The sequence below is a fragment of the Haematobia irritans genome, chromosome 2 (genome assembly GCF_050003625.1).
Source record: "Haematobia irritans isolate KBUSLIRL chromosome 2, ASM5000362v1, whole genome shotgun sequence".
Taxonomy (NCBI): domain Eukaryota; kingdom Metazoa; phylum Arthropoda; class Insecta; order Diptera; family Muscidae; genus Haematobia; species Haematobia irritans.
The window spans coordinates 72,796,703-72,940,881 of NC_134398.1; the positions used below are offsets into that span (position 1 = coordinate 72,796,703).

At 33.0% G+C, this 144,179-nt stretch overlaps 2 protein-coding genes across 6 annotated transcripts; one reads left to right on the top strand and one right to left on the bottom strand.

Annotated features, from left to right (window-relative positions):
* Positions 1-9,965: 9,965 nt before the first annotated feature.
* Duox (dual oxidase) lies at positions 9,966-109,563 on the top strand. Of its 5 annotated transcripts, none has more exons than XM_075295283.1 (11): positions 9,966-10,077; positions 27,950-28,320; positions 87,195-87,275; positions 92,190-92,744; positions 92,808-93,211; positions 93,276-95,202; positions 95,261-95,384; positions 103,438-103,688; positions 103,753-104,585; positions 108,097-108,225; positions 108,989-109,563. In XM_075295283.1, exons 2-11 carry the CDS (start codon positions 28,209-28,211, stop codon positions 109,115-109,117), a joined length of 4,545 nt encoding a protein of 1,514 aa, XP_075151398.1. In that variant the 5' UTR covers positions 9,966-10,077; positions 27,950-28,208; the 3' UTR covers positions 109,118-109,563. The 5 variants fall into 5 exon arrangements, with proteins under 5 accessions (XP_075151398.1, XP_075151397.1, XP_075151399.1 ...); XM_075295282.1 differs by having other exon boundaries at positions 9,992-10,112; XM_075295284.1 differs by lacking the exon at positions 9,966-10,077 and adding an exon at positions 10,204-10,556.
* A 9,229-nt stretch (positions 109,564-118,792) lies between these two features.
* Positions 118,793-119,401, bottom strand: LOC142224641 (uncharacterized). Its single transcript, XM_075294421.1, has one exon. It carries the CDS (start codon positions 119,399-119,401, stop codon positions 118,793-118,795), a length of 609 nt encoding a protein of 202 aa, XP_075150536.1.
* Positions 119,402-144,179: the final 24,778 nt, after the last annotated feature.

The window sequence follows — 144,179 nt, forward strand, 5'->3', positions numbered from 1 at the left end:
CACCGTGGAGCAGTGGTTGCTATTATATTATCTACTATATCTACTATATAAAATTTTTACTATGAATTGTAAAATGTGTCTTATTGAAAACCTTAAGTCAGAAAAGAACAGTGTTTGATATAAACGAAATGGACTGTGTTATTGGTTCAAAAATAACTTTTTTTATTAAAAAAATAAACATATTGTAACAAACGAATTTTGTTGGTGATAAAAGTGTATACTTTTCGAAGCAATTCAAAAAACTCTAACAAAAGAAAAACATTTTCGGTACACGTTTTCCAAACGTTTCTTTATCTTTGGGTGTAGGACCAATGCTAGGTATAGCCCCCATATAAACCGAACCCCAGATTTGTCTTGCGGGCGCTCTTGGTTCGTGATCCGGTTCGTGATGGTGATACCCTCTAGCATTCATGCAAAAATTGGTCCAAAAATAAACCCATTAAACCGAACGCCAAATGTGACCTCTTGGAAGAGCAAACTTCATCTGATTTGGCTTTGTAATAGCTACAGCCATTCATAATAATATCAAGAACTAAAAAGGCATAAATAGGTATTTATTCTGTCTTTTTCTGACATAGACTCTATATGGATTAATATACAATTTATTTATTTATCTATTTATTTAAATCTATAGAAGACAATGTTAGAAGACATTGTTAAAGACAATGGTAACCCTGAGACACTAAACCTCTTTTTTGCACTTAAATACTAAACGTGACCTGTGAGAGTACAAAATTTTCATTTTTAAAATATTTTTTTATTAAAAAAAAAAACATTTTCTTGAAGAATACAATTATTTAATAAGATAATATATTTTCAAACGTTTCATAAAAAAATACAATAACAATATTGTTTTCATATGAGTCACTTCACAGGCTGGGTTTAGCGTTCTATGGTTAAGGAGGTAATACCTTGTCATCGGTAACTGTTAGGATTAATAGAACTTTCAACGCAATCCATGCACCCAGAAAAAAGTGACCCCTTCTTTAAGTTAAAATGAACTCATTGCGAAGAAAGTTGAACTTCGTATAGCGCCAAAGACATTTTTATTTGTTTGAACGATGTGATTTTCGTATAAATTAGGAATAATGCATTCCATATATTAGTTAACATTTTCCTATATTTATATACCACTATACTACAGAATGAAAAAAATTAACTAATTTGAATTCATATATGGAATGATTTTATTGAAATTTTTTCATTCATTTCGACAAATCTTACACATTTGAGGTAAAACTTTTACTTCATAATTAGAACTGCTTACCTTCGTTTTTAAATACAATTTTATTTATTTCTATAAGCAATTTTATCTTCAATAAAAGACATGTTTTATTAATATATTGAATATATTTATTAAGAATCAACAGCATCGAATCTCTTTGAAATATTAGTTTATTATTCCACTATTTCCAATTTCCGTGTGACATTATCAACTGTAAAACGCACTTTTTCTTCTTCTTGTACTTTTCACTTTTAATAAGTTGCTGCCTAACGATTTTGTCCTCCTTTTACAATTTCAATACCTACAAATATAAAAAATCATAAAACATTTTTGTTGCAAAAGGTTAGCGTCACTGAATATTACCTGATAATTGAAGATTCTAACATGAAGACAAATGAAAGGGTTGTTATTCTGCTGGTGTTTTCTTTCTTTATACACTATCACGAACATTGATAGATTTATTTAAAAAAACGAAAATTTTTCTCACTAATTTAAAATAACAAATATTTTATATATTTTATTTGTTATTTATTATATTATTTTACCATATTATTTTTTAACAATCTCTCCGTATACCAAAACAACGCGATTCCAACTAAAAAAACAACCGACGCGGAAATATATCGATTACACCCACGCGCAAACACATCGATTACGATGACAGGTATCGATTACAGGTAGACAATAGAAATTTAGGAAAATTTCCTATATTCTAACAAGTGTGTTTCCTTAAGTTTTGAAAGGATTGCATACTTCTTAGTACGAATGAACTAAAATATTTTTCTATGCCAAGTGTTGTTCGTATGTATGAAAAACTTTCTATTATAAAGGAAGTCGCAATTATCATTTTATAAGAAATTTTACTAATTTTTAAGAAAATTGGTTTTAGTTCGGATTTTGTTTATTTTTACGAATGCTTTGTTATCGGTGAATAAAATTTTCTTTTTCAGTAGTAAATTCTTATACCCAGCGAAGAAAATAGTATGAGTAAAATTCCATGCCTTATTCTAGTTAATGAACTATTCCTAACTGCTTACAGTTTAGGATTTTTTTACTGAAACAAGTAAATTTTATTATTTTTCACAAAAATTTACCTTAATGGAAATAAAATGGATAAACTATATTGATGAAAATTTTTTCCTTTAGTTTCGAAGGCACTTTTTTCTGGGTGTGGTGGCCTGGTCAAACTTACGCCCTTTTGTACTTGTTTTAATGTATGATGGTAATTGATATTAACACTCCCGTGATTGCTACACTTCCAATAAAAAAATATTTAGATTGGTGATTAAAAAAAAATAAAAAAATGTGTTTGCCGTTGAGTATCTTTTATTTGGAAAATTAGATTAGATTTATGTACATTTTGTATTATTTTCATTTTATTTTTCTACTTTTCTACTATCTTATACTGCTGAGTCACAGAAACAAATATTATCAATATAATCGTGAGACTAAGTTTTTTTGATTAGTGTGTAACACTGCTGTCATGAATTTGCGTGCAAGGAGGCTAGAGTCCACGTAAGATACCACTCCAAATATCTTTATTTTAATTGAGTTGTTTATTAGAAGCTCACCCCCGTGGTATCGAAATAGACTGAATAGTCTAAAAAAATACATTCAAGCTATTGAATAATAGCAATTAGAGGTGTGCGCGTGACACGCGTGAATCACGTGAGTCGTGAATAAAATCAGAGGCAACTCTCGTGAATGTTCGTGAATGGGACTAAAAAAAAATGTCGTGCGTGAGTAATAAAAATCGGTTCGTGAAAGTGCGTGAATACAATTTCTGCAGAATCACGCTCACGATAAAAATTAAGATTTAATTTTTAAAAATAAAGATTTAATTCTTACTTATATTAAATGAAATTGATTTAGCTGTCGAACTATATTTTATTTACAAATTTTGTTACCTTTGCTCATTACCGGTTGGAAATTGTCGTGAGTCTCGTGAATTTGTCGTGAGTCACGTGAATTGTCGTGAATCGTGCGTGAGCGTGAGTCTGTAAAAGTAGTTCGTGCGTGAGTACTGCTTTTCATCTCGTGAATGTGCGTGAGTGTGAGTGGCTACGACACTTATCGTGCTTGTGCGTGCGTGAATAAAATTTCACTCACGCGCCCACCTCTAATAGCAATATTTAAGTTTGTACAAACTTAAATGTCGCTCATTTAAGGGCAGCCCCATAAATCCAAATCTATCTAAAAATAGGCAGAGATTATCTGCTGTTGTTATTCTTCTATGTATATGTGACGACAAAAAACCCATTTACAAATGTTATTAGCTGGGGTTTTCTCAACAAATAGCAGCAAAACCCATTACGGCTATACAGGATCTGGGGAATACCTTAATGACTGGTGCAGCAAAAAATATGTGAGCAAATTGTAGCACCTAAACATTCATGAGATTGTCGCCATGTTAAATACCTTTCAGTTCATTCAATTATCATTAGTATAATGTCTGTCGTTAAGTGATGCAATTTTTGATCGATTAACAATCAATAAACAATAGATTTACATTCTCCACCGGCCTCTTTACTTGGAAGAGCTTTCATTTATGGTTTGATTTATGTCCATTTACTTTGTATACATTTTACTCCCACTGTGTTTGGAATCTCAAGTAAATTTAATGTATTGTTTAATTAATGTGAGAGCACACGTACATAAATACTACCCTGGGCATAAAAAGAGTGTTCACATGTGCTTTGGATATTCATTAGCTCTCTCCATAACTCGTGTGTAGAAACAAAAGACTTAAGACACAAACTACTTAAGCAAAGCCAAATAAGCAACACAACCCCAACGAGAGAACCAATACTTTTCCTGTATGCCGAAATGTTTGAGCATAGTTATTTAACGGAGAGAAGAAAAGAGAGTATAATAGTGGTTCCCAATCATAGGGCTATACAGCTAAATAATTTACATTTGCATTAAATAATCAAATTTAAAAAATTATGCATATATATACTTTCGTTTTAGTAAATGAATTTGAAAATCAAAGTAATTGTTAATTTTCAAGAAGATTTTTTGGTATGGGTTATAAACAACAACAAGAAACATGTTTAGTTAAGAAGTAAAAAACTCAGGGGTATGCAAACTTATGTGAGACTGTGTATGTGAAATAATACGTCTGTTCCGGGGAATAGGGAATTCCTATTTCCTGGATTATTCCCTGTATTATGTATAACCTTTCAATTTATTGCAATTACGATATATTTTCTCATATGTGCAGAAAACAATATATACTAATACAAATAACAAAAATTTAATTTCAAAACTATTTGTTTAAAATTTCTCGAATATAACAATCCATAAATTTACTAAAAAAAATTGTAATTAGTTAATTTGAAAAAAAGAAAAGTAATTTTACAATTTTTGGCATATATCAATCATCTGGCAATGGGAAAAACAGGAATCTTAAAGTTATCCGAAATTGGGTAATTTTACTAACCTATTGATGTTTATTATTACAAATTATTAGATAAAATACACCCAAACTACTATTTTATTGTCAATCGAAATTCTCATTTTTGCAAGTATTTGACTGCCTGTAATATATGTTATTTGCCTTTCAAGAAAAAGGATAAAAGAAATAAATAAATGCCGTAGAGAAAGTTTTTTGACACTGAAAAAAATTGCCCGGTTTTTTTTTTGCCTTTACACTAATGATTTAAAATTTTTTAATTTGGACCAAGCGGAGAATTGAAGTAATGATACTTTTAAGACACAATTCTCTTTTAAACTTGAGTTTTGCGTACTTGATACTACACCGAAATAAAAAGCGTTCGTCACATTGACGATTCAGTTTCATCAATGCGTTTTCGTCTGTGCGATGTAATGTTTCGTCCATGTGAGTATTTCGGTAGTCCACATGACGAAATCAATCATCAAAGTCAATTTTTGTTCTTCTCCTTGTTCGTCACATTGACGATTTAGTTTCGTCTACGAGACGAAATTATTTTCCTCCCTACTACACTGTTAGAAAAATATGTTTTTTATATGTTCCGATATAAACAAAATGTGTTTCGGGCACAATTTTTAAACATAATATATTTAAGTGCAAACATGTAATGTTCATAAACTAACACTAAATGTTTGGGACACATATGTTAATATGTTAGAATATATTATGTTTGGGGCATGAATGTTTCATAAAAATTACATGCGTGAATGTAAACATATATAAATTTAAAAAACAGCATGTGTTTTTGCCTTGAGAGCTGCATTTTATGTATGTGTGGACATGTGTTTTGTTTATCATTTTGGCATTATGGGCACAATTTTTTTCTTGGTTCGTTAAAAGAAATCGGAACGTACGAGGACTAAGTTAAAATATTCAGGCAAGAGTAGTTGACGGACACCTTCAAATATGAAAACGGGCATTAAGTTCGAGTTTTGCACCTAAATCAATTGAAAAAGTTCATTTTCTTTAAACTGAATTATTAAAGAAAAGTAAAAGGCAAAACAGGGTCATTTTAGAGCGATAATACCAACTTAACACCGGCCTTAAAAGTAAAAATTAAACTAAGTTGTGTTAAATGTTAGTAAAAAACTGTTTAAAATTATTTATGTATGTTTATACTCGACTCCACGTTCTTCTTTTGTTAGAGTTTTTGAATTCCTTCCAAAATTTCAAACTTTTATACCAAAAATAATTTTTTGGTACAAAATTTTTATTTTTGCAATAAAAAAAATATTTTATCCAAAAGCTCAGTCCATTTCGTTTAAATCAAGCACTGTTTCTGACTGTAAATCGTTAATAACCCACATTTCGAAGTTTTATTATAAAAATTTAATATAATATAAATATAAATGTGTAAATTAAAAAAAAAAAGAAAAATTTGGTGTTCGGTCGGAACAGGGATTGAACCCACGACCCTTTGCATGCAAGGCAGACGTGTTAACCACTGCTCCACGTAGTCAACAAATGTATGTTTTTGTTAAATAATGCTATGCTTGCATGGGCCAGTGTTGCCAGGTAATTTTTGATTCTTCCCCCCAAATCTTAAGAAAAAAACCCTAAATTGGTCTAGACTTTTTCCAAAAACCCCCAATGATACACTTATTAAAAAATTAAATTTAACACAAATATATAAACTGAAAGAAGATTTTTTCTGAGGAACAACATTTTGGACAAAATAAGTTTTTTTAATGCTAAAAAATTTCTTTTGAAGTAAACCAAAATCATTACACCATTTGTCACAAATTCGGGTTCGATTCCTGCTTCCACTAAACACCAAAAAGTTTTTCAGCAGTGGATTATCCCACCTCAGTAATGCTGGTGATAATTCTGAGGGTCGGCTCGTGGGCGCTGCAAAATATGCTATGTAATATGTAACTTATAACGATAATTGTCTACCGTTGACTATAACAGCTACGTAGCCCAGTAGATAGATTATTGGCTTACAAACTGTATGGTCCTCGGTTCAATTCTCCGTCCAGACGAAAGGTAAAATTTAAAAAAATTATAAAATCGAATAATTTCTTCAACATTATTGGTGTTACAGAATAAGGTGCCAAGAACTAAAAAATTTCGTGGAAGTGAAAAGTATGTGAGGGAATGAGCACAATCTTCTTTGGGCAAAATTCTTCCAAGCATATAATATTTTTGAGCTCAAAATGCTTCCAAACATATAATATGTTGACATAAAACAAACATATTAATGTTTCGGGAGTATCCAATAATATATGTGCTTCATGCAAAATATGTTTGGAAATTATGTTAGAGAAGCGATTTTTTTAGGGTGTAAATATATGTATAGGTATATGCATATACCCATATAACTGAATATTTGAAGTCTTATATTTATGAAATAAAGCTGTGGTTGAACTTATGATTTAAGTTCCTAAATTTATGTTTAGTTTAATAACTAAAGCTCTTTTATTAATTTGTTTAGTCTGATTTTTAGTCTATTTAATTAAAAAAATAGTAATTGATATTAAAACTATTCTTTCATGAATGAATATCTTAATAATGCTGCAAACAAGCGTCGCCAAAAAGTAGTGAAAATGTCGGAGAAGCGATGAACGTAATGTGGACTTGTCAAAGGACGGATGCCCACCATTTCAACAGCCATTGCACAGAATTTGCATCACTTCTTAAGGTGTGATCCGAATTCAGTGTTTTGAATGTGAAAAAAATTTTGTTATAATTTCCCAAATAAATAATTTTTATACTTTTTTTTATGATTTTTAATGCATTCTAACGCTTATCTGAAACGTTTGCCGTCGAATATTTAAAAAATGACAGATTTTTCTAGAATAAATTTTCCATTTTTGCGGCAAAATTTGTTTAATTTGTACCATTTTATTAATTCTTTATCCTTAAAAAAATTACCCATTAAAATATGAAAAAAACGAGTTATAAAAAAATGTATTAAAAAAACTTCCAGTGTACTTAAAATAATTAAGTTCTTTGTGATGACATTTTTGGAAGTGCTTTTAAAGCTGTGCCCTTAGAACAATGTCCATTTTTTTTTTGCTGGGAAAAAGTGTGGAACTACTTATAGTTGCTTTATTATAAATTAATTGTATAGTTATTTTGATGTCTGATTTTTTTATTCATTTTTATAAAATAAAACATTAATTGGACCTATACGTTCAGTCTAATATCTTTTAGCTACACTGTTAGAAAAATATGTTTTTCATATGTTTCGATATAAACAAAATGTGTTTCGGGCACAATTTTTAAACACAATATATTTAAGTGCAAACATGTAATGTTCTCAAACTAACACTAAATGTTTGGAACACATATGTAAATATGTTAGAATATATTATGTTTGGGGCATGCATGTTTCATAAAAATTATATGTGTGAATGTAAACATATATAAATTTACAAATTTCGAGTAAACATATATATGTTGTGATATTTTATTCAGAGAGCGACAGAGAGAGAGAGAGAGAGAGAGTATAGAGAAAGAAATAGAGATAAAAACCGGGAGGGTTGACGAAAGATATCAAATTAACACAGCGAGAGAATCGAAAGAGAGCAATTTCTGTGAAACCGCTTATATGTTGTTTCGGAAACTGCTTTATGATAAGGCCAAAAATTTTATACGCTTAAGTCTAAATATTATTTAATTTAAGTCTAAATATTATTTAATTTGTGTATATTATAAAATTATTTATGTATGTTTATACTCGACCCCACGTTCTTCCTTTGTTAGAGTTTTTGAATTCCTTCCAAAATATCAAACTTTTATACCAAAACCAGTTTTTTATTACAAAATTGTTATTTTTGCAATAAAAAAATAATATTTTATCCAAAAGCTCAGTCCATTTCGTTTATATCAAGCACTGTTTCCGACTGTAAATCTTTAATAACCCACATTTCGAAGTTTCATTATAAAAATTTAATATAGTATAAATATAAATATGTAAATTAAAAAAAAAAAAAACAATTGGTGTTTGGTCGGAGCAGGGATTGAACCCACGACCCTTTGCATGTACGGCAGACATGCTAACCACTGCTCCACGTTGCCAACACATGTATGTTTCTGTTAAATAATGTTATGTTTGCATGGGCTCGTGGGCGCTGCAAACTATGCTATATAAATGTAACTTATAACGATAATTGTCTTCTGGTGACTATAACAGCTACGTAGCTCAGTGGTAGTGTGTTGGCTTACAAACTGTATGGTCCTCGGTTCGATTCTCCGTCCAGGCGAAAGGTAAAATTTAAAAAATATAAAATTGAATAATTTCTTCAACATTATTTGTATTACAGAAAAAGGTGCCAAGAACTAAAAAATTTCGTGAAAGTGAAAATTATGTTAGGGAATGAGCACAATCTTCTTTGGGGAAAATTCTTCCAAGCATATAATATTTTTGGGCTCAAAATGCTTCCTAACATATAATATTTTCTCATATAACAAACATATTAATGTTTCGGCAGTATCCAATAATATATGTGCTTCCTGCAAAATATGTTTGGAACATATGTTAGAGAGGCGATTTTTTTTGAGGGTGTAGGGGGGATATAGCCACCTAGGAAAATTGTCTAGCTACGCTAATGATAGGTAACCGATAGAAATACTGCAGAAAGGTTTTTGTGACCAATATTCTTTATTGAGTGGTCAAAAAAAAGTACACGATTATTCCTACCATGTCTCAAATGCAATCATTTAAATAATAGAACAGGTTTGTCGTAATTGATGACCGCAAAGACAAATGGATGCGATAAACATGTCCAAACTTGATTTTTCTGTCGTGATAAGAGAAATGCGTCCTGTGTTCTATGCAAAATGCGCATTCGTATTTTAAGGATAGGAAATCTTTGGCCTCAGGACAATATTTTGTCCGTTTATGTTATTAAATTAAATTAATTAAAATATTGTAGACTGCTACTTACTTATTATTATGTTTTAAACGCAAAACTAAATTAGACATTTAATTATATAATCATATATTATATGATAAAATGTAATGATAGGACTACGTTGAGAAAAATTGAAATATAACCGGGCTGTACTCACCGATATGTTCCTTGTACTAATATGCTTCATTCAAAAATGTTTATATTTGAAACCTCTGTGCCAAGTTCTTTAAATTGTTTACCCCCAGATTGGGAACCTATGTGGTAAGCATAATAAACATCTTGTTTTGAATAACAATTCAATATTGAGAAATAATTTTTTTCTTAATTCTCCTTTTCGTTTTTTGTGTCTCTGCATCGCTTTTTGTGTCTCTGCATCGTTTTTGTGCCCAGCTGTTTGGTGGATTAAAGACTGAGACTCAACACACATGTTTCCCCCAGCAAACATTTTCAGTTATTAACGGACTTTCAGCGGTTGCGGACGACCTAAGCGGGAGAATAATAAGCAGCACCCACTTGACTCGATAAGTAAATCCGGAGCGGTAAATATCTATCATTGAAAGAATTGTTTCAAAGAGTAAGCGAAACAAGAAGTATAAGAAACTTCAAAACAAAGCAGATGACCTACGAGAAGAGAAACCAAAGGCATCGCTACTAAGATCTCGCACAATCGTCTAAATGATTGAGAGAGTATGTGAGGGACCACAGTCATAAATAGCCCACGATAAAGACTTTAAGGTTGTTGTGTTCGTCGCCCCACAACGGGGCTAAAGTAATTTGATGAAACCAAAATATTTGCAGTTAATTATTGAAGAAACCAAGCCGTGGATAAGATGAAGCTTTCAAATACAAATCGTTTGCCAAAGTCTAAAACTCGCGGTAGATAAATCGGAATCTTAATTCTTGTAATTGCTAGCAATAACGCAAAGCCATTTATTGGCAGCAGCTATTCGTTCGACAGCTTCAAGGGCTTTGCGGTATGTTCGCTCGCTCGTTCGTTCATTATTCCATAACAAGCAAAGTAAAAAGCAAAAAAAATTAACCATAAGAAGTTCACAGCAAGAAAAAAGCATAAGAAAAATTCCACACAATTCAAATCCATTATAAAAAATCATTTATTTTTATTATTTCTATTGAGCAAAAGTTGTTATAATGACGTGGAATGGCATGTTGCGAGTGTATCCGTTAGTGTTTTTGTCCGTCTCCGTGGTCATGTGTAGCTTCATAACTCGCTAACCGAATGAATGGTGCGTCCCGTGTGTGTATGTGTGTCGCGCTTATGATCGCGGTTCAGTTGAAGGAAAAAGAAGCAATTTCACCCGAAAATAATTTCTTCTTTGCACCAACGACAATAAATAATACAATAACAACAATTACCAGAAGATAACCCGTATTCGCTCACCAACGAAAAGTGAATGTACAAATGTTTTGGAGTTTTTCATACGACGCGGTGCTGCCACATTAATTTAATGTTTTAATACTTGAGTATATTTCGTAGATGTAACACGTAAGAACATTTTTACCAAAAATTGCATAAAAAGTGTATATCAACGGTTTTGTTATGGATCATACGTAACATAATCTCCCTTTGTTAAAGTAGGACCAAAGAAACGAAAATTGTTCATACACGCAAAGAAAACAAAACGTTTGGAAAACGTGTACCGAAAACGTTTTTCTTTTGTTAGAGTTTTTTGAATTGTTTCGAAAAGTATACACTTTTATCACCAAAAAAATTCGTTTGTTACACAATTTTTATTTTTTCAATAAAAAGAGTTATTTTTGAACCAACAACACAGTCCATTTCGTTTATATCAAACACTGTTCTTTTCTGACTTTAGGTCTTTAATAAGACACATTTTACAGTTCATAGTAAAAATTTAATATAGTAGAATGTAATGTTGAAAATTTTTTCGGAATCTTCCGACCATATCTGGAATATATGTAAAAAAAAAAAAACTTTGGTCGAAGCAGGGATCGAACCCACGACCCTTGGCATGCAAGTCCGACGTAGCAACCACTGCTCCACGGTCCCAAACTAAATGCATTTTTCTGTTAAATAAACTTTGTTTAATCGGCTCGTGGGCGCCGCAAGCTATGCTATATTAATATAACTTATATGGATAATTAGCTATTGATGACAATAACAGCTACGTAGCTCAGTGGATAGTGTGCTGCCTTACAAATTGCATGGTCCGCGGTTCGATTCTCAGTGCAGGCGAAAGGTAAAAAAAACTTAAAAATTTATAAAATCGTATAATTTCTTCTACATTGTTTGTATTACAGAAAAAGGTGTTAAGAACTAAAACACTTTGTGGAAGTGAAAGATGCGAGGGAAAATGCAAGTAACCAGAAAAAAATTTTTTTGAGTTAGTCTTTATGAAATTGCTTTTACATCCTGGAAAAGAATAAACGTTTATCACAAAAAGTATATACTTTTCTTCCAAATACACTTCCTTTCAACGAAAAGCAAATGAGAAACGAACTTTGTTTGTCTAAAATTTCGTTTGGAGGAAAGAATTATTTTTTTGCGTGTAGTAAAGTTTTAAAAAGCAAATCAAATAAGAAATAGCTAAAATCGAAAGGAGGCGACAATAATAACACCCTAAACCAATCAAATAAATATATCTTAACTTTTGAGCTGTATTATCAAAAGAATAGAAAAAGTTTCGTTATATTAACGAAATGTGTCGTTAAAAGTCAGACAATGAAACAAATTCGTTAATACAATGAAATTCTTCGTTATTATAACGAATTTTCTATGTTTCGTTATATCAAAAAATTTTCGTTGGCTGGATTTTAATGAAAGTTTCTTTGTGTGTTGCTAATGGGAATTTTATTGACATGTAGTTGATTAACACATATATATGGGAGTTTCATTTAAACCAGCTTGCACGATGCCTTCACATATTTTAAACCGAATCTGAAGACGACCGGTTCAAAAGTTTGGATACTATCATGTGAAAATCGGGCGCCAGTTCTAAAATACGATAGATCATATTTCATACAATTTTATTTCAAAAACCTGAGCGGATAGAGGTGATATCAAAATGCATGATGAGCGATACCTTCTGATATGTACAGATATTGCATAAGATATGGTAAATCTGTTGCTACCCAGCAAACAATGCAACCAAAAAAGCAGTGAATATACTTTTTTATCTGGAATGGTGCATAATTGGGCGGAAGTCATCGTTTTGAGCATCCGCTGCATCGATATCACATTACTTCTTCAGGTGTGTTAACATAGTACCCTACCTTCTGTCATTTTTATATTCATAATTTATTATGGTTAGGTTAGGTTATGTTAGTATAGGTGGTAGTCCGATTTATCAGGCTCACTTAGACCATTGAATCCATTGTGATACCACAGTGATGAACTTTATTATGGTTATAAATAAATAAATAAATCTTCTGAATTGGGTATAATGAAACATAACCATAGATCTAGTTTTAAGCCAACATGGCTTTCCTTCAGTCACGTTCGCCTTTTTGTACCAACATCACAATTGAATTTCATGAATTTCTTATAATATTGAGTATAATTTGCTGGCAGCTCTTATTTGCACATTCTTATTATATCTCGATCATAGACTCAGCGGTACCAGTGATGACGAAAAATTTAGAAAGCCATATTTTTATTTCGATAATTTTTTTTTAATTTTATCTAACGTTTATTGTATTGTTTTTTTTTTTATTTTGTCTTTTTTTAATTGTCTATCTGTTTTTACATCATTCAGTATTGAATTGTTTTACATAAGTTGACAATCCGCTAAAGAATTTGTATTTTTTTAATAATAAAATATGCATATACATATATGCTTTAGGCTTATTAAATTAATTTGAAAAACAAAGTATTCGTTAATTTTCAAGAAGATTTTTTGGTGTGGTTTATAAACAACAACAAGAAACATGTTCAGTATACTATATGAAAACCATGTATGGCCGAAAATTCGGTCATCCTAATGACGACTGCTGCTAAAAAAAATAGGGTGGAAAATTGTTTGATGTAGGATCTGTAGTAAATTGAAGACATTTAAAGTCTTTATAATCGAACTATCAGGCGATAAATTTAATATGAAAATTTTCAGGAGAATTTGATGGGACATACACAGAAAAAAGTCCATAGTTAAACTAATTCTGCATTTAACTTATTTTTATTGCAAAAAAAATCTTTATCTTATAACATATTTCTTTTATTATTACTATTATTATTTTTTTTATTGTCCTTATCCCAAGTACGTCTCAAACATTTTATGGGCTAAACGTGTGAAATAAAGCAGAAGAAAATGTTCATAATAATTTTCGTTCATTTTTTCTTATGTGAGAGAGTGCAATTTCCAAAATTGTTGCGCAAAAGTCTTCATCAGGACATTACATTTTCCTTGTTTTTGTTTTGTTGATATTATGGAATATACTACATTGTGCCAACTTTGAACCATTCCAGATAAAAAACGGGTTTTGTTGTATTTTGTTGTTATAGGCTTTACGAAATCTGAACCGATTTCGATGAAATTTAGCGATTGGTTAGTATATATGAAATAAATTCAATAGCTTCGTACTTTTGTTTTGTTTTTAATAAAACATATGTTTTATTTTAATATTATATAAAATGCAAGTACCGATTTTTCGGAAAAATGTTACGATTTTTCTTGATTGTGGGTATTCCAAAAAGTATAGTACAATTTATTTCAATTTTCTTAAGAGATAGTTATTTTTTTTCCTACAAACTAGTTTGCTTTTTTCTGTGTACGGCTACCTCAAGACTATTAATTCAAAAGGGTTTCCGAAGATAAATTTGTAGTATTAAATTTTTTGATTCGGCACGTAAATTCTGTAGATTTATATAGTGGAAGCTTACACTGAAAAAACAGTGAACCCACCAGGAAAGATAACTTTCGATTAATTTTAGAAAATTTGGAACTTTTTTAGAAAATTTTAACTAAACGGTATTACAAGCGCTGGCATCACTCCGATATGGCAAAAATAAGTAAATATTTTTCGACAAATTCAAGAAAATTTATTAGACATAACTAAATTTTTTCAGTAGTTGAAGAAAATTTTGTAGTTTTAAGAGAAATCTTGGAGTTCAAAATTGCAAGAATGTCTTTAGTGACATACGAAGTTCATGATGGACACATTTTTGGTAAAATTTACAAATTTAAAGAAATAATGAACTATTTTGTAAGAAATACGAAATTAGGAAATCTTTATGCTTTATTTGGGTATAACTTTTTCCCGTTTTTTAGTTCATTTAACTAACATACGCAAAAAATTATTTGACTAAAATAAACTTTTTCCAAACATAATGATTCTATGAACTAATATAAAGTTAATATGGCTTTAGTGAAATAGAGAGTTCACTTTTTTTTGAGTGTATGGATCTAAATTGTATATATGGGGTTATATATAAATAAAGACCAATACTAATGATATTTAATGTCCTTTATAAGTCCAACATTAATTTCGGCAAGTCAGTCAAGAAGTCAAATCAAGAGATCTGGCTATGTCACTCAAAAAATAGTGAACCAACCTGGAAGAACAATTTAGATTAATTTTAGAAAATTTTAACTAAACTGTATTACAAACGCCGAGATAACAAAAATAAGCAAATCTTTTTCGACAAATTCAAAAATATTGTCTAATAAATGTTTTTATTATTATATTTATCACTTGTTAAAGAAAAGTTTGTAGTTGGAAGAAAAAAAAATTGGAGTTCAAACTTTCAAAAGTATAAAGACACGCCATACGAAGTTCAAGATAGGCGCATCTTCTTTGAAAATTTTTCAAACTTCATGAAACTGCCTTTAAATTTATTGACTTTTTGTATCTTGGCTACAAAGCAAAAACCATTCCATAATAGGATATGTTTTTCGATAGATTATTTTAATGTCGTTTTTTCTTGAAAAATAGCATAATTTCTAATTGAAGTCGAGTCTGAAATTTGGAAATTTAAGTTGTCGTTAATACGTTTTTAAAACACTTTGGCAACACATGAAGAAAAAAGCTGAAGAAACGAAAAGATTGAGATGTGTTTCCTATAGCCAAGTACCCAAAACTCAAACTTAAAAAAGAATTGTATCTTAAATGTGTCCTTACCATAATTCTCTGCTTCATTGACTTGGAATCAATAACAAAATCATTCGGTTAAAGACAAAATCTTTGGAGCCGGGCATGTTTTTTCTGTTTAGAGTTATATTGACAGAGCGCTCCAAACATTGATCCATATAAACTAAGTTTATTTTCTTTTGAAAATAACTCCCATTTCAGAATAATTGGATAAAAGTAGCATCAACATATATTAAACCTAGACAGATATAGCTCCTTTTCGAACTTGATTTGCCAAATTTTCGGGCGAAAACTTCATTATTGAAGGATGTAGTGGACAAATGGGCGAATATCGTTAGATCTTACAATTTCACCCAGGCCAAGAATATTATTCTGTATTAATATGATCATAAATCGATATTTCGATGTGTTAAAAAAATACAGAACATTAATAAACTGAACCTGAGCGAATCGGCAATAATATCTCATTGCTATCACGAAAACAATACGAATGCAGATTTTGCTTAGAATTGAAGACACATTTCTGTAATATAACATTGTTTTCCTTGTCCAAAAGTCGATAAACTTTTTAGTGAAGTCGTATTGTCCTTATAATTAAATGATTTGATGTAAAAATGGGTATCATAACATGAAAGAAAATTTTTTTGGGCTAAGGTCAACTTGGCTTTAATAATCCAGAAAAATTCTTTAAAATTAATGAAATTGTCGTTGAATTTGTTGTCTTTTAGCATCTTGACTACAAAGCAAAAAATCGTTTAAAAATAGGACATGTTTTTCAGCACTTTATTTCAAAGACGTTTTTTACTTGAAACATAGCATAATTTCTACTGGAAGTCGAGTCTGCATTTGGAAAATAAAGTTGTCGTTAAATTGTTTTTAAAGGACTTTGATAGCATATGAAGAAAAAAGTTGAAAAAACGAACAATTAAAATTTGCTTCCTACAATCAAGTACACAAAACCCAAATTTAAAAGAGAATTGTGTCCTAAAAATATCCTTACTTGAATTCTCCGCTTCTTTGACTCGGAATCAATACCAAAATTGTCGTTAAATTATTTTTAAAGGACTTTGATAGCATATGAAGAAAAAAGTTGAAAAAACGAACAATTAAAATTTGCTTCCTACAATCAAGTACACAAAACCCAAAGAGAAAGAGAATTGTGTCCTAAAAATATCCTTACTTGAATTCTCCGCTTCTTTGACTCGGAATCAATACCAAAATTGTTAATGTAAAGACAATATCTTTGGAACCGGGCATGATTTTTTCCGGTGTAGTTGCGTGTTTGATAGTAAAGCGTAAAAATGGGTGCACGACAAAACTTTGAGTCTCTCTGCACCTATATCATAAGTCATTTTAAATTTATTTCAGACGAACGAATGGTTCCGTGTTGACTCTGCTTCAAATTTCGTTTCCAAACAAGTAATTGTTTTCCGAATATTTTGTTCCTTTTGCCCTTGTCGAGACACTAGTCCCTTGTACTTGTAATAGACCAATCATCTGGCAACTCCGGATAATTTTATGTTATATACGGATTTTGATAGTTGCTGATCGAGCCCGTTTAGCAAAAACAATAGTATCGCCACCTTTGAATTCCCCAACTCTTCAAACAACGGTCAACATGTGAAATAGTTATCCCTCTTAATAGAGCAAAAAATAAATAATATTAACCGAAAATTGTATAATTTCTAAAAAAAACATAAAATGAAACCATGCAAAATTATATGTTGCTCCAAAAAAATACACAAAACGCTAATGTATAGAAAATAATTAAGAAAGAAAATATGAAGCAATGGAATAACATGGCTTGAAAGATTCCAACAACAAGAGTGAGACAGAGAGAGAGTGTGAGAGCCGCAAAAAAAGAGAAAATAGCATAAGTTAAACTTGTTGCGGAAAGAAGTGTTATAGAGTAACACAAAACGAATAGTAAGAGTGGGTGTCAACACAAGAAAGAATGGTTAATGAAGTTAAAATACAAATTTAGCCTTTGGCAAAAGTGTCCAGCAGTAACAACAAAAACTAGAGAACAAAGAAGGCCAAACACTTTCAACTTCAAGTTTACACAGGTAGCACAAAGCATCATACATTTCTATCTAATTCAGATGGGAAGAAACTATGACTGTGTTTTTGTTTTGTCTTTAAACGGTATTTGTTGGAGTTAGAGATGTCTCTATGGACTTTTCGAACAGCGGTGTGCAAATATACACAAACAGTATTTTTTCATTTCTCCCAAACGAAACAGGCAGACATGGATGGAGAAGTTGATGTTTTGAGGAGAAATAATAAATAGTTGCTTAAATTGTCATACACAAAATGCATGGTAGTAAATTAAAATTGCATCGCTAAAAAATATATACAAATTATCTTTAAAAAACTTCAGCAGTCGACATTAATTCCCATTTCACAAAAATAGATACGTATAACACCTGATATATATATTTTGATGATCAAGTTTATGGTACAATATAAATTATGTCAATTTAACTTTTTATATAGGTTTTCGTTCGTAGAGACCTGTATAGATTTAAATACATTTACTTCAATAATTACAAAATTTTTAAGCACATACACCCAGAAAAAAGTAGCCCTTCTGTTAGTTAAAATGAACTCATTGCGAAGAAAGTTGAACTTCGTATAGTTCCAAACACATTTTTATTTCTTCGAACGATGTGATTTTCGTTGAAATTAGGTAAAGGGTGATACGGTCAAAATTTGATCAATATAAACTTGACGTATTTCTTTCAATTTTGCATTTGAAAAACCTGAACACCCCTCATTTTGAAGGTGTGTGTGTAGAATGTTGCTCCTATTTTGATTTTGGAATCCACTCTTCAGTTGTCAGAATGCCGTCCAAGCAAGAAGAGCAGCGTATCAAAATTTTGCTCGCGCATCGCGAAAATCCGAGCTACTCACACGCAAAGCTGGCAAAATCGCTAAAAGTTGCCAAATCAACCGTTACAAATGTAATTAAAGTATTTGGGGAACGTTTGTCGACAGCCAGGAAGTCTGGATCGGGGGGAAATCGAAAACCGGAAGCCGTTGAGACGACAAAGAGAGTAGTTTCAAGCGAAACCCTAACATCTCTCTCCGAGATGCCGCAAATAAGCTGGGTGTATCGTCTACAACCGTGCATCGAGCCAAAAAAACGAGCCGAACTATCGACTTACAAGAAGGTAGTGACTCCAAATCGCGATGATAAACAAACTACGACGGCCAAAGCGCGATCCCGGAGGCTGTACACGACGATGCTAACGAAGTTTGACTGTGTGGTAATGGACGACGAAACCTACGTCAAAGCCGACTACAAGCAGCTTCCGGGACAGGAGTTTTATACGGCAAAAGGAAGGGGAAAGATAGCAGATATTTTCAAGCACATAAAGCTGTCAAAGTTCGCAAAGAAATATCTGCTTTGGCAAGCCATCTGTACCTGTGGCTTGAAAAGCAGCATTTTCATAGCTTCCGGGACTGTCAACCAAGAAATTTACGTGAAAGAGTGTTTGAATAAACGTCTGCTGCCTTTCCTGAAGAAACACGGTTCTTCCGTACTGTTTTGGCCGTATTTGGCATCTTGCCATTACGGTAAAAAGGCCATGGAGTGTTGCGCCGCCAACAACGTGCAGGTGGTTCCCAAGGACAAGAACCCTCCCAACACGCCAGAGCTCCGCCCAATTGAGAAATACTGGGCTATTGTCAAGCGGAACCTAAAGAAGACCAAAAAACTGCTAAGGACGAGCAGCAGTTCAAGGAAAACTGGCTTTCTGCGGCGAAGAAGGTGGACAAGGTGGCTGTACAAAATCTGGTGGCAGGTGTCAAGCGTGAGGCCCGGCAATTCGGATTTGGAAAAGCGAAAGACTAACTGAATATTATACTAATTGAACTTGAAAAAGAAATTTAATGTGATTTTTTAAATAAACGATTTCAGCGATTTACACGCATTTTCCCTTGACCAAATTTTGACCGTGTCACCCTTTAATATGCATTCCATATATTAGTTAACATTTTCCTATATTTAATATATATATATATATATATATATATATATATATATATATATATATATATATATATATATATATATATATATATATATATATATATATATATATATATATATATATATATATATATATATATATATATATATATATATATATATATATATATATATATATATATATATATATATATATATATATATATATATATATATATATATATATATATATATATATATATATATATATATATATATGGATTGATTTTATTGAACTTTTTTCATTCATTTGGACAAATCTTACATATTTGTGGTAAACTGTTTACTTCAAAATGAGAACTGCTTACCTTCGTTTTCAAATAATATTTATTTATTTATATAAGCAATTTTTTCTTCTATAAAATACATGTTTTATTAGTATACTTATTTAAAATCAACAGCATCGACTGGCCTTGAAATATTAGTTTATTATTCCACTATTTCCAATTTCCATGGAATGCAATTAATATGCATTCCATATATTAGTTAACATTTTCCTATATTTAATATATATATATATATATATATATATATATATATATATATATATATATATATATATATATATATATATATATATATATATATATATATATATATATATATATATATATATATATATATATGGATTGATTTTATTGAACTTTTTTCATTCATTTGGACAAATCTTACATATTTGTGGTAAACTGTTTACTTCAAAATGAGAACTGCTTACCTTCGTTTTCAAATAATATTTATTTATTTATATAAGCAATTTTTTCTTCTATAAAATACATGTTTTAGTAGTATACTTATTTAAAATCAACAGCATCGACTGGCCTTGAAATATTAGTTTATTATTCCACTATTTCCAATTTCCATGTAATGTTATCAACTGTAAAGCGCAATATTCTTCTTCTTGTACCTTTCACTTTTAATAAGTTGCTGCCTAACGATTTTGTCCTCCTTTTACAATTTCAATACCTACAAATACAAAAAATCATAAACCAATTTCTTTCACAAAAGGTTAGCGTCACTGAATATAACCTGATAATTGAAGACGAATTAATTATTATTAATTGTTACCCGTATTCTTCTGGTATTTTCTCTCTAATTAAAAAAAAAACAAAAACAAATATTTTATATATTTTATTTGGTGTTCATTATGTTATTTTACTAAATTATTGTTTAACTATCCGTAATTCATAACAACACGATTCCAACTAAAAAACAACCAACGCGCAAACATATCAATTTCATCGATTACAGGTATCGATAAAAGGCAGATAAAAGAAATATAGGGAAATTTCCTATAATCTAACAAGTGTGTTTCCTTAAGTTTTGAAAGGATTGAATACTTCTTAGTACGAATGAACTAAAATATTTTTCTATGCCAAGTGTTATTCGTATGTATGATAAGCTTTCTATAATAAAAGAAGTCAGAATTATCATTTTATAGGAATTTTTACTAAATTTGAGGAAACTTGGGTTTAGTTCGATTTTTGTTTATTTTTACGAATGCTTTGTTATCAGTGAATAAAATTTTCTTTTTCAGTAGTAAATTCTTATACCCAGCGAAGAAAATAGTATAAGCAAAATTCCATGCCTTATTCTAGTTAATGAACTATTCCTAAAGTTTAGGATTTTTTTACTGAAACAAGTAAATTTTATTATTTCACACAAGAATTTACATTAATGGAAATAAAATGGCTAAAATAAATTGATGAACATTTTTTCTTTTAGTTTAGAATGCACTTTTTTCTGGGTGTATTACTCTATCATATTATGGCGATCTTGTCTTAATGAATTCATTATTTTCGTTTTCATATTTAAATGACTTGGAAACTTCGAATGTTAGATTTTGCTTTCGTTGTTTGCCTTTGAGCAGGAGGGATAATGAATGTGCAATTAATGGCCCATTTTCTAGACGAGCATATAATTCAATCTAAATACTCACTTTCTACCAAATACGAAAGTTATACAACTTTCGCAAACATTTGGTATAATAGAAGTTGAATAAATATTCAGTGATTTGATAAAAATGCTCAAATAACAAAAAAAGCGTAATCCTATTATGCTTGCTTGGTATATTGTAAGCAAGACCACATAGGAATGTTCGCAATTACTAAGTATTACGTTTGCAATTTACCATGTTACCGTGTTCAATGTGAATGTTGACTGGTTTTTGTTTTTAAATTTCCTAAGGGGAGCAAAATTTGTAATTAAGAGGACAAATGAATTATGATCCAGAATCAGTGTTCGAAAATGGGATTAATTCGTCACATAAGGCTTACAATGAAAAATGACACAGAATTCAATGATGCAAAAAAAATTATATATAAAACTTAAGTCTACAGTAAATAAAAATAATTATTCCTAGATTCCTACTATAGAATGAACTTTATAATCGGAATACAAGGTGTGATTATAAAACTTTGGAAATTAAGTTTCAAAAAAAATTTACCCCCAGTGTCCATTACGAAGCGCAAAGAGGAATCTTTCTCATCACATCTTTACAGATCAATTTAGTATATATCTATTTCAAATAAAGATACACTGAAAGAAACGTTTTCGCTTTCGAGGAACGGCATTTTATATATACGGGTTTTGAGAAATTTTAAAAAACAAACTTTGAACTTGTTTCCTGTAAAATTCACTTTTTAGTCTTAGCGTACTTTGGAATGTAAGACATCGATATAATAAGGCGTATAACAATAATATATTTGTTAAACACAGTTTCCGGTTGATCAAAGTTTTTAAATAATGGTTTAGGGTATAAAAATAGAAAGTCACCGCCAATATACCTACCCAGCAAAAAAAGCGTCGCCAAAAATGTAATGAAAATATTCTTTTTGGATCCGTAAGTGATGCAAAATTGACGCAGAAGCGATGAATTTAACATAGGCTTGTCATAGGACGGAAGTCCTCCATTTCAACAGCCGTTGCACTGAATTTGCATCACTTCTTTAGGTGTGATCAGAATTCAATGTTTTGGATGTAAATTTCAATGATTTCAATGATGCAAAAAAAAATATATATAAAACTTAAGTCTACAGTAAATAAAAATAATTATTCCTAGATTCCTACTATAGAATGAACTTTATAATCGGAATACAAGGTGTGATTATAAAACTTTGGAAATTAAGTTTCAAAAAAAATTTACCCCCAGTGTCCATTACGAAGCGCAAAGAGGAATCTTTCTCATCACATCTTTACAGATCAATTTAGTATATATCTATTTCAAATAAAGATACACTGAAAGAAAAGTTTTCGCTTTCGAGGAACGGCATTTTAGACAAGCAAATATTTCTTTCGACGCTAAAAAACTTTATTTAAAAACAAATAAAAAGATTCGAAACAATTCTTGAATCGTTTGTCATAAATTCGGGCCACTTCCTCGAGATAAAAGTCCGGGACAATCCAGGCGAATCCCGGCCATCTGGCAAGTCTAGTGTTAAGTAATAATATTTTTTTTTTTTTTTGAAGACTATATATTCACATACTTTATTTATGCTTATGAATTTCTACTCATGTGGTAAAACTCTATGATGAGCTCCGATAGTTTACATATATGTTTTGGGTGATAATACTCTTTCTCTGGTAGTAGAAATGCCACCTCTATATTGCGAACATACGGGTGGCATATATCGATGCCCTCATTCCAGAGTACGCTAAGTCGACTTAGCATGTTTTGATGGAGTTCGCTGTTTTTTTTCGCTGTTTTCGGATTGATGTGAATTGCATCCTGTCAAAAGTTCGAATTTATTGGACATTTCTATCAAAAGTTATGGTTAATATTGTACTTAGCCTGTGACTAAAGTTTTAAAAAATGTCCAATCCAAAAAAGGGCGGTCTTAAGTGGTCTAAGTAATTTTAGTCATGTTCTACTATCACTATTTTGAGTTCGTACATACTAAAAAAAATTTTTTTTAATATGATTTTAAGACCGAAAAAAGGGAATTTCTATCTTAAATATACGGGTTTTGAGAAATTTTAAAAAACAAACTTTGAACTTGTTTCCTGTAAAATTCACTTTTTAGTCTTAGCGTACTTTGGAATGTAAGACATCGATATAATAAGGCGTATAACAATAATATATTTGTTAAACACAGTTTCCGGTTGATCAAAGTTTCTAAATAATGGTTTAGGGTATAAAAATAGAAAGTCACCGCCAATATACCTACCCAGCAAAAAAAGAGTCGCCAAAAATGTAATGAAAATATTCTTTTTGGATCCGTAAGTGATGCAAAATTGACGCAGAAGCGATGAATTTAACATAGGCTTGTCATAGGACGGAAGTCCTCCATTTCAACAGCCGTTGCACTGAATTTGCATCACTTCTTTAGGTGTGATCAGAATTCAATGTTTTGGATGTAAATTAAAAAATTCTGTCATATTTTATCAAATAAATAATTTTTATAATTTTTAATGGATTCTAACGATTGTCGGAAACGTTTAACCTCAAATATTTTCAAAAATTCAAAATTTTTTTCAGATTGGATTTAGCATTTTTGTCGACAAAATTTAAATGATTTGTACCATTTTATGAATTCTTATTCTGTTTTTAATCTATTGGAGACAAAAAAGTTAAAATTATCCATTAAAAGTATGAAAAAACCAAGTTATAAAAAATTGAATTAAAAGAACTTCTTGGATAGTTAAAATAAAGAACATCATTGGGAGCAGTGTTGGTCAAAATTTATTCTTAATAACGAATAAAAAAATAATGAATAAATTCGATTTAGTTTTTATTTGGAATAACAAATAATTTATTTTTTAACAAATAACTTCAATTTATTTGTTATCTTTTTAATTGTTATTTGAAAGTTTCAAATAATATACGTATGTGAAAAAAAAATTTTCTCAGATGCTTCCCTTGTTTGTTTCTTGCACACTTGTTTCTCATTACCTCCTTCGCTTGAGAACGTTTTAGGCGTTAATATATCTGGTACTCTTCAAACGCATCCTTACCATGTCGCCTCTTAAGGTGAGATATGAAGTTTGATGTTGAATTTTTTTCTCCTTTTATCTTAACAAAATCAGGCTCACATTTCACGCAAACAGCACTGATATTCTTTACTCCGTCTTCTAAAATTCTGTAGAATTTTCTATTAAAAATGGAAAAACCAGATTCACTTGGTTCCGGTTCCATTTCTAGTTATAAAGACAATTATCGCTCCTCAAAACAAGATTATTTTATCAGAAGAATTCAATAATCAATTAATTTTTTTCGATTCAAAAAAATTATTATTTGTATGACAAATAACAACTAACGAAATAATTATAATTATTTGTGACACAAATAAACAGATAACAGTTGAAATTTGATTTCAAAAAATTCCAAATGAAAAATAACGAATAAAAAATTATTTGTTATTTGTTATTTGAATAAAAATGTATTGAATAACGCCCAACACTGATTGGGAGTGCATCTTCTGGAAGTGCTTTTAAAGTTGTGCCTTTAGAAGACCTTCCAAATTTTTTTGCTGGGTATGTAAGTACAACCAATGTACGGTTATTTACTGTCCTTATATATATCCTTAAACTGCTTCATTAATTTTTGAAAAAATTGGCAGAAAATACATGTTATTTGTTTTAATTTATATGAGTTAGATAACATTTTTTAAGTGACTAAAGTAAAACAAGTATATACGGCCGTAAGTTCGGCCAGGCCGAATCTTATGTACCCTCCACCATGGATTGCATAGAAACTTGTACTATAGACTGTCATCCAAACGAATTACTTGGGTCGCGGTAACACTTGCCGATGGCAAGGTATCATAATACTTTTAACACCGTCTTCTCAATTGTAAGTTAGTCCATACACCGACGAAAAAGACTGTTTTTCATATGTTCGGGTGTAAAAATTATATGTTTGGAACTCAAATTTTTAAACACAATAATTTTAAGTGCAACCATATAATGTTCATAAACTAGCATAACGTGTTTGGGACATATATGTTAATATGTTAGAACATATTACGTTTGGGATCTTCATAAAAACTAACGAAAGGGCACTATACACTGAAACCAAGCATGCCCGGTTCCAAAGATTTTGTCCCTACTTTAACAATTTTGGTATTGATTCCGAGCCAATGAAGCGGAGAATTCAAGTAAGGATACTTTTAAGACACAATTCTCTTTTAAATGTCAGTTTTGTATATTTGACTCTATGAAGCAAATTTTAATTTCTCGCTTTTTCATCTTTTTCATATGCAATAAAAAGTCCGTTAGAAATAAGACTTCCAGTAGAAATTATGCTGTGTTTCAAGTAAAAAACGTCTTTAAAATAAAAAATAAAAACATGTTCTAGTTTTTAACGATTTGTGCTTTGTAGTCAAGATACAAAAATGCAACAAATCTTTCATGTTATGATACACTTTCTTTCATGTTATGATACACATTTTCAAGTCAAATCACTTAATTATAAGAACAACACGACTTCATTGAAAAGTTTATCGACTTTTGAACATGGAAAAAACTTTATATTCGAGAAATGCGTTTTCTGAGCTAAGCTAAATTTGCATTCTTATTCTAAGGACATGAAATCTTTGGCCTCACGACAATATTTTTTTCAGTGTACTCTTTTTAGAGTTGTGACGGTAAAATGAAAACATTGGAAAACAGTGAAAAATTAAACAGTAAGATCTATAAAACAATGTTTAGTTCCTCATTATTAATAAGTAGTGGACATTGAGTTCGAGTTTTGCCACTAAAATTATTTCTCATTTTAGCGGCAAAACTCGAATCGGTAATACCAGAATAACATTACAACTTTTTTCGACAAATTGTATTATAACTTGGTGGGGAATGATTCGGTTTATATGGAGCTATATATAATTATGCACCGATGTGGACCAATTTTTGCATGGTCATTAGAGACCATATACTTACACCATGTACCAAATTTCAGCCGGATAGGATGAACTTTGCTTCTCTTAGAGGCTCCGCAAGCCAAATCTGGGGATCGGTTTATATGGGGACTATTTATAATTATGGACCGATATGGACCAATTTTTGTATGGTTGTTAAAGACCATATACTAACACAATGTACCAAATTTCAGCCGGATCGGATGAAATTTGCTTCTCTTAGAGGCTCCGCAAGCCAAATTGGGGGATCGGTTTATATGGGGGCTATATATAATTATTGACCGATGTAGACCAATTTTTGCATAGTTGTTAGAGACAATATACTAACACCATGTACCAAATTTCAGCCGGATCGGATGAAATTTTCTTCTCTTAGAGGCTCCGCAAGCCAAATCTGGGGATCGGTTTATATGTGGGCTATATATAATTACGGACCGATGTGGACCAATTTTTGCATGGTTGTTAAGGACCATATACTAACACCATGTACCAAATTTCAGCCGGATCGGATAAAATTTGCTTCTCTTAGAGGGTCTGCAAGCCAAATTTTGGGGTCCGTTTATATGGGGGCTATACGTAAAAGTGGACCGATATGGCCCATTTGCAATACCATCCGACCAACATCAATAACAACTACTTGTGCCAAGTTTCAAGTCGATAGCTTGTTTCGTTCGGAAGTTAGCGTGATTTCAACAGACGGACGGACGGACGGACGGACATGCTCAGATCGACTCAGAATTTCACCACGACCCAGAATATATATACTTTATGGGGTCTTAGAGCAATATTTCGATGTGTTACAAACGGAATGACAAAGTTAATATACCCCCCATCCTATGGTAGATGGTATACAAATTAGAGATATCAGATAAAGCAAAGGGTGAATAGCATTCAGTAAATATCAATCAAATCATTAACAATTTGTGCAATTTGAAGCATATCGCAATATTCGGTGAATAACTCAACCTGTGAAGAACGAAAAGCCCCTTTCCGTGCAGATGTACATTCCATTTGACATTGTCATAGCACCAAAACATGTGAAGAAGAATCTCAAACATTAACACGGCTGACGACAAGATATACTCATGCACTACTACGATTCACTTTAGTTTTTCTATTGTATTCGAGTTTAATTTTATTTCTTTTAAATTCTCAAATCCGTCCGTCACGAATTCCGGCACGACGACCATCAACGAATATTAATTAACATTCGCGACAAAACGAGAAGAAAAAAACCAAAAATTTAGCGTTGACCAAAACAAAAACACTAAACTAAGTAATGGGCTAAATAAAAACACAAAGTCAATACCACGATTCGGCTAGTTCAAACCAGCAAAACCCCAACACATTATGAATCACTAGACTCTTTGGAACTGAATGGAATGGTGTAGAATATACGAAGAGCTGCTCCATAACAAAGCGATTTCAAGTATTCCTCTTTATCTTCTCCTCTCTTCGTTTCAGATTAATCAAAATGTTGTGATATTCCAAAGCGGCATGTTTATAAAAATAAAGCGACACGCGAAATTTATTAAAATAAATACAAATATAAGATAATCGTTCAATCTACCCTAATGTATGTGTGAAATAGAAGTGATATTAAATTGTAATCTTAAGTATTCTATGCAATCTTATTTTTGATTTACGAATGTGTTTCATTACAACGACAAATCACCGCCACCAACACTACCACCATAATCACTACCAATAATATTTCTACAAAATGTCCTTTCACGCCTGCTCGAGAATCGGCCATCATGTGAAGGCATTCCCCCTCAAAATATGGTTAAGTTTAGCAGTAATACTCTTAGTTTCATTGGATGTCAATTGTTATGGTAAGTGAAGATATTTTTTTTATTTGTAATAACTATTTCAAACTTGTATCTCATACAGTATTGCAATACGTACTTCAGATTTTAATACGTACACGCAAGGCAATTTTAGACCAACGGAATTATCTTTTATTGTTAAGATTGTTTTTTTGGGGAGAAGAGTGGCAAGGTGTACAATACACAAAGATTTTTTCGTAATTTTATTTGTGTGTACCATATACCAAGGTAGGAGTATATGAGAGGTTTAATACAGGAGGCACCGTAGTGCAATGGTTAGCATGCCATTCCAAAACGTTTTTTTTTTGTCACAAAGAAAATTTCGTTACCATACGTCAAGAACATCGTAAACCTTTGGAACAAAAACTTTTTTACAAAGGTTTTTATTTTGGCATTATAGGAATTATGTAGTATAACGGTACTGTCACACTGGGCAACTAAGTGATTCGACTTAAAATTAGGTATCCTAACATGAAAGAAAATTTCGTTCTACTATGGTCAACGTGGCTTTAATACTTCTGAGGAAGTCTTCAAAATTAACGAATTTTTTTAACTTTTTGCATCTTGGCTACAAAGCTGAAAAGCGTTTAAAAATTGGAGACTTTTTCAACACTTTATTTTTAAGAATTTTTGACTTGAAACAAATGATAACTTCTACTTATAGCCGAGTCCGAAGTTCGAAATTTATTTTGTAATTAAAGGTTGGTATTAAGTTCGAGTTTAGCCGCTAAAATCATCATTTTTTCACTAAAGTGAAAACTAAAAAAGCCATAAAATTATACATGTTTGTTGTAGATTTCATTATAACTTGATGGGGAATATCCCAAAGCAAATTTTCACAAAGTTTGTATTCCTTAAAATGGATTATTAAAAAAAAGTAATCCTGAAAAAATGAATATTTTAGCGGCTAAACTCGAACTTAATACACACCTTAACAAGTTTTTTTTTGGACTTTGATAGAAAATGAAGAAAAAGACTGAAGAAATTATTAAATGAAAATTTGTTTCCTAGAATCAAGTACGCAAAACTTAAATTTAAATGAGAATTGTGTCTTAAATGTTTTCCTATTTCAATGCTCCGCTTCTTTGGCTCGGAATCAATACCAAAAACACAAAATCTTTGGAACCGAACATGCTTTTTTCAGTGTAGTTTAACAAGTTGGCTGATAAGTCCCCGGTCTGACACATAGATGGCGCTAGATCGCTAGTATTAAATGCATATTATTTTATATAGTACCAACCTTCAAATGATTCGTGTCAAAATTTGACGTCTGTAAATCAATTAGTTTGTGAGATAGAAAATGTTTTTAATGTTTAATGTTTTTTTTTAATATTGTATAAATATAAATGTGTAAATTAAAAAAAAAAAAAAAACAAAAAAAGTGTTCGGTCGGAGCAGGGATTGAACCCACGACCCTTTGCATGCAAGGCAGACATGCTAACCACTGCTCCACGTGGCAAACAAATGTATGTTTCTGTTAAATAATGTTATGTTTGCATGGGCTCGTGGGCGCTGCAAACTATGCTATATAAATGTAACTTATAACGATAATTATCTGTTGGTGACCATGAGAGCTACGTAGCCCAGTGGATAGTGTGTTGGCTTACAAACTGTATGGTACTCGGTTCGATTCTCCGTGCAGGCGAAAGGTAAAATTTAAAAAATTTTTAAAAGTGAATAATTTCTTCAACATTATTTGTATTACAGAAAAAGGTGCCAAGAATTAAAATATTTCGTGGAAGTGAAAATAACGAGTATGTTAGGGAATGAGCACAATCGTCTTTGGGAAAAATTCTTCCAAGCACATAATATTTTTGGGCTCAAATATAATATAATATGTTCACATAAAACTAACATATTAATGTTTCGGCAGTATCCAATAATATATGTGCTTCCTGCAAAATATGTTTGGAACATATGTTAAAGAAGCGATTTTTTTTTAGGGTGCATCCATACGTTTATTACACGCCTGTTTCTCAAGGAAAAAATTGCAAATCACTTTTAATAATAAATTTCAAATTATATAGTATTTTTTAGAAAAATATAAATGGTGTTTTGACGTCTTAGCATATTAGAAAAATAGTTTGAAATCAAATTTACACTGAAAAAACTATTGTCGTGAGCAGGGCTGGCAAAATTGGCTCGACTCCAGCATTTTTCATCAGCTCGACTTCGACTCCGGACTCCGGAGTCGACTCTGGGTAATATAACTAAATCTCATTTTAATACCACTAATTTGTAGTTCTATTGTGAGGGTACCGTAAGTGAATCGATATAAAGTATCGTATTTATTTATGTGTGCAAAAAAGGTCTTAATTTCACATTAGATGCCAATTGAACTCTACATTTCAAATTTAGGGCAATGTTTAATAAATAAAGTAATGATATAAATACCCATCATAATATGAGAAGATACCAACAGTATATGTACTTGTGGACCAAAATTATTCATACTATCTCAAATCCTTTAAATTTGTTGCGAGCTATATAAAGGTTTATATTCCCATATGCCTGAATTTGAATCTGAATCGATTTAGACAAAATTGTATATACTTCTACAAAATCTATGTACTTAAAATTTAAATCTAACGTTATGGGACGTAACACAATTTAACCAAAAAATAAAAATGCAAGGAAAATCTAAAGTCAGGCGGGCCGATTATAATATACTCTGCACAACTTTGTATTTAGATCTACATTTTTATAAAATCTCAAATCAGACTTCTACAAAATCTCGGGCAACATTTGGGAAATATTTATAATTGTTTAGACAATTTCGCAAAAATGCATTTATGATTCATTCATTGAAAAATTTGAAAATTTGAGTCATTTCTACAAGTTTTTGACTTAGCAGTGAGTATCAGTGAGCATACAATTTTGGAAAAAAATTTTGTCTAGTAAATAAAATTTTGCAAAATTTTATATAGAAATAAAATTTTGACTAAATTTTCTATAGAAACAAAATTTTGACTAAATTTTCTATAGAAATAAAATTTTGGCAAAATTTTCTATAGAAATCAAATTTTGACCAAATATATAGAAATAAAATTTTGAATAAAATTTTTATAGAAATAAAATTTGGCAAAATTTTTTATAGAAATAAAAGTTTGAAAAAATTATTAATAGAAATACAATAAAAAAATGTGTAGCAAAAAAAATTTTGCAAAATTTTCTATAGAAATAAAATTTTGCAAAATATTCTATAGAAACAATATTTTGACTAAATTTTCCATAGAAATAAAATTTTGACTAAATTTTATATAGAAAAAAATATTTCTATAGTAATAAAATTTTGAATACATTTTTTATAGCAATGAGTATCAGTGAGCATCAGTAAGATAGAAAATTTGAGAAAATTTGCTATAGAAATAAAATTTGACAATTGTTTCTTTTAGAAATAAAATTTTAAAAAAATTATCAATAAAAACACAATTTTAGAAAAATTTTTGTATAGTAAATAAAATTCTGCAAAATATTCAACAGAAACAAAAATTTGACTAAATTTTCTATAGAAATAAAGTTTTGACCAAATTTTCTAATAAAAAAATCTATTACTATAAAATTTTGGCAAAATTTTCTATAGAAATAAAATTTTGACCAAATTTTATAATAAAAAAATCTACTACTATAAAATTTTGGCAAAATTTTCTATAGAAATAAAATTTTGACTTAAATTTTTATAGAAATAAAATAATCAATAGAAATAAAATTTTGAAAAAAATTTTGTGTAACAAACAAAATAGAAACAAAATTTTGACTCAATTTTCTATAGCAATATAATTTTGACTAAATTTTCTATAGAAAAAAATATTTCTGTAGTAATACAATTTTGAATAAAATTTTGACAAAATTTGCTATAGAAATAAAATTTTGACAAAACTTTTTATAGAAATAACATTTTGACAAAATTTTCTGTAAAAACAACTTTGAAAAAATTTTCTGTCAATATTCCACATATGTATATGGCCTTAAAATAAAATTTAAAAAAAATAATTTCGATTGTTCGAAATATTTCAAATAAATTGATATGGGCATTGAAATGGATCGATCCAGTCCATCTGCTAGTCTAACATTCTAGGAAACATAAAAAGATAGATGTAATTGGAAGTTGATTTTCATTTACAATCATGCTGTACATTGATCGAACGAATAACGCAATGGAAACTAATTTGCGTAAAAACTTGCTTAGTTACAAAAATGTGGAGTGTTTTAAAAAATTTGGTTTAGCCGGAGTCGGAGTCGAGCAAAATTTTTACGACTCCGACTCCAGCAAAATCTTCAGACTCCGACTCCAAGACTACGACTCCACAGCCCTGGTCGTGAGGTCAAAGATTTCATGTCTTTAAAATACGAATGCAAATTTTGCTTAGAATAGAAAACGCATTTCTCTAATATAAAGCTTGTTTCCTTATCCTAGTCGATAAACTTTACAATGAAGTCGTATTGTCCTTATAATTAAGTGATTTGACTTAAAAAAGGGTATCATAAGATGAAAGAAAAATTTTTTGGGCTAAGGACAACTTGAATTTAATAATTCAAAAAATTCTTTAAAATTAATTAAATTGTCTTTAAATTTGTTGTCTCTTGCATCTTGACTACAAAGCAAAAAATCGTTCAAATATAGGACATGTTTTTAAACACTTTATTTTAAAGACATTTTTTACTTAAAACATAGCATAATTTCTACACGAAGTCGAGTCTGAATTTGGAAAAGAAAGTTGTCGTTAAGTCGTTTTTAAAGGACTTTGATAGCATATGAAAAAAAAAAACTGAAAAAAACGAAAACCTACAATTTGCTTCCTAAAAGCATGTATACAAAACCCAAAATTAAAAGAAAATTGTGTCTTAAAAGTATTCTTACTTGTATTCTCCGCATCTTTGGCTCGGAATCAATACCAAAATTTTTAAAGTAAAGACAAAATCTTTGGAACCGGGCATGCTTTTTTTCAGTGCAGGATCCGTAATGTAAAACGCCGTTCGGAGTCGGTTATAAAAAGGAAGTACTTGTCATTGACCTAAACATAGAATCGAGTAACACTCATTTATAAGATAGAAGTTCACCACCATAATGGACTGAATGGTCTAAGTTAGCCTAAATAATTGGGTGCCACAATATCTGAATATATTTATCAGTTATATTGGAAAAGTGAGATCAGAAATTTAATATATGTGCAAAAGTGTTGAACTATGTGGATACCATATTAAATATGTACCAGTGATAACCGTATATGACAACTTAAAACTAGACTGAAAATTATGCAAATACTTTGAAAATAGTCAATTTGTTAAATTAATTGTATGGGAAATCTTGAAAGTTCATCCGTTTGGGGATCAAATTTCATGTCAATAGCTTCGTTATTGAAGACTGTAGGAGTACGAAATTGAAAAACGACTAATCAACTTCTTTCCAAAAACAGTTGACTTTTTTCATTCTTCCAATTCGATTCGTCGTATGATTTTTTTTTTTTTGCAAATTGGCTCAAATTGACTTTTTATGTTAGCCAATATCCAAAAAATGTTAACTAAAACGTAGACGGGATTAGAAGGGAACATGATGTAGATGTTATAAGGTAACTCTGAGTGTATGTGTGGATGCTATCATTTATTAAAAAATAGAAGTTTACACCAAACACAATAATATTCTCTCCACAAATAAAATTTAGACAAACATCGTTTGCCATTTTCGTTGTAAAAAAATTTGTTTGGAAGAAAAGGCTAGATTTTTTGTGATACTCTTAAATAATGGTTTTGTCGTGAGGCCAAAAATTTCTTACCCTAAAAATGCGAATGCAAGTTTTGCTTAGCATAGGAGATGCATTTCTCTGACATAAAGTTTTTTCTTTGTCCAAGAGTCGAGTAAGAATTCGGAAATTTAAGTTGCCAACAGCACGGTTTTAAATGACTGTGCTTGAACATGAAAACATAACATAATACTTTATTGAAAAGAAAATAAATATATTCCAACTTATGAACTACAAAAACTTCTACAGATTTGGCTCAGCTTTATATCTAGGTATACCGATATGAAATGAGCGTTTTTTCATGTGGTACCCATTTTCCACACTTTTGAATCTTTCCCATAGCTTTTAAACGTTGTTTGTTGTGCAACATTTAACATTGCTCCCATTTGCTTTTGACTCTCCATCCAATATCGTTTGCAATTCGGCGTCTTCAAACTTTTTTGGTGGTCTTCCGCGTTCTTCATTTCTCCTATCAATCATTATTTCTGAACCGTTGAAACCATATTTTGCATGTTGCTTCTGATAGAGCATGAACACCATAGCCTCGACAAGCATTCGATGTGACTCTGAAGCACTTTTCTTCAAATGAAAACAAACACATGCTAATGCTTTCCGCAAATCATCACTTTCTGGTCAAAAATTTGACATTTTTAACACGATGAAAAAATATGAAGTTGTCTCTTCAATGACTTGATGTATATTTAATATTTTTCACAGATGTCATAAAAGGTGATACGGTCAAAATTTGGTCAAGGGAAAACGCGTGTAAATCGGTGAAATCGTTTATTTAAAAAATCAAATTAAATTTATTTTTCAAGTTCAATTAGTATAAAATTCAGGAAAAATATTGCCGGGCCTCACGCTTGACACCTGCCACCAGATTTTGTACAGCCACCTTGTCCACCTTCTTCGCCGCAGAAAGCCAGTTTGCCTTGAACTGCTGTTCGTCCTTAGCAGTTTTTTTGGTCTTCTTTAGGTTCCGCTTGACAATAGCCCAGTATTTCTCAATTGGACGGAGCTCTGGCGTGTTGGGAGGGTTCTTGTCCTTGGGAACCACCTGCACGTTGTTGGCGGCGCACCACTCCACGGCCTTTTTACCGTAATGACAAGATGCCAAATCCGGCCAAAACAGTACGGAACAACCGTGTTTATTCAGGAAAGGCAGCAGACGTTTATTCAAACACTCTTTCACGTAAATTTCTTGGTTGACAGTCCCGGAAGCTATGAAAATGCTGCTTTTCAAGCCACAGGTACAGATGGCTTGCCAAAGCAGATATTTCTTTGCGAACTTTGACAGTTTTATGTGCTTGAAAATATCTGCTACCTTTCCCCTTCCTTTTGCCGTATAAAACTCCTGTCCCGGAAGCTGCTTGTAGTCGGCTTTGATGTAGGTGTCGTCGTCCATTACCACGCAGTCAAACTTCGTCAGCATCGCCGTGTATAGCCTCCGGGATCGCGCTTTGGCCGTCGTATTTTGCTTATCATAGCGATTTGGAGTCACTACCTTCTACCTTCTACAATAGCCCAGTATTTCTCAATTGGACGGAGCTCTGGCGTGTTGGGAGGGTTCTTGTCCTTGGGAACCACCTGCACGTTGTTGGCGGCGTACCACTCCACGGCCTTTTTACCGTAATGACAAGATGCCAAATCCGGCCAAAACAGTACGGAACAACCGTGTTTCTTCAGGAAAGGCAGCAGACGTTTATTCAAACACTCTTTCACGTAAATTTCTTGGTTGACAGTCCCGGAAGCTATGAAAATGCTGCTTTTCAAGCCACAGGTACAGATGGCTTGCCAAACCAGATATTTCTTTGCGAACTTTGACAGTTTTATGTGCTTGAAAATATCTGCTACCTTTCCCCTTCCTTTTCCGTATAAAACTCCTGTCCCGGAAGCTGCTTGTAGTCGGCTTTGATGTAGGTGTCGTCGTCCATTACCACGCAGTCAAACTTCGTCAGCATCGCCGTGTATAGCCTCCGGGATCGCGCTTTGGCCGTCGTATTTTGTTTATCATAGCGATTTGGAGTCACTACCTTCTTGTAAGTCGATAGTCCGGCTCGTTTTTGGCTCGATGCACGGTTGTAGACGATACACCCAGCTTATTTGCGGCATCTTGGAGAGAGAGGTTAGGGTTTCGCTTAAAACTACCGGCAACTCTCTTTGTCGTCTCAGCGGCTTCCGGTTTTCGATTTCCCCCCGATCCAGACTTTCTGGCTGTCGACAAACGTTCCCCAAACACTTTAATTACATTTGTAACGGTTGATTTGGCAACTTTTAGCGATTTTGCCAGCTTTGCACGCGAGTAGCTCGGAATTTCGCGATGCGCGAGCAAAATTTTGATACGCTGCTCTTCTTGCTTGGACGGCATTTTGACAACTGAAGAGTGAATTCCAAAATCAAAATAGGAGCACCATTCTACACACAAAACCTTCAAAATGAGGGGTGTTCAGGTTTTTTAAATGCAAAATTGAAAGAAATTCGTCAAGTTTATATTGACCAAATTTTGACCGTATCACCCTTTAGCAAACAAAAAAAAAACTGAGCGCTCGTTCACAACAAATGTTCCCTATCGAGACATTTGTATGTAGACGCTCACTTTATGCCGATATACCTGGTATTTTATAAGAGACCAAATTGATGTAAAATAGTTGATTTATTTGAAAGAAAGCTATTAAAAAACCTTCTATACCAATATTTGTAAGTAATCGATTAAATATTACTAGTATAAATTTGAAATTAATGGATTGTGATTGCACATGAAGAAAAACAGACACAAAAAATCACACTCACGAACAAATTCACGTTCACGATTAAATTCAACCTCACCAATTTTAATCACCTTCATGGATTTTATCACGCTTAAGATTTAAATAGTGTCCATTGTTTGATTGAGAAACATATTTTAATTTTGCTAATGAGTGAGTTATGAATGTTACTTACTGATCAGTAATTGCAGCGGGTCATGAGATTTGTGATGAATCAGAAGAATTTTCATGAATACTGATTGTTGTATTACGAACATTATCGTGGATCAAGAATATTGTCGTGAGTTACGAGAAATTTCGCCAATTACGAGAATTTTATTGAGCCACGAAAATTGTCGTGTTCCGAAAATATTCGTGAGTACAAATATTTCTTGGCGTGAGCGTGAGTCAAATTTCACTATATTAAATTTGGCATGCATAGCTAGAATGTTTTAAAATTTCACGTAAATCGGAGTAAAACATTGGCTTGTGTGGTCAAATCGCGCGAAAGATATATATGGGAGCAAAATCTAAAACGATTTCAATAACGTGTGTTTTTTTAAGTATATTTCAAACATTTTATGAACTAAACGTGGGTATAAAGTTCAATGACCGTACACATAAGTTCAATATAAATTAAAGTAAACGAAAATTTCGTACGATTCCTAAAAATAGGAAGAATGAACTACTGTATAGTTAAACAAGTGAGTACAGTAGAAAGTCGGGCGGGGCCGACTATATCATACCCTAAACCACCCCTACTGAATTAGTAAATATAAGCATTTGTGGGGTATCATTGGTATAGGTTTTGGTGAACATAAAGGGGGGTACATGTTTATGGGTGTCTTGTCACAATCTGAGCAGAAATGTCTAATATTAGGAGCTCTAGTTTATTTTGCACCAAAAGAGTTAGTATGCCACTAATATTGAGTCCATTATTAAAAAAGAGGAAATCGGTCAATTAGTTGTGGGTAATAAATCCAAATTTCTGCAAATAGGGCAATAGATTTATGTAAGAGCTACATGTAAGTCTAAATACGATCAGCTAGTACATCAGCTAGTACATCAAAAAAGTACAAAGTATTATGGTCAAATATGACAAAATAGAGCGATGCATATATATGGGACCTATATCTAAATCTGAACCAATTTGTATAATATTTTGCAGGTTTTATTGATACCACAGAAGTTCACTTTGTGTAAAATTTGAGTACGATCAGTTAATAAATGAGGCCCCTATGGTCAAAAATAGGGTTATTAGGGGCAAAATTTTCAAATTTTGCACATACAGTTGGTGCTATAGAAGATTACAGTTAGCCAACCTTGGTTACGATCGGTTGATACATAAGGGTTTTACGGCCAAATTTGGCATAATCGGGCGATACATATATATGGGAGCTATATCTAAATCTGAACCGATTTCGATGAAATTTCGCACATACAGTTAGAGCTATAGAAGATTACATTTAGCATTTTTTGGCCGATCAAACTTATTATACCCTGACCACTATGTGGTTTAGGGTATAATAAAATGGTCGTGATTTGGAGCCAAAGGTTTTTTTTTGAATCGTAGTTCATTTCTTCTTCTATGAGAGGGTGTAATTTCGTGAGTTGTAGTTAAAAAGTACACCAAGACGTTAAATTGTCCTTTTTTTAACAACGCTTTGTGGAAATCTCAAAATATGGAGTATAATTTACTTCAATTTTTGCACAACGTAGTTCATTCTTGCTATAAAACAGTTCACTTTTTTCTGTGTATGTAAATAGTGGCAGTTAATGTAGAAAAAATTGGTACCATAGCTAGGGTTAACTAAATTTTACTTTTTAACGCCAATTTATCTTTAGTTGGAACAAAGTTATTCGCCTTATATTGGAGTAATCTTTTAACTGATATTTATTAAAATTAAAAATGTTTGAAAAATAAGATAACTTTTTTTTATTTTATTTCAAATGGGTACTAAGTTCGAGTTTAAGGTCAGTACTATGTTCGCTTTTCGCGGTTACTTTATTAAAACTGTTCAATATAATGCAGATAAATTAATTCAGTTGGTGCGCAGTTTATTGTTCCTCTAGATTTCGGCAAGACTTTACAGGAATATGTTTGCTTCCATTTATAATTTTGATTATTTCAGTAATCGCGAAAAAAGTGATTTTCAACTCGAAAACCGAACATAGAACCCACCTTACATATCTTTGTTAACAAGTAAATGTTTCGTGTTTTTGCTATATCAAACAAAATGTGATGGCAAATACCGAAATATTTTTTTTCATGCAGAACGAACAAAAACTATCGGCTTTTACACAAAGACGAAACTGCAAAACAAAAATCTCAAAAACATTTAACTCTCGGAATAGCATTTGCCGAAATTGGTCCATAAATCCAATTAGTATCATTTGGTGTCGCAGTGCGAATCTCAATTTGGTACTGAGGTGCTTACGAACGAATAGCGAGATTTTATCGACCAGTTTTTTTGTCCAAGTTGAAGATTGACATTAATTTTTATTTTCGATTAGTCGTAGTCGAGTTTTTGCTGCCAATTAATAATCTACAAATAATAAATATAGCAGAAAAAACATAAAAATAAGAAAAGTGCGTTTTTCCTTTGTCTAATTAAAATAAATGGTTGAGTGTGCACCATTCTATCAGTTCCATATTTGAAGTTATCTTTTTACATCAAAACGCCGGTAAATTTGTTGTACGAACATTTCAATTAAATATTTTAAAAATTAAAAAGAAAATAAATAAATACAAAGTAAATACATCTCAAATGAATTATAAATTTATGGAAGTTTATACCAGCTAATCTTGTATGGTATAGCCTAATTCTGCAAAATATCAACTATAATACACGCAAAGAAAAATGCTTTCCTCTGGAACGAACGAAAATTTCCCAAAGTGATACCACAGTGGTGAACTTCTCTCTTTGTTTGTTTGGCGAGAAAATAATATTTTTGCGACAAAAATGATCCATCGATACAACTTGTTTGGGTATAATTGGCACCGTTCGATTTCGCCCCTTTTTAAATGAAAATATATTCCTTGAACTATTTACCAAATTTCTCTTGGGAAATGATCACACATATCTAAATTGGATTTAATCGAAGAAAGGTGTGAAAATCATATTGATTAATGGATTGTTGATTTTTTAAAATTATCTAAAATTTAAATCAAATGTTCAAATTATTTATTTTGCGTGTATTTAGTGTCGCATAATGCAATTGTCCATTATATTCTATTATCAATTAGGCGAGTGGTCATTAGCGTAGCTAGACGATTTTCCTACGGGGGGGTCTATAGCCCCCCTAGCTAAAAATTAATAGACTGATCTTATAGGTTCAATTAATGTCTTATTTTATAAAAATGAATAAAAATCAGACATTAACATAACTAAATTTCAAATAAAGCAACTAAAAGTAGTTCCACACTTTTTCCCAGTAAAAAAATTGGGAGTTGATCTAAAGGCACAACTTTAAAAGCACTTCCAAAAATGTCTTCACAATGAAGTTAATTATTTTGAATACACAGGAAGTTTTTTAGTCAATGTTTTAAACTCGTGTTTTTCATATTTTAATGGGTAATTTTTGTTTGTTTTTTTTTTCAAATAGGTTAAAAACAATTAATAAAATGGTACAAATGCTAAATCCATTCTAGAACAAGTATATACGGCCGTAAGTTCGGCCAGGCCGAAGTTTACGTACCCTCCACCATGGATTGCGTAGAAACTTCTACACGGTTGAAAAAGACTGTTTTTCATATGTTTGGCTATAAACATTATATGTTTGGAACACAAATTTTTAAACACAATATTTTTGAGTGCAAGCATATAATGTTCATAAACTAGCATAACATGTTTGGGACATATATGTTAATATGTTAGAACATATTATGTTTGGGACATAAAATGTTTGTAAATATAATATGCTTGAATGCAAACATATATTAATTTAGAAATAGCCTATAAACATATATGTGTTTAGTAGCTTGGAGCGCTATTTAACAGGGAGCGATATTGAATTAAGTTGGTGGTTGTTGCTTGTTATTACAAAATTAACATTTTATTTTTCCTTGGGCAATTGATCAGCTACTTCTTTGATCCTTACAAACTGTGTGGTCCGCTGTTCGAATCCCCGTCCGGCAAAAGGTAAAATTAAAATAAAAAAAATCATAAAATTGAATAATTTCTTCTACAATGTTTGTATTACAGAAAAAGGTGCTAAGAACTAAAAAATCTCGTGGAAGTGAGAAAGATGTCGGGGAATATACAATTGGGCAGAAACAAAATTTTGAGCATTCAGGTCGAAAACCTATGTTGTTAGCACCTATATTACCTGTTTATTTTCATAATTCATTGATTGTAAATATATAAATAAATAAATAAAATTTTGAACACAATATTGTTTGGGAGAATTTTTTTAAGCATATAATATTTTTGGGTGCAAAATGCTTCCAAACATATTATATGTTCACAAAATAACATATTGTGTTTTGAAAGACATATACCCAAAAATGTATATGCTTGAAGCAAAATATGTTTGGGAGTATATGTTACAGAAGCGATTTTTTATGAGGGTGTACTGAAGACTGTCATCCACAATCGAATTACTTGGGTTGCGGTAACTTTTGCCGATGACAAGGTATCTTAAAACTTCCTAATACCTTAATATATACCACGTAGTCCATACGTGGTATATATTAAACTTAAAATGGCCGATTAATTACGTATATAATTAAGTTTGACAAAATTTTCTATAGAAATAAAATTTTGATAAAATAAAATTTTGACAACATTTTCTATAGAAGTAAAATTTTAACGAAATCTTCTATAGAAATAACACTTTGACAAAATTTTCTATAGAAGTAAAATTTTAACAACATTTTCAAAAGATTTAAAATTTTGACAACATTCTCTATAGAATTAAAATTTTGACAACATTTTCTACAGAAATAAAATTTTGCCAAAATTTTCTATAGAAATAAAATTTTGACAAAATTTTCTATAGGAATAAAATTTCGACTAAATTTTCTATAGAAATAAAATTTTGCTAGATTATTTTTGCTCGAGTGGCAAGCATGATTATGAACCGATATGGGCCAATTTTTGTGTGATTGGGGATCGGCTATATATAACTATAGACCGATATGGACTAATTTTGGCATGGTTATTAGCGGCCATATATTAACACCACGTTGCAAATTTCAAGCCGGATCGGATGAAATTTGCTTCTCTTAGAGGATCCGCAAACCAAATCTGGGAATCGGTTTATATGGGGGCTATACGTAAAAGTGGACCGATATGGACCAATTTTTGCATGGTTGTTAGAGACCATATACTAACACCACGTACCAAATTTCAACCGGATCGGATGAATTTTGCTCCTCTAAGAGGCTCCGGAGTTCAAATCTGGGATCGGTTTATATGGGGGCTATATATAATTATGGACCGATATGGACCAATTTTTGCATGGTTGTTAGAGACCATATACTAATACCATGTACCAAATTTCAGCCGTATCGGATGAAATTTGCTTCTCTTTGAGGCTCCACAAGCCAAATCTGGGGATCGGTTTATATGGGGCCTTTATATAATTATGGATCGATATGGACCAATTTTTGCATGGTTGTTAGAGACAATATACTAACACCATGTACCAAATTTCAGCCGGATCGGATGAAATTTGCTTCGCTTAGAGCAATCGCAAGCCAAATTTGGGGGTCCGTTTATATGGGGGCTATACGTAAAAGTGGACCGATATGGACCAATTTTTGCGTGGTTGTTAGAGACCATATACTGACACCATGTACCAAATTTCAGCCGAATCGGATGAAATTTGCTTCTCTTAGAGCAATTGCAAGCCAAATTTGGGGGTCCGTTTATATGGGGGCTATACGTAAAAGTGGACCAATATGGCCCATTTGCAATACCGACCGACCTACATCAATAACAACTACTTGTGCCATAGCTTGTTTCGTTCGGAAGTTAGCGTGATTTCAATAGACGGACGGACGGACATGCTCAGATCGACTCAGAATTTCACCACGACCCAGAATATATATACTTTATGGGGTCTTAGAGCAATATTTCGATGTGTTACAAACGGAATGACAAAGTTAATATACCCCCATCCTATGGTGGAGGGTATAAAAAGAGCAAACGTTTCTTACAAGCATTGGAATGCATTAAAAATTATAAAAATTGTTTGTTAAAATAAAAAAAAAAGTTTCAATTCACATCCAAAACACTGGATTCGGATTACATATAAGAAGTGATGCAAATTCAGTGCAACGGCTGTTTAAATGGTGGACATCCGTCCTATGACAAGTTCATATTACAGTCATCGCTTCTCCTCCAATTTTGTACCACTCCCAGACCCAAAAAGAACTTTTTCACTACTTTTTGGCGACGATTTTGCAGCATTATCAATATATCCATTTATGAAAAAATAGTTTTAATATAAAAAACTATTTTTTAATTAAATTCACTAAAAATCAGACTAAACAAAATTATAAAGTAGTTTTAGTTATTTAAATTTAGTAAAATTTAGAAACTTAAATCATAAGTTCTCCCACAGCTTTATTTCATAAATATCAGACTTCAACCATTCACTTATAATAAAGAAACTAACTTACAATTTAGAAGACAATGTTAAGAAATAAAACTATATATTGTCATCGGCAACTGATACCACAATCCAAGTAATTCGATTGTGTATAACAGTCTTTAACGCACTTTGTGTATTTACTTTAATTTTATATAAAAACAATGGAAAATCGTAAATAGGTTTTCAAATTCTGGGGAGGGCTAAAATTTTTCTAGGGGGGTCTAAGCCCCCTCTCCAGAGGCCTTCCTACGCTTATGCGAGTGGTTGAATGGAATAATAAATCAATTGTTGACTATCTAAGTTCGCCATATAGTCTGGGATAAGAACAGCATAATATTTTACATTGTTCTGTAATCGAACAATGAACGTCGGTTGTTTCCTCAATTTACGGCAAATCAGTTGAAATGAAGCATTCACTATTCAGCGGGCTACATTTTTAATATCTCATTGCATAATAAATTCAACTCGAATGAATAACCATAACTGCTGTTTTCATTCATTTGTAAATGCAACCGGTTATTTTAGAATAGCTATTCGTATTTGCCGTCATATTGAGATGGTCTGTTCAAATTAAACATAGGGGCCGGTCTTTTTCATGGGTACTTTCATATATCAATTAGCCATCACTTCATCGACAAATGTAATCAATTTTCACAGAAAATTCATATATAGGGTTTTATTCTACTTATGTTAAAGCTAAAACAACTTTATATACCTTTGCGAAATTTTCACTTAAATTATTTTAAACAAAACATTGAATTTTAAGTTGTCGTAAAAGACTCCGATAACACGCGACGAAAAAAAGCAGAAAGAACTAATAAATTCACATTTGTCTCCTAGTACAGTAGGTAACGGATATAAGCACATATCATAAAGTAAAACACGCATATAAGAAAATGTAATAAAAACACCATTTCTTTTGGTTTGTTTTGGTTCGAAAAATGTTTCATATAAGAAAAACGTGTACAAAAAAACTGATAAAAGAACAAACTGGCAACCACACAAAGACAAAATCCCATTAACTCACAATTCCTATAAGAAACTCTCTTTTATGTGTCGGCAACATTGAATATTCTTTTTCAACGGCAACAGTAGATATGTATTTCTATTTATTGTAGCCAAATCAGAAAAGAAATTCATAACCAATGAAGATAAATTAAATAAGTCTTAAAGACTGGAGTTATTTAATTTTCCTTTTTACCACTTTTGTACCCTTCACCACTACTGTGGTACAGGGTATAATAAGTTTGTGCATTTGTATGTAACGCCAAGAAGGAAAAGTCTGAGACCCATCGTTTAGTATACCGATCGTCTTCGAATTAAATTCTGAGTCGATTTAGCGATGTCCGTCTGTCTGTCTGTCTGTCTGTCTGTCCGTCTGTCTGTCTGTTGATGTATTTTTGTGTGCAAAGTACAGCTCGCAGTTTTAGTCCGATTGTCCTAAAATTTGGTATGGGGTCCTGTTTCGGCTCAGAGACGATCCCTATTGATTTTGGAAAAAAATCGGTTCAGATTTAGATATAGCTGCCATATATATTTTTCACCGATCTGGTCATAATTGGCGTGTATATCAACCGATCTTCCTCAAATTCCGTACATTCGAATATTTTAACAGTCTCAAAAAACTTGCAAAATATCAGCCAAATCGGTTCAGATTTAGATATAGCTCCCATATATAGCTTTCGCCAGATTTACACTCATTTGTCCACAGAGGCCAATTTTTCGCTCCGATTTAGTTGAAATTTTGCACAGGGAGTAGAATTAGCATTATAACTATGCGTGTCAAATTTGGTTGAAATCGGTTCAGATTTAGATATAGCTCCCATATATATGTTTTTCTGATTTCGACAAAAATGGTTAAAATACCAACATTTTCCTTGTTTAATCGGCACTGCTTAGTCGAAAAGTTGTAAAAATGACTCTAATTTTCCTAAACTTCTAATACATATATATCGAGCGATAAATCATAAATAAACTTTTGCGAAGTTTCCTTAAAATTGCTTCAGATTTAAATGTTTCCCATATTTTTTTTACTAAAATTGTGTCCCACCTTAGTGCATTAGCCAACTTAAATTTTGAGTCTATAGATTTTGTAAAACTCTATCAAATTCTGTCCAAATCGAGTGATATTTAAATGTATGTATTTGGGACAAACCTTTATATATAGCCGCCAACACATTTGACGGATGTGATATTGTATCGAAAATTTAGATCTACAAAGTGGTGCAGGGTATAATAGAGTCGGCCCCGCCCGACTTTAGACTTTCCTTAGTTGTTAATACATATATTTTAAAACTATATACCTAAACTCTTTTTCATCTTTCTAGACCCAGAGAAGGAATATGATCACTCCAAACATTTTTCAAGAGCAAAATGTTGTTTGGACGGGGAACGTGTTTGTCGCATACATGTGATTTTTTGAATGTTAGTTATCCAATTTCGGTAACCGTATATATATAGAGAAAACAAAATGTTTGCTACAAAAATGTTCCATTCAATGACCAAATATAATATTTTGTTCTTCAAGCATGTTTGGGGTGATCATATTCCTTCTCTGCGTGTAAAAGAGATTTTTGTGAAATATATTCCAATAAGAAAGTAATTTTTGTATACACTCTTAGAAAAATATGTTTTTCATATGTTCCGATATAAACAAAGTGTGTTTCGGGCACAATTTTAAAACACAATATATTTAAGTGCAAACATGTAATGTTCCTAAACTAACACTAAATGTTTGGGACATCTATTTTAATATGTTAGAATATATTATGTTTGGGGCATAAATGTTTCATAAAAATTATATGTGTGAATGCAAACATATATAAATTTACAAATTTCGACTAAACATACATATGTTGTGATATTTTATCCAAAGCGACAGAGAGAGTATAGAGAAAGAAATAGAGATGGAAACCGGGAGAGTTGACGAAAGATATCATCATAACACAGCGAAAGAATCCAAAGAGAGAAATTTTTGTGAAACTGCTTGTATGTTGTTTCGGAAAACTGTTTTATGATAAGGCCAAAAATTTGATATGCTTAAGTCTAATATTATTTAATTTGAATAAAGAGAATGGATATTCGGAATTAAGAGAATAGACATTTGAAAAAAAGCATGTGTTTTCGCCTTGAGAGCAGCATTTTATGTATGTGTGGACATGTGTTTTGTTTATCATTTTGGCATTATGGGAACAATTTTTTTCTTGGTGCGTTAAAAGAAATCAGGGGTCTTCATAAAAATAACGAAAGGGCACTATACTCTTTTTAGAGTTGGGACAGTAAAATGAAATAAGGAGGAAATAGTGAAAAATTACACAGTAAAATGTATAAAAACAAAGTTTAGTTCCTCTTTATTAATAAGTAGTCCCAGAGGAGTTGACGGACACCTTCAAATATAAAAGCGGGCATTAAGTTCGAGTTTTGCAGCTAAAACAATTTAAAAAGTTTATTTTCTTTAAAATGAATTATTAAAGAAAAATAAAAGGCATTTTAGACCGATGGTGTTAAATGCTAGTACAAAACTGTTCACGCCTAAATAAGTTTATGTTTATATTATAAAATTATTTATGTATGTTACTACTCGACTCCATGTTCTTCTTTTGTTAGAGTTTTTGAATTCCTTCCAAATATTAAAGTTTTGTACCAAAAACAGTTTTTTTTACAAAATTGTTATTTTTGCAATAAAAAATAATATTTTATCCAAAAATCAGTCAATTTCGTTTATATCAAGCACTGTTAATGACTATACATCTTTAATAACCCACATTTCGAAGTTTCATTATAAAAATTTTATATAGTATAAATATAAATGTGTAAATTAAAAAAAAAAAAAAAAGTGTTCGGTCGGAGCAGGGATTGAACCCACGACCCTTTGCATTCAAGGCAGACATGCTAACCACTGCTCCACGTGGCAAACAAATGTATGTTTCTGTTAAATAATGTTATGTTTGCATGGGCTCGTGGGCGCTGCAAACTATGCTATATAAATGTAACTTATAACGATAATTCTCTGCTGGTGACCATAACAGCTACGTAGCCCAGTGGATAGTGTGTTGGCTTACAAACTGTATGGTCCTCGGTTCGATTCTCCGTGCAGGCGAAAGGTAAAATTTATAAAAGTGAATAATTTCTTACAGAAAAAGGTGCCAAGAATTAAAATATTTCGTGGAAGTGAAAATAACGAGTATGTTAGGGAATGAGCACAATCGTCTTTGGGAAAAATTTTTCCAAGCATATAATATTTTTGGGCTCAAAATGCTTCCAAACATATAATATGTTCACATAAAACAAACATATTAATGTTTCGGCAGTATCCAATAATATATGTGCTTCCTGCAAAATATGTTTGGAACATATGTTAAAGAAGCGAGTTTTTTTGAGGGTGTATAAATATTAATGTTTATAAGAAACTTTTTTCTTATATGCAACATTGTCTATAAGAAAAAACGGATATAAGAACAAAATTGCAGGATTTTCTGACGTTCTTATATCCGTTAGTCAGTATTTGTTGATTTTTGCACAAATAACATGGGCCGAATAGGCAGAAATTGTATCAGCTTTTCGTTCTCTACTTCATGGTTTCGTTATGTTTCTGAGTGATGTCGAAGGTGATTTTTTTTAAATGGATAAAAGCTATTTACATACAACGCAAAATGGATGAATCTTTTCATATGTCACTAAAATTTTCCACTTCAGAATCAAATTATTCCATATCTAAAATGTATGATTAACTTTCATTTCAGATTTTTGGGTTAATCATTGATCAAAATTGGAAATGTGTGCGACTTTAGTCACACATTTCGGAGACTTAAGAATGGCGCCTGCATCACTAATTTCGCACCCAACGACGTGCGAAAAAAACAAAAGTATATACTTTTCTACCAACTTCCTTACAGCGAAAAGCAAATGGGAATCGATATTTGTTTCTCTAGACTTTCGTTTGAGAGGAAAGAATTATTTTTGTGTGTATGTTAGAAAGATATACAAGTACACTCAGAGAAGGTATATTCTCTACCTACATCGTCCGATTATGACAAATATGATATCATCCGCAGTTCATAAACGATGTTCTTTTAATTTGCAAGGTTTCACTTATATCGGTTTCTATAGTTCGATATAGCCCCCTATATACACACACCCAGAGAAATGGTTGGTTGCAATTCGATCATTACAATGAGGAAATAATTTCAGTAACTTATTTTTTGTTGCAAGAACAATGTTTTGATTATTTTCCCCATTATACATCCAACACGACCATAAAAAAGTTCACAGAATCAAATAGAAATTCCCATAACCATTCCATTGGTTACAATAACCAATGCTGATAAATTTGGTTTGGCATAAAATTGTTGAGCTAACCACCAGCATAGTGAGACCTACAGCATTGGGAGCCACCGTGGTGCAATGGTTAGCATGCCCGCCTTGCATACACAAGGTCGTGGGTTCGATTCCTGCTACGACCGAACAAAAAGTTTTTCAGCGGTGGATTATCCCACCTCAGTAATGCTGGTGACATTTCTGACGGTTTCAAAGCTTCTCTAAGTGGTTTCACTGGAATGTGGAACGCCGTTCGGACTCGGCTATAAAAAGGAGGTCCCTGGTCATTGAGCTTAACATGGAATCGGCAGCACTCAGTGATAAGAGAGAAGTTCACCACTGCGGTATCACAATGGACTGAATAGTCTAAGTGAGCCTGATACATCTGGCTGCCACATAACCTAACCTAACCTAACCTACAGCATGGGAATCAACAAATGGTTGGTACAACCAAATATTGAGTATACTAATAGAATCTTAGTTCAATTATGGGACGCGCGTAAGGTAGTTGTTGCAACAAATAAATATTTATATCAACATCGACATGGTAGATGGTATGACGCTACAAAATTTGCAAAATGGGGAGCAGCATTTAATTTATACATTGAATAAAGTTTATCCCATAGAAAAGAATTTGGCTTAAGGTAAGTATCGCACCGATTTATAAAAGAGGAATATTACAAAAGTTTCCATAAAGTTTGCAGGCAACAAACACAAACACTATTGTTGTATTAAACACATAAACGTCTCCAGAGCGCTTCTAAGACGATCTGTACTTATATCTAGAGGATTAAGGAGGACATTTTCGCAAAGTATATATTCAAATGTGTTTTATAGTTTCACTACATAATGACGATCTAATAACCATCTTTCATTGATGTACAAAAATGCCTCTTTAAAAATAGACAAAAATTATTTCACCCCTCTGTAAATTGAACTCATTTAATAAGCATTATCTGCCTGTTTATTATCTACATATGTAATATAAACAATTTTTTCTTATGAATTTGAAACAAACTTTTAATGTATCCGAAAACTCAAACTCTAAATAAAACTAAATTTTATGTTGTGCTGCAAAAATTCTTGTTATGCCGGTACGGAATCATTCATTGTCTCCTAAGCAAGTTTAGCCGGTACAATTACAACGTAACTGGGCTCTGGGAACCGATAATTTTGCCTGTTAATCGATTAAAATTATTAAAATCTTTCCATTTTTATGTCCTCATTAAAACCTTTTTTGTACTTTCTTAAAAATTGTATTTTCCATCCCTGAGTAACTGGCAAAGTGACCAAAATTTTTAAAATATGCACGTTTGGAAATATCGCTTTATTGCTTCCATCGCTAGTTGAAAAGCCCGTCGTTTGACGGGCTTTTCAACTACACGCTCACAAAAAATCGCTTCTGTAACATATACTCCCAAACATATTTTGCTTCAAGCATATACATTTTTGGGTATTGCCCAAACATTTATATGTTTGATCTCTTCCAATATATAATATGTTTGAAAGCATATTGGTCTAAACAATATATGTTTGGGTAGTCTATGTTCCAAACATTTTGTATTTTTGCATCCAAATGCAATAATGTTGTCTTCCAAAAAACAATATGTTATTATGTGAACATATAATATGTTTGGAAGCATTTTGCACCCAAAAATATTATATGCTTAAAAAAAAATTCTCCCAAACAATATTGTGCTCAAAATTTTATTTATTTATTTATATATTTACAATCATAATGAATTATGAAAATAAACAGGTAATATAGGTGCTAACAACATAGGTTTTCGACCTGAATGCTCAAAATTTTGTTTCTGCCCAATTATATATTCCCCTACATCTTTCTCACTTCCACGAGATTTTTTAGTTCTTAGCACCTTTTTCTGTAATACAAACATTGTAGAAGAAATTATTCAATTTTATGATTTTTTTATTTTAATTTTACCTTTTGCCGGACGGGGATTCGAACAGCGGACCACACAGTTTGTAAGGATCAAAGAAGTAGCTGATCAATTGCCCAAGGAAAAATAAAATGTTAATTTTGTAATAACAAGCAACAACCACCAACTTAATTCAATATCGCTCCCTGTTAAATAGCGCTCCAATCTACTAAACACATATATGTTTGCATTCAAGCATATTATATTTACAAACATTTTATGTCCCAAACATAATATGTTCTAACATATTAACATATATGTCCCAAACATGTTATGCTAGTTTATGAACATTATATGCTTGCACTCAAAAATATTGTGTTTAAAAATTTGTGTTCGAAACATATAATGTTTATAGCCAAACATATGAAAAACAGTCTTTTTCAACCGTGTAGTATTCTATGATTTGTGCAAGTTTTATAGGTAAGCGTTTTTCAAAATAAAACCTCCAGCTTTTCTTCGACATCTTCGATAAGATTTTTCTATGCAGCTAAAAATATATATTTATTTATATAAAAATATTCATTCATTTCGGGGGGGGGTTTGATCCCCCTCATCCCCCCCCCTGAATACGGCCTTGTTTATTTGCAGAGCGCAGTCATTCCACTCAATTGCGCAGTCAAGTGACTCAATTTCTTTTTGAAAGACGAGAATTACCGTACAAATCAGTCAATTTGCATTACAAAAAAGGTGGGGATGGATAGGATTTTATAAGCTTTTACAATATTTGGTATTTCGTCAAGAGAACAAAGGAAAGAAAACAAAAATAAAGCCAAATTAAACAAGTATAAACGGCCGTAAGTTCGGCCAGGCCGAATCTTATGTACCCTTCACCATGGATTGCGTACACGCTCACAAAAAATCGCTTCTGTAACATATACTCCCAAACATATTTTGCTTCAAGCATATACATTTTTGGGTATTGCCCAAACATTTATATGTTTGATCTCTTCCAATATATAATATGTTTGAAAGCATATTAGTCTAAACAATATATGTTTGGGTACTCTAAGTTCCAAACATTTTGTATTTTTGCATCCAAATTCGATAATGTTGTCTTCCAAAAAACAATATGTTATTATGTGAACATATAATATGTTTGGAATCATTTTGCACCCAAAAATATTATATGCTTAAAAAAAATTCTCCCAAACAATATTGTGCTCAAAATTTTATTTATTTATTTATATATTTACAATCATAACGAATTATGAAAATAAACAGGTAATATAGGTGCTAACAACATAGGTTTTCGACCTGAATGCTCAAAATTTTGTTTCTGCCCAATTGTATATTCCCCCACATCTTTCTCACGTCCACGAGATTTTTTAGTTCTTAGCACCTTTTTCTGTAATACAAGCATTGTAGAAGAAATTATTCAATTGTATAATTTTTTTATTTTAATTTTACCTTTTGCCGGACGGGGATTCGAACAGCGGACCACACAGTTTGTAAGGATCAAAGAAGTAGCTGATCAATTGCCCAAGGAAAAATAAAATGTTAATTTTGTAATAACAAGTAACAACCACCAACTTAATTCAATATCGCTCCCTGTTAAATAGCGCTCCAAGCTACTAAACACATATATGTTTATAGGCTATTTCTAAATTAATATATGTTTGCATCCAAGCATATTATATTTACAAACATTTTATGTCCCAAACATAATATGTTCTAACATATTAACATATATGTCCCAAACATGTTATGCTAGTTTATGAACATTATATGCTTGCACTCAAAAATATTGTGTTTAAAAATTTGTGTTCCAAACATATAATGTTTATAGCCAAACATATGAAAAACAGCCTTTTTCATCCGTGTAGAAACTTCTACGAAAGACTGTCATCCACAATGGAATTACTTGGGTTGTGGTATCTTAAATCGTTTTCTAAATTGTGAGTTAGTCCATATATGTTAGACAAAAAAGGTATGTATAGGTAAGTCTTCAAATAATTACGAATCGATATAGACTTTTGCACGGTACGTAGGGAGCCAGAATTGAAATATGGGGGTCGCTTATATGGGGGCTATATACAATTATTGATATGGACCAATTTTTGTGTGATTGCACCCTCACAAAAAATCGCTTCTGTAACATATACTCCCAAACATATTTTGCTTCAAGCATATACATTTTTGGGTATTGCCCAAACATTTATATGTTTGATCTCTTCCAATATATAATATGTTTGAAAGCATATTAGTCTAAACAATATATGTTTGGGTAGTCTAAGTTCCAAACATTTTGTATTTTTGCATCCAAATTCAATAATGTTGTCTTCCAAGAAACAATATGTTATTATGTGAACATATAATATGTTTGGAAGCATTTTGCACACAAAAATATTATATGCTTAAAAAAATTCTCCCAAACAATATTGTGCTCAAAATTTTATTTATTTATTTATATATTTACAATCATAATGAATTATGAAAATAAGCAGGTAATATAGGTGCTAACAACATAGGTTTTCGACCTGAATGCTCAAAATTTTGTTTCTGCCTAATTGTATATTCTCCCACATCTTTCTCACTTCCACGAGATTTTTAGTTCTTAGCACCTTTTTCTGTAATACAAACATTGTAGTCTTCTATTATTCAATTTTATGAATTTTTTTATTTTAATTTTACCTTTTGCCGGACGGGGATTCGAACAGCGGACCACCCAGTTTGTAAGGATCAAAGAAGTAGCTGATCAATTGTCCAAGGAAAAATAAAATGTTAATTTTGTAATAACAAGCAACAACCACCAACTTAATTCAATATCGCTCCCTGTTAAATAGCGCTCCAAGCTACTAAACACATATATGTTTATAGGCAAGCATATTATATTTACAAACATTTTATGTCCCAAACATAATATGTTCTAACATATTAACATATATGTCCCAAACATGTTATGCTAGTTTATGAACATTATATGCTTGCACTCAAAAATATTGTGTTTAAAAATTTGTGTTCCAAACATATAATGTTTATAGCCAAACATATGAAAAACAGTCTTTTTCATCCGTGTGGGGATCGATTTATCTGAGGGCTATATATAAATATAGACCGATATGGACCTAGTTAGGCATGGTTGTTAACGGCCAAATACTAGCACAATGTACCAAATTTCAACTGACTCGTATGAAATTTGCTCCTCCAAGAGGCTCCAAAACCAAATCTCGGGATCGGTTTATATGGGGGCTATATATGATTATGGACTGATATGGACCACTTTTGGCATAGTTGTTAAATATCATATACTACCACCACGTACCAAATTTCAACCAGATCGGATTAATTTTGCTTCTCCAAAAGGCACCGGAGGTCAAACCTGGGGATCGGTTTATATGGGGGCTACATTTTATTATGGACTGATATGAATCAATTCCTGCATTGTTGTTACTAACTTCAGGTACCAAATTTCAACCGAATCGGATGAATTTTGCTCTTCCAAGAGGCTCCGGAGGTCAAATCTGGGGATCGGTTTATATAGGGACTATATATAATTATGGACTGATTTCAACCAATTTTTGCATGGGTGTTTCAGGCCATATATTAACACCACATACCAAATTTCAACCGAATCAGATGAATTTTGGTCTTCCAAGAGGCTTCGGAGGTCAAATCTGGTGATCGGTTTATATGGGGGCTATATATAATTATGCACCGATGTGGACCAATTTTTGCATGGTCATTAGAGACCATATATTAACACCATTTACCACATTTCAGGCGGATCGGATGAAATTTGCTTCTCTTAGAGGCTCCGCAAGCCAAATCGGGGGATCGGTTTATATGGGGGCTATATATAACTATGGACCGATGTGAACCAATTTTTGCATGGTTGTTAGAGACTATATACTAACACCATGTACCAAATTTCAGCCGGATCGGATGAAATTTGCTTCTTTTAGAGGATTCGCAATGCAATTTGGGGGTCCGTTCATATGGGGGTTATACGTAAAAGTGGACCGATGTGGACCAATTTTTGCATGGTTGCTAAAGACAATATACTAACACCATGTACCAAATTTCAGCCGGATCGGATGAAATTTGCTTCTCTTAGAGGATTCGCAATCCAAATTTGGGGGTCCGTTTATATGGGGGCTATACCGATATGGCCCATTTGCAATACCATCCGACCTACATCAATAACAACTACTTTTGCAAAGTTTCAAGTCGATAGCTTGTTTCGTTCGGAAGTTAGCGTGATTTCAACAGACGGACGGACGGACATGCTCAGATCGACTCAGAATTTCACCACGACCCACAATATATATACTTTATGGGGTCTTAGAGCAATATTTCGATGTGTTACAAACGGAATGACAAAGTTAATATACCCCCCATCCTATGGTGGAGGGTATAAAAATCACTCAATTGCAGACCAAAAAGAGCCCTCTACGGTGTGCAGACAAACTACAGCGCTGTGAATTCACTTGAGAGATTCACATAAAATACAGGATCGTCATTAAGCACAACATTATTGAAAAGCGCGCTAATATATGCATAGACCAAGGAAGGTCAACAATCTCCATATAATTTAAAAATATTGATTAAGCCAGAAGATTCAAAGACAGTTTTGGGGAAGAATTTTTAGTTTGAGATTATTAGCTTTTAATTTGTTATACCATACATATTTCTACAAAAGTCTACGAATTATACTTTTATGTTTATAAAAACTAATATCTACGTAAATGCATAATATATGAACATTGAAATATATATTCTTAATATAATCCGCCCTTTTCATTTAATATTGGAATTTGGTAACTATATCTAACAATTAGTCAGGGTAAAAATGAATAACATCGTGGGCTGTTGTACCAAAAAACCAAATAAAAAAGATTCGATAACGACAACCAATGCAAGGTTGGTCCAACATACTACCATGCGGTTACAATTGCCAAATGTTAGTTGTGTCAACAGAACTTTTTTATAGTTGATTGAACCACCCGCTTTCGGTTGGCAAATAATTCGGTTGAGGCAACGAATTTGTATCCTTTTATATAAATGAGTCGCTTGATTTCCACAAAAATGTTGATATTACCAGGAAGTTTGAGCCGGTAGTCTCCATATTCGGTTAAAATAATGTTTATAGTATGTTCCTAGTCAAACAGACCTAACAAAAATGTACTTTTTGTTGGAAAAAATTACTTCATATCACATAGCTTTTATCATCTCCGATTGGCATTCGATCGATAATAATAGGAAAAGAACCAAAATGTCAACTTTATACACCTCTATACATTCCACTGGAGTGATGTATTTTGAAGATGCATTATTGCACAAAAAAAATTAAATTGTTTGTCATGTCCACACTAATGCATTTGCAGTTTATGAACCTTTCGCTTTTTTTGTTTTGTTTAATAGGTATTATCATTGTTTGTTATTTAGATGTGATTTGTTGCTAAGCCAAAGTGCCTTGCAAGCTAAAAAATATGAATTTTCATTAGCTACAATTCCAAATGGTAAATAAAATGTCGTGAATGTGATCAAAATTGAAATAAATTGGTAATTTTAATGCCCGATTCGATCCGGCAGTATTTAATTGTAGCTATTAGTATAACATGTTGTTGTTAGAGTATAATCATACATTGATCAGTATCTTTATGTCTCCATAAATAATATTGTAGATGAATGCAAAACCGAATGCAGTAAATCTTGCTAATGCGTTGGAAGTCTAAACTAATTGTTTATAAAATATATTGTTAGTATAATTTGAATATTTTTTTTTTAAATTTCAACTGACATATGTTACACCTTAGCCAGTATTTAGCATGTTATGCGCTATAGATTGTGTTATTAATTTATACGTTTCCTATTTTACGAACTCCGTTTCCTTATTGAATTCCCCAATTGGTTTCCCTTCTTTGTTGCCAAGTTACCCCGGATAGAAACCACATGCCTTCTCCCAATTACTTGAAACTTACAGGGAACGTGGAGAGAGCGTACGCAGTTAAAACATTGTACCTCATTTTTTAATAAATGGTGTGGGAGGAACTCTTCTTTTGGAATATGATTTTCTTTTAGAAAATTGAAATTTATTTCCGATCCGGTTGAAATTCGATATTTGATGTAATGTATTCTCTCTTATCACATGTAACCAGTTTCCAAGTAGATTCTCAAGCTTGGTCTGACCATATGCCCATAATTTTATCGCTCACGATTGAAACATCTCCAAACAATACTGAAATATACTATTGCCCAAACTCAAATGGAACAAAAATAAACGTGATGAATATCAGATCAGTTTGAAAAATTTAATTGGTGCAATTAGTCTAGAAACCCCATTTGGATGTAGCGAACTTACTAAGTTTATTATATATACTCAAAAATATCCTCGCAAAAATGGCTTTACATTTGAAAAATCCGAAAAATGGTTCGACATGAATTGCTACAATGCTAGAAAGGCATCCTTCGAAACCCTAAGGAAATTTAGACATGAACCGACTTTAGAGAATAAAGAGAGATATTTGAAGTTTAATAGACGTTACAAAGAAATATGTTCACTGGCCAAGTCTGATTATTACCGGCAATTAGAAGAGAAAATAGACCATGTAAGAGACTCCAAGGACTGGTGGAAAATAGCTAAAGAGATTCGAAATGAAGAATCCTTCAATAGCATTAGCGCTCCAATGGAAGAACTCAAAACATATTTCGAACAATTATTGAATCGCCCTCAAATAAGTAATGACATACAATATGCCCCAATGCACTACTTTGATGAAGATTTGGATAGGGAAATAACCATAATGGATGTGAAGAGAGCCCTCGCAAAGGTGAAGCTTAATAAGGCACCAGGCGAAGACCGCATACCCTATGAATTTTATAAGTTTGCTCCAGATGAGTTTCTTCGAGAAGTTGCCAAAACCTTTAATGATTTGTTTGAAAGAGGCGAAATTGACTCCTCATTCAGCAAAAGCATTATTTTTCCAATTTTCAAAAAGGGAGATAAAACATTACCTCAGAATTATCGTGGCATCTCATTCATGAACTGTCTACCAAAAGTTATGATGGGAATTCTTACAGAACGTCTTTCGGACTGGGTTGAAAAACACAACAAATTAAGTGAATACCAATCGGGATTCAGGAAAAATTATTCTACAACTGATAACGTCTTCAATTTGTCGTCAATTATACATTTGAATTGGAACAGAAACAGAAAAACATATGCGTTTTTTGTTGATTTCAAAGCTGCGTTTGACAGTGTCTCAAGGAAATCTTTAATATACAAGCTCAATCGAATTGGCACATCAACAAAGTTCATACGATTCATAAAAAAAAGTGTATGGAAACACACAATTTGCAGTATGGACGGGAAAGGAATTATCTACCGATTTCAATACTACCACCGGGGTGAAACAGGGTTGTTTGATGTCGCCGATACTATTTGCCTTATATCTAGATGATTTGCATGAATTTATTGGTGGTGGAACGAATTTGAATGGGCTAAATATACGAGTATTACTCTATGCTGATGATATCGTAATATTAGCAAATGAGAGGGATGTGATGCAGCAAATGATAAATAAATTAGAGAGATATTGCGAAATTTGGAATATGGAAGTAAATTTATTAAAATCAAAAATCATGGTATTCAGAAAAGGTGGAAGATTAGCAACAAACGAAAAATGGTATTATAAAGGAAGTGAGGTTTCTATCACATCACAATATACTTACCTAGGCATGATTCTGACTCCACAACTAAGTTTCAAAACACATATACATGAACGTAATAATGCCGCCAAGAATAGTATCAATACTACCTGGACAAACTTTTTAAATAAAGAAAACATATCAACCAGCACTAAATTGAAGCTATTTCAGGCGGTAAGCAGAGCAATTCAAATGTACGGATCTGCAGTGTGGGGCTTTTCAAATTTTGATGAGGTAGATAAACTGTTATTGTATTTTTTAAAGAAAATTTTAAGGTTACCTAGTTGCACGCCATCCTATTCTCTAATGCTGGAGACGGGAGTCCAACACAATCATGTCAATGCTCTCCAATCGCATCTAAAATATATTTTCCGCGCCTTGTTTGAATATGGAACTGAACGATTACCACACAAATTAGCTAGACAAGTATTGGAATACCAAATTTTTTGGGCAAAGGAAATCAACACTCTGATGATTGAAAACAATTTAATACAAATGAGTACATATTCCACACTTTCAGAATGGAACGAGAGTATCAATCTCCTTTTACATTCCCTTAATACAAGACACATCACAACTGCAATGGAAAAGTCTACACAATCTGAAAGATTCTACAAAAATTTAAACCCCAGCATTGGATATACGTATCTTACAGATAATTTAACTCAAAGCGAGAAAATGTGGATATTTAAGGCGAGGACTGATACAATTGAGCTAAACGGTAGAACATTCCGAGTTGGTATCAATACAAATTGCTCCATGTGCAATATGAATGAAACTGAAAATATACAGCATTTTCTATGCCGATGTCCCGCATTAAGAGAATTCAGGCAAATTTTTTTTCAAACTATCACATTTCAAGAAAACTTTCTTATTAACATTCTAAATGGATTAGTCGTAAACTGGAAGAAACTAGCAATGTTCATTAAAATTTGTATAGAATACAGAGCACAACTATTAGCTGAATTTAACCTATGAAAAAAAAAAACAAAATCTAAGCATTCCATAATTAATTTAAAGACAGACGACCTAAGGTCAACGTCACATTAATTTTTTTATTCTTATATTTAAACATTAAATACATATATTGTACAAAATATTTTGTTACAAAAAGATTTTATGAAAGGTTGAAATAAAGAATACTACTACTACTACTACTACTACTACTATTCATCTCTTAGCACCAACATGAAAATGGGTTCGTATGGGTCTTTTATTTTGCTCGGATTCCCTTGAACTTCGGTACGTAACGCAGATCCGAATCATTTCCGAAGACATATTCATGTTTGATTTTACTTCACAATCAATTAATACACAATACTGTATGCTTCCTGTAATCTCTCTATTTTTCGTCACAAATAATGGATTTGCCAAAGACAATCTAGAAGAAGACGAAGTTCTCTGAGAGAGAGAAAGAAACAAATTTCAAGATGTAGAGCGGCGAATTTTTCATCAAACATTTTTCTATAATGTTGTTTTTTATATTATAAATCGTATTGAATTTGTTGTTTTCGTTAAAAATGTTTATAAATATACATACTTGTTTTCATTCCAATTCAACCAAAATAATACACGTAATTTACAACCTTCTCAAAATAGCTTCCATGGAAGAGAAAGGCGCAGGTTCAAATCGCCGCGGATATGAAATTTCCAATGTTATTATTATTGTTATTTAAAAAAAAAATTATTTCCATTCTTTTTTACGACATTTAACCGTTAAAAATTTAAAATCTCTCTTAAAATAGCCAAATTACTGCAAAGTATAGACATTTATGGTTAATTTCAATACTTTGAATGAAACATCACGAATGAAGGCATTTTTGAATTAGATACCATCGTACTACTTGTTTAAAATAAAAATATTTAATCAATTTCAATTCGAATACAAATTAATTTAACTATTTTCCTGACTTTTTTTTAATTAACAATTTTTCGGAATATATTTTTTTGTCTAGATATTTTGGCTTCTCAAAAGTTGGCAACACTGACATAAACAAAGAAATTCATCTTCCACTAGCAATAACAAACAAAAAAAAAAACGAAAACATTAATGACGAAAAGTAGACAGACGACAAAACCCAATAGCAACAAAAAAAACCAGCTTGATGATTCCAATTTTAGCTTTAAATGCGGTTTTGCTCCAGCTGTTGCATGCAATTGACAATTATTTCAGTTTTTATTCTTTGCCGTACCATCTGGATCATAGATCACACATTGATTCACCGTCTCATAAATGTTAAGCACACTCGCTTTCCTCCCCTCATTGGCAAAGACACTGATCTACAGTCAGAATATCGATAAACAACCCACCTTTAGCGTATAGTGTAGTCTGAATGTAATACAGACTAAACCATATCACATAGATCCGGTATCTGAATATGTACCAGACCAAGTAACTATAAAAGCCGACTACCGATACTGCTAGCCACTTTTTGTAGCGGCCAGTCAACTAATTCTCGTCTTTACCAGCATCCACTCTACAAAGTGAACAGAAAAGGGAATGGACCACGCGAATCACTAAGCATTCCAAAAAGCAATAAAACAATGATGAGGCAATGTTGTGAATCTTTTCGATTTCATTTTTATGATTGTGATCAAATGGCGAATGTTTACAGTTAATAGCAAAAGTGAGAGACAGTTTGAAATATTTAGCGTGTTGGAGTTAATACGATTCTAAACAATTGAGTGACACTACTGATAATTTCTTTAACATTTCTAAGGCAAAACTAAACTAAATGGAACTAAATCAAATGATGATACAAAAAAAAAAATATTTTTTGGTTTCTTCACGAAAATAATTAATATTTAATTGAAATAACTTCAATTATGAAAATATGAATCACCCATGCCAATTAATAATTTAATTGATTCATTTATTTTTGTGATTGATTTTTATTCTGTTTAAAAAATTATTAAGGTTACAAGTTCTTATTTATTTGCCCTTATACACCCATCGAAAAAATCATGAACGACGTGGTCATTTCAAAACGATCCGTTCATGAAAGTGAATCAACACACATGTGTTGGCAAACTGAGAACATATGGGGTCAACAGACAGCGTTCATGATCTGAAAACGTAATGGTTAGGAATTTATAAACAAAATTAAAAAAACGATTTCCGCTACCGTGACTCGAACCTGTGTCGTCTGCACCATACGCGTTAACAGTCGCCTTAGCACACTGCACCACCGGCGGAATTCCCATAACAACATCTAACGATTATTTTAAGAATTGTCATCACCAAAGAAAAACAGAAAAACGTTTTGATTTTTTCTCAACGTTTCCGTTTCATTTTGTCACCGTCCGTTCACGATTGTGGAACGCAATTTTTGTAGTAACGATTAACGAAAAGAAAACAACAATTAGTTTAAAAACAAGGCAAATTGAACTTATAAAGGGTGAGTTTTTAGCATTTATTTTTTCACAACAGCTGACGCACGTTTAATGTTTTGTTACACTGGCAGTCATCTTAAGCTTGGTCTATAATCTAACCATGAATCGAACAAGGCTGGTCAATTATTGAATTTTATTATCAAACTGCGTGATCTGCAAAGAAAGTTCATAGCGCGGTTCTTACGTGTTATCGACGAAGCTCATTTTTAAAATAATTGAGTAAATAAACGGAATTGTCGATTTTGCAGTGAAGTTCAGCAATAAGCACTGCAAATACTACCACACCCAAAGGAAAGTAGACTTCTAAAATCAAGTTTCAAAATTCTTATTTTTAGCCTGATCCACAATTGAAATTTTAAGTACGCAAATACTAAGTTATACTCATATTAAGTACAAAGTGTGCTTATTTGTGCATTTCAAGTATTTAAAGTTTGATTGAAGCTTGTTTTGAGTTAAAATAAGAATCTTGTTACTTAATTCGTCGGTGAGAGTTAGCTAAAGAGAGCGAAAAATAAATGTTGCTCTCCTCGATATTCTCACAGATTTTCAACACCCGAAAACTGTTTTTTCTTTTGTACATGTAGAGAGAATTTTCAATTCAGTGTTTGGCTTTTAGTGTTAGTGATGTTGGTTGGCTTGCGTTTCGTTTGCTATCTTAAGCCGTCTACACACAAAAAAATTTTTTTCTGATTCAATCACCAAATTAATTGATCCAATTAATTTTTTAATTGAAATGTCTTCAATCACGAAAATGATAGTATCAATCACAGTTTTAATTGGGCATAGAACAAATTCTTGATTAAAAAATTAATTGATTTTTTCAGCAAATTTCAATTAATTTTTTAATTGATTTCATTAAAAATTTAATTGATGTTGAATTCAAAACTCAGTTAATTTATTAATTAAAAAAGGTAACTACTTTTAATTACTTTCTGTCAATTTAGAGTTTTTATTTGGATTAACAACTGATTGTTTGAAATATATTTTTAATTAAAAATTAAAAAAAAAATCAGCACTTTTTTAACTGAATTAGTCTTCCGAATTTGATTAAAAAGTTTACTGTATCAATTAATTTTTTAATTAAAAATTTTAAAATTTTCAATCATTGACTTAATTAACTTAATGTTTCTACCATGATTAAAAAGTTAATTGTATCAATTAATTTATTAATTGAAAACATTTTCAACTTCAATTAACTTTTTATTTGGAAATATGTTGGTGATATTTTTTTCTGTGTATGGCTTCAAATAAGAAAACTTTAGCTTGATATTCCTTTATAAGTCATAGCAACTCAGAATACAAAATAAAGATTTTTGGTTTATGTGTGTTCCCATGTATGAAGCATTGTGATGGTGATTGTGTGTATTGTTTAATATGTGTAATGTTCTTAATATTTTCGGGATTAAATTATAAATTTTGTACTTGGGTACAGAAAAACCGTACTTACCGTACTTTTAACACTGCTACGGCTTAAATCAAGTAAACTTTTCTCTATTATTTGTTTGGGTGTAGTTGAATTTTTATCGAGATTTTATTGAAATCCTTTTCGAGACTACTGAAATGAATCGAGATTTCGATTCGGAGATTTTGAGCATAGTGCAAACATTAGATAATAAGAAAATAAAAGTGTAACAAATAATACAGAAAAATAAAAAAGGGGAAATTGGAAAAAAAATTTTTGTTTTTTATTTTTTTTTTAATTTCTTCATCCAAATGAACTTCCAAGGCACAAGAATACAAAAATGGAGTACATTCATTGGAGATGATCCAAGTTTACTTCTGGATCACAATTTGGGGATACAAACTACTTTTTTGGAAGCTCTCTTTTTGATGGGTTGTTGAAATTCTCTGCGAGCCAGCTGATATTTCCCTATTAAAAATCTACTGACATCTATGAGGATTTCGGTCAAAATCCTCTTTTCGAAGGTTTCGTGCCTAGTGCAAACGTAGTATTATTTTCGATTGTATATGAACACTTTTTACAATGACAGTGCTTGAAGCGCATCATGACACTTGAGAACAATGTAATGTAGGTTATAACAAGAGGCATTACTCATGGTGTGAAACAACATTTTCATTATTACAGAGTGCCAAACAATTGATTTTCAAAAAAGCATACTCAAAAGCATATTCTAATACGAGTGAGATGAACATTTTCTTATTAATATATAGTATCGGACAAAACATTTGTAACTACCGTAAACATTTCAATATTATGCCAAAAGAAAAAAATGAGTGTTGCAATATTTCTATTTTTTAATTTATTTATATTTTGTACACTCTAACTAATATATTAGAAAAAAATTAAATTTATTTGATTAACATTTAGCATTTTATGAAGCTAAAAATATCCAAAATATCAAAATGGATAAGACAAAACAAGTGCAACTTATAACATCTCGTATTCTAAGGCCTAATTTTTTTTTTAATTTTTTTCGAATCCTTTATTTTCAAAGGATTTCAATAGGATTCATTCATATTGCTTTTACAAGCTTCCGTTTCGTTTGTTTTGGGTCGTTATTCTGTTGAAACGTCCAACGTGACAACAGTTCCGATTCGGCATATGCTTACATAACGTATTCGAGAATGTTTTTGTACACCCCACTATCCATTATATTATGAATTCGATCCTGTAGACCTAGCCTATTAGACAAAAATCATCCCCAGATCATGACGTGGGCCAATCTATGCTTGACAGCCTTAGCACAAAACTGTAGCCTATTTCCTCTGTAACGTTTTTTCTCCATTATGTCGTGTCCAAATAAGAAGTACTTTCGTTTTAAAGGGATTATCCGGACACGAAATTCATGTGTTAGGTCAAAGTGCTCCTTCATATGCAACAGTAAAAAATTCGGTTGCTGAATTTAAACGTGGTCGTACAAGCATTGAAGATGAACCACGTAGTGGACGTCCAAAAACAGCAACAACAACAGAAATTGTAGCCAAAGTACACCGTGGTGCAATGGTTAGCATGCCCGCCTTGCATACACAAAGTCGTGGGTTCGATTCCTGCTTCGACCGAACACCAAAAAGTTTTCCAGCAGTGGATTATCCCGCCTCAGTAACGCTGGTGATATTTCTGAGGGTTTCAAATCTTCTCTAAGTGGTTTCACTGCAATGTGGAACGCCGTTCGGACTCGGCTATAAAAAGGAGGTCCCTTGTCATTGATCTTAACATGGAATCGGGCAGCACTCAGCTATAAGAGAGAAGTTCACCAATGTGGTATCACAATGGACTGAATAGTCTAAGTGAGCCTGATACATGGGGCTGCCACCTAACCTAACCTATGGTATGGTATTAAATGATCGACGAATAAAAGTGCATGACATTGCTAATATCATGGGCATCTCAAATGATCCAGTCCATTTAATTTAGCATGAAGAACTACAGATGAAAAAGCTTTCTGCAAGATGGGTGTCGCATTTGTTAACAGTCGATCAAAAACGCATAAGAATCAACATTTCTCATACTTGTTTGGATCGTTTTAAGCGAAATAAAATGGATTTTAAGCGTCGTTTCATAACTGTTAATGAGACATGGATCCACTCCAGAGACAAAAGAACAATCCAAACAATGGACTGAAGCTGGAGGAAGTGCCCCAAAGAAGGCAAAAACAATTCAATCGGCTGGTAAGGTTTTTTGCAAAAGGGTATAACAATAAATTCAGAGTACTATTTCAACCTTTTGGATCAATTAAATGTACAAATTCAAGAAAAAAGTCCTGGCTTACAAGACAAAAAATAATTTTTCATCAAGACAACGCACCAGCGCACAAGAGTGTTTTAACAATGGCTAAAATCAACGGATTAAAGTACGAGTTGCTTGACCACCCACCTTATCCTCCTGATTTAGCTCCCAGTGACTTTTACTTGTTCCCAAATCTAAGAAAATCATTTGCTGCAAGCGTTTTACCTCAAATGAAGATGCAATTACAGTTGTCAATCACTATTTTGAAGACAGTTGTAAACCACTATTTTGAGGAAAACTATTTAATTAAAGTGTATTGAAATTTCAGGAGATTATATTGAAAAATAAAAATATTTTTAAAAAACTAACTATTCTCTTTCATTGATAGGCTAAGAAGTTTCCGAACCGTCCACGTAGTTCATGGAGTTACTATGTTTTGAGAAAGGTTCCTTGAGTTGTGTACGTTGTCCACAGCACGTTGGTTACACTTACTAAAAAAGGGGAAAATTATACACAAAGGAAGCATAAAGATTTACTAAATTCGAATTCCAAACAAAAAAGTTGCGTCTAATAATTTGTTTGGTTCGCATTACAATCCCCAACAGAAACATATATGGGTCTCGTACTACTTGTATTTATTTTCTTTTTGGTGTACCAACCTTGCGCTCAGACTAAACCATGTTTAGATAAATTCGAATTTAAAATTGCGGCAGAGACTTTAGCCGAGACACAAACCTGCACCTTCATGTAATTTTAAATTCGAATTTAATTTTTTAAATTCGAATTTAATTTTACAAATATGTCATTTTTTTAAAAACGCTAAGAACTTTTAAATGGAATTTGATAGAATTCGTTAAAGACGGCCCTAACTATATTTAATTCGAACAAATTTCATCACAAAAATAATTTAGAAACCGGCAAAATTAACATTTTGTTTAACAAAAAAGGGACTACTGTGCGAAAACCGTTCGCGGTTCCAAAACGAAACTACCGCCATTGGATAGGGGGTAGTGCGTACTATTCAAGTTCGAAATAATTTCATTAGAAAAGTATTGCAGAAAGCGGAAAGTTGAAAAATATTTTCCGAGTGAATTTACATCAACGGGGCCACTGTGCGAAAACCGTTTGGGGTTCCAAACCGAAACTACCACCATTGGATAGGTCTTAATGCGTACTTCAAATTTGAAAGCGGAAAATTGAAGAATTTTTTCCGAGTGAATTTACATCAACGGGGCCACTGTGTGCACACAAAAAAAGTTTTTTCTGATTCAATCACGAAATTAATTGATCCAATTAATTTTTAATTGAAATGTCTTCAATCACAGAAATGATAGTATCAATTAAAAAATTAATTGAAGGCCAATTAAAAAGTTAATTGATCCAATTAACAAATTAATTGATACTATTATTTTTGTGATTGATTTTTGTTTCAATTAAAAAATTTGTTGAATCAATTAAATTTTTAATTGAATATTTTTTAAAACTCAATTAAAATTTTAATTGGAAAAATTTTCGTGAAATTTTTTTGTGTGTGCAAATCGTTCGGGGTTCCAAAACGAAACTACCACCATTGGATAGATCTTAATACTTGAATAGTATCAAATTCGTAATAATTTCATTAGAAAAGTATTTCAGAAAACGGCAATGTGAAAATTATTATCCCGGTTATTTTGCACAACTGTGACCATTGTGCCAAAACCGTTCGGGGTTCCAGCTTTCATAGTCACGAAAGTCTTCATTAGAAAAGTATTTTGTGAAAAGCGCAAATTTGAAAATATTTTTCAACAAATTTTTATAACGGAGCCCACTATGCCCAAACTAAGCCGCGTGCGGTATGGAGACTAGGTTCATAGAAAAGGGCTTGAGCTCACCTTTAATACTCCCAAAAGTGTGAAGACTTATATATAGATATAATTAAATTTTAAAGTTTTATTTAAATGTTAAAGAAACTTTTCTATATATTGTCAATATTCGTTTTTGTATACACACAAGAATTTTTTTCTGATTCAACCACGAAATTAATTGATACACTTAATTTAATTGAAATGTCTTAAATCATGAAAATGAAATTAAAAATATACTTGATTAAAAAATTAATTGATTTCATTAGCAAATTTGAATTAATTTTTTACATGATGCAATTGAAAATTTAATTGATGTTGATTGCAAAACTCAATTAATTTTTTCATTAAAAACGTAACTATTTTCAATTACATTCTTAACTGGCTTAGTGTTTTTAATTTGATTAAAAAGTTGTTTGTTTAAAATAAATTTTTAGTTAAAAATTAAAAAAAATCCATCACTTTGTTAATTACTTAGTCTTCCGAGTTTAAATAAAAAGTTAATTGTATCAATTAGTTTTTATTTAAAAATTTTAAGATTATTTATTAACTTTATGTATCCATCTTGATTAAAAAGTTAATTGTATCAGCTTTTTAATAGGAAATGTGTTGGTGATATTTTTTTCTGTGTAGGACTCATACTTTGGGAACAGGTTATATTTATGAATAAACTTTTATGTTCACTGGGTTTGAATGCGAAGAAGTAAAATTTTGCAATACTTTTACAAGAGAAAATATCGCAAAATTAATTGCTCCAATCAATTTTTAATTAAATTTTTTCTATCACGAAAATGATAATATCAATCATCTATAACAACTAAAAAATAAATTAAATTAATTAAATTAAATTATTAATTAAAACTTTAATTTAAAATATATTGGTTGTTTTGTTTTTTTTTTTTTGCTGTGTGATGAAGATTTTGTTGATTCGCGGTTCCGAATCGCAAATTCAATTAAATCCATTGGTTCAATAAAAAGTGTAATTAATTAAGATCGCAAAAACACATTTTTTTCACTGAAGCAATTTTTTATTAATTCATTTAATTTTTTATTGAAATTGCTTACATAGGGAAATAGATAGCATCAATCACAGAATTAATTCGGAATTTACAATCAACTGTAGTGTTAATTCAATTGATTTTTAAATTAAGCCAATAAACTGCTTATTGTATCATAACTAAAAATTAATTAATTACATATAAAGACTATTTTATCGGGACGACAATTTTTCATATTCAGCATCCGTCTGTGGAACTCTCTACCATCGAATTTGCAAACAACTAGCAAAAATAAAATAAAATAATTTCTTAAACTCTCAGTAATTCTTAGTAATTTATAAATTTTTTATATATTATTGTACTTATTTATACATACACTTTTTCTTTTGTTAATTCATTCTGCATCATAACTTGAAACTAGTAAAAATTTGTGTGCAAAAACCTAAAAATTAATTAATTATATATTGCGACCAAGTATTTCAAAATTTTCGATTATATTTTGCATTGAAAATATTTTTTATTCAATAAAAAATGTAATTAGAATTTTAAGTTTAATCATTTTTTTTAATTTTGTAATTTTCAAATTTTTCGACTTTTTAATTGGAAATATTTTAGAAATATTTTTTCTGTGCAAGCATTTCACTTTAATGTTTCCTGTAATTTCATAACAGTGCATACACAGAAAAAATAACACAAAAAAAAATTGCCAATGAAACTTTTACTTTAATTTAAAACAAGTACATACAGTAGTAAGTTCGGCCGGGCCGAATCTTAAATACCCACCACCATGAATCAAATATAATAGTTTCCTTTGAAAATTTCCGGGGGGTTTTATGACAGATATTTTCCCAAGCAGATCAGTTCAACCACAGATAAATGTAAACATTTTACCTATGAAGACTAGATGAGATTCTGAATTTATAAGAACCATTTTTTGTTTGAGTTTTAGAGGAATCATAAACATCTCTTGTAAGTGTGCAAGAAAATGATTAAATAATGCCTTGATTTGAAATCTATAATCTGTGGATTTTCATCCCAATTATTTAAATGACTACGTGAAGTAAAATCTGGAAATTTTGCATTCAGTTTCAAGTAATTTTCATGGTCAATGCGCCTTCTATACCCTCAATAAGTGAAATCGATCTATATGGAGGCCTTACCAAATGGACCGATAAAACTAAATCATATACACTTTGCTAACCCCTATCCAATGGTTCTAGTTTCGTATTGGAACCCCGAACGGTTTTCGCACAGTGGCCCCATTGATCTAAATTCACTCGGAAAATATTTTTAAATTTCCGCTTTCTGAAATACTTTTCTAATGAAATTATTTCGAATTTGAATAGTACGCACTAACCCCTATCCAATGGTGGTAGCTTCATTTTGGAACCCCGAACGGTTTTCGCACAGTGGCCCTCTGGATGTAAATTCACTCGGAAAATATTTTTCAATTTTCCGCTTTATGAAATACTTTTCTAATGAAATTATTTCGAATTTGAATAGTACGCACTATGGCCTATCCAATGGTGGTAGTTTCGTTTTGGAACCCCGAACAGTTTTCGCACAGTGGCCCCGTTCATGTAAATGCACTTGGAAAATATTTTTCAATTTTCCGCTTTCTGAAATACTATTTGAATAAAATTATTTCGAATTTGAATAGTACGCACTAAGGCCTATCCAGTGGTGGTTGTTTCGTTTTGGAACTCCAAACGGTTTTCGCACAGTGGCCCCGTTGAAATACTTTTCTAATGAAATTATTTCGAATTTGAATAGTTCGCACTAAGACTTATCCAATGGTGGTAGTTTCGTTGTGGAACCCCAAACGGTTTTCGCACAGTGGCCCCGTTGATGTAAATTTACTCGGACAATATTTTTCAAGTTTCCGCTTTCTGAAATACTTTTCTAATTAAATTATTTCGAATTTGAATAGTACGCACTAAGGCCTACCCAATGGTGGTACTTTCGTGTTGGAAACCCGAACGGTTTTCGCAATGGTGGTAGTCTTGTTTTGGAACCCCGAACAGTTTTCGCACAGTGGCCCCGTTGATGTATGTTAAATTCACTTGCACGGATGAAAAAGACTGTTTTTCATATGTTTGGCTATAAACATTATATGTTTGGAACACAAATTTTTAAACACAATATTTTTGAGTGCAACCATATAATGTTCATAAACTAGCATAACATGTTTGGGACATATATGTTAATGTGTTAGAACATATTATGTTTGGGACATAAAATGTTTGTAAATATAATATGCTTGGATGCAAACATATATTAATTTAGAAATAGCCTATAAACATATATGTGTTTAGTAGCTTGGAGCGCTATTTAACAGGGAGCGATATTGAGTTAAGTTGGTGGTGGTTGCTTGTTATTACAAAATTAATATTTTATTTTCCCTTGGGCAATTGATCAGCTACTTCTTTGATCCTTACTAACTGTGTGGTCCGCTGTTCGAATCCCCGTCCGGCAAAAGGTAAAATTAAAATAAAAAAAATCATAAAATTGAATAATTTCTTCTACAATGTTTGTATTACAGAAAAATGTGCTAAGAACTAAAAAATCTCGTGGAAGTGAGAAAGATGTGAGGGAATATACAATTAGGCAGAAACAAAATGTTGAGCATTCAGGTCGAAAACCTATGTTGTTAGCACCTATATTACCTGTTTATTTTCATAATTCATTATGATTGTAAATATATAAATAAATAAATAAAATTTTGAGCACAATATTGTTTGGGAGAATTTTTTTAAGCATATAATATTTTTGGGTGCAAAATGCTTCCAAACATATTATATGTTCACATAATAACATATTGTTTTTTGGAAGACAACATTATTGAATTTGGATGCAAAAAAACAAAATGTTTGGAACTTAGACTACCCAAACATATATTGTTTAGACCAATATGTTTTCAAACATATTATATATTGGAAGAGATCAAACATATAAATGTTTGGGCAATACCCAAAAATGTATTTGCTTGAAGCAAAATATGTTTGGGAGTATATGTTACAGAAGCCATTTTTGTGAGGGTGTGGAAAATATTTTGCAATTTTCCGCTTTCTGAAATACTTGTTTAATGAAATTATTTCGAATTTCAATAGTACGCAGTAAGGCCTATCCAGTGGTGGTTGTTTCGTTTTGGAACCCCAAACGGTTTTCGCACAGTAGCCCCGTTGATGTAAATTCATTCGGAAAATATTTTTAAATTTTCCGCTTTCTGAAAGACTTTTCTAATGAAATTATTTCGAATTTGAATAGTACGCACTAAGGCCTATCCAATGGTGTTTGGAAACCCGAACGGTTTTCGCACAGTAGTGCCTTTTTTGTTAAACAAAATTTTAATTTTGCCGGTTTCTAAATTATTTTTGCGATGAAATTTGTTCGAATTAAATTAAATTAAAGATACATAGGGCCGTCTTTAACGAATTCTATCAAATTCCATTTAAAAATTCTTAGCGTTTTCAAAAAAATGATATATGTATTTGTAAAATTAAATCGAATTTAAAATTGCATTGAAGGTGCAGGTTTGTGTCTCGGCTAAGGCCTCTGCCGCAATTTTAAATTCGAATTTATCTTCACACACATCGATTATGTTTAACACTACAATTTAATAGGTGTATATTTGTACACACAGAGAAGGAATATGATCACCTCAAACATGTTTCTAAAGCAAAATATTTTTTCGAAAATTTTGTATTTGATTTCGGCTATGATGTATATTTTTGATGAGAAAATAACATTTTTGCGACAAAAATAACATTTTGCCCTTGAAACATGTTTGGGGTGATCGTATTCCCTCCCTGCGTGTAGGATGGATAATTTGAGTAAAAATTTTCAGGAAGTATTAATTGCTTAATTTCATTCTAAAATCGTTGGTTTGTTAGAATTTAGGTGATTCACTATAGCACTGGAACTAAGTGACTTGCGTTTCAGTATATTCAATATGTCCACTAAACATAATTAACGACTCGGTGGCTGTCAAAGTATTTGGAATTTGCCACAACTTATATGGAAGTCACTCCACATCACCGAAGAATGTGTATAAGAAGAATGCCAACATCTGTTGACTATTTAAGATCTATCTGTTTTAACATTAGATGCAACGATGACTATGCTATTTGTGGATTTAGGTTCCAGCGGTGCATTTTCAGCGGCACATGTAAGGTTTAAATAGGAATTGTATGCAGAAGCAAAAAGTTGGCAATTTAAAATTTTGAAGAAAACAAGAAGGTAGGTGCTTAAAAAGTAGCTTGTCGCCAGCAAATATTCCGCACTGGCTGGCTCCCTGAGATTCTGGCGAGCCACTATGGATGTATGCGGCTACCGTTGTTGTAATGGACCACAATGCCTCTCCTATTGATTAAAGCTGGGTGCTTCTGGAGAATTGCTTCCTTCAGGTGGTCCAGTTGTTGACATCCTGTGTAAAAATTGAGAGATTGAGAATCATATATAATAATATCAAAGTATTATACCTGCTTAGATATGCTTGTATATATATATATATATATATATATATATATATATATATATATATATATATATATATATATATATATATATATATATATATATATATATATATATATATATATATATATATATATATATATATATATATATATATATATATATATATATATATATATATATATATATATATATATATATATATATATATATATTATAAAAAAAAAACGTCTGGCTCCAAGTAAGTTTTTTTACCAGAAATTGTCTATATTTCTATGTAGTTTTCAAATATTTTATTTAATTGCTCAAATTGTCGCAGCCATCGCCATTTAAAATAAAGATTAATTCCGACTTGCTTAATGTGTGTTTCTGAAAACATTCGATTCGATATTCTTTTAAACCAGGACATATGCCTATATAATGAATTGTTGATTATCGCTCTTGTAAATTGCAAATATTGCAAAGTTGTTCATGGTCCGTAGCTTCTCACGTATTTCCGTTGAGCTGTAGAACTTCACATCTCGCTCTAAATATCCACATTATGTTTTCCATAGAGTTTTGATCGTTTATGTATGCAAGTCCTCTAGAAAAGTTCAGTTATTTATAAAGCCGGCCACTACTTTGCATTTTTTATATTATTTTGGAATTTTTTTAATTTTATTGAGACTAGATCATTTAAAAATTCATTCCATTCTTCATTTATTGGTTGTGGGCCTGGCCACCGAATATTATGGGATGTTGCCATGTTCTTCAATTCTTTCGCCCAAAAGAGATTCTGTCTGAAGATCATTTCACTTAAAAGTTTTGGTAGACGCCTTTCATAGTAGTTCATAACAATTTTTTGAATATATTTAAGATGCAGTCTAAGGGTGTATAAGTAACTCTCTTCTGCTGCCGTCTCTAGCAACAGAGTGTAATTTGGTGTATTTTTGGGAAGTCTCAGTATTTTTTTAAGAAGAAACTTTGCAGCTTGTCAACTTCGTCAAAATAGCAAAGCCCCAAACCTGCGCCGAATAACTTTGTATCGATCTACATATGGCAAAAAACATTTTTCATTTCATATTGATATATTCAGGGCATTTTCGGCCTGCATATTCCTTTTTTCTAGATGCGTCAAGAAAGTAAGTTTCGGTGTGAAAACCACACCTAAATAGTTGTATTCTTTGTTATTCTTATTCACCATTATACAACCAGTTCTCCTATTGTCCCAGTCGACCACATTTTCTCAAAACCATTATTTCAGATTTAGTATATTAACATAACTTCCAGATTCCATTTGCTACAGTATTTTTCAATATTGAAAATCATATGTTGCATTGTTTTTGAATCATCAGCTAACAGTACCATATCATCGGCATACAACAAAACCCTTATATTAATTTGGTTACAGTGTTGCAGTTCTTCGTGTATGTCGTTGATATATAATGCAAATAGCAGTGGAGAAAGTAGACAATCTTGCTATAGTCCATCAGATGTTTTAAATATTCAGAGAACTCTTCCCCTGTCCATACTGCATAATTTGTTTCTAAATAAACTTTTTTAACAAATTTCAAAAATTGTTAGGACATGCCCATTGTAAATAATTTGTAAATCAATGCTTGCCTTGATATTTTGTCAAATGCTGCCTTGAAGTCTAACATACAAAAAAGCATAGATCCTTTTCTTCTCTTGAAATTTGAGACTTACTATGGATCAAAGCCTGGTATTCTGTTAAAATTTTCTGCGACTCCACGCAGTTGAGCAGTCTTTCATTTACAATACTCGTACAGTTAGGTTAGGTGATAGCCCGATGTATCAGGCTCACTTAGACTATTCAGTCCATTGTGATACAACTGAGTGCTCCCGATTGCATGTTAAGCTCAATGACAAGGGACCTCCTTTTTATAGCCGAGTCCGAACGACGTTCCACATTGCAGTGAAACCACTTAGAGAAGTTTTGAAACCCTCAGAAATGTCACCAGCATTACTGAGGTGGGATAATCCACCGCTGAAAAACTTTTTGGTGTTCGGTCGAAGCAGGAATCGAACCCACGACATTGTGTATGCAAGGCGGGCATGCTAATCATTGCACCACGGTGGCTCTCGTACAGTTCGAGAATGCAATTCCACGATAGTTGCTAGTATCATTAATATTGCCCTTCTTGTGAATTGGAAATATTATAGTTTTCGTAAAGGATTTGTCAATTTCACAATTTTTAAAAGCCATATGTTATTATACTATTTGAGAAGCAAAGTATGGAAGTTATCTGGAGCATTCTTTATAAATTCATAGTGGACCCTATCTTCTCCCGGGGCTTTGTTCAGTTTGAGTGTTTTCAAAATACTTTTCAATTCAGACATTGATATTGGGTCGTCAATGTATGGCACATATCTAAATGAGGGTGCATAGTACAAGAAGGTTGATTTAATAAAATTGCAAAGTATTTCTCAAATTCTGTAGTTGTTATCCCAGCGCCAACATTATGTGTCTGGTTTCTTATTTCTTTAGCACAACTCCACCACTCTTTCTGGCTATTAATTGTTTTTATTTTCAAAATAAGATTATTAAAGTACTGGTGCTTTCTATTACTGCAAATTTGCTTGTAAATGTAATTTATAACGATAATTGTATATTGGTGACTATAACAGCAATGTAGACCAGTGGATAGTGGACTGGCTTACAAGCTGTATGGTTCTCAGTTCGATTCTCCGACCAAGCGAAAGGTAAAATTTAACAAATTTATAAAATTGAATAATTTCTTCAGCATTGTTTGTATTACAGAAAAAGGTCCTAAGAACTAAAAAATCTCGTGGTAGTGAAAAAGATGTTTAATCTTTTTATGAGCACAATCTTCTTTGGGAGAAAATTATTCCAAGCATATAATATTTTGAACTCAGCATGCTTCCAAACATATAATATGTTGACATAAAACAAACATAATAATGTTTCGGCAATATCTAATAATATATGTGCGTCCTGCAAAATATGTTTGAAACATGTGTTAGAGAAGCAGTTTTTGAGGGTGTAGTTGTGCCGTATAGGAGCAGGTCATAGTAGATAACTCTCTGGCAATTCCATCAAACACACTGAAGAAATATTGACCTCATATACAATATTATGGAATCTAAATTTAGGATTTTAAAAACTTAAGGACAAATTCCTTTAAAATAAGAATTTTTTAACTAAATTTGTCAAAAATTCAAATTTTGGGACTTGCATCTTTGAAATCTGTGATCCGCCATAGAAATCGCATGTCTTTTAATAAGGCAAATTTTTATTAAAGTGAATAAAACCATTTTTTATTTAAATAACAAATCTTTAAATTGGTAGATATTGAGATATTGAGTCTTTGAATTGTCACATACGAATGAAAGTTTGGTTACTTCGAGTACGACCCAAATATTTTATTAACTAAAGATATAAATTGCAATGGCCATACAAATAAGTTAAATATAACCTAAAACCGAATAATGATTTGGCGCCAATGATTTTTTTTACTTATAAAAGGAAACAGTTTTCACACAATTATAGTTTTTTTTTTAGCAACACTGTATTGAATTTTCTGAAAAAACGTAATACAATTTAGTTCAATTTTCGCACGAAGTAGTTCATTAATTTTTGTATGTGCATATTTAGTTTAATGCTCCCTTTATTTTCCTGTCCGTCAATCCTGGATTTGAAAGGCTTCCGCCGGGTCACCGTATTTCGACCACTATTGTTTTCGCTTAATGTTGTCGTAAATGACAACCCACCAGGAATGCGTCGATATTGTTCCGACTGAGAGCGATATTCAGATCAAAATTCGGATCATGAGAATTTCGAGAATTTATTTTTTATATCCACTATTCCAAATGGTTTATTGTGCAATCCTTACACTTGAAAAAAAGCAAGCCCGGTTCCAAAGATTTTGTCTTTACTCTAATGATTTGGGTATTGATTCCGAGCCAAAAAAGCAGAGAATTCAAGTAACATAAGGATAATTTTAAGACACAATTCTCTTTTAAATTTGGTTTGCGTACTTGATTCTAGAAAGAAAATGTAAATTGTTCGTTTTTTTTACCATATGAAGACATTCTTTAAAAATGTGTTAACAACAACTTTAACATAATTTCCAAATTCAGACTCGACTTTCAGTAGAAATTATATGTTTCAAGTAAAAACGTCTTTGGAATAGAGTGTTGATAAACATGTCCCATTTTTTAACACTTTTTTGATTTGTAGTCGAGATGCAAAACGACAACAATTTTAAAGACATTTTCATAAATTTTAAAGAATTTTTCTGAACTATTAAAATTGAGTTAACATTACCCCCAAAAATTTTCCTTTCATTTTATGATACCCGTTTTTAAGTCGAGTCAAAGTTTATCGACTTTTGGACAAGGAAAAAACTTTATATTGGAGAGATACGTCTTCTACTCTAAGCAAAATTCGCATTCACATTATAAGGACATGAAATCTTTGGCATGACAATTATTTTTTCTGTGTAGATTTTGGACAGAAACACTTAAAGTATTTTCTCAAACATGCCTGAATCAACCAATCACGTATTTTCTCAAACATGCCTGACTCAACCAATCACAAAACTCACAAAAAAGTGTTTTTAGTACGAAAAATAATGGATTTCAAATCAATCCACTCAAATTCGGGGATTATATGAATATATGGTGCGATATGAACCATATTTTGCATAACATTAAAAAATTGGATTGTAGAATTTTTCGAGTAATCGAGGGATATATAGGAAATATATCTAAATCTGAATCAATATTGCTAGAACTTAGCAGGCTTAAGATCTACCATAAAATGATCTAGGTGCCACACATAACAAAAACTTCATTAAAATTGAGCCAACGACAATTCTTCATAGCTACAACGAATAATTTTCATTAGGATAATGAGCATTTTTGTTAATATTATGAAACGTTTAATTTTTTAACCCGAGTTTTATCATAATAATGAAAAAATTTGTTGTATTTGTTTGGGTTGCTCAATTTTAAGGGATCATTTCGTTGATATAACGAAACTTTTTTATCAGTCCACCTTCTAATAAGATAGATTTATCTGGATATATTAAAAACTATTAAGTTTGTGTTCACACAAAGAAAATTTCATTAAACCTTTCGACCCTAAAGTTGCCTGTGGGCAACTTTTTGTATTTTGAGACTCACTGTCAGCGTTGTTTTTATTTTTGTTCATAAAACTGTAACGGTATCGAAAGCTACAAGTGTTTTCTTCAAGTTGAATGAAAAATCAGCTAATTTGGTTGTCAATTAGCAAAAAAAATTTCATTAATACGCACGTACCTTAAGAAAAAAATATTTGCTAATTTAAAAAGAAGTTTTTATACATGTGACTTTTTTCAAAAACTACAACTAAAATGTTGAAAGTTTTTATTAAATCTATTGTAGTACATGTCAAATAAAATATTTCTGGAAGTCAAATCTTAGAATTGCAAAAAAACAACAGATGAGAAATTTTTAAAATTGAAAAGTTGCCTGTGGGCAACTTTGGGCAATTGTGGTAGTAAAATTACATATTTTTGGACATAAGACCTAGAAAAAGTTTTGAAAAACAATGATTTTGAACAAATTTTGAACTTCGATTGGGATGTCCCAGTGACGAGAAATGCGGCAATGATGTGGAAAACATATCTGCAGTGCAGGGGGGAATTTGGGAGGAATCGTAAAAAGGGAGGAAGCCACTTCTGGGCAACATACTAGTGGATTAGTACGAATATTGACGCTTTATAATACTTTGGTTTTTTACACCGCCAGTTAAATTGACATGGGTTAAAACCAAAAAAAAAAACATTTTCGTGAGTCACGCGTGATTCACGCGAAGCCGTGAATGAAATTTAAACGAAATCTCGTGAATATGCGTGAACGGGATTAAAGAAAAATGTGTGGGGCGTGAGCTTGAGTAAAAATCAAATTGTGTTCGTGATTGTGAGTGAGTAAACTTTCTCCGAAATCACGCTCCCGATAAAAATTTACTTTCACGATTCAACCCACCCTCACGATCCAACTCAAGATAAAATTCACGTTAACGATAAAATTCATGTTCACGATAAAATTCACACTCACGGTAAAACAGAAAGTCACAATCACGAACAAATTCACGTTCACGATTAAATTCAAGCTCAACGATTTTAATCACCCTTACTTATTTAATCACGCTTAAGATTTCAATAGCGTGAGTCACGAGAAATTTCGTTAATTACCAGAATTTTATTGAGCCACGAAAATTGTCGTGTTCCGAAAATATTCGTGACTCACGAGATTTGTCGTGAATTACGAAAATTGTCGTGAATCGTGCGAAAGCGTGAGACATAAACGTTGTTCATGTGTGATCGTGCGCGAGTATGACTTTTCATTTCGTGACCGTGAATTCCTACCCACATGGCGTACAAATATTTCTTCGTTAATGTGTTTGAGCGTGATTGAAATTCCACTCAAGCGCGCATCTAAGTATATATTTACTGTAAAATAACAAAAAATAAAAAACAAAAATCCAATAAAACGTAATACGCCTATCATTACAAAACAAACTATTTTGTAGTCACAATCGCCCAAAGTTGCCCACAGGCAACATTCTCTACCGCCTAAACGAATGGGCGTGGCGACCCGAAAGTTTGGCTAGACGCTTCTTAAATGACTTCAACATGATTAAAAGTAAAAAAAAAAAATTAGCGATACCTATAAAAATTCGAGGTCGTAAGGGTTAAAATTGAGCCTGTAAAATAGTTTTTCATAGATACAACGAAAATTTTTCATTAAGACAATGATAGTTTTTGTTATTATTATGAAACGTTTAATTGTTTAACAGAAGATTCATCATAATAATGAACAAATCGTTGTACTAACGAATTTTTTGAGACATTTCACTTTTTCTCTCCTTGTAGATTTGGTTGATATATTTCTGGCTCATTTTTTATTAACACTTTAGGTACCATAAAATATTTGTAAAATTCGGAAATCAGAAATATAACAAAGAGAAATATTTTATGGTACCTGTTGAACAAAGGTCACTAAAACAAACTTTGTATTGGACTTAAAATAGGGTATATTTCTTTCAAGATTTTACTTTAACAACACTTTTTACTTCAAACATAACATAATTGATCCCTGGAATGTTTTAATAAGTCTTACTAATTATTGTCCACACATTAAAAATATTGCGATGTGGCCCAAGATTTCCTTAAAATACGAATGCAAATTTTACTTAGCATAGAGGACGCATGATGTATTTTTTTTCCTTGTCCAAATGTCTACAAACCAAATGAAAAGTTTATGTCCTTATAGTTAAATGATTCGACATAAAAATTGGTATCTGTTATCAATTTGACCTCAATATTTCTTTAAATTTTATGGCTTTTTACATCTTGACTACAAAGCTAAAATGTGTTAAAACAAGTGTGTGCAGTAGTAAGTTCGGCCTGGCCGAATCTTAAATACCCACCACCATGAATCAAATAATGGTTTCCTTTGAAAACTCTTCGTCGGTGCGGGTATCATGATAATATATGTAAGATTTAAGGGGGTTAGATGACAGATATTGTCCCAAGCAGATCAATTCAACCCGTACACTTCCCGAAGATAAATTTAAAGATTCTACCTATGAATACCAGATCAGATTCTGGATTTATAAGAACCAATTTTGTTTGAATTTTAGAGAAATCATAAACATATAGTTTAAATGATGAAAAAAGCCTTCATTTGAAATCTTAAATCCATAGATTTTTACCGCCATTATTTAAATGATAACGAGGAGTAAAATCTGGAATTTTTACTTTTAGTTTAAGCAATTGATATGATCCTGCTATACCCTCAAGAAGTGAGATCGGTCGATCGATAAATGTCTTACATAATGGACCGGTAGAAATAAATGTGATACAAATTTTTGAGGGTCAAAAAATACCAGTTTATTTATATGTTGAGGCCTAGTGGATAAAAAATACAGATTCTAACAGCACGCACAGAAAAAACATGTTTGGACATGGTTGCCGCATCCATTTAATGCTTATTTAGAGTATGTAATTGTCGCGAAAACCATGTATTTTGTCTTTGTAAAAATAATTTTCGAGCGGAGAAAAATATATGTTGGCAATAAGCATTTGAATGTTTATCAAATACCGCAAACATGTTCTATCATTTAAATGATAGAATTGGAGACCATTATATGGTCAGGAAAATCATGTACCTGACCATTCAATTTTTTTACTTTTTTGCAGAGAAAAAAGTATTTTTATAGTTTACGTATAGACATGTATACAACCATTACATGGCCATAAAGACCATGTGCATTGTTTTCGTGACCATTTAATTTTTTAATTTTTTTGCAGCGACAAGAATTTTATAAAAACATTGAGCAGGTACACACGATTTTCATTTTGCGCGTCAGTCGTGTGTTGATTGTTTCTTGGAATGGACGGAGAATACGGAATTATTGTGTTTTGTGTTAATTTATTTATTCACAAATGGCACGTGGTTTTATGTGAATACAAAAAAGGAAAGTGTAGTTGAAAAAAATGTACCTGGTTTTTGTTCTGCATTTTGATATATAGTATAATTTATTTTTATTTGCAGTTACATTATGTCTGCGTTTGTACATTTGATGGGCACGAAGTAAATATGGAATGATTACTTATTGTTGAAATTGAACCAAACTAGAGTGTGTAAAAATATGTGAAGTTTGCTTGCTCGACATTATAAATAGAAATAAGCAATGAATTAGTTTATAAATAAATAAAAACAAATAAATAAGGTTGATTTTGTGTTTTCTTTTCTCAAGTGGCGTCTTTTTCGACGACGAAAATAGTTTTTTCATAAAAATCAAAACATTTTAGGTTGTGACCATGTTCTTTTAACTAGAAGAAAAACATTTTTGACGAATAACATAACATTTTAGATCGTGACCATTGTCTTTTAATGGAAACAAAATTCTTTTTATCAATATAATAACATTTTAGATGAGGACAATTGTATTTTTCTTAGAACCATGTTCACTGAGCCAACATGGTTGCAGGTTAAAATGTTACATGGTCGCCGCAAAAATAGTTCCTATCATATTATTTTGCTCTTCGAATATGATTGTGACAATCATGTTTCTTCTCTGCGTGAGCCTAAGAACTAAATCCGGGAGGTAGGTCTATATGGGGGCTATACCAAAACATAGACCAATACACAAAAATTTCGGCACACCTCTTAATGTTCCTCAAATACTTCTAGAATTCAAATTTCAGACAAATTGGGTAAAAACTACGAAATCTAAAATCGGGCGATCAGTCTGTACACCTATTTGTGGTCTTAAAATACATCTCGATTTCCAATTTTAGGCAAATCGAATAAAAATTACGGTTTCTAGAAGCTCAAGACCCAAAATCGGGGGATCGTTTTATATGGGAGATATATCATAAGATACTCCGCATTTTCGACACACCTATTAGTGATCTTAAAATACCTCTAGATTTTCAATTTCAAGCAAATCGGATAGAAAATACAGTATCTAGACGCCCAAGAAGTAAAATCGGGAGATCGGTCTTTATGAGGGCCATACCAAAACATGAACCGATACTCCCCATTTTCGACACCCCTATTTGTGGTCTTAAAATACCTCTATATTTTCAATTTCAAGCAAATCGGATAGAAATTACAGTTTCTAGACGCCCAAGAAATAAAATCTGGAGATTGGTCTATATGAGGGCTATACCAAAACATGGACCGATACATCCCATTTGCGACACACCTCTTTATGGTCACAAAATACCTCTAGATTTCCAATTTCAGACGAATTGGATAAAAACTACGCTTTCTATAAGCTCAAGACCCCAAATTGGGAGGTCGGTTTATATGAGGACTATAACAAAACCTGGACCGATATAGCCCATCTTCGAACTTGACCTGCAGACAAAAGACGAGTTTGTGCAAAATTTCAGCACGATTGCTTCATTATTGAAGACTGTAGCGTGATTACAACAGACAGACAGACAGACGAACATGGTTATATCGTCTTAGAATTTCTCCCTGATCAAGAATATATACTTTATATAGTCGGAAATCGATATTTCGATGTGTTACAAACGGAATGACAAATTTATTATACCCCCGTTACCATTCTATGGTGGTGGGTATAAAAAGAAGGAGATGTTTTTCAGTACTGTACTTTTATATATAAATCTTTACATCAAAACCATTTTTTTATTTTATTCACATTTTTCTTCAAGGTAGCCACCGTGGTGCATTGGTTAGCATGCCCGTCTTGCATACACAAGGTCGTGGGTTCGATTCCTGCTTCGACCGAACACCAAAAAGTTTTTCAGCTGTGGATTATCCCTCCTCAGTAATGCTGGTGACTTTTCTGAGGGTTTCAAAGCTTCTCTAAGTGGTTTCACTGCAATGTGGAACGCCGTTCGCACACGGCTATAAAAAGGAGGTCCATTGTCATTGAGCTTAACATGGAATCGGGCAGAAGTTCACCAATGTGGTATCACAATGGACTGAATAGTCTAAGTGAGCCTGATACATCGGGCTGCCACCTAACCTAACCTAACCTAACCTTTTCTTCAAGTATGAAACATTTTGCATTACTGGTCGGCAAAGATTAGTTACAACTAAAACGTTGAAACATCTGTTTTACTTAATGAAGTACTACTCCAAACAAATAAGAATTTATTTATTTAAAGTAAAGATAAATAAATTCTTATTGGACTACAAGTAAAAATTTGGCCCGCATCAAGACCGCATTACCCCCAAAAAAGACAAACAAATTTTGAAGCCGATCTAGCTTTATTTCAGTTCATGAAAATTAGTTGATTGTAGTTTAATTTTGAGAAAATGTTTCTTATTTTAATTATTTTTTGCTTACTTTAATAACGTGAGAGAAAAAAGTTTTATACAAATGAAGTACACAATTTTACTAAACTTAAACTGAGTTCATAAGTTTCTCAAATGAGCAAATTTTATTTAAATTGTGTCTGTCTAGAACAGCGCTTCCCTAAACATTAATAATATACTACAAAAGAACATACCATTCGTACATTTCCAAATGTTCATTTATAACCACAGTGAGAAAAGAATGGAAGTTACATGCAATTCTATAATTTGTTGTAGGTTTTCCATTATTAGTCGTTCACTTTATTTGCTTGTGCAAAATTTGAAGCAAATCATGGCAAAACTCTGGTTTTTGAGGCCATATAAGTCCAAATCGGACGAAAGATATATATGGGAGCTATTTCTAAATTTGAACCGATTTCACGCAAATTTGGCACACTTAATTATACTATTAAATATACTCTTTGTGCAAATTTGAAGCAAATCAGCTCAAAACTCTTGCTTTAGAGACGATATAAGCGCAAATCGGACGAAAGATATATATGGTAGCTATATCTAAATCTGAACCGATTTGGCTGATATTCTGCACATTTTACGAGAGCGTCAAAATATTTGGCTGTAAGAATAATATATAACAATACGTCCATAAATACGTCAATTATGACCAGATCGGTTTCCTTCTTGGCGTTACATACAAATGCATAAACTTATTATACCCTGTACCACAGTACTGGTGAAGGGTATAAAAATAGGTACATTTTTTCAATTACACTTCCCTTTTTTGTGTTCACATAAAACCACATACCACTTCTGAATAAATAAATTAACACAAAACACAATAATTCCGTATTCTACGTCCATTCTGAGCAACAATCAACACACGACTGACGCGCCAAATGAAAATCGTGTGTACCTGCTCATGTTTTTATAAAATTCTTCTCGCTGCAAAAAAGTTAACAAATAAATCGTCACAAAAAAATGTACATGGTCTTTATTGCCATGTAATGGTTCTAGACATATCTATGCGTAAAAATAATTTTTCCCCTGCAAAAAAGTCGAAAAATTGAATGGTCAGGTACATGATTTCCCTGACCATGTAATGGTCTCAAATTCTATCATTTAAATGATAGAACATGTTGGCGGCATTTGAGAACCACTTAAATGCTTATTGCCAGCAAACTTTTTTTCGGCTAAAAAATTCTTTTCACAAAAACAAAATACATGGTTTTCGCGACAATTACGTGCTCTACATAAGCATTAAATGGATGCGGCAACCATGTCCAAACATGTTTTTTCTGTGCGTGTTGCATTTCATGTATTTGCATCAGAGTAAATACCAAAATTCTTAAATGTAGATTGAAATCTTTAAATCAAAGACATTTTTGGATTTGAATATTTGTTTGAGATTTATTCAAGTACGGAACATTGTCAATTACTATAAGGTAAAATTAATTTGCAACTAAAATTTCGAAATAATTGTTTCCATAATGAACTAATTATTAATTGTTGGCTGGAAAATTGGTTCATATTTGTTCAAAGTTTAGGCAAACAAAATTTTAATCCGTTTAATCATAAGATTATCCTTTCGTGGTAAGTTAACCAGAATCATTTTTTAATGGATGTTTGTTGGGATTGAAGAAAATGTAAAAACAAAATTGCCTATATCTGATGAAGGTGTTGCAAAATAGAAAAAATATTTTTTGGTTTCGAATACGAATTGTTTAAAAAATGGAGTAAAAGGGAATTGGCGACGTTGATGCTGGGCACAGAAATGAGTGGACACCAAATCCGGGAGTAAATATTGTGGACTGTATGATGTGGGCTAGAGGAGCAGCAGGAGGTTACCTTAACAATAGGAGAGTTGTGGCTGTTAATTAATTGTCATAATTTCTCGATAAATGAGAAATTATGACATGTAGCAAAACCGAGAAGTGAAAATAAAAAATCGAGAGTTACAATTTGTGGGTTTATTCAAATATGCTCACCGTTTGAGATATAAAAGGCAATAGAAAGTTTGTAGGTCTTTAAGCCTACCACGAAACCTACATACATACAATATTTTTAAATGATAATTCACAATAACTCTAAAGTATTTGGAACATAATATTTTTAGAATAAGTGTAAATGTTAATGTAGACACGAATATTAAAATTCATTTTCTGGATTCATAATATAAATCACCGACTCCAATTAGAAGTTATTATAATTTCATTCAGTTATTTATTGAATTTTGCTTCAATGAAAAAATTAATGGAATCAATTAAAATTTTCATTAAACCAAATTGAAATCAAAATTTTAATCGAAAAAATATTGTTGATACCTTTTTCTGTGAATCGCAGATTATTATACAGCTCTGGTATTCATGATAAGAAGATACAAATATGAGCTTAGCGTAATAGCACTTACAAAATATTGTATATACGCTATAAGATCTATTGTGATTTTTAGCTACGACATCCAATATCCTTGGCCCACTTCAATGTGATACTCAAATCATTGAATGACCTAGCATCTACATTACAGTTGACTTTGTCCATTCGGACATTTCGGTTACACGTGAGTGTTGAGAGTATGGTTAGCAAGTGCTATGTGGTAAATCTTAATATGAGTATGCCACAATTCTTTCCAGTTCAAGAGGTAAGGCTAACGAGAACGACTTTAACTGACACCCAAGCTAATAGCATACTTCGAAAAATAACGAATTTTAGAATTTTCACATAAAAATGAAAACAAAAATATTTCAATAAAAAAAATTTACATTTTGCAAGGTACCGAAAGTTGCTCCCAAATGTAGATCAATGATCAATACCAGGCACAACATATCGACTGAACGGTTAGCTCGCTGATTAACAGGCTGTAATCCACGCATGTGCAGCATTCTTGCCCAAGCCTATTTGTGAAATAGAATTTTCAAGCGTTTTTCTTTTTTTTTAATTTTATGTTGGCATTTGAATCTAATGTTTTGAAGTCATTAATTTTAATGAATTTAATTGTCACCAAATGCGTAGTAGTATTACAATTAAAAATGCATTTAATGTCATACACATTGAGTGCGTGGCGACTTCGATTGAGTAACTGAAACAACCAGCATTCATCAATTTTTACATTGAACAACTGGAATTTTGATAATTAGTAATCGAATCATATTGAAAAGTCTCAACGGACGAACGTGCCACAAACACTTGCTGACAAATCCAAACTCGAAATTAAACTTTCCATGTTACTGAACAGATAGATTTTCACTTGTTTTAGAGGCAACATATATAAAAATACAATCTTACTGCCTAATTACTACCCATGATCAATCTGGAGGAGATTCTATTGGATCTACAAGCAATATTTCTGATATGCAGTGCACATCTCCAAAGGGAATAATTTTAATAGCCACAAAGGCGTTTAGGGTTGTTGTTTTCTTTTTGGAAACATATTTGTTCTGATAGTTTTTTTTAATATTTCATTAAAGCACTTTATTATGTTGGTTTCAATCAGACTTTTTTGTATTGAACACCACGAATTTCCAAAAAAAGTTAATTTAAAACGTTTGGCTATTTCAAATATTTTAGTGACAGTTAATATAATCATATTTTATTTTTATGTATTATTATTTTTTACATCACTCATATTTTAAGACATAATTAAGACAAGCAAAATTTAATATTTATTACAACATTCTTATTTCATTGCAGAAAAAATTTATAGTCAAATTGAGAAACAAAGATACGATGGCTGGTATAATAATTTAGCACATCCCGATTGGGGTTCCGTTGGTAAGTACTTTGGCCAGTTAACATTTTGTTACATGGCATTGTGTATAGCATTTATGGCGCAAATGAATCCTTATTCAAACCAAATGAAACCTACACTCAAAAAAGTTTACTTGAATTCAAAGATTTTGACATTCACTTTGATTCCCAGCCAAAGATGCTGCTTCTTTACATTAATCCTCAAAATAGGCCTTACCCTACATTTGAAGCCTTTATCTTTAATCCAAATATTTAATATCTCAATTAATTTAAAGATTATTTCTTTAAATCAAAAATTGTTCCTTTAATTTAAAGAAAAATTGCCGTACTTCAAAGTCACACGACTTTAATTGAGGTAATTCATAGATTTTGTCCTTAATATTGGATAAATTGCGAGCACTAAAATTTAGGATGCATACTCCTTCGTATTAGGTCAGTATATTTTCTGGTAACATAACCAATTTGTAATGTTGGTTATTTTACCAGATAGATTTTAACAAAACGAGAATTTGTAGAGAAGTAAATATATTCTGCATGGTTTCATTTATATTGGATAAAGTTTTGTTTGAATTGTACAAGGTTTCACTTGATTTAAAATATGATAAAATAGCATCTTATTGTTATGATAGGATTCATGATATTTTATATACTATGTTATCATTTTCATCATTTTTTATTCCCACTGCTATTTTGTATTACAAACAATGTATAATCAAAAATTCAATATTATACATTTTTTAAGTTTACCTTCTCATCATTCTGGACAGATAATCGGTCCACGGCCCATATGTCAAGTCACAGTAAAGAAGTTTTATTTATAGACCCGATAATTTGGGCGAACACAAGCCGATACACAATTTATTTAAAGAAAACAAACAACTTTACTTGATTCTTTTTTTACAAACGACGTACCAAATTCAACTTTTGAAAACGAAATGAATGTAACATTAGCATATCTAGTGTGCGGTTTAAGTTTAAATGGGGCCATATTAGCTTGGTGTCGTTACAACCCTTGCAATTTCAAACGGCACAAATGAGCACTAACCTAGCACAAATTGGCATAGGTTAGGTTAGGTTAGACTATTCAGTCCATTGTGATACCACATTGGTGAACTTCTCTCTTATCACTGAGTGCTGCCCGATTCCATGTTAAGCTCAATGACAAGGGACCTCCTTTTTATAGCCGAGTCCGAACGGCGTTCCACATTCCAGTGAAACCACTTATAGAAGCTTTGAAACCCTCAGAAATGTCAACAGCATTACTGAGGTGGGGTAATCCACCGCTGAAAAACTGTTTGGTGTTCGGTCGAAGCAGGAATCGAACCCACGACCTTGTGTATGCAAGGCGGACATGCTAACCATTACACCACGGTGGCTCCCAAATTGGCATAACATTCAGTTTTTCAAAATTCAAAAATTTTTTAATTTTGGCGTTTTTTTCAAACATATTGTTACGTTTTTATATTGAGGCGTATTTAATTACCGGATAATTAAAACACAGTTCTTTTCAAATAACGACAATCTACAATTTATTTGTTTAACTGATTGGTTTCACTTATTTGCTCTATGATGTGTATTGTATAAACTTTAGCTTACGACTGACTTCACAGCTCCCTCCGCCAGGGGCTTATATTTCGTGATTTGACGATTTCGAAAATTCTGGATAGTCTGGCCTACAACCATGTAGAACTATCTAGATACAATTTATCTAACAGCACATATTCCAATGGTTATCTTCATTGCCTACTGCCATCTGGAATGTTCTATCGGGCGTTATTGTACAGGTGATATGGCACACATACTTTTAGGCTTTAGGCTGGGAATTTTTCGAAATTTCTGAATTTCTCGAAAACTATAAGAGATAGAATTTTTATTTAAACGGCACAATAATGTACTCGGCACAACTCAGCACAATTTAATATAATATTAAAATTTTCGAAATTCGAAAATGGCGATTCTGGGAATTTTTCGAAATTTCTGAATTTCTCGAAAACTATAAGAGATAGAATTTTTATTTAAACGCGACAATAATGTACTCGGCTAGCACAACTCAGCCCAATTATCAAAATGATAATCGAATTTCGAAAATAGCGACTCTGGAAAAAATTTTGTTCAAAAAAGTTTTTTCCAAATATTTTGGCTATTTGATAATATTTTAAAAACACAAATCGGCACAAACTTAGCACAATTCAGCACAACTTTAAACTTCTGACTTAAACCTTTAAAATAGATCTAAACGTGATGTTTTTAGCAAATTTTGTCATTACAAAAAATTTACTATAGAATTACAAACATGTAAGAATAATACTAGTATCATATTTTACCAAATGAAAATCTCAACTGTATTTATTGTACTCGAGAGCCCGACTAAGGGATTAAGTATTGTTGAACAAAATATTATATACTATCGTTTATTATAGTTATACGTTATATAGAAAATTTGAAACAATAAACATGAAAAAAAAATCAGAACAACTTTCAAATTTTCAAATTAAATTTTCAAAAATGGCAATTCTACTTTCATGGACATTTCAAAATTACCAAATATTTAACATCTGTATAACATGATGTCTGTTAGAACTTTTTGCAAAAAATTGTGTTGAATTTTCGTTATACTCTTTTTTCTATTCAATGTAAAATTGTGCCAATGCATTGTGTAATCTTGACCACTAATCTAATTATTTGTCATTACGCAATATCCTATATTTAACAAAACATCCTCACTAGTAACATGAACAAAAATCCAACTATAATCACGATTTTGGAATATCAAATGTGCCTGGTTGTGAACAATGAGTTCAATTGAATGGACAACAATACCGATATTATCGTGATGGATTTGGAACCACTTTTTTCTAATACAATAACTACTTTATTTAAGAAAGGCGTACAGGTTAAATATTGTTACTTCAGTTAATTACTCATTTGTCAAAGCAAAAGTTTTTGTATAACGTTAAAAACAAAATTTCGCTACTGGAATGTCTAAATTAACATTAAATTAAAGTATAGATATAGTATATATGAATGCAAATTTAGCTTGGCCGAATCTTAGGTATACTTTACCATACTCGAAGTCAATAATGTGCAATTGAAGTTTTTGCTCATACGTCGTATTAAGCACCAAAGTCCACGATTTTCCCTTCGAACTCCAAATGGACTTAGATAGGGATTTATTGTTTATGTCTCAGTCAAAAAAAAAAAAATACTTTACTCCGGAACGAAATTTTAGACAAACGAAGTTCCCCTTTCTTATAAAGTATTATCTCTTAAATAAAAAGAAAACTTTGTTGAATGTCTGAAATTGTGTTCCTCAGAAAAGAAAACTCTTCTTTAGCTTTTGATTACTAGAAAATGAGAACTTATGCTTTTGGATCAATCATGTCAATTCTTATGTTAAACAAGTTGAAATTGACTATTTGACTAATCAAATTTTTATCAATAAAAGTCGAAAAATCGTAGTTGACTTCTACCAGTGGTCGAAATTCGACTAATCCTTTTTTACTATTTTTGAAAATGGACTTAAATCGACTAATTAATTTATGCTGTTGCCCAAAATAGACATTTAACAACCGTGGAACAATGGTTAGCATACCCGAATTTCATACAAAGGATCGTGGGTTGAATCCCTGCTTCGACCGAACACCAAAATCGTAGGTCCCTTGCCATTGAGCTAAACATAGAATCGGGCAGCACTCACAATGGTCATAGTCAAAGTGAGCCTGAAAATACAAAAAATAATTATTTTCTTCCAAACGAAATTTAAAAAAACCGCTGTAAACAAGTTTGCTTAAATGAAAAGTATAGAATTTTTCTGATAAACGTTGCAACAAACAATATTTATTTATTTATCCTTTCTTCACGAATCCAAGCCGCAAGCCATATACGGATTCCAAATCTACAAAAACATAACAACGATCATAATTATAAAAAAAAATTACAAGAGCTTAAAAACAAGAAGAAATGGCATAAATAGTATTAATAACTGACGGAATTTGAAACAAACGAATACACAATAATTAAAGCAATTAACAAAAAATTATTAATATTAAAAGACAATAATAAAGAAATAAAATTTAATAATTATTAATTAAGAAAATATAAAAATAAGAAACAATAAAAAAAACAAAATGAATATAAAACTACACCATGAGTCAACATTACTAAAATAAAAAGACTCAATCCGCTGCCACTCGAACCAAAAATAATATACCAAAGTTTGGAGAAAATTTTACTTTTAGTTTTCTCAGTTGACCTTTGGAATTTTATAATTATTGGGTTTTTCGTTTTGAAAAAAACCCAATAACGGAAAAATTTTACCATAAAACTACCAAACAAATACTTTTATTTCTATACAAAATTTTCTCAAAATTATATTTCTATCGAAAATTTTCTCAAATTTTATTTCTATAGAAAGTTTTCTCAAATTTTATTTCTGTAGAAAATTTTCTCAAAATTTTATTTCTATAGAAAATTTTCTCAAAATTTCATTTCTATAGTAAATTTTCTCAAAATTTCATTTCTATAGAACATTTTCTCAAACGTTATTTTTGTACAAAATTTATATATATGAATTACCTCTTAGTTTGACAGAAATATTTCGCAAAAACTGTTGTCAAAATTTTATTTCTATAGAAAATTTTGTCAAAATTTTATTTCAATAGAAAATTTTGTCAAAATTTTATTTCTATAAAAATTTTCTCAAAATTTTATTTCTAAAGAACATTTTGCCAAAATTTTATTTATATAGAAAAATTTCTCAAAATTTCATTCCTATAGAAAATTTCTATAGAATATTTGTTTAATTTCTGACTAAATGCATCATCATGTAGCTCACAATGTCGCTATAGCCATCAACGCCCAATAGCTATAGCTAAAGTACATTATGAAAATTCTTTTTTTTTAAATTTAGCACTTCTATCTTTTTTCTTACATTTTCAGATAGTCATCTGGTGCGCAAAGCACCACCATCCTATTCAGATGGCGTATATGCTATGGCGGGCTCGAATCGCCCTTCCACACGCCGCCTTAGTCGTCTATTTATGCGAGGACGTGATGGTCTTGGCTCCAAATTCAATCGCACAGCCTTATTGGCCTTCTTCGGTCAAGTGGTGGCCAACGAAATTGTTATGGCTTCCGAATCTGGGTGTCCCATCGAAATGCATCGCATTGAAATTGAGAAATGTGATGAAATGTATGACAAAGAATGCCGTGGTGACAAGTATATACCGTTTCATAGGGCGGCATATGATCGAAGCACGGGCCAAAGTCCCAATGCACCCAGAGAGCAAATCAACCAAATGACTGCCTGGATAGATGGCAGCTTCATTTACAGTACCTCAGAGGCTTGGCTGAATGCAATGCGCTCATTTCACAATGGCACACTATTGACGGACAAGAGTGGCAAACTGCCAGTAAGGAATACTATGAGAGTACCATTGTTCAACAATCCAGTGCCCAGTGTAATGAAAATGCTAAGTCCGGAGCGTTTATTCTGTGAGTAAATTTCGATATATACGGAACCAAAACTGATTACAAAATCCATTTTTATCTCTCTAGTGTTGGGTGATCCACGTACTAATCAAAATCCTGCCGTTCTTGCTTTCGCCATTCTCTTTGTGCGATGGCATAACACTTTGGCCCAGCGTATTAAACGGGCGCATTCCGATTGGTCTGATGAGGAAATTTTCCAAAGAGCTCGCCGAACTGTGATTGCCACTTTGCAAAATGTTATTCTCTACGAATATTTACCGGCCTTCTTGGGCTCGGAAGTTCGGCCATATGAGGGCTACAATCGTGATATTCATCCAGGCATAGGTCATATTTTCCAAGCCGCTGCTTTTCGGTTCGGTCACACCATGATACCACCAGGAATTTATAGACGAGACTCCACTTGCAACTATAAGAAAACTCCCATGGGATATCCGGCCATACGTTTATGTTCAACATGGTGGGATTCAAGTGTAAGTTAAGGCAAACACGGGGATCTATCTCATTTGTCGAATATTTTATAAATTGTATTTCTAGGATTTCCTAACCGATACCAGCATTGAGGAGATCTTAATGGGTTTAGCCTCTCAAATATCTGAACGAGAAGATCCAGTCTTATGTTCCGATGTACGCGATAAGCTTTTCGGTCCCATGGAGTTTACACGTCGCGATTTGGGAGCTCTCAACATCATGCGCGGTCGCGATAATGGCCTACCTGACTACAACAGTGCCCGTGAGGCCTTTGGTCTCCCACGTCGTTCCACATGGACCGATATTAATCCAGACCTATTTGCCAAACAACCCGAATTACTAGAAATGCTGATATCAGCTTATAGCAATCAATTGGACGATGTTGATGTTTATGTGGGTGGCATGTTGGAATCGTATGGACGACCCGGCGAACTTTTCACTGCCGTAATTAAGGAACAATTTGAACGCTTGCGGGATTCTGATCGTTTTTGGTTCGAGAATGATCGCAACGGGATATTTACCAAAGAGGAAATTGAGGAGATCCGCAAGATAACCATGTATGATATTATAGTAAACAGCACCGACATAGGAGTCGATGACATTCAGCGCGATGTTTTCACATGGCACGAAGGTGATCCCTGTCCCCAGCCCATGCAATTGAATGCCACCGAGCTAGAGCCATGCACATATTTGGAGGGCTTTGATTACTTCTCTGGGTCGGAATTAATGTTCATATATGTTTGTGTATTCTTGGGTTTTGTTCCTATTCTATGTGCTGGGGCTGGTTACTGCGTGGTCAAATTGCAAAACAGCAAGAGAAGGAAATTGAAAATACGTCAAGAAGCTTTAAGGGCCCCTCAACATAAGGGATCCGTGGACAAAATGTTGGCTCGCGAATGGTTGCATGCAAATCACAAGCGTTTGGTGACGGTTAAATTTGGCCCTGAGGCAGCGATTTACACTGTGGACCGGAAGGGGGAAAAATTGCGCACCTTCAGTTTGAAATCTGTGGACGTGGTGACTGTTGAGGAATCGGCTCATAACCACATCAAGAAGAAACCCTATATACTGTTAAGAGTACCCAATGACCATGATTTAGTCCTGGAGCTTGAATCCTATGGAGCCCGGCGGAAGTTTGTCAAGAAATTGGAAGACTTTTTGATTTTGCACAAGAAGGAAATGACGCTAATGGAAGTGAACCGTGATGTCATGCTGGCAAGTGCTGAAACCAGAGAAAGAAGACAAAAACGTCTGGAATACTTCTTTCGTGAAGCATACGCTTTGACATTTGGTTTGAGGCCTGGAGAAAGACGCCGAAGATCAGATGCCTCAACCGATGGTGAAGTGATGACGGTTATGCGTACATCTCTCTCCAAGGCTGAGTTTGCTGCCGCCTTGGGTATGAAACCCAACGATATGTTTGTGCGTAAAATGTTCAACATAGTAGACAAAGATCAGGATGGTCGCATTAGTTTCCAAGAATTTCTGGAGACCGTAGTTCTCTTTTCCAGAGGCAAGACAGACGATAAGCTGCGTATTATATTTGATATGTGCGATAACGACCGTAATGGGGTTATCGATAAGGGCGAGCTTAGTGAAATGATGCGATCCTTGGTGGAAATTGCTCGAACAACAAGCTTGGGCGATGATCAAGTAACTGAATTAATTGATGGTATGTTTCAAGACGTTGGATTGGAACATAAAAATCACCTCACCTATCAAGATTTCAAGCTAATGATGAAGGAGTATAAGGGAGATTTCGTGGCCATTGGTTTGGATTGTAAAGGTGCTAAGCAAAACTTTTTGGATACATCGACAAATGTAGCTCGTATGACTTCGTTTAATATTGAACCAATGCAGGAAAGGCCACGCCACTGGATGCAGGAGAAATGGGATAGCTATATAACTTTTCTGGAAGAGAACCGCCAGAATATTTTCTATTTATTCCTATTCTATGTCATAACAATTGTCTTGTTCGTGGAACGATTTATACGTAAGTTGCAATATAATCGTGGTCGCTTTGTATGGATAAAATACCTCGTCTATTTCAGATTATTCCTTTATGGCAGAACATACGGACTTGAGACATATAATGGGTGTTGGCATAGCTATAACTCGAGGGTCGGCTGCATCATTATCATTTTGTTATTCGCTGCTCTTACTTACTATGTCCAGGTGAGAATATATGTGCATAGCAAGGATGAAATTAAGTTCGTTCAATAGAGATGGGTAGTGAAATTGCAGATATTTTCCACATTCTGTAAGACTCCCCTTAGTTCCCATTTTTTACTCTCGAGGGGCTCATTGCTGTAATTAATAGTACTCCCTTACATATTACGGCAGGCATGCTAGCTGTTGTACCACCGAGGCTCCCGAAGGTGGAACATCGTATGACAGGTAGCCTAACGTCATGAACATACAGTGAACAGCAAAAGCCATTGTACCGATGGTAATTTTTAGTCCTTTTTTATTTATCTTATTAAAAAGTCATACTTATGCTGCTCACTGTACACATGTTTTTTCGACATATCATACATGTTTTCGCCATCAGATGGAAGAGATTCGCTCATTGCATCGCCTCCGCAATGTAGTCCCGTCGCCTTCCAGTGAATTGTTGTCGCCTTCCAGTAGTATTCGCCACTTTCCTCGCCTCCAATCTTGTTTGGTACAGAGCTCCTCACCTACTCTTGTCTTGTCTTTAAAAAGACAGCCCAGGACAACAAGAAGAAAGTAATTCCTTTGGTTTTATCCAAAGTGATTGTGAAGTGATTCAGGTGCAATGCAAGAGGGTTTTCATCACTTTACGACTCGCTATGAAAGACCGCACATTTCAGATGTCTAGACAGACAAGGGATATGATCATCCCAAACATGTTTCAAGAGCAAAATGTTATTTTTGGACGGTGAACACGAAACATTTTTGTTGCAAAAAGTTTTGTTTTCTCGGCAATCGTACACCGAAAAAAAAGTTTACTATTTTTTATGAAAAATGAACTAACCCATAGTAAGAATGACCATGATTTGGCGCCAAAGATTTTTTTCATCTAGATAAGTTCATGATTTTCTTATAAATTAGTTCATGTATTGCATCGTATTTTAGTTCATTATTACTATGCTGTGGCAAGAATATACTTAAAAACTCATTCAAAATATTCCTGCTATCCGGAAAAATGAAAATTTTTTTTAGGAAACCTGTATTAAGAAATTGGTTTGAAATAAACTGTTTGTCAGTATAATTTTCAAAAAAGTAGAGAAATTGAGGAATCAAAGGTACAACAAGTCTTTATAAAACTAAGAAATTTTTCGTGCAAAAGTCAATTTTCTATAACCACCAGTATTTTATTTCAAAAAAATATTATATTACACAAAACTATGGCTTACGTTGGATGCAGTTACTTGTCGGTAGTTAGTAATTGCTTCTTCAAAAGAGTAATATTCTATGTTATTAGGACTAAACTAATTAATTTAAATTTCCATGTTTTCTATCCATATGAAAGATATATGTGGCATAAGTTGCTATATTCATTGAATTCTTGTCCAATTTCATTTTGGCTAACTTTTGTTGGGCGGATTTGTCTTATAAGCATCTGAAATTGCAAAATTATACAAAATATAAGATAAATATTATCAAATTCTATCGTACATATTGATTTTTAACTTACGGGTTTCAAGAGTATTTCCTAGAGCCAATAAGGATTAGTTAGCATTAAACAGTAAGAATATTCCAAAAAATTACCATTACAAGGCCTGTCTACCTGCAAGTGAAAATAATTATTTTTAATGTATTGAAATTTTGGTTTTATTAAACACGGACAAAATACCGTTTATAGAAAAACTTACCACATTGAAATATCCATCCAGTAGGTACATTATTGGAATCATATCCATGGACTAATGGGACGTTATTGAAATTATTCTCAGAATATATTTGAAATAAAAAATATTATAAAATTAGACATAATTTCCACTTGTCAGTATAGCATTTAGTATTTAAGGTGGATATTAAGTTCGAGTTTAAATCGCAATTTTCATGATAAGTTTTCTTTAATAATAAACTATAAAAAAAATAATCTTTATAAAAACTTGGTTTGGGCTATTCTCCATCAAGTTATATTTAAATTTGTATCGAAGACGTATAATTTTATACTTTTCTTAGTGATTTATTTTTAATTTTAGCGGCTAAACTCGAACTTAGTACTCACCTGTAGGAATTGATGTAACATAAAAAAATATAGATTCAAAAAAATGGTTGCATCTCCAGCCTGTGATCCAGATGTAGAATAAATATAGATCATCCTATTATCACTATATTTTTTATGTAAATCAATTAAAAATCCGCACTAATTTTAAACTATTAACAGAAATATACAGTTCCTTAATCTGTTATTTGTTTTTATCAATAAAAAGCGTTTTTGATTTCTCTAACATCACATCATTCACTTCACAGTTTCTAAAATTTTTCGAATTAAATGTATTTTAATTCGAACATTCCAAGGAACATTCCATTGTCTCTAGAATCAAAACAACCAACAACAGCATAAATGACGCAATAACAAACACAAACAATCATACGAGATATACACAAAATGTCACTAAAAACTCCCTCACATGATGCAATGATTTCATTACTCTCTTCTCACTTCATTTTCCAGTACCACGTTTATTGATTAGTTGGAATTCTATCTATAAGTTAAGGTAAAATATATACCAAATTTATGAGGAATCTATAAAAAATGATATACACCCGGCAAGGATTATATTAACTACTTTTTATTCTACTTTATCTAAAATTTTCAATGTGAGGGAAAACACTCCAACACATAATAAAAAGGGAAAATAATCTGTAGGTAGCCATCATACGAATCGGTAATGTCGTTAAGTTAATTTTTACTACAAAAATTTTTTCCATACAAAATTTTTTCTTAGTAAATTGTCTACATTTCGTAGTAAGATTTTTATATTGCCCATGTATTTTTATAATAGAATCAACGATGCATTTACTACTGTGTTGGAAATTTATTTAAAGAAAAATCCTTCCCATTTCGTAGTTAGTGAACTAAAAAACATTTACTGAATTTTTATGTTTTCCTTTAGCTAAGTTCATTTTCGTTGTGGTTACGACAAATGAACTATATTACAGTAAATTTGTTGAACTATGTGAAAGTTAAAATGGTCCTTAAATTTACAAGACACTTTTTTTCTGTGTATACATGGTTGCCGAAATCAAACAAAAGTTATTTTCTCGAAAACAGTGTTACCGTTGTGCCACTTTAGTGGCGAATTTTCCACTTTTTTTTCAAGCGGTGATACTTTTGTGCCATTAAATGTGATACTTTTCACATATATGTGTCCACTTATTAAAAACTTTTGTTTATTTTCTACCTTTTATACAGTTTGGTGCCAAATACCGGTACCGGATATGATCGGAGTCTTAACAAATAATCGAGTTTCCAAGTCGAATACTAAATTTGTGAACAAAATGTTTTCAGCGGACAATTGTTCCCCCTCAAAGTATGCACAACAGAGAACGGCTGCGGTCTACCGCAACCGACCAGTGTATTAAGTAAACACCAATATTTGCAATCTTAAAATACCAATTGGCAAAATGAATTTGAACCACCAATATTCAACGCAACCGACGACTGTCGATGGTTGTCAGTATATGTTAAGTGTATAATCCAAAGACAATATACTTTAGAAGATGGGAAATTGACTGCGGAGAACATCAATACATTGACATCGCTAGGTCCTTACTTGTTGTTGACACGTTTACGCGGATCGATTTTTAAAAATCCCGGGATTCCGGATTTGAAAATTTAGAATCCCGGGGAACCCGGGATTTTTTTTCGGGTTCCCTAAATTTTTGGGATTCTTTAAATATTTTAAATAACAATCTACAGCGCCAAAAAATCGTTGTACGTTAAACCAATTTAGTTTAGTTCAATTTTATTAACAAAAAAAAAAAGAATATAAGAGTAAATTAAAAAGAAATGTCAAATTGCTATCATACTTAACGAACATTAGTCCAACTCAACATTATGAAGAAAAGAAAAACAAAAATAAATTAAAAAACAATTTCATATCGCTATCTGGCACGAATTCCATTTCCCATGAACTCATTATTCAAGGGACCTTATTGTTTACTGCGATTTTTGATTAAGTTGTTCTGTTTTGTATACCTCATGTATAATAAATTCTTACTCAAGGTGTACCATAAATGTTTATTAACTCAATTTCTCGGATATGAAATCTAATCTAAGGGCAATTTACACTGAGTGAAGACTCCAATTTATTAATAAACAATCCCAAAAAAGCCACAAATTTAGCAAATTGGAATTAATTGTTCGGGATCCCGAAAAATCCCGGGATTCAAAATAAAAAATCCCGTATATATTTTCATTTTTGCTCTCACTGGGAAATAATTTACTAACACTAGCAATTACGTTGTTTAAATTTCCTGATATCACTAGTTTACAAAAAAAATCATGTACACTTGATGAAAATCAACTTTTCTTATGTATTTTGAGCTGCTGAATTCAATTTTTTTTAATTTGTTTTTGGAACACTTTTTGAGATATCCCGTTATTTTTAAATTGTCGCTCTTTTTTCACTAAACACAATATATCTCGAAATCATTCAAATATGAGCCACTCACCCACACAAAAATGCATTTCTCTGTGGCCGATAGAAATTTTTGCATGATTTGCCATTGGATTTGTTCACTCAATTGCTTATAACTTTTTTTCGGTCGTTTTTCTTCTTATTACTTACGTTAGTATCGTCTATACTACCATGAAGAGATTTTTTTTAACGGTTTATACATACATAAGAAAAGTTGATTTTCATCAAGTGTACATTTTGAGTGTAAACTAGTGTATTATATTTTTTAGTGAAAAATCATTTTATTTGAATTTTTTGTTCAAGGAATTTGTCCATACAAAGATGTTTCAATAACCCCACAAACATATATATGAGAGCTATATCTAAATGTGAATTGATTTCGATGATCTTTTTGAAGGTTAGTTTGCGATTACATTGTACCAACTTTGAGAAAAATCGGTAAATAAATAAGGGCTTTATGACCAAATTTGGGAAAATCGGGCGTATTCGAAATCTGAACTGACTTTGCGTACTTATAATGCCTGCTTAATTACCTTGTATTAAATTTGAAGAGATCGGTTAGTAAATAAACTCAATACGAATCCATTTGTTGAATTCGGGCTATGCACATATATGGGACTATATACATTTGATCCGATTCAAATTCAATAGCGTTCTTTCTAGTGCCAAAAAAGCGTTGAACCAAGTTTCATCAAAATTAGGAATGCTGCGAACAACAAATACGTGGACAGACAGACGGACACGAAGGGATAGATCGACTGAGTAGTTGTTTCTGAGGTAATCAATATATATTTCATGGGGTCTAAAAATCAATACTTCTGGTGGGCACATTTTTGGAAGATAAAAGTTATTACAAAACTGGATTTATTATGCCTTTTTATTGAAATGCATAGTTGTGCATATTGATTTTCGTTTTTTTTTTTTTTTGTTAATGAAAAACTACTTTGGATTTGTTTTTAACCAAAACATATATGTAATTTAATATTATTTAAATTCTCGATTTTTTGAAGATTTTTAAAATACAAATGCCGATTATGACGATTTTTTCGGAAAAAAGTGAGATTTTTCTTGAAAATTTGTTGGCAGCCCTGATGCCAACTACTGCTAGTTGTTGTTGGGAGCTCAGTGTGTGTGTGTATACCAAAGACAATAAACTTGAGGAAGATAGGAAATTGGCTTGCGTCATACCAAATGTTGCATTTACCATGTTAGTTCCATACATATTTGTAATTTTTTTATTTGTTTTTCGTTTTTATTTTTTAAATGAAAAACTTAATTTTCTTAATGAAACAATGTTAAATTTTAGGCAACAACTTAGTCTAATATTTTATAGTGCTAACAATATGTGCAAAAAATCATCGAAATCGGTTCAGATTTAGCTATAGCTCCCATATATGTATCGCCCGATTTAGCCAAATTTGGCCGTAAAACTCTTATTTACCGATTGTTCTCAAATCTTCTATAGCACTAACTGTATGTGCAAAATTTCATCCAAATCGGTTCAGATTTAGATACAGCTCCAATATATATGTACCGCCTGATTTTGAAAAAGTTGTTCCTATTAACGTTATTTTTGATCATATAGGCATCATTGATCTTACTAAAATTTTGCACAAGGTGACCTTCTGTGGTATCAATCAAACCTGCAAAATATTGTACAAATTGTTTCAGATTTAGATATAGCTCCAATATATATGTATCGCTCGATTTCCTCTAATTTGGCAATAATACTCTTATTTATTAACCAATGTTACTCGAATTTCAAATTTTGATGTACTAACCGATCGTATTTAGACTTACATGTAACTGTTAAATAATACTATTGCCCGATTTTTACAAATTTGGATTCATTACCCACAACTAATTGAGCGATTTCCTCGTTTTTTAATAATGGATTCAACCTTAGTGGCATACTAACTCTGTAGATGCAAAACTAACTATAGCTCCTAATATCAGACATTTCTGCTCAGATTGTGACAAGACTCCCATAAACATAAACATTTATGTTCTTAAATATGGAAATGCGGTTTATCTCCCAAACCTCTTTCAATGATTCCCCACAAATGCTTATGTTTACTAATTCAGTAGGGGTGGTTTAGGGTATGATATAGTCGGCCCCGCCCGACTTTCTACTTTACTTACTTGTTTTATTAATGGAAAAGATCGCATGGTAATTGGTGTCTTACTCACTGCCACCGACATTTTATGGATAAGATTGCAATACGAAAAAGCCACCGGTTGCAGTTCTCTGATGCACAATAAAAGTTCTAATGCATATAAAGTCGGTTAATCTTCTTTGTATTGAAATTTAAAGTATGACTTTAAATATAATGAAAATACAATAATTGTTGGGTTTGTGAGGATCTAAATTAAAGTGTTACTTCAAAATTCTACACTGTTAGAAAAATATGTTTTTCATATGTTCCGATATAAACAAAATGTGTTTCGGGCACAATTTTTAAACACAATATATTTAAGTGCAAACATGTAATGTTCCTAAACTAACACAAAATGTTTGGGACACATATGTTAATATGTTAGAATATATTATGTTTGGGGCATGAATGTTTCATAAAAATAATATGTGTGAATGTATACATATATAAATTTACAAATTTCGAGTAAACATATATATGTTGTGATACTTTATTCAGAGAGCGACAGAGAGAGAGAGAGAGAGTTAGAGAGAAAGAAATAGAGATGGAAACCAGGAGGGTTGAATAAAAAGATATCAACATAACACAGCGAGAATGAAATGAGAGCAATTTCTGTGAAACCGCTTGTATGTAGTTTCGGAAAACTGTTTCATGATAAGGCCAAAAATGTAATATGCTTAAGTCTAAATATTATTTAATTTGAATATTAGAATGAGTATTCGGAATAAAGAGAATAGACATTCGGAACCAAGAGAATAGACATTTGAAAAAAAAAACAGCATATTTGTATTACAGAAAAAGATGCGAAGAACTCAAAAATTTCGTGGATGTGAAAATTATCTGAGGAAATGTGCACAATATTCTTTGAGGAATTCTTCCAAGCATATACTATTTTTGGATTCAAAATGCTTCCAAACATATAATATGCTCACATAAAACAAACATATTAATGTTTCGGCAGTATCCAATAATATATGTGCTTCCTGCAAAATATGTTTGGAACATATGTTAGAGAAGCGATTTTTTTTGAGGGTGTATATAAAACACTGATATAAATGCGTTTTATTGTTACTTTTTCTTTATAAAAAGTGTGCCACCTTTTTTCAATGATTTTGTCTCCTTTTATTGCGAAAGCTACTTTTCCTGCCACTTTTCAGAAATTCTCAACGGTAACGCTGCTCGAAAGTTATGAACATCTTTGGGAGTGCTTTTAAAGTTGTGCCTTTAGAACAACTTCCAAATTTGTTTGCTGGGTTATTAATGAATATCACATTGACTTCTCGTTGTCCGCAACTGCCAAAGTTACAGTATTAAAAACTGAATCTCCGTATTAAATTCAAGTCTCAGATTTAGGATATATTAATATGAAAATAGGCTTTGGCGCTTCTGTTACACAACAATTAAACCCATCCATACATACCCTAAACTAACAATAGTCCCCATATGTTTTAGAAATCTTATTACAAAACTCAAGGAATTTCCTATCCAACAATATATTCCATTGGACTCGCACATACAATTCCACAAGATAGCTGCATGTACAGCACTTTTCTTTTCGGTGTTGCATACTGTGGGCCACATTGTGAATTTCTATCATGTCTCAACGCAATCACATGAAAATCTCAAATGCTTAACTAGAGAAGTTCACTTTGCTTCGGATTACAAGCCAGATATAACTTTTTGGCTGTTCCAGACTGTAACGGGTAAGTTCGAATTTATTCATTCAATAATGGTATGCTATTCTAATGGGTGAACCACATATTTCAGGTACTACCGGAGTGATGCTGTTTATTATAATGTGCATAATATTTGTATTTGCCCATCCAACAATACGTAAAAAGGCCTATAAATTCTTCTGGAATATGCACACACTCTACATTGGACTTTATTTGCTAAGTCTTATTCATGGTTTGGCCAGGCTCACGGGACCTCCTAGATTCTGGATGTTTTTCTTAGGACCTGGAATTATCTACACCTTGGATAAGATCGTCTCACTTCGTACGAAATATATGGCACTTGATGTGATTGAGACAGAACTTTTACCTTCAGATGTCATCAAAATTAAATTCTATCGTCCTCCAAATCTAAAGTATCTCTCCGGTCAATGGGTTCGTTTGTCCTGCACTGCTTTTCGGCCACATGAAATGCATAGTTTTACACTGACGTCGGCACCACATGAAAACTTCCTCAGTTGTCATATTAAAGCTCAGGGACCTTGGACCTGGAAACTTCGTAACTATTTTGATCCGTGTAACTATAATGCTGAAGATCAGCCAAAAATACGTATCGAGGGTCCTTTCGGTGGGGGCAATCAAGACTGGTATAAATTCGAAGTGGCCGTAATGGTGGGAGGTGGCATTGGCGTAACTCCTTATGCCTCAATACTAAATGATTTGGTCTTTGGAACGAGTACAAATCGTTACTCTGGAGTGGCATGTAAGAAGGTGTATTTCCTATGGATATGTCCTTCTCACAAACACTTTGAATGGTTTATTGACGTGCTGCGCGATGTCGAAAAGAAGGATGTTACAAATGTCTTGGAGATTCATATATTCATAACACAATTTTTCCACAAATTCGATTTAAGAACTACAATGTTGGTAAGTCAATCAAAACTGAATAATTTGAACAAGTTAAAACTACAGTACTTTCCCACCTATAGGTCAGTACTATATTCGCTTTTCTCGTTGAAAATTTTGCGGTTACTTTTTTAAAACAGTTCAATATAAAGCACATAAATGAACTCAATTGATGCGCAGTTTCTTGTTCCTCTAGATTTCGGCAAGACTTCACAGGAATACGTTTGTTTTCATTTATAATTTTGATTTTTTAAGGAAAAGTAATTGCGAAAATAAAGTGATTTTCAACTCGAAAACCGAACATAGTACCCACCTTATGATTAGTACACACAGAGAAGGAATATGATCACTTCAAACATGTTTCAAGGGCAACATGTTATTTTTGAACGGTGAAAGTGGAACATGTTCACCGTTGAATCAGTGAAAAGTTTATGAAATTATACCTTTTTGTGTCAAATTTGTTTATATCTTGATGGGGAATAGCCCTATAAAACTTTTGACAAAGTTTATATTATTTAAAATGTACTAGCGTAACCCGACCCGCTTCGCTGCGCCTCCCGAAGCATATTTTCGTTAACTTAGTGAACCATATCCTTCGATCTGAAAACAAATTCGAAAAGATTTGAACTCTTTTTTTAACTCTCTTTTAAAGAGTAGGGCCAGGGGAGGTCTGGCACAAAAACTGAAGTACTGAAGTAGTCCACACACGTGTCCGTACATTTCAAAAAAATCGGACTACTTGCTTTTTAGTTTATATAGAGAAATAGATGTATATAAACGATGTAAAACAGACCGGCTTAACAAACGTTGGATAGGGGATGTTCCCTTTCAACCGATATTTTGTTTTGTAGTTGTTCTGTATTCAAACCGTTGGACTATCTTCTACATTTTCTGTGAATTTCAAGCGTTGTTTGTCAAATGGAGGTACACTTCTCTTCAACATACCGTCCAATAAATCGGAAAAAGTAAAAGTACTTAAAAATTTACCATATTAACATTTGTTAAAGTGTTGGACACGGAGAACATGCCTTTTCCAAACATAAATAAAATAAAGCACCATCTACGTTGCCTGTCAACTTTATGTAAATTTTAGTTTTTATTTAAAAAAGTCTGGAAGAAACCTGTGGAAAAATTATGTACCGAGTTCCCATTTATCAACAATCCTCTACTTTCTATTTTCAAAACATCGGGCAAAAGGGAACCCCCTCGTTCGCTCCTCCCCGATCAGATATCGTAAATTCACGTACCCTATATCCATTTCTCAAACTACCCAACTTCACTATTGCCCTTCCCCAACCAGACATCGAAAAATCATGTACCCAGTATAAATTTAATCATTTTCTCCCAATTTCAAGTAAATCGGAGAAGGTTAGATTCAGCTCTATTTTTTTGTAAAGGGATGTCACTTTCTCTGCAAATTCCAAGAAAATCTGTAAACTTTCCTTCAAGCTTCATAGTGTGGGGCAAGGAGAAGGTTCTCGTTCAACTACCCAAAAATCAAGTACACCATATTTATTTCATAACCTTCCCTAAGGCCTTTTTCAAGTATTTCAAGTAAACTTGAGAATTATAGTTTTTGATATAGCGTATACTGTGTAGACGTCCCAGAAAATCTCAAGGAATTGATTCCGAGCCAAAGAAGCGGAGTATTTAAGTAAGGATACTTTAAAGACACTATATTTTAAATATGAGTTTTGCGTACTTGATACTACAACCAAAAAAATTAGTTAATTGAAGCAGTAGAAAAGACTTCCAAAACAGCAAAAAGTCTGTTGAAAAGTCTGCTATTTTTAAAAATGTCAACTTCGGGGCATCCTAAAACAATTAAAACAATATTTTATGAATATCTGTAGTATTCGCCCAAAATCTGAATATCAAATTGTGGCATAACAGCAAACAAAATGTTTGCTTGTCGCATTTAGGAGCTCGTAATGCGCTTTACAGACTATCAGTTATTCCGGACGGAATGTCGGTGTGTGTAAAGAATCTTACAGCGTGTCGGATCGATACGACTTGTCGGCGATGACTAAATAATCGGTAAGTGTGTTATCGATCCCATAAACATGCAGCAGTATCGATTATGCCTTCGGACTTAACAATATATGCGATATGTTCGACACGAGCACTGTCGTCCGGAATAACTGATAGTCTGTAAAGCGCAAAAGTATATTACAGTGTAAAAATATACAGAAAACTTGTTTTACTTCTTAAATAAGCTTTGGGTAAAAATTTATAACCTAAAATTGGTATAATTTGAAACGTGTCAAGAACAACTTAAATTTTCAAATTAAGAATCGACATCAAGTTAATCGCAGAAGCGATGAATTTAACATGGGCATGCTATCGGATGTTCACCATTTCAACAGCCGTTGCGCTAAATGTGCATCACTTCTTAAGAAATTTGGATTTGAATTAAAAAGTTTTGTTATATTTTGGCAAATAAATAGTTTTTATATTTTTTTATGATTTTTTAATGCATTCTAACGCTTGTTTTAAACTCGAATATTTTCAAAAATTGTCGATTTTCCTACAATAAATTTGCCTTTGTTGCGGTAAAATTTTAATAATTTGTACCATATTATTAATTCTTACTCCGGGTTTAACCTAAAAAAAACATAAAAATTTCTCCATTAAAAATATGAAAAATGCGAGTTATAAAAAATTGTAGTTAAAGGACATTTCTGGAAGTGCTTTTAAAGTTGTGCCTTTAGAACAACTTTCAAATTTTTTTGTTGGGATCATTAGCGTAGCTAGACAATTTTCCTAGGGGGGGGGGGGGGGGGGCCCTAGCTAAAAATTTATAGACTGAACTAATAGATTCAATTATTGTTTTATTTCATAAAAAAGAATACAAAAATAGACATCAAAATAAAATATAATAAAGCAATTAAAAGTAGTTCCACACTTTCCCCAGCAAAAAAATTGTAATTTGATTGTGCATGAAAGTCTTTAGCGGAACTTTGTGCGGTTGTATATACTTGTTTAATTTGTATAAAAATTTAAAATCGTAAATAGGTTTTCAAATTCTGGGGGGGGCTAAATTTTTTCTGGGGGGGGTCTAAGCCCCCTCCCCAGAGGCCTTCCTACGCTTATGTATACGTGTATTGTAATTGGAAGGATAAAATTAAACTCTCTAACGACGGGCTAAATCCAGATCATTTATATGGCTGAATAATACAATGGGTTATTTTGTTTCATAACGATAGGAAGAGCCACCGTCCGCATTACACTTATGCCAAGGTTTTTCGAATTTTGGTAACAGTTATTGAAGCCAACTGTAACAGTTATTGCATATTTTGAAGAAGTTATTGTTAAAATGTGACACAATTTTAGAAAAATTTACTCATTTCAGAAACTTATGAACACAATTTTTTCAAATTTAGTAAAATTTTTATAGAAGTTTTTCTCATTTTTAGTTCATATCATTAACGTAATCTGACTTAGATAAATTTTAAAATTAAAATATAAAATTTTTAAATCCTAAAAGGCCGTATTCCCTTTCAAACAAATTATTTAAATTTTTTCATTACAGTATATCTGTGAAAATCATTTTCAACGACTCTCCAAAACTTCCATATTCACGGGTCTAAAGGCTGTTAATCATTTCGGACGTCCTGATATGTCCAGTTTCTTAAAATTTGTACAAAAGAAACATTCATATGTAAGTAAAAAAATAAAATCTTAAATAAGGGACCTTAAAATTTTAATCAAAAGACTCCACACGAATATTTTTATATATTAATATAACATATAACAAATATTTACGAGTAAAAATTCGATTGGAAAACGTAACCAACTTAAAAATTAACTGATACAATTAACTTTTTAATAAAATTAAGAAATAATTAAATTTAATTAAAATATTAATTACCCAAATTAACATTTTAATTAAATAAAAAAATATTTCTAATTAAAAATATAAATTAAAAATTTGTTCGGAAATAATTAGTTTCGTACATTCATTGGTTCATTAAAGTTTGGCTCAAACCTAAAGAAAAATCCATCTAAAATAATTATAATCGGAAAATTCATAAAAAAATTATTTCAACTAAAGGAAGCTATCAAAATAAGAATAAATAATTATAAATAAAAAATAAACAATAATAAAATATATAACTGAATAAAATGGAATAAAGATTTTTTCCAAAATCAATTAAATATTTAATTGAACCAATTAAAACATTAATTGAAAGTACCGTAGATATACAATAATTTTTTTAATCAAGTACATTTTTATTTCTAAATAATTTTTTAATTAATACTATCATTTTCGTGAATGACGAAATTTCAATTAATTAATTAATTGTATCGATTAATTTCGTAATGGAGTCAGACAAAAATTGTTTCTGTGTATTTAACTTTGTTTTTCTTCGGTGTATGTGTATCGATTCTTATAACAATCTGAATTCATTTTCCCCTCTCAGGTTTCCAAAATAGGTGTGTTTTCATGTGGTCCAAGGCCTCTTACCAAAAGTGTTATGTCAGCATGCGATGAAGTCAATAAAACCAGAAAGCTTCCATATTTCATACACCACTTCGAGAACTTCGGTTAAATCAAGCGTTCACCAGATTCACAGCATCACTATCATTCCTACTCATTGCAGTGTGAATATAATTTTTTATGGTTTTTAGAAAATATACACCATACTGTTATCAGGCCTTTAAGATTCAAACGATTTATATACAAAATAATAAAATAACAAAATTATTGTGAAATCATTGTGTATGTGATCATTGTTGTAAAATAAAATATTTAGTCAAATTTAAACAATTTATCATCCAAAATTCATAATATTTCTTCAAATTAATGTTATATAATTGTAAATTCAATTTATTTATTATTCATAAAACAAAACCCTCGAAGGTGGTTTAGTTGCGAAATATTTACAAACTTCTTTCTATCTGTTATGAAAGTTTCATAAAAGTTAAGTAAAAATACAGGATGTACTTATTTATTTCATTTATCTTTAATAAATCATAAGTTGATTGTATTCGAAAACCGGTCTATGTTTGAGTCTCCACAAGTAGGACTTTTCTGGGTGAGTACTAGATTTAAATCCAATTACGAAGCATTCGTGGTGTACATAGACCAATTAAGGTATAGGCATCTCAAGTGAATTCACAGCGCTGGTGTGCAGACACCGTAGAGGGCTCCTTTACATCTACAATTGAGTGATTTTTTAATTTGGCTTTAATTTGTTTTCTTGATGAAACACCAAATATAGTAAAAGCATATAAAATTATATACATCCACGCCTGTTTATACCCTGCGCCACACTGTGGAACAGGGTATTATAAGTTAGTGCATATGTTTATAACACCCAGAAGGAGACGAGATAGACACATGGTGTCTTTGGCAATAATGTTCAGGGTGGGTCCCTGAGTCGATATAACCATGTCCGTCTGTCCGTCCGTCCGTTTGTCTGTGAACACATTTTTGTGATCAAAGTCTAGGTCGCAATTTAAGTCCAATCGCCTTCAAATTTGGCACATGTTCCTAATTTGGGTCAGAATAGAACCCTATTGAATTTGGAAGAAATCGGTTCAGATTTAGATATGGCTCCCATATATATCTTTCGCCCGATATGCACTAATATGGACCCAGCAGCTAGAGTTTTATACCGATTTGCTTGAAATTTTGTACAAACACAACACTTAGTCGTATAGTCAAGTGTGCAAAATTTGATTGAAATCGGTTTAGATTTAGATATAGCTCCCATATATATCTTTGCCCGATATGAACTTATATGGCCCCAGAAGCCAGATTTTTGGCCGAATTTGGTTGAAATTTTGCATTAGGAGTAAAATTAGTAGTATAGTCAAGTGTGCAAAATTTGATTGAAATCGGTTCAGATTTATATATAGCTCTCATATATATCTTTCGCCCGATATGCACTTATATGGACCCAGAAGCCAGAGTTTTATCCAGATTAGCTTGAAATTTTGCACAAGGAGTACAATTGGTAGTATAGTCATGTGTGCCAAATTTGATTGAAATCGGTTCAGATTTAGATATAGCTTCCATATATATTTTTCGCCCGATATGGACTTATATGACCCCAGAAGCCAGAGTTTTGGCTCAATTTGGTTGAAATTTTGCACTAGGTTAGGTTAGGTTAAGGTGGCAGCCCGATTAAGATTCAGGCTCACTTAGACTATTCAGTCCATTGTGATACCACATTAACTAAAAGTACCTATTACATATGGGCACTTCTAGTTTTAACCGCTGAACCTTCTTGATTATTTTTCTTTGTTGAACCAACCAGATTGTTCCAAAAACAGTAGCAGACTGCTTAAGTTAACGTTTTCCAGATCCGCCAGTAATCTGAAGCTATATGCTCCTAAAAGTTGCTTGCGCTTTACACAAAATGCAGGACACTCACATAAGAGGTGTTTAATTGATTCTTTTTCCTCCGCATCATGACAGCTCATACAATAGTCATTATACTTCGCGCCAATAGTTTTTGCAAAATCGCCTATCAGGCAGCGACCCGTTATAGCAGATATCAGGAGTGATATCTGACGTCTCGAGAACATTAGCATATCTAGTGTGCGGTTTAAGTTGAAATGGGGCCATATTTGCTTGGTGTCGTTACAACCCTTGCAATTCTCCCATCGAACATTTGCCATCATAACAGCCTTCTCACGCAGCATGAGCTTACAGGTAGCTAGGGGCATACCAACAAATTCTAGTTCCCCTGGAATATGTAAGGTAGTCCCTAGCCTTGCCAACTCATCCGCTTCGCAGTTCCCCGGTATGTTCCTATGGCCAGGCACCCATATTAGGTGAATATTGTACTGCTCAGCCATCTCATTGAGAGATTTGCGGCAGTCGATGGCCGTTTTCGAGTTGAGGAACACAGAGTCCAAGGATTTTATTGCAGGTTGACTGTCTGAGTATATATTAATGCCCACATTTTTTGGAACATTACTTCTCAGCCAATTCGCCACCTCTCTTATTGCTAATATTTCAGCCTGAAAAACACTACAGTGATTAGGTAATCTTTTCGCCATTCGAAGTTCCACATCATTAGAATATACTCCGAACCCCACTTGTCCATCCAATTTGGAGCCATCAGTGTAGAAATCTATATATTCTTTATTCCCCGGGGTCTGTGTGCACCACGCCTCACTGTTGGGGATTAGAGTCTCAAACTTTTTGTCGAAAAGTGGACTCGCCAAAGTGTAATCCACTACGTTAGGCACATCTGGCATTATTTTGAGGACAGAACTGTGACCGTAACCTTTTTCCGACCACAGCGATAGTTCGCGCAACCGCACAGCCGTTGTTGCAGCTGACTGTTTGGCCAAAATGTCTAAAGGCAATAGATGCAGCACGACATTAAGGGAATTTGTTCCTGTCTTGCTGAATGCGCCTGAAATACACAAACACGCCATACGCTGAACTTTATCTAAACAAGTCGGTTTCTGGAGTGCCGGCCACCAGACTACAACACCATATAGCATTATAGGTCTAACCACTGCCGTGTATAGCCAATGCACAATTTTTGGTTTCAGTCCCCACTTTTTTCCTATTGCCTTTTTGCACGAGTACAAAGCTACAGTTGCCTTTCTCGCCCTTTCTTCAATATTAAGCTTAAAGTTCAGCTTCCTGTCCAAAATAACGCCAAGGTATTTTGCACATTCACCAAAGGGAATTTCAATACCCCCTAAGGAAATAGGCCTAACCGTGGGAGTTTTGCGATCGTTGCAGTACATGACTAATTCTGTCTTTGCAGGATTTACCCCAAGACCATTGTCTTTCGCCCATTTCTCAGTCATCCGGAGGGCCCTCTGAATAATATCTCTGATCGTGGATGGGAATTTTCCCCTGACTGCCAGAGCCACATCATCTGCGTATGCCACCACTTTTATCCTTTCTTTTTCTAGAGTAACCAGAAGGCTATTTATAGCAACATTCCAAAGAAGAGGTGATAGAACTCCTCCTTGGGGAGTGCCTCTGTTCACATACCTTTGTATGTTTGCTTGTCCTAGTGTGGCTGAAATACGTCTCTTCATTAGCAGTTCGTCTAACAGCCTGAGTATACATGGATCAACATTCAGAGTTGTCAGTCCATTTAATATCGAGCTCGGATGGACATTATTGAACGCCCCTTCGATGTCTAGAAACGCCACGATTGTGTATTCTTTGACAGATAGTGAGCTTTCAATAAAGCTGACTAGTTCATGTAGTGCGGTCTCAGTAGACCTGCCCTTCGAGTATGCATGCTGTCCTTTCGAGAACAACCTTGAATCGATGCTAGTTCTAAGATAAATATCTATCATCCTCTCCAGAGTCTTAAGTAGGAATGAGGATAAGCTGATTGGTCGGAAATCCTTCGCCCTCGAGTGAGAGGCTTTTCCCGCTTTAGGTATGAAAACGACTTTTGTTTCCCTCCACTTTCCTGGGATATATGATAAGTTGATACATCCTTTATATATCACTGACAACCAGGGGATAATTTTGTCAGTTACAGCTTGTAACTCCGCCGGAGTAATTCCATCAGGTCCGGGGGATTTGAATGGTCCAAAGCTATTTAGCGCCCATCTTATTCTAGTTTCCGATACAATTTCCTCGACAGGAAACGACCGCTGAGCAACTGTGGCACCGCCAGTACATGGTTCAACCGTCTGATTTCCAGGAAAATGTGTGTCCAATAGTACCTCCAGCGTCTCCTCACTGGACGTTGTCCAATTTCCCTCCGATGTTTTAATGAAACCTGGAGCGGAGTTGGTGGATGCTAGAACCTTCCGTAGTCTGGAAGCCTCGGACGTATTCTCAATACTGCTGCAGTAGTCATTCCAAGAGTTATGCTGAGCCTTTCTCAGTTCTCGCTTGTATCCTCTCAGATTCCTCTTGTAAGCGTCCCAGTCCTCAGGGGCTCTGGTGGACTTTGCCTTGTTAAAGAGCTTCCTGCAGGATTTCCTCATATTACTTAATTCCGTAGACCACCATGGTGGTCGATGTTTCCCCCTTGGCTTTCCGCTAGGGCATGCAGCTTTCAGTGAGATGTTGAAGGCCTTAGTAATCCGCTCCACTGCGTGTTCGATATCTTGCACATTTCTCATATTTGTCTCTGTTATTTCCGGTATCATCATATTGAACGATTCCCTATACCTATTCCAGTCAGCTTTCCTAACATTTGGCGAAAATATGGTCTTGGTGATATGAACATCAAATTTGAAACTGATGTAGCGATGATCTGAGAAGCTGTGTTCACTTAAAACATGCCACTCAGATATCATTTCACTCAGTTCTTGCGAGGCCAAGGTGATGTCCAAAACCTCTTGCCTGTTTTTAGTGACAAAGGTTGGGGCATCTCCCTTGTTGCAAACTACCAGATTAGTACGCAAAATAAACTCTATTAGCGACTCTCCCCTTGCATTAGTATCACTACTTCCCCATATACTATGATGCGCATTCGCATCGCATCCCATTATGAGTTTCGTCTTTGTTTTCAGTGACTCCTCAACTAAGGTCTTAACGGAACATGGAGGCATCTCCCTGTCATGTCCCATATAGACCGAAGATACCCAATATTTGCATTTGGCTATTTCTAAATTGGCAACGACAGTGTCTGCATTGCACATTGAAGGAAGCAGAAACAAGTTAAGCTCGTTTTTAGCTATTATACAGGCTCGAATTACATCATTACCAGTATACTGCAATAGTTTGAACCCCGGAGAACTTAATTCACATATTTTGTTTCTATAAACATATGGTTCTTGAATAAGAACTATGTCTATGTCCCCTTTCATCAGGAGAACTTTTAAGGCAGCACATGCAGCCTTACAATGATGAAGATTTATCTGGAGGATCCGTAGGACCATAGAGATTTTCAACAACCGTCACATCAGCCGCTTCAATCGAGTCATCAAGAATGTCCTCTTCAGAGATATCGGTGACTCTCGCAATAACCATAGGTTCGACTTTGGTGAGTTCTGAGGCAATAGAAGCCTCCTCACGCATACGGTATCTATCCATGTCTTCAACTTTGGTATCTCCCTCGACTTCGCAAGAGGATCCGCTTACTTCTGATTCAGACAGAGGCTTGTCCATTTCTGAATCCTTTAGCTGATCGTTTTTATACACCTTCATTTGGATATAATGAAAGCCATAACATACACGGCCCTGGGACTTTGCCAGATGTGGCAAAGACTGAGTGTTCAATATAAACACTGCATGCCGTCTTGGTCCATCCACTTCATCCAAACGGCCAACCTTCCAATCAGCTGTTGGAAGATCTGGATTGCATCGTTTCAGTCTATTTAAAATAGATTCAGGGTCAGAAGGGTTTGCAGGTATCCAGGCATGTGCTCTAGGTCTAGCCGGTATGTCTTTCTTCTCGACTAACTCTAGAGCAGCTCCTTCCCAAACTTCACCAATTAGTATCAGAGCAGCTTTAAAACATTCTATAGACCTCTGGTCCTCAAATGCGACTAGCTTAAATCGTCCTTGATACCAACCAGCCTCTTGGTGTCGAGGATCTGGGCCGGGAAACTTTTCCAGCACCTGTGAGTAGACGACAGACAGAGCATTCTCAATTTCCCCCCATTTTTGCTTTGGAACCATACCGTCCAATGCTCCTTTATTAATGATAGCCATCACAAGGCTATCTTTAGCAACTGAGGCAAACGATCTTTGATCCCTTTTGGAGGATGGCAGCTCATCCGGCGATCGTTCCCTTTTTCCAGTCTCAAGAATTCCTTGAGCCCATTTTAAGGAATCGCTTTGTTTAGCCGACAGCGTGCTTGGGTCGACTGATCCTAACTTCTTTAGGATAAACAAAGCATTTCTGCGTTCCTTGAATCTCTTTCGTGAGGGATTACCTCCTTTTGATGTCGTTACCTTAGAAAAAGTTCGACTTGTCAGAGTGTCGCCACCTGTCGACCCGTCTACAGGTCGACTAATTGGGCCTAACTCTTGGTCATTGCCCAGATTTATAATTTTATATAAATTTTGCACTAGGAGTACAATTAGTAATATAGTCATGTGTGCCAATTTTGATTGAAATCGGTTCAGAGTTAGATATAGCTCCCATATATATGTTTTCCTGATTTCGACAAAAATGGTCAAAATACCAACATTTTCCTTGTTAAATCGCCACTGCTTAGTCGAAAAGTTGTAAAAATGGCTCTAATTTCCCTAAACTTCTAATACATATATATCGAGCGATAAATCATAAATAAACTTTTGCGAAGTTTTCTTACAATTGCTTCAGATTTAAATGTTTCCCATATTTTTTTTTTACTAAAATTGTGTTCCACCCTAGTGCATTAGCCGACTTAAATTTTGAGTCTATAGATTTTGTAGAACTCTATCAAATTCTGTCCAGATCGAGTGATATTTAAATGTATGTATTTGGGACAAACCTTTATATATAGTCTCCAACACATTTGACGGATGTGATATGGTATTGAAAATTTAGATATACAAAGTGGTGCAGGGTATAATATAGTCGGCCCCGCCCGACTTTAGACTTTCCTTACTTGTTTGAAAAGCAAATTGACTGATTGAGTCACTTGACTGCGCAATTGAGAGGAATGGCTGCGCACTGCAAATAAACAAAACCATGGTGAATTATCAAAGTATGTCTCTATATTTAATTGGTCTATGGTCGTATATCAAAAATTTCACAAGTATACATACACAGATAAAAATAAGTTTGAGGACCAATAGCTTTTGTTGAAAACAACGACAAAATTTGTTAACTTTCCTGCAACAAACTTATTTGTACTTTTAACAACACATATTACAAATAAATTGTTGGCAAGTCTTACAATAAGAAGGCAACAAATAATTTGTGTTCTAAACAACCTCATTTGTATGTAATTTGTTGAACACCAAACATTACAAAATATTTGTTGTTGATCGTTATGTTTAATCCTCAACAAATATTTTTGAATTTAAGCGAAAAAATGTATGTTGTTTGTTGAGCGTCTATTCATGATTTGTAACAAATATATTTGTGCATTGACAAAAATATGTATTTGCATTTGGAAATTTTTTTTTAGATTAAGGTAAGTACTATGTTCGCTTTCCGCGTTGAAATTTCTGTGGTTACTTTATTAAAACAGTTTAATATAAAGCAGACAAATTAACACAAATTCTTGTTCCCCTAGATTTCGGCAAGACTTTACATGGATAAGTTTGTTTTCATTTATAATTTTGATTATTTAAGCAAAAGTAATCGCGAAAATAAAGTGGTTTTTAACTTGTTTAATGTTGGGTATGGGGGGATTGGCGACGGTGGCTGTAGTGAGAGCGAATTGGACACCAATTCCTGGAGTAATGTGGACTGTATAACACTTTGAAATACCAAGGGCCTAGGAGAATTGTGGAATGTCAGTAGGTGGAATAAAATCTCAGTGTATGAGAAATTATACCACCAAGTCGACCAACAGGGAAGATAAGAAAGTAAAGACGGGTATTACAATTTTGAGGTAGTGTGGATTAAAAGGAATGGAATGATTAGCTGTAATTTAACTATCCAAAAAACTTAAGATATAAAGTTACAATTCAGAATAACGAATTTCGATTAGTTGGCAATTTCGATGAATCTTAAAACTATTTCATGGATTTTTCAATAACAATAATTCACAATAGTTCAGTTTAGATACACAAATATATTCCGTTGAATTCAAATAAAATCATACACAAAAAATAAGTCTAAACATTGGTTTAGACATGCTCGCGTCTCTACAGATGATCACTTCGGGGAGGAGCATAAAACTGAAGTCAAAGCACGAATGGCTTCAGATATAACCTTCTGGTTATGACGCTGTTGGTTCTTTGTGATGCCACATTATTGTTTGTTTCGTTGCTTTGACGTTGTCCTTTGTTGGTGTTGCTGTTGGATTTGGTGTAATTTGAGTGTAGTAAAGTGTTATGGGGTCTTCCGCATTTTCGACACATATTTTTAGATCGGCAATCCCTGAATCTATGGCTTCTTGCCAGGCAGTTGACACAGTAAACCACCCGTAGGATCCAAATGTTGCGCTGCTTTGGCGACATTTTCAAACATTTAGGGCACACTTTCAGAGCGTGAAATTTGTTGCAAAGTTTGCACTTTTTTGACGGAATATGGATGATCTGGAATGTATGAGTTTTTATTAATGAATGTATTGGACAATAGGGTTAGTAAGTTATTAATGTTTTCAACAATTTTATTGTTTCAGCTTCATCGCCAGCGTTAGAGAAAGGCAAGTAGCATAATTTTGCTATGGGATGAGTTAAAGTTCCGGTTTCTGTTCGCAGATCTGCGACTCGTACTTTCGTGTCGGAGCAATAGAGTTAGTAAGTTATTAATGTTTTAAACAATTTTATTGTTTCAGCTTCATCGCCAGAGTTAGAGAAAGGCAAGTAGCATAATTTTGCTATGGGATGAGTTAAAGTTCCGGTTTCTGTTCGCACATCTGCGACTCGTACTTTCGTGTCGGAACCACAATACGTTTTTACAATTCGGCCCAAAAGCCATTCATATGGAGGAAGCAAATAATCAATCACATGCATGTGGTGGTATAAATTTCCACTCGAATCCGTGAATAGAATACTTTTGAGATATTGAGCTGGAGGTAGTTTTAATAAACTGAGAAAACTCTCTAAGAAGTGTTCTACTAGCTCCAACAGAATTGCGACCATTATCTGAGTATACCCTGGATGGGAGCCCTCGCCTCCCCACAAACCTAGCTAATGCAACCTCAAAACGCAGCATGCTTCTAGATGTATTGCTTTCGTGCTAAAACATACGAACACACACACGTAGCCTTTTATTATGGGGGCTTTTCTTAGAGAGGAACTTATAAGTTCAAATAAAGAGGGCAAAAATGAGAATTTCCAGTAAGAATTATTGGATATCTTTTCTTATAGGGAAGAGATGAATTTGACAAGCGACCGTTTGCTCTAAGGACTTGGTCCGAGTCTAAAAAAGGGTTCAAAGTTAGCAACGCGCTTTTGTGAAGTAGTGGCTTTGAACCACGTAAAGCTTGATACTTAGTGTTATAACATCTTTGTTGAGTCAGCGATATGATGCGGGTTTTTGTAAATTGTATCTCATTTTGAGAGATTTCGATAGTCTAAGAAGTTCTATCTTTATTCGAACGAGGATGACTGTTGTGAAAGAAACGAAACAGGTTTGACAAATCACGCAAAGCCCTCGAGTATGAGGAAAGTCGAGAAATAATTTAATTTTCGTCAATCGTTACTTGATGAGAGGTAATTCTCTGTGTCAGTAAATTTGGTATAATGGGATTTTTTGTTGGCAAAGTGGATTCGGGATTTGTAAGCCACGAAGGGCCATTCCAATATCGGCGGGATTATGATGCGTAGCAATATATCTCCATTTTGCATTGGGTACCAGTTCGTGTATTAGGGATGGTCGGTTGACTACATATGTCTCCCACGAATACGGAGGTTTCGATAGCCATCCAAGAACAATTGATGCATCAGACCATAGGGTGACTGATGTAACTTGATTGTCGAATATTTGCGAAATATATTTAACTAAATGGGACAGTAAATGCGCACCATTTACTTCTAATTTAGGCAAGGACACTGGTTTGATTGGAGCCACTTTTCTTTTTGCCATAAACAAATTTGAGAAAACTGTTGAAGTGGAGGTTTGCAGTCTGAGATACACGCAGGCACAGTAAGCTCCTTTAGATGAGTCGCAAAATCCATGTATTTGGATTTTATCTGTGGGCATATACTGAGTCCATCGAGGTATTTCTATGACATTCATTTGAGACAAGACATATAATATATAATTCCAATTGCGAAGCGAATCTGAAGATATTTCATTATCCCAACCAGATTTCTCCATCCATAGTTGCTGCATAAGCACCTTGGCTCTTATTATCACAGGAGCTACCCATCCTACTGGGTCAAAAAGTTGAGCCACTTGGGAAAGTACTTGACGCTTTGTAGTGGATGTATGAGTTTGAGCAGAAATTGTGGAATATGAGAATTTATCGCACAGAGCATTCCATTAAAGCCAAGAGTCTTTGTTGAACTACATTCAGCGAAGCGCAATAAGTTTAAATCATACATGTCTTCGGGAAGTAGATCTTTTAGAAATTCGGGATCATTTGCTGTGATCTTCTTTAATGGGAAACCTGCTGAATTGAGTACGGAGACGAGAGACTTGCGAGATGCAATGGTTTCCACCAAACAAAATGTCGTCAACATACGTTTCTCTTCTTAAAATCTTTGCAACTTCAGGGAATTGAGTTTCTGAATCAGAAGCAAGTTGTAACATAGTGCATATTGCAAGAAAGGGGGCACAGTTGATACCAAATGTAACTCTATTTAATTGGTAGTCCTGAACAGGGCCTTTAGGGTCCTTGAAATAGAATCCTTTGATAAGCTCTATCATCGGGATGTATCTTTATTTGTCGATACATTTTTTGAATGTTTTGAAGTGAAAAACCCTGATTTCGGTTTGCGGGATGCGTTGAATACTATTCGCACTTTAGTGGATTTATGTTCTGGACGAACAACCGCACGATGAGGGAGGTAAAAGGAATAAAATTTACATTGAGCACATATTTCTTGGGAGGAAGTTTCTTCCATATGGTCTTCTTGCCTTAAATAGTAAGTTTGTCTCTACTTACACATACGTCGGCCCAATCCATTGACGCTCCTTTAAAACTGAAAAATGTAAAAAGCATGGAATATATATAGAAATACATGTTTCAAAATAATAAACTTTAATATTACTTAACTTTGAAATATTGTATGCATTTCCATTTTTAAATATTTATTAATTTATCTTCCTTCTCACTTTCTTGTGAAGAGACAATAAATAGTTTGTTGTCAATTATGGTCAAAGCACACAATAATACTAAAAGAATTTGGCCAACAAAATGCAAGCGAAGCCAAAAAACACAAGCTCGAAATCAAACACACACATTCACACTCACAATGCTTCATACATACATGCGAACAATATACCAAAAACCTTTACATATTCCGTATTCTGATTTGATATGACTCATAAAGGAATATCAAGTTAAAGTTTTCTTATTTTAAGCCGTAGTCGGCTTAAGATAGCAGACGAAATGCAAGCCAAACAACAACACTAACACTAAAGGCCAAACTTAATGTTTAATTGAAAATTCACTGTATGTAAGGAAAAAAAAATATTCTTATTTTAACTCAAAACAAGCTTAAATCAAACTTCAAGTACTTAAATTGCACAAATAAGCGCACTTTGTACATAATATGAGTATAACTTAGTATTTGCGTACTTAAAATTTTAAGTGCGGATTCAGGCTAGAAATAAGAATTTGAAACTTGATTTTAGAAGTATACTTTTCTTTGGGTGTAGAGAATCTGTTTGGACTGCAATATCAGCATTGAAAAATGAAATGAAAATGAAAGGAAAACTTCTCGAAAATGGGCGATGGCTTTGCACTGTTCACGTTTGAGGGAAATTTTCCCGAAGTACCTTGATCCGACGGATTGAGCATTTTTGTGAACAAATCCAGTTGAAAAAATTGAGTGAGAAAAGATTTTCGACAATTCGTGAACAATTCGTCTTTAACAAATATTCTTTAATTGTCCTAATGAAATGAAATAAACTGATAAACCGTACGCAAAGTTTTGCTAAGCAGATTTTTGACAGATTGAATATTGTATACAAAATACAGTCAGAAAAAGTTTTGGTTTCAATATCGTTATTACAATAATTCGTGAAAGATGTTATAGAAGTTTTAAGATTTATTGAAATATTTAAAGTAGTCGTAGTACTGATCGTGTAAACTGAGAATTTAACGTGATTCAGCAAAATTTTCTGAAAATTTTCCAATTCTATCAGTGTATTGGGTAAAAAGTTATAAATTAAGAGCAAATTTCGTGACAATCTTCCAGTTAAACGCGATTAGTACCTGACCGAAATAGTTCATAAGAATGCAATTTTGAGACACTATAGGTGAGAAATCGAGTTGCTATATTTCAGTTGAAAAATAAACCAGAACTGGAAGACCTATTTTTGCTATATTTCCCTTGACAAAATATAGCTACAGGTTGTTTCTAAACCCAGAGAATGACACAATATCCGACATTATAGTAATGCAATTGAGACTGATAAATTGATATTAAGCTTTTATATAGCAGTTGAAATACATAACTCTAAGTGTATCGTAACAATTAAGTGATTTTTTTGTTATATTTCAGTTGACAAAATATAGCAAAAAGTTATTCGTAAACACTGGGAAATTAAATTTCCGGTATCATATAAAGAGATATGTCCTCGTATAATTCGAATTTAAAATTCGTAGAATTCTATGCAACAAAATAGAATCAGATTGAAAACGTATTCAAGCGCTAATTATTTCAAGAAATCACCGTAGAATAAAACATACATGTGTTTATCCACCTTTGTAAAAGTGATTTAAAAACACAGTACATTCGAATATAAAATCACAGTACAAATTCCTCAAACTATAAAAATGTTCACTTACACCCAGAAAAAAGTGACCCCTTCTTTAAGTTAAAATGAAGTAATTGTGATGAAAGTTGAACATCGTATAGCGCCAAAGACATTTTTATTTTTTTTGAACGATGTGATTTTCGTTGAAATTAGGTAGAATGCATTCCATATATTAGTTAACATTTTCCTATATTTATGTACCACTATACTACAGAATGAAAAAATTTAACTGAACTGAATTCATATATGGAATGATTTTATTGAACTTTTTTCATTCATTGGGACAAATCTTACATATTTGTGGTAAACCTTTTTACTTCAAACTTAGAACTGCTTCGTTTTTAAATACAATTGTATTTATTTATATAGGTAATTTTTTCTTCAATAAAATACACGTTTTATTAATATATTAAATATATTTATTAAGAATCAACAGCATCGACTGGCCTTGAAATATTAGTTTATTATTCCACTATTTCCAATTTCCATGTAATGTCATCAACTGTAAAACGCATTTTTTCTTCTTCTTGTACCTTTCACTTTTAATAAGTTGCTGCGTAACGAGTTTCTCCTCCTTTTACAATTTCAATACCTACAAATAAAAAAAATCATAAACCAATTTTTTCACAAAAGGTTAGCGTCACTGAATGTTACCTGTTAATTGAAGATTCCAAAATGAAAACGAATGAAGGGGTTGTTATTCTGTTTTCTTTCGTTATGCACCATCACGAACATAGTTTTTTCTCACTAATTTAAAATAACAAATATTTTATATATTTTATTTATTATATTATTTTTTGACAATCCCTCCGTATACCATAACAACGCTTCCAACTAAAAAAATAACCCACGCGCAAACATACCGATTACATCGATGACAGTTATCGATTACAGGTAGATAAAAGAAATATAGGAAGAAATATATTCTAACAAGTGTGTCTCCTTAAGTTTTAAAAGGATTGAATACTTCTTAGTACGAATGAACTAAAATATTTTTCTTTGCCAAGTGTTATTCGTATGTATGATAAGCTTTCTATAATAAAGGAAGTCAGAATTATCATTTTATAAGAAATTTTACTAAATTTGAGGAAACTTGGTTTTAGTTCATATTTTGTTTATTTTTACGAATGCTTTGTTATCAGTGAATAAAATTTTCTTGTTCAGTAGTAAATTCTTATACCCAGCGAAGAAAACAGTATTAGTAAAATTCCATGCTTTATTCTAGTTAATGAACTATTCCTAACTGCTTTAAGTTTAGGATTTTTTTACTGAAGCAAGTAAATTTTATTATTTTAAACAAAAATTTAACTTAATGGAATTAAATTGGCTAAACTAAATTGATGAACATTTTTTCCTTTAGTTCCGTAGGCACTTTTTTCTTGGCCAAAATCTACAGAGTACACTTTCAAATATAAAATATACACTTTTTGGATCAACCTAAAAAAGACATGTGTATTTTCTTCAAATCCACATAGAAAACAATTCAAAACATAAAATAGCCAGTTTTGGGATCAGCCATTTTTACGTTGAACGATTCTCAATTAGCGGATGTATATTGCATGTTCATCGATCAACGTCACAATTCAACTAGATATGAAGTTTTTTACTCTACTTTGATTTACCTTATGTTCTCCTTGCTTGGCTTATGCTGGTTTGTAAATCCTCTCCTCGAGTGGACCATGTTTAAAGTCGGGGTATAGGGGGATTGGCGACGGTGGCTGTTTGGAGTGAGAGCGAATTGGACACCAATTCCTGGAGTAGTGTGGACTGTATAACACTTTGAGATACCAAGGGCCTAGAAGAATTGTGGAATGTCAGTAGGTGGAATAAAATCTCAGTGTATGGTTAGGTTAAGGCTAAGGGCCTAGAAGAATTGTGGAATGTCAGTAGGTGGAATAAAATCTCAGTGTATGAGAATACCACCAAGCCGAGCAGCAGGAAAGATAAGAAAGTAAAGACGGATATTACAATTTTGAGGTAGTGTGGATTTATTGAGGGGTATGCTCACCGTTTGAGTTATTAAAAGGAATAGAATGATTAGCAGTAATTTAACTATCCAAGAAACTTAAGATATAAAGTTACAATTCACAATAACGCATTTCGATTAGTTGACAATTTAGATGAATCTTAAAACTATTTCATGGATTTTTCAAGTTAAATACAAGGAATACTTTATACAACAAATCAACTGCCGTTAATATATGAGTAATTGGGTATTCGTTCCCATCAAAATATAAGGAAATTTGTTTTACATCGAAATTTCTCCCAATCACCAGTAAACAGGGTTGAATGGCAGACCCTTGTATTTTTCTTAAATTTAGTTTTAACCCTTCGTTGCATGATTTAATTTCCGCAAAGATAAAAATTTTTTGGTATGTTAGAGCTCTTGTTTTTATAGTTATGAGCCCAAAAAACCAAATTTCGTTCAGTTCCGATGTTTTGAAAAAAAAGTTACGTAACATTGCATATATGCAATTTCATGCAGCTGATCAGGAAAAAATCTAATTTTTTGAGAGCACGATTTTATTAGTATGTTAGAGTTCAAAGTCAATCTTTAGAGATTTTTAACAATTTTATTAAATATTACTAAATATTTATGTACATAGTTTTCATTAGCTTAAAATATATGTCGAAAATTTATTCCAAATGAAATTTTTTGAAGCAATTTCTAAATTTGTTAAAGCACAAGCTGGTGTCGCACTTTTCGCACTTAATATATGTGTAACCATTACAACCAGGGAATTTGCATGTTATGCGATTATCCAGCCATAGAGGCCAATGCCCAACTCGATCAAGACGGACTTCATCTTGAGGAAGAGGCAAACATCTTTGATGCTTTCGCTGCAAAATTTCAAGAAAACAATAAATTAGCATACCCTAATATTTAATTAAAAATATTGTAGTACATACCTTTGTACCAATATTTCTTGTTACCTCTGAAGGTCTTCCTCTCTGCGTTGATGTTTTACCCATTTTGCAAAGAGTTTCACCCACATTTAAAAGAAAATCTGCCAAACTTTCCTTTACTTCATTACCTTTTTGCGCCTCAGCACGTTTATATAAAAGCCAAGCAAGTGGTAAAAAAGTTGCAAGTACCATTTTTTAGAACGAATTTTGATTTTGTTACGCCCTATGAACGAATCCAACAAGTCAACTCCTCCCATGAATTTGTTGCACTCTAAAACTATATTAGGACAATCAATGGTTGTTTTGCGTCCTAGTTTTTTTTCAAATCTTTCATCTGTTTTCTCGGTGTTCTTGCCACAATAGTTTGACATGAGATTAACATGTTTGACATGAGTTAACATGTCCCTCCAAGAAACAGGAGATGCATAACAGTTGTCAACCAATGCAACATATTCCATGGATTCTCCACGTGGTCTTTTCATAATAACTTTGTCGTCCAAAAATTTAAAGTTTGGAACTCTATTCCGCCGCACTGTTCCAAGTGAATATATTCCACGTTTAGCTAATGTATCTATTAGTTGCAAAGATGTAAAAGTTGTCGAAATAAACTTTGAAATTTTGGTGAAGAGGAACATCTCGTAATAGTCTTATGACAATATTTGAACTAGATCCCAAATCTAGTTCTTCAGGCAGTCTATGTGCGGCATTGTTCTCTTGGTCTGTATATATTTCAAAATTATAATTAAATCCGGATATTCCAGCTAGCACATATAGTTTGAACCCCCATTTATGTGGTTTCATTGGCAGATATAGTTTAAGGTATGATTTGCATTTTGTGGAACATAGTTGCTCATCCACGGAGAGGAAGCTTTCATATGGTACCGACTTAAATTTTTCAACCAAATGAGTAATTAAAAAGGCGATCAAAACTGGGATCAGGTATTGATTTTATTTCGCCATTGTTACTGAAATGTAGTATTGACTTAATTTTTTCAAATCTATTTACAGACATTGTTTCCTGTATAGTTTTATTTCCGACAATAGGTGTCCAGTATCGTCTGTTGTTTGGAATTTGGATTACTGACATGAGAATGCATATTCCGAGAAATTTTTGTAGTTCCACATCATCAATTTTCTCGGGACGTGCTGGATTTTTTTGCAACTATATAAGTTTGATTGGTATGTAATATATGTACTTCAAAAGATCCTCGGAGAAAAAGTATTTAAAAAAGCTACAAGCTCCGCTTAAATTTAAAATATGATTCGGCAAGTTTTCACTACCTTTAAAACCTGTGTCTAGGTTGCCACTGTCAAAACTCTTTCGCTTCCATATAATCTTACTATATTTCTTTTTGAGTGTGTAATCAAAATGGTGCTCTTGATATTGATTCGCTTCTTCTTCTTTTCGTCTTTCTTCGTTATGGGCTCGATCTACATCGAACTCCATGTTAATGTCTCCATCATCATTATCGAAATATTCATCTTCACTTTCATCCCAACATTCTATAATTTTTTCAATCCCCTCATCGGTAAGTGCCCTGATAGAAACAAAAATGGATTGAATGCATGACATTGCATATATGCAATTGTATGGCATATGTGCAATTTCAGTTTATATAGGCGCAAACGCATGAAATTGCAGATATGATATCATTCATCGTGGAGCACGTGTAAATATTATTTGTATCATAATATTAAACACATATCAACGAAAATAGAGTAAACTTTTCAAATCATACTTACATTTTACAAAAATTTATCAAATTTTCAAAATATTCAGAAAAATAGATCAGCTTTTTTGAGGTACTCAAAATGCCTATTATTATTTCGCTTAATTTAGATGAACTAGTCACGATGCTGGAACAAATTGTTATAAAATAGAATGTTTAGCATCTATAGAGTGATATAGAAACAAAATAACGGTAAAATATAGTAGTAATTGCCAGATAGACATAAAAGTAACATTGCATATATGCAATGTCATGCAACGAAGGGTTAATTTCATTTCTTCCGGTGTCTGAGCCATTATTGCAAATGCCGATTGGGAATCGGCTATTGAGATTTTTTTTCGCCGTTTTCTTCTACCATCTTTAAATTAGATGGGAAAAGCATATGACAGTTCCATAGCAAGGCTAAAGTCTTTGATTCTGTAAAATCAAATATATTTTATAATGGAATTACATATATATTGCAGAGAACACAAAATTACCTTCGCTGCAGGCTTCCAATTCTTGAAGTTTTTTGGAGAGAGATCAGCTTCTCTCTCCAAAAAACTTCAAGAATTCATTGTCAACAAGTTTATTAATTTCGACTCGTAAAAACGCCAATGCGATGGAAAATCTTTTGCCTTGGGGTATTTCAAATTGGAATCTATATATACCTGTAAAATATAATAAAAACATTTTATATAATCGGACCATTTTTCTAGGACTTCTTTTGATGATTTTGATTCAGCGATTTGGCTGAATTGTAGTTTGGGCGCATTTTCTCCAAAATAGGTCTAATTCATCGTTAGACACTGTTGAAGCGAGTTCAGCAAGCTACCATTGGAGAACTTCCCTAATGACTTATATGATTGATGCTTATGGAGAGCAAATACGGATTCGATCCAAATCTCTTTATTTTTCTCTTATGTTTAAGATAATAGTTTGTTTTGCACCAAAGTTATCTTATTCCTTTTTCTATTTTACTTGAAGTATGATTTTGTAATTATTTATCTTTGCATTCGTTTTCATCCTTCCATTATATAGTAACCGTTTCATTTCTAACGGATTTAAATATTGAATTTTATCAGTGAAATGGTTAGTTAAGTTTGAGCAGTTGAAGTAAACGGGTCAAGTTGACTCTTCAATAAATTTAACTCAACAATAAGGTGGTGTCTTTTTTATTTCGTAAGGCACTAGGCTTCGCGCTCCATTTTTAAAGACACTTGGAGTTCTTAGCCCCACGAGAGCTTCAACCAGAAGCACGAGTCAGCATATGCTGACTGGCTCTTCAACCCCCACCAATTGCACTATCGAAACAAACGATTTAGTGCAATTTAACAGATACATTTTTTGATCGTAGAAACTTCGAGGTTTCGTCTGCATCACGTTTCGTAACTGAAATCAACAGAATTAGAATTTATTAAATCAAAATTCTTTAATGTCGTCTTACTGTAGATAACTTCTGTCGGTTGCATCTCTTTAGACTTTTCGGTAAGTATACCTCGGGTTTGTCGCCGTAAGTTATATATTTTGTGATATCATTTACCTTTTTTCCTGAAGCATAAAATTCATGACAAAACAATGTATCAATATTTTTAAAATTTCTTTATTTTACAGGTATATAACTAATAGTATGTACCAGCGATTCTGTTGGAAATATTTTTCAAAATTTGTTTTTCGATTTCACTGCAATCTGCAAAGCTACAATCGTATCCCTTCGATTCGACATACTTAGCGATTGTTCCAATTAACAAGTTTCTTTGCTCCTCAGAAAAAGTATTTTTTTCCGCGTAATATTCAAGCAAAAGTTTTCCGATTTGGGTATCAGAGAGCATGTCGTGGACCGAACACATAAGTTTTCTCACATGGGCCTGCTGCTCACTTATACAAGGTTCTATGCTATATCCTCCACACAATTCGTGATTTTATTTTATTTTTTTATTACATTTATGTTCAAATTGCGCAAAATCTCCAAGTAGGAAATCCCGAAACAACATTTCAATGTGTTTGGAGGACAAAATGGGTAATGTTTTCATGTTTATGTGGTGTTCTATAAAATATTACAATAATACAATGATTCCGTTTGAGTTTCGTTTAGTAGAAACATTGAGACATTTTTGGAAAATTGTAAAAATTTACCTTTTGGTATTTATTTTAATTGCTCCGAAGGACAACATTTGAATTCTTTACCTTTGAATTATCCTACCTAATAGAAAAATATATCGTTTTTAAGAAAATAGAATTCTAATTTTTACAAGTAAACAAATTTTTCATTCATTTCAACTACAACCTCCAGATTTATAATATCGAAATTATCGTTTATTTTTATACCCTCCACCATAGGATGGGGGTATATTAACTTTGTCATTCCGTTTGTAACACATCGAAATATTGCTCTAAGACCCCATAAAGTATATATATTCTGGGTCGTGGTGAAATTCTGAGTCGATCTAAGCATGTCCGTCCGTCCGTCCGTCTGTCCGTCTGTCCGGCTGTCCGGCTGTCCGTCCGTCTGTGGAAATCACGCTAACTTCCGAACGAAACAAGCTATCGACTTGAAACTTGGCACAAGTAGTTGTTATTGATGTAGGTCGGATGGTATTGAAAATGGGCCATATCGGACCACGTTTACGTATAGCTCCCATATAAACCGATCCACAAATTTGGCTTGGGGAGCCTCCCGGAGCAGCAAAATTCATCCGTTCCGGTTGAAATTTGGTACGTGGTCTTAGTATACGGTCTCTAACAACCATGCAAAAATTGGTCCATATCGGTCCATAATTATATATAGCCCCCATATAAACCGATCCCCAGATTTGACCTCCGGAGCCTCTTGGAGGGGCAAAATTCATCCGATCCGATTGAAATTTGGTACCTGATGTTAGTATATGGTCTCTAACAACCATGCAAAAATTGGTCCATATCGGTCCATAATTATATATAGCCCCCATATAAACCGATCCCCAGATTTGACCTCCGGAGACTTTTGGAGGGGCAAAATTCATCCGATACGGTTGAAATTTGGCACCTGATGTTAGTATACGGCCTCCAACAACCATGCAAAAATTGGTCCATATCGGTCCATAATTATATATAGCCCCCATATAAACCGATCCCCAGATTTGACCTCCGGAGCCTCTTGGAGGGGAAAAATTCATCCGATCCGGTTGAAATTTGGTACCTGATGTTAGTTTACGGCCTCTAATAACCATGCAAAAATTGGTCCATATCGGTCCATAATTATATATAGCCCCCATATAAACCGATCCCCAGATTTGACCTCCGGAGCCTCTTGGAAGAGCAAAATTCATCCGATCCAGTTGAAATTTGGTACATGGTGTTAGTATATGGTCTCTAACAACCATGCAAAAATTAGTCCATATCGGTCCATAGTTATATATAGTTCCCATATAAACCGTCCCCAGATTTGACGTCCGGAACCTCTTGGAGGAGCAAAAGTCATCCGATACGGTTGAAATTTGGTACATTTTGTCAATATGTGGCCTCTAACAGCCATGTAAAAATTGGTCCATATCGGTCTTTAGTTATATATAGCCGATGACTTATTACACAAAAATTGGTCCATATCGCCAAAAATAATCTACCAAAACTTTATTTCCATAGAAAATTTTGTCAAATTTTATTACTATAGAAAGTTTTGTCAAAATTTCATTTCTATAGAAAGTTTTGTCAAAAGTTTATTTCTATACAAATGTTTGTCAAAATTTTATTTCCATAGAAAATTTTGTCAAAATTTTATTTCTATAGAAAATTTTGTAATCTACCAAAACTTTATTTCCATAGAAAATTTTGTCAAATTTTATTACTATAGAAAGTTTTGTTAAAATTTCATTTCTATAGAAAGTTTTGTCAAAAGTTTATTTCTATAGAAATGTTTGTCAAAATTTTATTTCTATAGAAAATTTTGTAAAAAATTTATTTCTGTAGAAAATTTTGTCAACATTTTATTTCTATACAAAATTTTGTCAAAATTTTATTTCTATACAAAATTTTGTCAACATTTTATTTCTAAGAAATTTTTGTCAAAATTGTATTGCTATAGAAAATTTTGTCAACATTTTACTTCCACAAAAAATTTTGTCAACATTTTATTTCTATAGAAAATTTTGTCAAGTTTTTATTTCTATAGAAAAATTTGTCAAATTTTTATTTCTATAGAAAATTTTGTCAAAATTTTATTTCTATAGAAAATTTTGTCAAGGTTTCATTTCTATAGAAAATTTTGTCAGAATTTTATTTCTATAGAAAATTTTGTCAAACTAGATTATATACGTATCTAATCGGCCTTTTTTTGTTTAATATATACCCCGTATGGGCTAACTTACAATTTAGAAGACAGTGTTAAAAAGTTTTACGATACCTTGCCATCGGCAAGTGTTATCGCAACCCAAGTAATTCGATTGTGGATGACAGCCTTTAGTAGAAGTTCCTACGCAATCCATGGTGGAGGGTACATAAGATTCGGCCTGGCCGAACTTACGGCCGTATATACTTGTTATGACTTCAAAAGCAACAAAGTGTGGATTAAAAACATACGAGTATTGTACATTTCTGCAACATAAGTATCTTATGGAATCTATACGTACATTGCATTGAATTGCGTATATGTTCAAATCACGTTCTTCAACAGCAACAATATCGTTACCAAAGTAATTATAGCCAGAGTAAGTATGTGAAACTTCGGTGTTAAATTTTTTTTTGAAGACTTGTTGGTATTCTTTGCAAATACTTTCTTTATTTGTTTTTAGTTTTAAAAAGAAATTTTCAGAAACATAAGAATATAGAAGATCATCAAGTAGCTGAAAAAATGCATTAAAAAATTCCAAACGGTATCTCCTTGGGGTACGAATTCCCCAAATATCAACCGAAAATAAAAACACAACGGCACCATTTGTGTAGCCGACAAGTTTCACTTACAGTCTCTTTAAAGGAAATAAATATTTTTTCTGTACCTTTTTCATTTTTAAAATATTTAAAAGTTTTAAGTGTTTTATTGAAGTCTTCTACAGAGCAATATTTCATAGTTTTTATAAAATAATGAAGACAATTACATATAATAAGGTGATCGATGCCTTCGTATATATCATGCATTATGTCAATTGCGAAATTTTCGTTGCATGGAATGAGTTCGCTATCAATAGCTTTTCTATAATTGATCGATTTCTTAACATTTCGGAATTCTGCATGGATCTATTTTGACACTCATTTTTGGCATTAAACAAAACCTACAGTAAAATATAGCAGCTAAATTATCTCCTAAAAATAATTTAAGAACAAAATCCACCCGTATGGTCCCCTCTTTTGTGTATATATCGATACCATTAGTTTCCAGTACAGATGTTTGAATAGAACATGCCAAAAAACTTCACTTAATTTCGAAGAATTTCTAGGTAAGCACGTAAAACTGTAACAAAATTACAAACAGAATTTTTAGTCGATTTGGAACCTAAAGGGTTATTAATACAGAAATCATCGGGGTACAACAAGTATGGTACCAGTAATTTATTTGGATATATTGTTTGGATATATGTATATATTGGATATATTCTTTTGCATAGCGAACCCTGAACAAAATTTACGAAATTATAATTTTTTTTCTGTTTTGTCTATATGGGAGATAACGTCATGTATGTAGTAATTTTTCGAATATTTTACGAAATTGGAATTCCACGGGTAGAGGAATTTTTGTCGGGGCTAAATGGTATGGGGTCACATAAAGCTGCTTTATTTTTAAGAGATTTTTTAAATTGATACTCGGTTTCAAATCCCATACATTGTTTACATCGTTCACAATTGCCTTTACAATCTTATTACGTAAATTCTCCTTTTGAATAGAATCTTCAATGAAAAGTAAAAATTGTTTCACTAAATCCTGTGCCAATTTCTGTATAATTTTCAAGTCTTCGCGACAAATGTTTCATTTAGAATGAAGTTGCAAAATAAAATGCCTTGCTAAATTCTACATTTTACCTATTACTTCTTCGTAGTTATAAATACTGTTCGAATTATTTCCAATGTCATTCATGTTTGTAAAGGGTGATTTGTTAAGAGCTTGATAACTTTTTTTTAAAAAAAAACGCATAAAATTTGCAAAATCTCATCGGTTCTTTATTTGAAACGTTAGATTGGTCCATGACATTTACTTTTTGAAGATAATTTCATTTAAATGTTGACCGCGGCTGCGTCTTAGGTGGTCCATTCGGAAAGTCCAATTTTGGGCAACTTTTTCGAGCATTTCGGCCGGAATAGCCCGAATTTCTTCGGAAAAGTTGTCTTCCAAAGCTGGAATAGTTGCTGGCTTATTTCTGTAGACTTTAGACTTGACGTAGCCCCACAAAAAATAGTCTAAAGGCGTCAAATCGCATGATCTTGGTGGCCAACTTACCGGTCCATTTCTTGAGATGAATTGTTCTCCGAAGTTTTCCCTCAAAATGGCCATAGAATCGCGAGCTGTGTGGCATGTAGCGCCATCTTGTTGAAACCACATGTCAACCAAGTTCAGTTCTTCCATTTTTGGCAACAAAAAGTTTGTTAGCATCGAACGATAGCGATCGCCATTCACCGTAACGTTGCGTCCAACAGCATCTTTGAAAAAATACGGTCCAATGATTCCACCAGCGTACAAACCACACCAAACAGTGCATTTTTCGGGATGCATGGGCAGTTCTTGAACGGCTTCTGGTTGCTCTTCACTCCAAATGCGGCAATTTTGCTTATTTACGTAGCCATTCAACCAGAAATGAGCCTCATCGCTGAACAAAATTTGTCGATAAAAAAGCGGATTTTCTGCCAACTTTTCTAGGGCCCATTCACTGAAAATTCGACGTTGTGGCAGATCGTAAGTCTATTCATGATGAAATGTCAAAGCATACTGAGCATCTTTCTCTTTGACACCATGTCTGAAATCCCACGTGATCTGTCAAATACTAATGCATGAAAATCCTAACCTCAAAAGAATCACCCTTTATTTGCTATTCCAACAAAATTCACAAATCCATCACCATCGGCAAAATCATTACTGTCCCCAACAATATTGCCAGTTTTATAATGCCTTTCAAAATGAACTTTAAAATTTATTCGAAAATGGTCAGATACATTTTGCATACTTGCACTCGTATATCGTCCCTTAAGGACAATAATGGGTTTTAAAATGTTGAAACATTCATTCCATTTTGTATTAAAATTTACAGCCTATTTCTGATATCCGAATACTACTCTTCGTTCGCATACAAAACGAAATTCAGCTGATTTGGGTTTCTCTAAGCTCTATCTAAACGACAAGTGAGACGAAAATCAATGCCAACGAAAACGTAACGTTATCACTAAAATTGGGTTTCTCCAACATAACTCCATTCATTCTCATTTTGTCGAACTGAAAAATCCACTCCTTTGCATAAACCTTTCGTTCTGTGAAAAAGGCATTCATAAATAAGGAAAAACGTATCAATTGATAAATTGATGACGCCGACGCAAACTGTATGATATTTGAGAGAAGCGTCGACAAAAACTGCATGATATTAGAGAAATTTTCCTCATGACTGCCACCTACTGAAGCAATTTCGCTTGACAGTTTCGTTCTCTTGTTTTTTTATACTCTCTGGACAGTAAAGGCCGGTACTATGTTTGTTGGTGCGGAAAAAATTCCACTCAATCATTCTTTCGCGTTGAAAAATGATAGTGTTGACAATATATTTTGAAGTAAAACAACAGCCATTTTGGTACTTTTTTGAGTTTATTTCTGCGAAATATTAGCTCCGTTCGAGAACACGATAATTTTTGATAATTGTTACAAATTTTTACTGGAAGTCGTTCGTTTACACCAAAACGCCACCAAAAGAGAGCCGGAGAGAGACTACATTTGACAGTTATGAGATAGAGAAATTGCAAGTTTTTGCTAGAGATTTTTTCCCCAGTAAAATCTTGCAAACCATAGCATACGTTGCCAGCTGGTTATTGATAACAAACAAAGTACCAATACAATGTACATGTTCGGCAACTACGATTGGAAGTTAAATATACATGATTCGTTTTTTGTTTTCAATGTTTTAGCAGCTGAAATTTTCAATGTGCAAATAGTTACTGGATACCGTTCGTGTACTTTTCAGCAATTTTAAGCAAAGAGTGTAAAATATACTCTTACTCTCTTGCTAGTTTTTACTGGATATTTTTTACTGGAAAAGTACGCGAACAGACCTATTATTGACAACATCGCAAAATGTCATAAAATGATTACATATACATATGCAACTAGTGGCTCGATTGTTTACACACACACGCATACGTGCTAATTGATTTGAAAAAGAAAAAGCATGACCATTTATTTTACAAATAACTAGGGTTTTAAAAACCTAATTTTACAATGTTGCATTTTATTTTTTGGATCATAGAAATTAATTTTTGTGATACCGTTCCTTGCTACCACGGTACTATAAATGTCGGTTAAAGTGCTTACGCTTAAGTGTGTAAATATAACCATAGCGATAGGCGGTAGGCGAAACATTTTTGCCGCAACGGCAAATACAATAAGCTTGACGGCGAATAATTCCCTTTTTCACGTTTCCTAGCGTTTTTGTTGTCAATACAGCATGCTTTGACAATATTAAACAATGAAGTTGAATAAAAACATACAATGGCTTGTTATTTGTTGAGTTATTTCAAGAAAAAATAATCGACACGTGTCCAGGCAACAGCAATTCCTAGTGGTGAGTTAAAAAAATTGATAAGCGATGGCAACACTATACCAGTTTTCGCCAAGGAGTTAGAATAAGTTTTAATTTAGCGACACGCCGCTAGCCGTCACGGTATTCCGTCGCGGATTTTGGGCTTCCCATAAGAAATACACGTAAATAAATGTTCGCCTACCGCCTATCGCTATGGTTATATTTACACACTAAGTTGCAATGCCTCCTTTTGTTTTGTGTTTACCATCCTGATGCCCAGTACAAAAGAAACAATTGTAAAATGTAATTCACCAAATAAAGCTTTTATTTTGTTAATATTTGTTTTTAAATATCATGCTGTATACATTGTTTATAGTCTACCCTATAGTAGGGAGCGGTTATGATGGTGGTTGCTAATTTATTATGAAAATAGCACTCCACGCTATATTTTGTTTTATCAATCGATCTGATTACATTTTTAAATAATAAAACTATCCACGTTTACATTATAAAGTCACACAATTACATAAGAAAAGTCACCTCTCATCAAATGTATATTTTCAGTGTAAACTAGTATTATTTGCCTTGCTTTGGCAAAACTTTAATCACTACGTCGTCACAGGCACACGCTGTTAATAAACTGTAATACTAATTTTAGTGGAGCTTTCAATCGGGTCAAGCAAAAGTTTAGCATAGACAATGGCTTGTTTGTGTTGAGCTCCAATACACAGGGTACCTCGAATGGGGCTATTTCGGATTGGCCGTTCCTTTAGGACGGTTCAGGCCACTTGCAGCCGTATACGATAAAACGACGGTTTATATAAATTTTTGGAACTGTTTTCCTACCTTACTTTTGTGAAAGTAACCGGTCCTCTTTGCCAAATCCGTAGGGTTTTTATCGCCCTGCCTCGATGTAGAACTGTTTCCAAATAGGATTTTCCTATAAAAACATTTCACTTGTCAGAAACAATGCATTTATTATTCCCTTCTTAACAGAATTACATACTTAAAAATTCCTTTATTCCTGTTTGAAATCTTCTCCGAAAGCCTTGATCACTTCCCGAGAATTTTGTGCCAAATCTATATTTGAACAAAACCATTTCATCTTACTCATCTTCTCACAAAAAAAAAAACTAATTATCACTTTTCTTTCCTTCTTTTACTAACCTGTGCAAAAGGTTTATTTTTCATTACTTTTTTTAACTTTCACAATCGTCGAACGGAACGGACGTGTTTTTTTAATAGCGGATAAACTCATCGTAATAGGTACCTCCTAAGAATTTCAAGTGTGGCGGGATATTAAGCCACCATGCAGCGAAATTCAAAGTCATCCACTGGGTTGCTAACTTCAGGGCCCAGTGGACGGGTATCGACTGGAGTTATAAATTTGGGCAATGACCGAGAGTTAGGCCCAATTAGTCGACCTGTAGACGGGTCGACAGGTGGCGACACTCTGACAAGTCGAACTTTTTCTAAGGTAACGACATCAAAAGGAGGTAATCCCTCACGAAAGAGATTCAAAGAACGCAGAAATGCTTTGTTTATCCTAAAGAAGTTAGGATCAGTCGACCCAAGCACGCTGTCGGCTAAACAAAGCGATTCCTTAAAATGGGCTCAAGGAATTCTTGAGACTGGAAAAAGGCATGCAGTGTTTATATTGAACACTCAGTCTTTGCCACATCTAGCAAAGTCCCAGGTCCGTGTATGTTATGGCTTTCATTATATCCAAATGAAGGTAAAGGGTGATTCTTTTGAGGTTAGGATTTTCATGCATTAGTATTTGACAGATCACGTGGGATTTCAGACATGGTGTCAAAGAGAAAGATGCTCAGTATGCTTTGACATTTCATCATGAATAGACTTACGATCTGCCACAACGTCGAATTTTCAGTGAATGGGCCCTAGAAAAGTTGGCAGAAAATCCGCTTTTTTATCGACAAATTTTGTTCAGCGATGAGGCTCATTTCTGGTTGAATGGCTACGTAAATAAGCAAAATTGCCGCATTTGGAGTGAAGAGCAACCAGAAGCCGTTCAAGAACTGCCCATGCATCCCGAAAAATGCACTGTTTGGTGTGGTTTGTACGCTGGTGGAATCATTGGACCGTATTTTTTCAAAGATGCTGTTGGACGCAACGTTACGGTGAATGGCGATCGCTATCGTTCGATGCTAACAAACTTTTTGTTGCCAAAAATGGAAGAACTGAACTTGGTTGACATGTGGTTTCAACAAGATGGCGCTACATGCCACACAGCTCGCGATTCTATGGCCATTTTGAGGGAAAACTTCGGAGAACAATTCATCTCAAGAAATGGACCGGTAAGTTGGCCACCAAGATCATGCGATTTGACGCCTTTAGACTATTTTTTGTGGGGCTACGTCAAGTCTAAAGTTTACAGAAATAAGCCAGCAACTATTCCAGCTTTGGAAGACAACATTTCCGAAGAAATTCGGGCTATTCCGGCCGAAATGCTCGAAAAAGTTGCCCAAAATTGGACTTTCCGAATGGACCACCTAAGACGCAGCCGCGGTCAACATTTAAATGAAATTATCTTCAAAAAGTAAATGTCATGGACCAATCTAACGTTTCAAATAAAGAACCGATGAGATTTTGCAAATTTTATGCGTTTTTTTAAAAAAAAAATTATCAAGCTCTTAACAAATCACCCTTTATATAAAAACGATCAGCTAAAGGATTCAGAAATGGACAAGGTTCTGTCTGAATCAGAAGTAAGCGGATACTCTTGCGAAGTCGAGGGAGATACCAAAGTTGAAGACATGGGCAGATACCGTATTCGTGAGGAGGCTTCTACTGCCTCAGAACTCACCAAAGTTGAACCTATGGTTATTGCGAGAGTCACCGAGATCTCTGAAGAGGACATTCTTGATGACTCGATTGAAGCGGCTGATGTGACGGTTGTTGAAAATCTCGATGGTCGTACGGATCCTCCAGATAAAACTTCACCATTGTAAGTCTGCATGTGCTGCCTTAAAAGTTCTCTGGTAATGATGTAAATCGAGCCTGTATAATTGCTTAAAACGAACTCAACGTTTCTGCTTCCTTCAATGTGCAATACAGACACTGTCGTTGCAAATTTAGAAATAGCCAAATGCAAATATTGGGTATCTTCGGTCTACATGGGACATGACAGGGAGATGCCTCCATGTGCCGTTGAGACCTTAGTTGAGGAGTCACTGAAAACAAAGACGAAACTCATTATGGGATGCGATGCGAATGCGCATCGTAGTATATGGGGATGTAGTGATACTAATGCATAGGGAGAGTCGCTAATAGAGTTTATTTTGCGTACTAATCTGGTAGTTTGCAACAAGGGAGATGCCCCAACCTTTGTCACTAAAAACAGGCAAGAGGTTTTGGACATCACCTTGGCCTCGCAAGAACTGAATGAAATGATATTTGAGTGGCAGGTTTTAAGTGAACACAGCTTCTCAGATCATCGCTTCATCAGTTTCAAATTTGATGTTCATACCACCAAGACCATATTTCCGCCAAATGTTAGGAAAGCTGACTGGAATAGGTATAGGGAGTCGTTCAATATGATGTTACCGGAAATAACAGAGACAAATATGAGAAATGTACAAGATATCGAACACGCAGTGGAACGGATTACTAGGGCCTTCAACATCTCACTGAAAGCTGCATGCCCTAGAGGGAAGCCAAGGGGGGAAAATCGACCACCATGGTGGTCTACGGAATTAAGTAATATGAGGAAATCCTGCAGGAAGCTCATTAACAAGGCAAAGTCCACTAGGGCCCCTGAGGATTGGGACGCCTACAAGAAGAATCTGAGAAGATGCAAGCGAGAACTGACAAATGCTCAGCATAACTCTTGGAATGATTACTGCAGCAGTATTGAGAATACGTCCGAAGCTTGCAGACTGCGGAAGGTTCTAGCATCCACCAACTCCGCTCCAGGTTTCATTAAAACATCGGAGAGCAATTGGGCAACGTCCAGTGAGGAGACGCTGGAGGTACTATTGGACACACATTTTCCTGGAAATCAGACGGTTGAACCAGGTTCTGGCGGTGCCACAGTGGCTCAGCGGTCGTTTCCTATCGAGGAAATTGTATCGAATAAAATGTATAGAGTAAGATGGGCGTTAAATAGCTTTGGACCATTCAAATCTCCCGGACCTGATGGAATTACTCCGGCGGAGTTACAAGCAGTGACTGACAAAATTATCCCCTGGTTGTCGGCGATATATAAAGGATGCATCAACTTATCATATATCCCAGGAAAGTGGAGGGAAACAAAAGTCGTTTTCATACCTAAAGCGGGAAAAGCCTCTCAATCGAGGGCGAAGGATTTCCGACCAATCAGCTTATCCTCATTCCTACTTAAGACTCTGGAGAGGATGATATATATTTATCTTAGAACTAGCATCGATTCTAGTTTGTTCTCGAAACGACAACATGCATACTCGAAGGGCAGGTCTACTGAGACCGCATTACATGAACTAGTCAGCTTTGTTGAAAGCTCACTATCGGTCAAAGAATACACAATCGTGGCGTTTCTAGACATCGAAGGGGCGTTCAATAATGTCCATCCGAGCTCGATATTAAATGGACTGACAACTCTGAATGTTGATCCATGTATACTTAGGCTGTTAGACAACCTTCTAATGAAGAGACGTATTTCAGTCAGTCAAACATACAAATGTATGTGAACAGAGGCACTCCCCAAGGAGGAGTTTTATCACCTCTTCTTTGGAATGTTGCTATAAATAACCTTCTGGTTACCCTAGAAAAAGAAAGGATAAAAGTGGTGGCATACGCAGATGATGTGGCCAAAAATTGTGCATTGGCTATACACGGCAGTGGTTAGACCTATAATGCTATATGGTGTTGTAGTCTTGTGGCCGGCACTTCACCAGCCGACAAGTTTAGACAAAGATCAGCGTATGGCGTGCTTGTGTATATCAGGCGCATTCAGCAAGACAGGAACAAATTCCCTTAATGTCATGCTGCATCTATTGTCTTTAGACATTTTGGTCAAACAGTCAGCAGCAACAACGGCTGTGCGGTTGCGTGAGCCATCGCTGGAATAAAGTTACGCTCACAGTTCGGTCCTCAAAATAATGCCAGATGTGCCTAACGTAGTGGATTACACTTTCGCGAGTCCACTTTTCGACAAAAAGTTTGAGACTCTAATCCCCAACAGTGAGGCGTGGTGCACACAGACCCCGGGGAATAAAGAATATATAGATTTCTACACTGATGGCTCCAAATTGGATGGGCAATTGGGTTTCGGAGTATATTCTAATGATCTGGAACTTCGAATAGCGAAAAGATTACCTAATCATTGTAGTGTTTTTCAGGCTGAAATATTAGCAATAAGAGAGGTGGCGAATTGGCTGAGAAGTAATGTTCCAAAAAATGTGGGCATTAATATATACTCAGACAGTCAATCTGCAATAAAATCCTTGGACTCTGTGTTCCTCAACTCGAAAACGGCCATCGACTGCCGCAAATCTCTCAATGAGATGGCTGAGCAGTACAATATTCACCTAATATGGGTGCCTGGTCATAGGAACATAACGGAGAACTGCGAAGCGGATGAGTTGGCAAGGCTAGGGACTACCTTACATATTCCAGGGGAACTAGAATCTGTTGGTATGCCCCTGGCTACCTGCAAGCTCATGCTGCGTGAGAAGGCTGTTATGATGGCAAATGTTCGATGGGAGAATTGCAAGGGCTGTAACGACACCAAGCAAATATGGCCCCATTTAAACTTAAACCGCACACTAGATATGCTAGTGTTCTCGAGACGTCAGATATCACTCCTAATATCGGCTATATCGGGTTGCTGCCTGATAGGCGATTTTGCAAAAACTATAGGCGCGAAGTATAATGACTATTGTATGAGCTGTCATGATGCGGAGGAAAAGGAATCAATTAAACACCTCTTGTGTGAGTGTCCTGCATTTTGTGTAAAGCGCAAGCAACTTTTAGGAGCATATAGCTTCAGATTACTGGCGGATCTGGAAAACGTTAACTTAAGCAGTCTGCTAATGTTTATGGAACAATCTGGTTGATTTAACAAAGAAAAATAATCAAGAAGGTTCAGCGGTTAAAACTAGAAGTGCCCATATGTAATAGGTACTTTTAGTTAAAGTGGTATCACAATGGACTGAATAGTCTAAGTGAGCCTGAATCTTAATCGGGCTGCCACTTTAACCTAACCTTCACACACAATACACTGGCTGAAACAACTCAACACCACTATGTTTCCTTACTCAACACCACTATGTTACCTTACTTCTTCCTCTATTGCTGTTCCCTTTTATAATATCTCTCACCTCGTCTGGGAAGTTTCCACAATCCATATCAGCATCAACAAGCAAAATATTCCTAGAGGACCGCATTCACTGATCCTCAATATTGAAATTTCGCCTCTTTTGTCTTCCCGGTCCACATAAAAGACACGGACCCCATCGGATACTTGTTTTGTGCATTTGTTGGTTGATCATGCGCCCTATACACGCAGAGAAGAAACATGATTGCCACAATCATATTCGAAGAGCAAAATAATATGATAGCAGCTATTTTTGCGGCGACCATGTAACATTTTAACCTGCAACCATGTTGGCTCAGTGAACATGGTTCTAAGAAAAATACAATTGTCCTCATCTAAAATGTTATTATATTGATAAAAAGAATTTTGTTTCCATTAAAAGACAATGGTCACGATCTAAAATGTTTTTCTTCTAGTTAAAAGAACATGGTCACAACCTAAAATGTTTTGATTTTTATGAAAAAACTTTTTTCGTCGTCGAAAAAAGGACGCCACTTGAGAAAAGAAAACACAAAATCAACTTTATTTATTTGTTTTTATTTATTTATAAACTAATTCATTGTTGATTTGTATTTATAATGTCGTGCAAGCAAACTTCACATATTTTTACACACTCTAGTTTGGTTCAATTTCAACAATAAGAAATCATTCCATATTTACTTCGTGCCCATCAAATGTACAAACACAGACATCATATAACTGCAAATAAAAATAAATTATACCATATGTCAAAATGCAGAACAAAAACCAGGTACATTTGTTTCAATTACACTTTCCTTTTTTGTATTCACATAAAACCACGTGCCATTTCTGAATAAATAAATTAACACAAAACACAATAATTCCGTATTCTCCGTCCATTCCAAGAAACAATCAACACACGACTGACGCGCAAAATGAAAATCGTGTGTACCTGCTCAATGTTTTTATAAAATTCTTGTCGCTGCAAAAAAATTAAAAAATTAAATGGTCACGAAAACAATGTACATGGTCTTTATGGCCATGTAATGCTTGTAGACATATCTATACGTAAACTATAAAAATACTTTTTTCTTTGCAAAAAAGTAATAAAAATTGAATGGTCAGGTACATGATTTTCCTGACCATATAATGGTCTCAAATTCTATCATTTAAATAATAGAATATGTTTGCGGCATTTGAGAACCATTTAAATGCTTATTGCCAACATATATTTTTCTCCGCTCGAAAATTATTTTTACAAAGACAAAATACATGGTTTTCGCGACAATTAAATACTCTAAATAAGCATTAAATGGATGCGGCAACCATGTCCAAACATGTTTTTTCTGTGCGTGTAGCCATCTGGCATGCATTGCAAGAAAGAGTAGTTGTTATAAAATAATTTTCAATGTAAATACAATTGAAAAAATTAGAAATAATCGTAGTTGAGAGTGGACTTGTTTTGTTAAAGCTCGTATTAAAAAGCTTTTTCCCAGTGAATAAGACAATTTTAAGTTTAAAAAGTGTCGTTATAAATTAAAGCTGCGATTTCGGCGTTGTTTCTGACATTTGTGTTAACTTTATGTCAAGATTTAAGACGTAACATATAAAAATATTTTAATCAAAATTTCCAAATCATTTTGTGCATACATATGTGGAAAACAAAACAAAAGAAACGAAAACAAATTAGTTCAAACACTGAGAGATACTCTCGCCATAACTGTTGAGAAACGAGTGAAATTGTACAAAATACGCACACAAAGAAGTGAAAGTTCTATCTGTACTCAAACCGTTTAGATCAGCTTATCGAATTTTGCAACCCTTATTTAACATATCATCCTAAAAATATACTACAATTTTTAGACATTAAGTCAATAATCAATACTGTTAAACTGTTTATCAAATCTCACAACTGCTATTACCACAATCATCCTAAAAGTAAACTTTATTTTACGAAAATTTAACCCACTACATCGTGTTTCCAGACAAATATTTTTCGGTAGTTTGTGTCTTTGATGAAACGTTGATCGTTCAACATTATTCACAATAGTATTCAAACACAAAATTAAATGTCCAAGAAAGTAGAATTGCCATTTTCGAATTTCGAAAATTTGAAAGTTGTGCTGGATTGTGCCGATTTGTGCTGCAATTTGTTTTTTTTTAATTTTATCAAATAGCCGAGATATTTGGAAAAAATATTTTTCAACAAAATTTTTGCCAGAATCGCCATTTTCGAAATTGGACATTTTGACAGTTGTGCTGTGTTGTGCTAGCCGAGTACATTATTGTGCCGTTTAAATAAAAATTCTATCTCTTATAGTTTTCGAGAAATTCTAAAATTTCGAAAAATTTCTAGAATCGGCATTTTCGAATTTCGAAAATTTTAATATTGTATTAAACCGTTATCGACTTGTGCTAAGTTGTGCCGTTGAGATCACCTTTCTATCTCAAGCCGTTTCCGAGAAACAGCCAAATTAAATTTTAAAAAAAGTTAAAAAATATGTGTTTGAAAAACGCCAAAATTTAAATTTTCGAATTTCAAAAAACTGAATGTTGTGCCAATTTGTGCTAGGTTAGTACTCATTTGTGCCGTTTGAATCAACTTTCTATCT

Coding starts and splice junctions, on each gene's coding strand:
- Duox (XM_075295283.1), top strand. CDS start 28,209: ATGTCCTTTCACGCCTGCTCGAGAATCGGCCATCATGTGAAGGCATTC. Junction 87,276..92,189: donor TCCCGATTGGGGTTCCGTTG/GTAAGTACTTTG, acceptor TTACATTTTCAG/ATAGTCATCTGGTGCGCAAA. Junction 95,385..103,437: donor CTCTTACTTACTATGTCCAG/GTGAGAATATAT, acceptor CATATGTTTTAG/AAATCTTATTACAAAACTCA.
- LOC142224641 (XM_075294421.1), bottom strand. CDS start 119,401: ATGCAGCAACTATGGATGGAGAAATCTGGTTGGGATAATGAAATATCT.